Raw genomic sequence first — 144,179 nt, forward strand, 5'->3', positions numbered from 1 at the left:
CTGAGACTGGTCTGAGACGTCGACATCAATGGAAATATTACAGGGAGTTTGAAAGGGTCATGTTTACAAGTTAGAGAAGAAACAATTTAAAACCCTGAGAAATTTCATACTGCCAAAAGCTCTTCCAGCCTTTGTAATTTAAATACCACAACATGGGTTTCAGGTTAGTAGTGGTACAGCCTAGAATAAGAGTTTAAACATCAGTGTCAGTCCTGTTTAAAACATTTAACTGTTCTCTTTTAAAGCAATATTTAAGTACACACTTTATTTACACAAGGTAATTGTGGGAGGTAAATTAATGAGGAAGTCCCAGGACCCTTTGTGATGCAACTTGGCCATTCGTCAGGATGACAGCTATGTCATGCAGTCATGATGTTGTCTGCGTAAACCAGTGCACAACCTCTTAACAGTGGTCATCTCTTCCCACTTTCCCACCTACATGTACACACTCAAACCGTGTTGCCTGGCTCTCTGGTTGAAACGACTCTGGTATTTTTCCAGTAGGCTCCTGGATGTTTACAGAGGACACTTGTGAAATTGTGTAATGGTTTAAATGTTAACGTGTGGTGAGGAGGTTATGTAAGTGCATCTCTCACGTCTGATTCATGCGTTCTCAGATCTGCATGACTGTGTTTTGTGTGCTTGCTCAGGAAGGGCTGGCACTCCACAAAATTGTGGAGTTGAGACACCTTTCTGTGCCCCCCAGCGTATAAACACGTACCACCAACATTCGGAGTCTTGGAGAGACACTAGCAAGGGCAAGCGAGTGGGTAGAAAATACGACTGAAAAGTGCACACCCACAGAGACACATGCACATAAACACCTGCAAAACTGCCTGAGCAATTTCAGTTTCACTAAGAAGGTCAGAACGCAGACGTGTGCGTTGTAGCAATGATTCAGTTCCCAAATGTGGGGAAACCGATTCGCTTTTTAAAATCCTTTACCTAATTGCAAATCCAAACATGAACTCTGCGTCCAGTCATGTTTATTCAGGTGGTGACTTGCTTTTCCACATTATTTCCTAAATGATTTCTTATCAAAATTGCTTCTTATCTCAATGAAAAAATAATAAAGAGGAGTCAAAATCTCTTTGGCTGAAAGCTAAAATACGTAATAAATTGAATACAAAAGTAAAAGAGATGAGTTGCTGGGTGTTGATTAGCTTGAGTGCCATGGTTCCTGGGAGGAGAGTAGTGTTTTGGCTAGTTAAAAGAAGTATTCCAAAGTTTCTATCATGCTTTTGTTTGTTTCACATACTCTCATGATGCATTGTGATCCTGTCCTGGACAATATAGATTATTTCCCAGTATTCATTGTGTCACAGTATTTGAAATGCATTTATTTATGGAACAAGTCTGCTACTGTAAGACATTTCTATATTAGAGTTCCCTGCTTTACATAATGATTGTGCGTATATCCTCAATATTAAAAAGAAATTTGCAAAAATATTTGTATACGGACCATAACACAGTATAACACAATGCTTCCTTCGATAACCTTCTGTATTTGTGTACAATTTTAAGGTACTTCTACTTTACACTTTACTTTACTTTGGATTACACTATTTTCGATTCCCTACCTACCTCCCTACCTACTTTGGATTACACTCTTGATTAAGCATTTATATGATGATATGTATCATTGACTTATATACATCTGTTAACAGTGAATTGTGTGTATTTCTGAATATATCAAATATCAAATAGTTTAAGTGTGATGTGTAACATGTGTTTAAGTGTAAACGTGTTGTTGATCTTGGTTGTTGAATGAATATTTTGACCAAAATGGTCCTGAGTAATCTAATACCTTGTTCATTAACCTACAGTCTTCAGCAGAAAACAGAGCAGGACAAAAAGCACAAAAAAGCACAGCTTGGTTTTTGCTTTTTCTACAAAACTCAAGCAATTGTTTCTTCAGCATCACACAGGACCTAGACGTATGAAGAGTGGCACGCAAATGGTTGACTTTAGTTCCAAATTCTTGGGGATAGTGATGTCATGACGTCATGTTACATATTTTTTGCAACACATGCAGTGCAGGATCAGCAGTAGAAGGTTATCTAAAATGCTGAAATTTGTAATGGTTGTTATTGAATTATTTAGGTTATGTGTTTTACAGTATGTGCTGTTTTAGACTTTTACCCTGCATTTTATTTGGAATTAGTTCATTACATTCATTCAACAGGTTGGTGGTAGTTATTACTTTTCAGATAATGATCAGACATAAAGCTCAGCTGATGATTCTCAGCCAAGCAGCTCCATTCATTTGAGTCTGGGGCAGCAGCTTGCTTCTGTGTGGGACATGCAGAACTCCATGTAATTAAAAAAGGAAGATTTGTCATTTATTTACCTTGTAAATCTGTTACACTAACTGTTTTACTATAAAATGAAACAGACTTTGCACCGCACATAAAAACACCTACCCACATATGAATAAATATGTCCTGCCTTGTTGTCATTGGCCCAGATGGCCTCAAGATGTCACTACAAGCCATTTGTATCCCTGACATATAAACCTGAACATGAATTGTGAAAAACCAGATTAAGAACAGGTCACATTATGTCCAGGAAGGCCCAGCTGTTTTAGACCAGGTTTTACTGAAAGCTCTAAAATCCATATTCACATGACCATCCTGTGCACCATTTTTTACGCTAAATCCTTTTTGAAAGTTTTTATATTGTTTATTTTTGCTTTTTGATAGTCTTATTAGTCTGAAAATGAATTATCTAAATTACCACTTATTTCATTTAATGCTCTTCTTTGTTAATGTGTTGTTTGTGACCTACATGTGGAACCTACCAAGCGTGGCTCAGTATACAATTGAGCAGTACTTTTGACCCCAAGAAGACGGATTCTGTTTTACTGGCTTTGATCAGTAGGGGGCAGTATCACATTAGTGAAACAAACAATAAAATTGGAGAGAAGCTAAACAACTAAATACACACCCTTTTCTAGACATGAAAGCTGTGATTAAGAAGTAAAAGCTTATAATAATGCTTACAATTACTGGCAACAGTAAAAAACAAATGGCTTTGATTAGGCTTAGGCTTTTGATTTGTTCAGTTGTGCATAAAATTTCTAGAACGTTTTTTTTTTTTTTTTTCAAATTGTGTAATGATCCAGGAGGATAGGATACATTAGCCTATGATTCATATGTTTGAAGAGTACAGACTGTTTGTACTGTTTTGAAGGATTTCCTAACATTATGAAAGACAAATAACGCTGACCTAAATATATCTTGGATTGGTGATATATGAGTAAATGAAAACAGAATCATGTGATTACACAAGCTCAGCAAATCCAGGCATGCTAACAGTAGCCAACACTAATGTAGACCACAATACAGACAAACAGGCCGATAAGAACTTTCTGTACTTTTACAATCCAGCCCATCACCCAGTACGTGTTGCCGTGGGATTGTTTTTGTTCTGTATTTGGTTTCACATGACTGGCTTCCTCTTATACATATTTGGTCACAGAAACAAGACAATGTCAGTGCTGCCAACTGAAATCTGTTATGGGGGTGCGATATATGTGGTAAAACAAAGAGTTTTGCACATTGTGTTAGTACAAATGTTCCTTCATCGGAATGGAACATTTGTTTTTTTTATTTTTATTAATTTAACACAGAGGATCCAATGTTTGCACTGATATAACTTTCATTATTTTACTATCATTGTATTTATACTCTCTTTGATTTAGACTAGCTGAACATGCATTATTATTATGTTAGGTTTAGAGTTAAGTTTGCATCCCCTTATATTAAAACAACATAAAAGGGGATGCAAACCCAACCTTAAAACAAGTCCTGCCTCTTCACAGCTAAAAGAAGAATCTACCTGCAAGCTTTCTTTGCCTGTTCTTCCCGTGCTTACATGGGTTTCCTCTGGCTACTCCGGTTTCCTCCCAAAGGAGTACCCTGAGATAGACTGACACCTGGGATAGGCACCAGCCCCCAATAACCCTGTAGCGATTAAATGGAAGTATAACATTGGATGTGCTGTCAACTTTGTAGTTTATTTATCAGGTTTATTTTGTAGGTCATTGTGACATTAAAGAAGGCATTCCTGTTACCATTACATGAAACCCATTCTGGGTAGAGTACTGAGTCTTGTTATGCTTTTTAAAGCAGAGCTCCAACTCAGACAGAGAGGAAATGAAAGGGGAAGTGCGGCCCCTACGTAGTAGAGGAAGGTTCCAGTGGGACTTGGGGGTGGGGGGATGTTGCTGTTCATGTCAAACCAAAAGCCTGTTTGGTACATGATGTACGTTACATATAGTCACACCTCAGTTTATAGTACATACCTTCTTTCTCTCCTTGCCTTTACCTAGAAGGAAGTAAACTATGACTCCTGTTGAGCATCTAATTGCTTCGCTTTTTGCTCTGATAACAGCTATGTGAACAGACACCCTTTTCTAGGATTTATTAGGGGACTTAAATGAGACAGGTTTTCTACTTTATTGTGTTCCTTCAACAATTCCTAGATGATACAGGATGTTACATACATTATAAGTCAGGAGGTACATGGCTCTTGGCAATTTAAATGTGACACTACAGTTGCAGCTGGCTAATTTATCTTATCACAAACAGTGGAATCACTTAGCACCACACCAAAAGGGAAAACAAATATCAGAGAGCATATCTCAGTTATAACCAAATAGTTATTACATGTGTGACAATTGTAAACATGGCTTATGGCTTCATAAGATTGGAGATAGTCACTGTAATGCTGTAGGAGTCATCGGACCAGACAACCTTTCGACCTTTACAGTTTAAAACTGGTTATTGTTATGCCTGATGCCACCCACCCTCAACTGTCACCTACAAAGTGTTTTGATGATGTCTTAGTCAAGCACCTCCCTTCAGACTCAGATTATATGCAGAGTTAGTATGGAAATAGCGACCCGGGGTCAGGACCTTTAGGCTGTGTTCACTGCAGAAAACCACCTACAACTCCCTTACCAAACTCTAGAGTCACACATGGCTGCTCAATGTGTGGGGATGTGTTCACAGTGTCTAACTGATGTATTCTGAGAGGGCAGTTTGGGGATTTTACCTACACAACTGTACACAGATAGAACCTGTACTGTATTAGCACTATGGCTGAAATGGCTGCTTTGTTCATGGCCTGTATGTGAATCAGTACATGTTGGATTCTCCCCTAAAATCCCATAGACTCAGTGAGACCTAAAAATACACCCTCCTAACTTTACACCCACCATAATCACAGCCATGTGTGTGTGTGTGTGTTGTTTATTTACATGATTTAATGATAGATGAGATGTGATCTTTTTTGTTTGTGTTAGGCAATTTTTTACTTCCTGCATTTAACTGGAGCAGGCTTTCATTTACCGTTGCAAAACCTTTGTAGCATCCTGAAATGTGTAATGTTGAGGTACATTTGCCAAGAGTTAGAATATAAATCATAAACTAAAGACAAAAAGGTATATTTTAACAGCTAAGCACATCATTTGTGACAGGTACTATCATTTGAACAAAAAGATTGCACAAGCACTTGTTGATCCACCTATTCCACATGTAATGAAACGTGCAATTAACAGATGTGAATATGAGACAGCCTACTCATAGTGAAATAAGTGAGTCACACTTTGCCTGCACACTTTTAATATTCAACCTACAAATATGACTGTAAGCTTCAGTGTTACATCTTACACCACACGGAACAGACATCTATAAAGTCTGGACAACAGTGAGACCTAAAAGTAATGTATGTTACAGCTTTCCAGTCATTCTGTGCACGTTGCAATGGTTGAGTAAACCACTGGTCCTCTAAAGGACTGTTTAAACTTTGACAAACTGAAACTCTTTAACAGTGCAGTCATTTTAGTTACAAAAATGTGAGCGCAGACTTGAGTTGTGGGTGAAACTCATTACACATACACATACACGTAAGTCATTGTGTTACTTATGCTTTGTATTCTGTGGCTAGTTTTTATTTGTTAAGACCAACATGATCACTTTTTTATTTTTAAAAATAATTTAGAATAAACCTTGTAAATTCAAATGTGTGTATACTATGGAATTGGATAAATATAGACTGCAAGTCCTACCTGTGCAAAAACACCCACAAACACCTACACAACCTGTAACTTCACATGCTAAAACGTACAGAGCTCAAAGAAACTTTCGGCGTTTGACAAATAAGTGCTACTACTTCTCCATAGTTGCTAATATTGTTAATTGGAATTGCATTTCATTTCGATTTGTCACAACAGATTATTAAAATGGGGGGATCAAAAATAAAGTGGGTCAAAAAGAAAGTGGTAATAAAACTCAATCACAACTGACTCTCCAGACTAATTGTCATACATTATGAGGTTATTCAGACTTTATGAGACATTGTCTAACTATGAGGATCATAAAATACTTCACCATCAGTGGAATAAAAAAATAAAGCTGTGAACTTTAGCCACTCTTGTGTTTGGGAAGGGCATGGACACACACAGACACAGACACTGGCTTAGTAGAGGGAACATCAGCTGAACTTTAGTGCACACACTCAATAGGTGTAATAAATACGTACAGTACACACACTAATACTGTATGAACTGTATGTAGACTGCATACAACATACAGGCTAATATATGAACAGCAAACACTGGCAAGAAAAACTTTAGAAACAGCTACACAGTTGAATTTCTAGTCTCTGTGTAGTTACTAGTATACTAGTTAGTTACTAGTATCTGGTTTCATTCAAATGGTTATAAAAGACTGGGGAAAAAGAGAGAAAAGTCATTTTAGATATATTTGAGCACTTAATAATGATCTAATTAAATTTGCATTTTAACTTTATGTTCAGCAATAACTCCCCAACAAATCAGTGGGATTCCACTGTTCACTTTACAAATATTCAGGTGTGATGTTCTTCCAGGCTTTCTGCAGAACTTCCTAGAGCTCTGCTGTGCTGGTTGGTAAGTGTTCCTGAACTCTTCAGTTCAGCGTGTACAACATCAACTTGATGTGGTTCAGATCTGGTAATTGATCTGACCAAACCTTCACTGACATCATTTCAATCACCAGATGATTCCAACACAACTCGGAAGAATGTTAGGGGTCATTGTCTTGCATGAAGGTATCCCCCAATCAGTCCATGCCCGGAGGAAATGGCAAGCCTGATGAGTAAAGAGTTATACCCATGCTGATTTAGGACGCCTGCACATGATGCAGATCGCCCACTATGCCATTGCCAATATATCCCCAGATCATCATGTTTCCACCTCAGTGCTTCACTAATGGTGTTAGGCAGACGTTTCCCCACTGCTTCTTCTGTCCTGATTGGGTCCAATTGCAGTGTGTGTGTAAATATAGTGTACACCTTTTAGGAATCTTTTATTTCTTGACTGTATCTTATAGAGAATAACCTTCCTTTCTCAAGACAACTAGACTGTGTCAGCAGGCCCAAAGAGAAAGCATGTCAGTTTTTCCTTCTGGCATCCTAACATTCTTTATATTATTTTAATGCAGGAACAGCTTCCAAATTAAAGGGCTGACCTTTGGAGAAATGGGAAAAGAAATAGTGGGATAAATAATACATGTTATACAACTTTTAGTGAGAAGGATGGAGCGGATTTAGTGGGAAGAACCACAGGACAAATGGGAGAAAACTGTTGGTGGTGGTGGGGGAGACTTCAGTGAGTGCTTGGTTCAACCCAAACCAAAACCTTTTTTTTTCTCAATTTTGTGAAAGTACTGTAAAATTAACACCTTGACAAAAAGAAAAAAAATCATACTTTATACAGTACATGAGTTGTTCCTCTTTCAATGCCAGTAAATTCCTTCCATAGTCAACAATCACCTAGGTTTTGATTGGTCAGGATGAAATCCTGTGCCCCAGCTCAGTTTCTCCCTATGAGTGAGCACATACATGTACCAGTGCACACACTAATAACTACTTCAAATATATATTTATACATATATATTAAAGATAGATAGATAGATAGATAGATAGATAGATAGATAGATAGATAGATAGATAGATAGATAGATAGATAGATAGATAGATAGATAGATAGATAGATAGATAGATAGATAGATAGATAGATAGATAGATAGATAGATAGATAGATAGATAGATAGATAGATAGATAGATAGATAGATAGATAGATAGATAGATAGATAGATATTATCCAAAATGTGCTTGTGTCTGTATGTGTTCTACCCAGAGTTTTTCCCTACACACAGCATGACCCTGACGAACATCTAAAAATGAATTTAACCAGGAGGAAGTTAACCTTTAACCAGACTTTCAATGCAACAGTTCTGCAATTTGATTAATAGACTGACCTTTGCACAAACAATACACAAACACCCATTCACACCCACACGTTTTTGATGAACCTATTTATATATGCGTATATAAATATAGAAATAACTCACACGACGAAGCTCCTGCTTGATAAAATTTCCATAAGCAGCTGTTGTTTCCATAACACAGCTCTGTCAGGCCAAAGTCTGCTCACTGTCTGCGATTGCTGAGAGGCACATGGCTGAATTTGGAAATTGAATACGTAGCAGTTTTGTATTGTTGGCCTAACACCCACTGCAACTGATGGCATACTGTCCATGTTGTCAAAGACATTCAGTGGAAAAAGAGATTTAATTTGCAGTATGACAGCATACCAGTGGTATGGCTGGGTGTTTTGTGAATTAAACATGATCACGGTACATACAGTAGCACAGAACAGTAGATCTATTAACAAAAGTGATATAATGTAGGTTAAAATTAGATAAAAAATTAAACACATCATGTTTTAATCACATGATGTGGGAGTATTAACACATCATGTTAACACTCCAGTAGACGAAACACATACCAAAAAAGTTGATTTTATGATGTAATGTTATGTTATCATGTGAACACTATTATTATGGTTTGGTTAAGTTTACGCATAAAAACAAGTTTGCTAGGTTTGAGAAAGGACAATGTGAGATTAAATAAGTACTCAGCTAAGGGTTGAGGTTCTTGGTTGCTATAGTTACAATAATAAACATGTGGTTAACATTAATGTACAAATTAAGGACATGCTTAAAAGATGGAAACTGGAAAACAAAAGCAGTCTCCTGTGAGGAAGCCTGATGTTTTGATGACCCATTCATCCTACAGTACCGTCCCCTCTGTTCTTTCCATAATTACTTTAGCCGCTAGAAGGTTTTGTTGCTTGAGCTGTAAATGGTGCCGTTACGGTGGGCTACTCTGTGTCCGTACATGTACAAAAAGAATCTTTAAGACAGAACTAGACCATTAGCTCTAAGTGAATATTTGGCTTTTTCCAGTATAGCCCCCCAAACTGGTGACGGAAAGCACCTGGGATTCATATTACATTCCTCAAACATTAAAGCCTAATAAAAAATACGCTTTGGACTTACTAACCTTACCCTAAACAGTGCTAGTTCTACACTGAACTAAACTTTGAACTAGCAATCATTGTTGAACTTTATGAACAGTGACACGTTCACTCACGGTTGTGCATAGGTAAGTGCACTTAAACTCACTTGAATTCACTTATCAATTCATTAAGTGCACTTAACAGAGATTAAACGTCTGTCACTAAACTTTAAGGTAATAATAAATGAATTGCTTCATTAGTGGCTCTTAACTCTTAAACTTAACTGAAGGAAATTATTACATTATTTACTGTAACAATGCAGTTCATAAAATATTCTAGGACTAAAAGGGCTAAATATTTCCAGTGTCTATTTCAACATTAGATAATATCACTCTCTAACAGTAAACAACAAAAACATGGGTTGAGTAGGGTGTAAGACTTTGATGTCGAATTAGATAAGTCACTGTTTCCATGATGGAAAAACTGTCAAATTTGAGTTCCCATATGATCGTAATAAGTCACACTATTTTGACATTATTGTTCTGATCAGGACTTGTTCAAATAAATGCTGTCCTGTCAGCGTTTTTGTCCAGTCATGTGACACTGGTTCAGGTGATGTCATTGTTGCTGTATGAATCTTAAGAACGATGATTCACAAAACATGAATGCACACAAACAAAACACTAACTACTTTATTTCCTCTTTGCACATACGGGTGTTTTGAATTTGAACTGAGTAGGGGTTTTTGGTCTCTCCATCAAATGGCTTCACTTACAAACCCAGGCCTATCCTGTCATGTGAGAGTCAGCTAAGATGTACTCACTATGTGACACCTGTCTGACTTGTATAGTGACCCTGGGGTAAACTGGTTTTACCTTCTTATCTTCTTCTGTTCTCCCTCATCTGTATCTAAAGTATTTATTTCTGATTATTCATACTGCTCTCCAAAGGTGGCAGAAGTACACAAACTCAAGATTTATATAGAAGTGCACGTACTTGCCTCAAATAGTACTCCAATTCTAAAAGAAGTACAGTAAGTCTTCATTCAAGCGGAGGTGCTGAGGAGATGCATTAAAATTTTATATGAACGTACGAGTAAACTGTGTATCATCACCACAAATAAGATGAATTCTGTTGATAACATTGACGTACAAGCCTAGTCCAAAATTGTTCCATGAGTTTGATAAACAACTATTCTACAGAAAAACGTTTCATTCAATGCTTTTATTCATAAAAGTCTTGTAAAATAAAAGTCTAGTAAATAGTTATTACGCATTTGTACTTTATACAAACAAAAAAATGCATCTGCTCTATGAAGTAATATCTTGGATATAAATATATCTAAGTAAAGCTAGCATAAGCAAATAGAAAATTCTGGTCATATGAGAAGTGTATGTATAGCAGCATAACTGTTGAGTGATTTGGATTGAGCAATAGTGTATTTCTAACATGTGTGTCTTTATTTTTAAAAGGAAAAATGTCCTTTAAACTTATAATTTGAAAACTATGGTACAGAACAGACAAAAATCCATCACGATAAACATACTGTGACTTTATTATATAAAACAGATAAAATAACTTGTACAGTATACGAGAAGCTTTGCAGATTAATTTGATGCAGAATCACACTGAGACATTGTGGTTATGACTCATCATAGTTAGTTCTTTGATCGACCTATGCTCATCATGTGAGTGTGTATCATGCGGTCTGACATTGCCAGAGTGTGTGCAGTGACTTTTTGCAGCATCACAACAAGCGGGGGGAAATGAATAGTGAAGTGGTGGGAAACAAAAGGTATTATCAGTGCTGGAAACTTCTCTGTAATTTCCTATTTGCTTGTATTGACTTCAAAGTGAAATACAGTGGCTAACAAATACGTCTATTCGTTTTATACGCAGTATGAATGTATGTGTTATATGTACACTAAAGCACCCGCATTGGCTGTTGCAGAGAGACTCCATCCAGAGCTACAAAATAATTTCTAGTCTTTGGAACAATTTATCAGTTGCATTTTTCAACCATCTAAACTGTCTGAAACGGGGCTTTCAAAGTTCACTCACTGCTGACTCACTTTTTTTTACTACTTACAATTTGCAAAATGTATTCAGTGCATTAGTGACTTTTGTCACGTAGTGTAACTTTGTCTTTGCTCAATTTGAATAGTGTTTGGTCATTTGGGTAGGGCTACCCAGTAAACTGGACTCACTTGCCCACAATACTACTTCATGGCCATGATTCATGCATTTGTAAGATTTACTTATGACACAACGAGAAAGTCTTTTTTCCCGACACTGAGGGTTTGAGGGCTACCTTAGGGTCACAAGATTTGTGAACCAAAGGTAGTGTAATTACACAGATGTCTGTTTCCTGCTTATGACAACTTTTCCATTAAACAACAAAAGGTTTCCGTTTGACTCACATGTACTTGTAGACTTTTAAACTGTCAAATACACTGCGTAACATCTGGGATGACATTTGAAGAGAGTGGAAACAGGTTTAAGTGCAATGGGAAAAATCATGATTGAGATTTTCTTGAGAAATGATCCTGAGTGAAAAAAACAGCACTGTTGACTCTGAATGACTTTGGGTTTTTACCTCTCTGTAAGAGCTGGCCAGCTGAAAAAGGAGAACACTCTCGAAAAAGTGTGTTGATGATGAAAACTCTGGAGAGGTACCGGGATTTAAATTACCAACTTGTACAACAAATTCCAAGTGGCACAAACTCTTTTCTGCCATAGTTAAATGGTCTGCACTTATATAGCGCTTTTCTACCTATTGGCACTCAAAGCACTCACCCATGCACACTCACTCATACACCGATGGGGGAGATGCTATGCAGCTGGCCAACACTCACCGGGAGCAACTAAGTTGGGGTTCAGTGTCTTGCTCAAGGACACTTCAACATGTGAGCCAGGGATTGAACCAACAACTGTGAGATTGGTGGACAACCGCTCTACCTTCCTGCGCCACAGTTGGCCTAGTTCCTGTCATTTACTTTTGGATTCAGCTGCTGACTAACTGTCTGTAATAATGGTGCTGTGTGCACAAAGGCACTTGAATATTTGCATTTTATGGTAATTTTTACTTTTTTAAATGAAAATTTTATATGTAAAACTAAATGCATATGTTACGATTAAAGTGGTTCCTAAGCCTTTTAGGCATGTGACTTATTACAAAACTGAATATTAAGTTGGGGACTTACCTTGTTTGGACCAGAGTTGTAAACTTCTCAGATAAATCACAGAGGTAAATATTCAATAGCAGTTTAAAATTTTCTGATAAGGACCGATCTGCCTGACTGATTTCCGAATCAGACCAAATTTTTTACCCACAGTTTTTTTAATCACCAGAACAAGCAGCGATCATGCTCCCCAGCAATCTGTTGGATTTCTCCCTGGCAGTGTGAGCAGTTCCTGAATGGCTACTCACAAAATGTATGGTATGAACAGGAAGGAGCTTGTTTTCACAATATTTCAGTAACTTTATATGTTTATAAAAAAATGACACGTCCTAAATATGTTGTTACTAAGAATATCAACAAAATGTTCCTACACAACATGTATTTTTATATCAAATTATCCAATATTCAGATAACTTTACTCAAGTAGGATTTGAATGCAAGGCTTTTACCTGTACCTGACTTATAAAGTATTTTGAAATAATTGTGTTGTACTACACTTGAGTTCACTTGAAGAATATATCCTCTACCACCTTTTAATGTAGTTATTCTGTGTTGACAATTGTTTTTTCTCAGCCAGGACTTTGGTGCATTTGAATGGATTTAGGTTCTACAAAATACAAATAACATTGACTTGACAATGACAATTCTGACAAATGGTCCATTCCTTTAAGCTTGCCATGAACCAGCATGAAGGGTCCCAGCTGCTGTCCTGATGCCGCTGCACTTAGCCCTGCTCAAACCTGCATAGAACACATTCATCACTGACTCACCAACCTCGTGTGTGTGTGTGTGTGTGTGTGTATTTGTGTGTGTTTGTGTTTATGTCGCTTTCGGTTTACATGTTAGTCACTCACATGGCTTTGGCATTTCAGTGCGTGTGTTTGTGTGTGTGTGTGTGTGTGTGTGTATGCGTGCGTGTGTGAGTATGTGCTGTCTGTCATGTAAACAAGTCAGTGACTCAGTCCATTATATAATAGTGTTCCGAACCACCAATTTAACTGCCAGTTAAACTGCTCTGTTACTGTCTGTCAACAGGAAGTTGGCACCTTGTTCAGAGCTATATGTTTATCAAGAATCATGGGTTTTTTTCTGGTTAAGTGTTTTTAAACAAAGCATACAGTAACTGTTTCCTTCATTGTTTTAACCCACAGACCTACATGGAGATAAAAGGATTCTTTTCTCAATGTACCCACATGAACAAACAATCATCATTTTCGGCCACAAACTGAAAACAGGTTTCACCTGCTTATGTCATAAGACCTCGCCTTCCTTAAACTTAAGCAATGGCTCGCCACACCCTTGAACTTGTCTCCAGGGTTCGCATAATCAAACAAAACATATACACAAACAAATACACATTAACAGATTTAAGGTACATTGATGTAATTTAGCATTTTATTTTTTTTTTTTTTTTCTGGGCTGTTGGGCTTTGATCCACAATCCTTAACTACCACCTAAAATTTCTTTTGTACACTATTATCACGCATTGTTAAAAGTCATTGTTAAAAGGTCATTAACATGACCGTGGCACACATCAGTCATCAACAAAAGATTTTTTTTGAGAAATCTTTCTTTGTGCTTGATGTAAGTATAAATCACAGACTTAGTGATTTAGCCTCAAATGCAATTTGCTTATAGCATTATTAGACCTTCATAACAAACTCACAAGACCAGATGAAGAACTGGGTCCTTCTTGTAGACAGTGAATTTATAAAAATGTAAAAATCTGATGTTCAGTGCACATGGTACATGTACATTTGAAGAAAACAGGAAATAGAAAACAGTGAAATTGACGAAGTGACTGAGTATTTGTGAAGTTGAAAGTACACTGTCACCTGATGTGTGAGTTGAAAAACCTGATCAACAATTTTTGGCAACATGCAAAACAAACAGACATTTTATAAAAAGCTTTAACCCTTTCCACTACCAAGTTAAAGATACCAGCATGACCATTCTTTGGTCTAAGGTGATACTTCATAACTTTGAATAACACCAGAAAGGGTAGTGCATTTGGGCCATATCGAACAATAATTTGAAACAGTTTCGAGTATTAGTTAGGCTTCAGATATACTTGTTGTTAACAATCCGTAAACCTGCACAAAATGGCACTGTCACGTAGCCATTTTGGCGACTTGCACATTGTCAAAAGTGCCTGTAGTGCAATCTGGCGTATTGTCAGCGAGGCAGTATTAAACAACCTCGAAGAAGAAAATGATACGTAGGCAGTGGAAAACAGAAAGTATTTCTGAGCATTAGCCACATTTAATCTCTATAAAGCTGCACCACTACTACAACTTAAGCTGTCAGTTGTATTTACTTTAGCATGCATCAATCGCTGCTGATTTGCTAATCAGTGTGGTGAAGCTTTCTGTAACTGGACTGTATTTGCTCCAGGCATAACCTGGAATGAATTTGCTGGGATTTTGAGACTTCAGCTCATTAAGTGTTGGGGAACATTTTTTGATTTCCAAAGAGGATTTGAATGTGACATTTAAATATGATCTAGTGTTTTTATCATCTGTGTGAAAAACACACACACAAACTTCAACATTGTTACATCTTTACACCTCCATACTGTTCACATACTTTACAAGATAGTCTTTCAAATGTGAGAGGTGTGTAGTGGTGTGTGTGTGTGTGTGTCTGTGTGTGTGTTTGTGGGTAAATGTGCTGTGTGTGTCAGTAGTGGTGTAGTGGGAAATACAAAGTGTATGTGAGAGAGAGAATGTGAGCTGAGGGTCCACAACAGAGGACAGAGCAGTCTGTGTATCTCGTGCAGATTTTTTTTCTTGGTAGCCCTGTGTTAGTGACATTTAAAAAGTGTAAATGTACGGCACATCTGCTGGAATTCTTACTTTTGCATGTAAACATATAAGATGTGTACCTATAGCTTCTGTTTCATATCATCAGTTTCAAAAAGCTTAAGATACACAAATCCTGTGTATTGTAGAGTGTTTAAATTTTGCAGTAAATTTTGCATACAACGGCTTTCGGCTTGTCCCTTCAGGGGTCGCCACAGCGGAACATGTTCCGCACGTCAATTTGGCATGCCCTTCCTGCCGCAACCCTCCCATTTTTTGTCCGGGCTCGGGTAGGAACCAGGGTTACCCTTGTGGCTGGGTGGGGCTGCCCCTGGTGGGGTGAGATTTGATACTGCTGCCTTCTGCATCCCAACCCAATGCTCTACAACTGATTTAGAAATTGCACATTGGCCTGACACTACAAATAAGATTTCTCCACAGCCCTTTTAAGAACCTTTGGTACTTGAGTAGTATTCTTTTTCCAATTATCATTTGCCCTTTTCAGATACAGCTCTTTTGTCATTTGCAAAGACAGTAGCTGAAATCATGAGATGTGCCTGTCACCTGCATACAGTATGGGGTCACAGGACAAAAGAACAATTTCTGATGACCTCACAAGGCAATCCAGGATACTCCTGTGAAAGAGTGGGCCTAGAGCTGCTTCTGGAATTTCACCTTTAGTCCCAAGAATCAGTGTGTAAATCATAGATGAACTAAGGTGATGGGTCTGAGTCTGGGTCAGGGCGCTGGCTTGAGTGAAGGATATCAGGCTTCTATTCTCTTCCAGTGTTTTTTTCAGACTGTTTCTTGCAAAACAGAAAATTCTCTAATGTTTTCCATTTCCCGAGGGTAGTGAGTTAAGCTTTCTCCAGCTGAATAGAAGATCGTTTGCAGAAACCCAATCTATCTAGTAGACTGAATGCCATCAAAAGTTTTGTTTATCGTGTGTCATCTTAAAGAGGGACAGTATTCAAACTCCAGCTTCTGCTCCAGGCATAACCAGGAATTATTTCCCCCACAGATGGAAGAGAGAGAGTTTTGTTCTAAAATAGTACACAGCTTATAATTATGAGCCTGTTTTGCATCTTAGGGAGCATAAACAGATAAGGATTAGGAGAAAAAAATGGCAACCATAGAAAGTTTGAATAGTGGAGTGAGGAAAAATGAGAAGAAGTGAGAGCAAGGATTTGGGTGAGTGACCAGCGTTAGCTAACCTGGAGCTGCAGCCGCTGAGAGGGTTGCAAACTTTCATAGCACATACCAGCATAAAACTAGCATTGGGCAGAGGCAGGAGGGAAGCTCCATCTTTTCACATGCTGCACAAAGCTTCTGCAGGCATAAAAACTTACCTAGCTTCCTTCCTTTTCTAGTCAGCAAAACTGGTATTGATGGCTGGGATTAGTGAAACATGCACAACTCCTCATGATAACCGGAGGCAGTGAAATGCAAAGTAAAACTAATGAAAAAAGACCACGTTAGCAAGGTCAAACTCATCACTGCTCATTGGCCCATTGTGTCACCAGCACATTCACAATTCAAGCCTTAATTATAGATGAAGCATGTTTGATTCATTGTCATGGGTGATGCCTTGAATTGTTCTGTGTTTTAAATGTGTGGGTCGGCTTGAAAGGTTTCATGAAAACAACTCTAGGTAGCCTCCACGTTCTACAACAATGATTTTGCAAGCTTTAAAACTTTGAAACGTCTTAAATCACTGTGGATACAAAAACAAATTTGCAAAAACAATACATTTTGCTGCAGGAAAAAAAACAGATTGAAGTGACTCAAAATGGGAATGTTACTACAAGACTGCCAACCAGCTGCAGTCCATGTGTGAGCTCTGAAAAGGCAACAAAAATTCAAACTCTGCGTGTCAGCTCTTGCCAAGAGACATCTGTGAAACTCCTTCCTCTACTCACTCGCCCTCTTTCTGTTTCTCTGTCTGCGTTGGCCCTGCAGTGTAGTCAGTAACATACTTTTCCTTTTAAAGAAACAGTCAGGAGAAAGTCAGAGTTAGAAGGTGTTAAAGGCAGAACACTTCTTTGGCATAACAGACTGAAAGGCAGGGCTTATAAACGTGAACAAGGCTTAAAGACTCAAATGTGTCGTGTCTGCCATGTTGTCAAGCAAGGCTGAGAGACAAGAGAAGACATGCGGCATGACATCAAAGAAACAGCCTGTGCAATGACGTAGAAGACGGTAACTGTTAAACTCCAGATATTCACACTGTTGTTAATGGCACAATATGACAAGAAATCCTCAAATTTACCTGAAATATTTTAACTGAAATCTGCCGTAGCTGAGATTGCTGGAACTGTTCATATACTTTGGGTTTCAGGGTTGCAGAGACCAAAGATTCTTTTAGGCACACAAAGAACATAGAGAAATCCTATTTGAATCACATTTTCTGTGAATCAAAATTCCGCAAAGTGCTTCTTATCTTAGTTTAAAGCACCTGGATGGTTTCCTGAAGTCTTATCTTTACCCTTGAATGTGCAGTGAGCAGACACTTCAAACTGTCCTTCCTTTTCAATCGGCTAGACCGAATATGGCCTATGCTAAAGTTCACCTCAGGCATCTCAGTAAAACCAGGAGAGAAGTACAAAGCTAAGGCAAGAGCCATATTTTTTTCTTGAGCACTGCTGCAGCAGGGTTTCTTTTATGACAGAGCTAAAGGATGATAAATGAATTCAATGAATTTCCTGAAGCCAGTGCAGTGAAAGACCAAGAAAAAGCATTATTTACTTTATAACTGACCATTAATCATTTAAATTCAGTTCACTAAACCTTTATTAGGAAGCCATTCTGATGAAAAAGCACACAGCCTATACATGAATAGGTAAATTAAGTAAATAATAGATACAGTGCAATGGGTCCAAACAGATCATGCTATGCAGTAAGTGGTGGTCCTAGTTTCTGGGAGATTCCAGCCAAAACAGTCCACTGAGGCCCCACAAACCAACCCCACTGTTTTTTTCTCACCACTTCTTGTCTTTGCTCTTGATTCTGGTAAAAGGAGTGATTGTTTCATTGTGCTGACAGTCACACCTTACTGTATGTTTTAAGGAGCCCTTTCCATAACTTTGGTGGGTGGTTTTGGAGGTTGGTACAAACATAAATAAAATGAGAAGTGCTCAGAATTAGAAAAATAATGGGGAATTTAGTGTATGACAACATGCACAAACACATTCTAAGTGTTCTTCTGTTGTCAGTGTTGCAACTGATGTCTTAGATTTGCATTAGGATTTCTTCTTGTATAGTATGCCAAGACTGTTAAATTTTAATTTTGTTCTTTTATAAACTATTATAAAGAGTTTAAGTATTAAGTTTAAGTTTAAGTGAGTATTATAAGTATTCACACTCGCTTGGAAGTTTTTTTTTAGAACCGCTGTATGTAAAGTGGTTGGCCTCTATTCAAGTTCCTTGTTTAAATTGCAATCAATTATTTAATGAAACCAAAACTGTGCTTATTTACTGACAACAACAACAAAGTTAGATATTTAAAAATAATGTTTAGAACTGCTGTAGGGTGTTTTAATATAACTCCAAAAATTGTGTAGGTTAGAATATTTATTTTTCATGATCGCAAAACTTCAAAAATATGTCATTTTTTCAACTTCTCGGTCTACGAGGCTGCAAAAATGTTTCACACAAAGAGCTTTTTCTGCTGCTAAGAATATCAGATTTAAACTTTTATTTAACAATCTATTTCTAACTTTAAGAAGCTTGACAGTTTGACAGAGTGTATGGTTTTCTCCAGTAGTCTGCTTTACTGGCAGTCACTTTAGAGGCAGTTTCACCTCAATCCCAAGCTCATTTCCTGGCAGTTGTTTCAGCCCAAAGTTCAGAACATTTTGTTTCATTTGTTTCTACGACCATGGCTTCCTGTCTATCCCTCCCCCTCTCATTCTTTTGCATTTTTATCCTAGCACCATTTCCGTGTGAGAAGGAAGAGCTGTGGTGCTGTGGAAAAATGAGAAGGGAAATGAAGGAGGGAAGAAGAGAGGCTGAAGTTTTGAGAAATAGTAGAACTTCAGAGAAGTCATTATGATTCCCAGTTGGAGGTCTCACACACATGCTCCAAGGCTAAAAACAAAGTAGAAAAGCAATAGAGCTAAATGAAGGTGTTAAAGAAAAGTTAGGAAGTTACATGCTCAGCCGTGTCTGTTCCGCTCATATTCTGTTTTGTATTAACTGTATTGCTCAATACTGAAAAAACTTTGATAAGAGAGTTGAAAGGTTGCTTTCCGAAAAATTCTCCTAGTAGACAGCAGCTCTGTGATTTCCTGTAACTGGGAGAGTCTAAAATCTTTACTGGCACTTCACAGACACACACAGCATGAATCTCCTACATCTTTTTCCCGGCTTGAAAAGAGGCAACGAGAAAACAACTTTCCATCCAGTCACAATCAATGGAACTTGTTCCTGGTACTGCTCTTCCTCATAAACCTTTAGGTCAGTTGTGCTTACTCTGTCCCTGTGGCCCTAGACAAACTTTAACACATAACGTTTTATTGGTCTGTTATATCACGTGTGATGCCCGCCAACCCACTAAATCTACATTTTTGCTTGGTCTTTTTTTCCTACCCAGTTTTGTCATCATGCAGTGTCCTTCCAGCTTTGGCAGAGGAACACCATCATTTAAAAAAATCCCAAAAATAAAATGCACTGAATGAGTCATGTAGTTACGGACACAGACGTGTCCTGACAACACAAAGTGGTGACCTTGAAGAAATAAAACCTATGAGCGAACCTGCAGTACACACATACCCGTACACACACAGACACACAGGAATAGGTCAATAACTTGCTGATAAAGCATTTGCTGTGCCAGTGTGCTGAGGTTTGTAAATTATAGCTCAGTATTTGAAACATATTTGAAAGACCCTGCAATGACTTTTTATTGCTATTGATTTGTTGACCTTCTAAGAACATTAGTACTGGTACTCAAAATAGTACACGTTGCAAACTACACTTTAAATACTTTAATTATGAGTCGTGATGTGACAATTGTTGCTAAACTCCTTAAGGAACTTTATCTTGCAACATAACTCATACACATCATTTTCTCTTACACAATAAAATTCAACCCATCACTGCCACTCTCTGTTTCACTATCATTCTCTACTCTGATGTTTCCAACATGATAGGTAAAGTACTGTTAAGGGGTGAATATTCTACTGCATGCTGCATTTTTATGACTGACCAAAAAGTGAAACGTTTTGATTAATTTATTTATTATTTTTTTGCATCAGATGATGACATTCATTACACAGCTGAATAAAATTTGTTTACGTATCTCAATTCATCTCTTCACACTGACCGTGAAGGATTGTAGCAAAAAAGACGATGTGAGATCTGTTAAGTATCTGTTTGTTCCTGAGGGGGGAAACTTCACACTGAGAAATTTGTTTGAGATGTGGATGAGAAATGTATAACTCCATAGAGAAAACACCCTTCGAGAATAGAAACACACTCACATTCCAGATTTCACTCTGTTACAAGAAACCGCCACTTCTGACTCCCCCCGAGCCAAAGAGACTGATAAACAACCTTTAGGTTCTATGTTGGAAACACAAGCATTAATTGTGGTATTATCCTAGAATGCAGTTGCAGCTGTCACAGTAAGAATTTGGCATAGAATATGAATTATTGCTATTTTTATTTGAACATCTGCTTTTTGACAGAGTTTGGCCCACAGCAGAAATTCCAACAAAACTACACACAGAGGAAGCAGGGCTGATATTTCCACATTATTGATGAAAATTGCAAAATATCTCTGTACACTGAATGAACACTGGATTTTCTGGAACATGTGGTGTCCGATAAGCTGATATGAGCTGACTATCTTTACATTCGTACACATTTGTAATTTGATTTCTGTTTACCAAGGTCATGAAAAATAATAAATGCTTCCTTATAAGTGAAGTAGGCTTTTCATTAGAAAGCCTAATTTAGGAAAAAAGTTATATTGTTTTCTGTCATAAAATAGAAACCATAAATAAAATAAATAATAACTGTGTGTGTGTGGGTACTACTGGTGTGCATTGGCCACAATGCCTGATCACACTATGAGAAGATGCCTTGCTGAAACCAGTCTAACCTGTCCAGAATCATACATGCATCTGCAAGTGTCTCAGCTTTGTGCCATTGGGTCACCTGAAGTTGAACAAACAATATTTGTAATGTTTCATTTATAACTGCCGGTACTCCTCTGATGCTCCCTTTCTTTGTTCTTCTTATATGTTAAAACTCAAACTATTTGTTTAAATTAATTTTTCTGTAAGGATATCATTAATACCCTGGTAACAGTGAAGTAATGGAGTGTAAAATGTCTTTAAGCAATGGATATATTTAGGTAGATGGAAATCACATGGGTAATAGTGTAGAAACTAAAGACTGAAATTATTTCTCAGAAAGACGCATGGTTGTTTATGTGTAATAACCATTAAGGAAGGATGTAAAATGCAATACAACCTGTTTCTACTTAATTTCCAAAGTAACCCCTGCCATGGAAAGATGCAGGACATCAAAGCTTCCTAGAACTGAAGGCCTCTTAAGCCATGGTTGATATAGGTCATAAACCCCACCCCCTCCATGTTATGGCTTTTGAGATAGATGTGTAGATAGGTTATGACTTAAGTTAAGTTGGATGATGAGTTATTATGTTGATAATAAAAAAGTCACTTCAAAGTAATTTCTTCTGATAAGTTTGTTTCTGTAAGAACTGTTGACTGCAGCATCAGTTCACTTTACAGTGTTTGCCATGAATAAAACAAACAAAAATGTATTATCATAAACCTTTTTCTCTGTTTTGCTCCCTCTGCTCCTGTCATGTCTTGTGTCGCATGTCAATTAATGACATCAATTATATTAAGATGCATTGCATATTAAATATGCAGGTGGAAAGAGTAGGTATAATCTGCAGCATGGGTCCCCAGCCACCTTCCAACCCGGCTGTCATGGTGTCCAGATCTTACCATGAAATTAAGTAGAATCAGTTAGTTATGTTTTTTACAGCTCTCATTTATGGTTATTACATATAACCTACCTCTAAATTATTAACCTCGTGTTTTTAGCCCGGTATGACCTAGTTATATCCATTGCTTATACCATAAAATTACTTTATTATTAACAAAATAACCCTGTTACATTCTTATTTATCAATATTACCCCCTTAATACCTTGGTATTACCGAGACATTATCATGCGTCTAGCTAGCTTTAAAAAAAGTGCTGCCATATATTTTTGGAAATCAAAGTGAGGTTGTAGTTTATAGTGTACTACTTCATAATATCACTTAAAAGAGGGCCTATAATCTAGCCTTGGATTTTTTCACATTAGCATCACCAATTTTATGCCACTACTGATTTCATAACCACACACTCTACATATGACTATTTTTTTTTAATTACCACAATTGTTCATGATTATTAAGATGAGAGAAAAAAATACAATTTGAAAATAATATAAAATAAATTAAATCAATGGAAAAGAAAGGATTATAAACCCCGAAAAAATCAAATCATAGATTTTGGATTGCTGGATTTGTGATGGGATTTATGATGTTCTGTTAGTTGGAAAGGAAAACACCAGACTACAATTGCCAAAGGACAGTTTCATGTTTCCCTGTTGCTCGTAAAAAAAACTTACACATACACCAAAAGTTTTGACCAGTCATCATCTACTGTATTTTGACCTACAGATTACTGGTAATGGAGTTTGTAATTTACTCAGCATCTGTACTGATGTAAACATAGACACAGCCGAATGTTACAACATGTGGGAATTTCTCAGTTCGCCACCATGCTGCTCAGAGCATATATTACACACCGAAAAGACTTTTCTGGTAATAATTTTCTCTGCTATCGTTATCTTTTGCATATTGATTTTCTTAAATGCGTTTTTATTTTTTTAGACTATTTGGGTGGGTTGACTTGCTTAACATCTGTCTAAGCACAGATAAAAAGTGTCCTTTGCACTTACAGCAGCTCTTTTATAAATCTTTTTTTCTCTAAGACATTGTTTCTGTTAATAAATAAAATAATAAAGAAGAAGCTTGTAATATTTGGTTTCACATATCATTCACTATTCACAGTTTAAAAGCAACCACGTTTGTATTGTGACATAGGAAGAAGTCTGTCCTTTCTGAGGCATTTGTTCCTCTTAAGGTCAAGTGACCCCATGTTAACGTATGAGTTTGCACGTTCACAATGCATTGCATTGTGATGTGGACAGTGCATGATTTCCAAAGTCCACAGTCACTATTGAATACCATACAGAGCTCTCCTATTCTGTTAGGACATTGGCCATAATAAAGATGGAGACACTGCCACCTGTACCTCCCTTAAACAAATGAATAAACTTGAAGAGGCAGGTATTTTCCTTAGTCATGTCGACATGGGCTTAAACCACTGACTCACTTTCTTCCATCTTCATCCTTCACAAACATCGCTCCATCTTTTTTCTATCCTGGTGAATCATCTGGTAAATTCAGAGGCATGAGCAGCCTGGGTTCATTACATTTCTGTGGCAGCTAGGTTCACTTCACAAACCTGCTTCATAGAGGTTGCTAGGTAATTTTTAAGCCTTTGTGTGCAATGTTTGGCATGTCTCCATAGCAATATAATGGAGGGCAGAGTTAAATATTTGCAAGGTATCACTTGTTGGAGACGTAGGCCGGCCAAGCCATATCGGTTAGGGACTTTATTTGAAACTGGATCTAGGGTAGAAGAATAGAGGAAATGTAAAAAACATAAGGCAATAGAAACTAAACAAGAGAAGCATGTAGATGGTGGAGAACAAAATTACATTAGATTAGATTCAACTTTATTGTCATTACACATGTACAAGTACAATGCAACAAAATGCAGTTGCAAAATCAACCGAAAGTAACACTTTTAGTGACTGACTTCTTGTCAGTCACTAAAAGTGTTACTTTTTTCAAAATAAAATCCTAAAACACAACACCAATTACTGGAAAAGAAGTGAAACCATATATAAAGTATAATATATAAAGAGCAATTGGATACCATCAGCAGCATCCATTTTCTTTCAGCAAAACAGTAACTTGCAGATTCAGGGCATCTTGTATGCTGACCTCACCTGAATACAATTGAAAACCACTTGATAATGACTCAGCACGCTACAGTCATTTAGAGTGACTCATTTTTCAGATTCCTAAAAAGTTCCCCGTGCTTGGCACCTATTAGGCCGGAATAGCGCGTGTTTTTTGCTTAGGAAAGTATTCCATGAGGGATGAAAAAAAATTATACATATATAATATAGTTCTGAGGATTTTCTACTTTAAATGACAATTTCCATCTCATGTATAATGTATAATGCATACTCAAAATCAGATGGAAATATTGCATGTTTTACTCACCAACATTTATTTGGCAGCAAGAGCTAGTAGTGAGTTTACAGATTAAACTGGCCGACAGTATACAATGTGATTAAATTTAACTTCAGCACAGTTATGAGCATATGATGCCAATGGTACATTTGTCTGCATAACAAAATATTCCTTTTGCTTTTTTCTGTACTTTTATTTAATGATGAAAGTTTTATATTTGCCAAAGCTAAACAATTGCATTATCTTACACTTTTGCTTTGGATGTTAATGATCAATTTATATAGCTTAGTCACATTTAACACTTGCAGTGCACAGATGCAATGCAAACACATTATAGGGATGTGGACTAAAGTCTTTATGACCTGTGTTAAAGTCTTCTCTCTGGTAATGCATAGTAAAAACCGAATACAGTATTATTGTTTTTGTTTGTTTGTTTTTGCATGATAATGTAAATCAAAACTATGTGACTTTTGGCTTCTACAATAGTTATATTAAGTTGTTTCATGCCAGAGATATAAAGTAAAAAAAAAATATGTATTTTAGATTTCACAGTAGTTTAAGTTTGTGTTATTTGGATTTGTTGGGGTCTTCATGTTACAAATCTTCACAAACTCTTCGCTCAAAAACTCTCTTGCACAACATTATTGACATAGCACTGTGTGATTATACCATATGAGAAAGCAACAAGTTTGCTGGCATGTGACTTGAGAAAAACCCCTGTGGAAAACTTGGCATTGAGCATTCACTTGCTTAGTCACTCAGAGAAAAGAAAGAACAAATTGGAAACAATCATAAGAATGGATCTTACTTTAAGGTAATGTCTCTGGGCATGTGTATGTGTGTTTGTGTGAGTATGTGCCCCTCCCTTTCCATGGAACTAAGACAGGGGCAAAGCAGAAACGAGTAGTGCAAGGTAATCCATAACGCACACTCACAGGCAAGGCAGCACAAAATCACACTACAAACACACATTCGGGCGTGTAGCCATTTTCTTTCCTTACCTTCTGTACCATTTTGCTGGCATAGGTGTGAGAAGAACTCTGAGGAAAGTGGACGAAAACTAAAAGAGACTTTGAGGATTTTTCCACTACTTGTAGACAGGGTCATAATATGTTTTCCAGAAAATCTAATGCTGACAGATTTAAATTTAGACAAGTTATTTATATCTAGCTGCAGTTATTTATGGCAGAACATGAGAGGCCTCTTTGGTTTTGGTCAGCCTGTCAGTATGTCCCTCCGTCTGTGTAAGAGGCCTGTGAGCGGTAAGGATGGCACATGACGGGTATAACTCTTACTAGAGACACAGACTATGTGTTTATAAGGAAATGTCTTTTTTTTTTAACCTCGCTTGAAGTATTAGTAAAAGATGTTTTAAAAATATGTAATTCAAAATATGCAAACTCAAGGATCAGATGCAACTGATGAGGGTTTCGTACCTTTAAAATTTTAAAGGCAAGAGACTAGACTTCATTTATTTTTTTGTTAGCAGAACTGGGAACTTACTCAGGCCGTGTATAATATTTATATACAATTTTGCAATTTGAGCATAACTAACGTTTTGTAATATTGTTTTTTCTACAGTCTAATTCATGGACTTTGCACCTGTGTGTTTTGATGATGAATCCTGTTCTCCTCCTGAGTTGAATGTGCATTCTAGTTGTTCCTTAGCAAAGGTAAATATCCCACCATGCCCTTAAAAGGGCATGGGATTGCAGGGCTGTGTGCAAACACAGAACTCTCTCACAGAAACGCGGCTTCTGTGAGAGGAAGTCAAGATCGACCAGTTGGCTGCACAAAATGTAAAGATAATGGAGCGGCAGACTCCATACTCTAAAAAGAAAGAAGTTCTGAAATGAATGCTCTGTTACAGGAAATCAGTGGAAAGAAAGCTGTCATATTGACTACTGTAACATCAGTGGTGAATATAAATCAACACATGCAAACACAGGCGCACCCACACACACATACAAAAGATGCATGAAGGTGCACAAGTAAATAAACTTGTTTTCAGACCTTGTTAGGACATCAGAAATGTTCTAACAAGATAAGATAAGTGAATTTTAAAAGGAAATGTGTTCTTGAAATGGTTGGTGAATTAATCCTAATATTTATTAAGTGAAGATTTCGATAGTTGAGGTACTGAAATGTATGAATTACTTTAAACGAACAACTAAAAAAAAAAAAGCAACACAATAAAACCAAACCAACATTTCAGGACTCTATATTTTTAAGAAATATTCAATGATTAAAACTGAGCATGCTCCTCAACAAGTCTGTCTTTTTGCGCAGTTGGAAAATTCCTGTGAGTTATGTTTTGGCCTCGGGTTTAGACTGGTGGTTCTATCAGCGGTAATCCCTCTACTGTTTACTCTCGTCATCCATTACCACTAACTAATTGATATTGCTATGACTTTTCTATGCTTGCTCAACATTTATTAGAACGTATGCGCTGTCATTGCCAGGACTGAATATGACTCATTTGAGTGGGTGTCACACGGCATAGAAAATAATGCTGTCTACTGATTAGCTGATATCAGCACAACAACCTTGTAGAAACAAAACAGAAGTTCATATAAATTAATTTTTTATGCCATTTAGTCTTTCTGCTTAACTTTTACCAGTGTTCTCCTAATATATTGCCCCTAAAACACAAGAATGTCTTATTATTCTCCATTTATCAAGTTTCTGATTTAATTAATGAATCATTAACACACAGAGACATGCAGATAATTAGGCTCTTATACACATTTTCATTGATTTAAAAGGAGTGTGTCATTTATATACATTTGAAAGTCCAATGACACCGTGCGTAAAGTCTTTGAAATGAGCAACGGAATGACTAAGGGTCAGTTACAAAATAACATAAGGATAACATAAGATGCCTCACACAGTCGCTCACTATGTCACTGCAACACATCATTGTGTGAACTCTTTTCGTTCCTGAGTGAAAGAACAAGATCTAAAGGTTTTTTGAAGTTAATTTGACATTTGAAGACAACCTCTCATGTCCTCTGTGGGCCGTACAATTAAAAGTGCCACAAAGGTGGGAATTTTCCAAAAAAATCAGCTTCAAAAAATACGTGAGACATACAGTTAAGAAAGCAGACCAAGTCATGTCATCTGATCACTCACAACAACAGATACAATAGTGGAAAAATGAAACATAGGTAAGTACATTAATAGAGGAAAGGAAAATTGCTTAGCTGACCAAAGCCCAGATCAACAGTATCTGATTTCTATTGGTTTTCTTCTGGTAAGTGGCATCTGCTCTGGTGGGATATTGAAGCTCTTTTAAAATCATGACAGAAACTAAAGGAAAGAAGGGAAATGTAGCCGTATGTATTCTCGTAAACAGTGAGATAACGTAATGTACTCTCTCATGTCTGTGGGAAAAAATGTTGTGAAACTATACAGTATATGATCAGGGACAAGATGCTATAAAAGACTTCCAGAAAACCAGGTGTTAGTCATAGGAATGTATAAGTACCTGGGTCATTATTGAGGCATTCACAACAGAGAAGCCCGCTCTACTTTTTAAATGTGGGAGGAAAAGGATGAGGTCTAAACAAACAACTACAGAGTGGTTCTGATATGATTTAGGGATCTACAATGATGTATCACTCTGTCCAGAAAACATGTGAATAACATGTACACAATAAGAAGGCCTGGGTGGAGACTATGCATGAGTGCTACAGTATGTAAATTAGGCCCTTTGCTTTCACATGTCAGTGAAACTGAAAAACTTCGCAGAGCTAAATAAGAATACAGTTTTTTTCTTGTACATTTTTTTTTTTTTTTTGGAAGGGGGAGGGCTGTTTAACTACCCGCCTGACTATGTGTGACCTCACTATGAAACCTGAGGCGGAGGGAGGGGTGTCCGGGAACATAGCAACGGAAACACCCTCCTAACACCCTATAGGAGAGTTTTTGGGTTATAAAAGACTCACGCTCACAGCACAGAGTTAACTTAAGTCTGGACACAGGTATTAGACACTCAGCTGTGGATCAGAGCTGAACCTTCTCTTTTTAGGCAAAGTGGTACAGCATGTCCGAAATGCTCGACGATATCCACACTAAGGTGAGTTCATGTTTATAATTTTATTTTTCATTTTGTTTTGTAAAAAAGAAGGAGGGGTTGGAGTGTGCAACTCCTTTCCCCAACGTGTTTGTTTATTTAGTGATCTCTGCTCATTTTATTCCTGTGTAAACCACTGATTTGACTGAGAATTTCTCCTTGAACTGCGTTTGGTCACAGAGGAACAGGTTGTTTCTTTCCTAAACGCTTAGCTCCAAGTATCACAACAGTCATTAAAAACACGTTAAATGGTGTAAGGCTTATCTGCACTAAATGTATTCCTTGTGATTGCATGTAAATATCAGATATATTACATATTGTGGTGCAGTTTTGTTGTTTATAACTGCCTTCTGTATTACATTAATTTTACATTTTCTTATATTTTTTCTTTTTCTTTACGATTTTAAATACAAACCTATGATCTAAACAAGTTGTACTGCTGTAAAAAGTTTGTTGTATGAGCTGAGCTACAAAGGAAAGTGATGATAAATATTCAACATGTGTTTCTTTTAATTCTGTGGTATGGCTGCCTGTATATTAACTATTTCAACCATTTGTAACAGAACTTTATGAACCTGGTCCTGGATGGTGACTTGCTCTCGACCCAGCCTCTTCATAAGGTCCCAGGGCAAAGTCAGCTGAACAGGTCTGCCTCCTTCCTTCCTCCCTCATCCCCCCCTGACTCTTCAAGCCACACCTTGACTGCCGATGTCAAGAATGACAGCAATGCCAGCCTTTTGTGGTCTTCCAACATCTGGAGCCAGGCCCCAGTCTCAAAACCAAAACAACCCTCGTTTAGACCCGACCGCTCCATGAGCCTGACAGAGTCGAGCACCAGCCTGCCCGCATGGAAGAACATAGAAGCTTTTCCTTCAGGCCCTGCAACTACCGTGGCTCCTCCACCAGGTTTTCCTCCTTCGTCTGTTCTCCCGGCCCAGGTTCAACCTCTGCTGTCCTCTAACCGTTACAAAACTGAGCTGTGCCGTGGCTTTCAAGAAACCGGCAGCTGCAAGTATGGCAGTAAGTGTCAGTTTGCCCATGGTGAGGCAGAGCTACGAGGACTTTACCGCCACCCCAAGTACAAGACAGAGCCCTGCAGAACCTTTTACAACTTTGGCTACTGCCCCTATGGCTCACGTTGCCACTTCATCCATGAGGAGAAAATCAGCGAAGTTTCCCTATCATCTTCCAAATTCCAGAATCAGCCTCAACAAACACCTACTGGTGGTCAGAATCCACGGCACCAGCTGCGCCAGAGTGTCAGCTTTGCTGGCTTCCTGGGCTCCTTACGCAGCTCACCTCCTCTATCATTCCCTTCTTCCTTCAACGATCTTAACCTGGGGTTTAGCCGTGCTCCCTCTGTTTCTCCACCTCCCGCTGATGTTCTCTCTCCAGTTTTTGTTGATGCAAAGTCATTCCAGTTTGGCAACACACAGACCCGTGCCAGCACTGGAGACATCCACAACATTCCCCTAATCCTGGAACCAAAGGCCTCACGCTGTGTGTGTGGCCACGGAAATTATTATAGCAGCAACAGCAGTAGAGTCTTTACTAGCTTGGAGGAAGACGAGCCCCTGAAGGACAGCGGCATGTTGCTTTCCAGCCCTGGAAGCAATGGAACATTCACAAAGCCTGCTGGACTGCAACGTTTCTCCTCTGAGGACTCCCTGGAAGACAGCTACAGTAGCAGCAGCGGAGGTTCCAGTGGAACTGAGTCGCCTACATTCAATGGATCAGCTGCCAGGAGGCTCACTGTGTTTGAACGTCTGTCAGTGTCTGACTAAGTGGATCCAAAAAGAAAAAAGAGAAGAGAACTGACACTTTGTTAACTGTGTCAGTTTTAGACCCAATAACACTTAAAATTCTTAATTTATCTTTGTAAACAGTAATTTAATTCACCATAGACAAACTACACATATTGAGATGAGTATAGTACCAAAACTGTACCAGACCCTATTTTTATACTCAAAACTCTGTGTAGGTTTTTAGACCTTTATTATGTTGTCTTCCATTATATTCCCTGCAGGTCTTGACAGTACCAGTAAATATTCTGGTTTGTGATTTCTGTAAATGTATACTGATAATTAATTATTCTTTTGCATTTATGATTCTCTTCACTTTCATTGCCAAAAACAGTATGTTTGATTCAGCAGCCTTACTCAGTGAGACCTGACATGTGTCATTGATGCCATTTATCTGTGAAATGCACTTTACAGCTAATTCAAATGGGATAAACTTTCAAATCTCCCAGTAGCATTCTACCAAAGCTTCATACATCACTCTGCTATGTGTGTGTGCATCTGTGTATGTGTGTGCAAGTATGTGAGAGTTTGTGTGTGTGTGTGTGTGTGTGTGTGTGTGTGTGTGTGTGTGTGTGTGTGTGTGGAAGCTCGTCATTTTTCTGACATCTGGGGTGCAACGAGCTGCAGAATGCTTAGAGATCAAATTGTGCCAATAGAAAAACAGAAGGTTTAGATCTGAATGTCTGCATCCTGACAAACTTTATGAAGATGGATTCTGTTTGCTAAATTGTAAATTGCACCCCATATTTTGTGTCCCCCATTTATTTGACAACCTGCTTCAGGGACGTTGACGTTGCAGTATTCCTTTTGGCTATTGGTTGCCTTGAATTGTTTAACTTAAACTAATATATTTATTATTATATTTATTTGTGTTTAACTGAAAAATGTATTTTGTACCTATTATTTATGGAGAAATATTGCTAGATCTGTGAAATATCAATGTGATGAAAAACACAAAAAAGAGAATCTTATATTTTTAATTGCCCTAAAGGACAAAATAAAATTCAGAATAAAGAAATAAATACACACTGTTCTTTTTAATTCATTTGTTATGCACTGGGAATTGGAAACCTGTTCATTTTATTCATAGGCCAGTTACATAGCACAAGGTGAAACCTTATTTAATAGTTTGCATCTTTACATCTAACTTTAGAAATGTACACTCATACCTGTTAAGGAAAGAATGAAGCTAAAGTTAGACATACATTTTGCACGTAATGTGGTTTATTATTAGTACCAACATACATATTATCTGAGGTGTGAGACAAACAACTTCATAGGGCTTTATATCGTAAACAAATCATTTTCAACATTCATCATTACTGGATTATTTTAGGTAACCTGATTACATCTTTGTGAATTAGTTGACATTTAGCTTTTAATTTGTTTAACAAAAGAAACTGAAGGGATTAAAGGGGTATCAACAGGGTAACTACAAAACACTGGCTATCTGACAGTGTTCTATGCATATATTTATTGGGAAGTTAAGTTATGGGCCGCACAAGGTACTGCTTTTTCCATCTGATCACCTCTGCTGTGGGAGTTTTAATTAGCTCACTTTTATTCCGAGGCTTAAAGACAGCCTCCGGGGCAGAGTGTTAAATTCTTTAGGCCAGGGTATTGTGTAAGCTACATTTAAATGTTAAACAGGGTTCATGAAAATACACTGTTGCAACTTCCACTTCATACTCCCAGGGTTGACCATGTGTTGAGTAACCTACCACCACCACCGCAGCCACCACCCCTTGCACTGCCAGAGAATCTGTGTAGCAATGCTGCAACCTGGCAAAACAAACAAAATAAAGTGGCCTTAGTGATTGTTACCATTAACTGAGAAAAGTTGGAAGATTGGGTTGCATTAGTTGGAAAAAAATTTAAGACATTTTATCTGTATTGCACTGGGAAATTACAACATTGTACAACTCCTTGGTGTGTGTGATCACATAGCTGCTGTTTACACTAGTATGATGATTGACATTATAAAGTAGATTCTGACAGTGCAGTTTGTTTTGATAAAAAGGCCTCTGGGATTCTGTGGATGTGGAAAATTGTAAGTCAGATTTCCAAGGAAACTGTGTGAGTTTCTAAACTTTGCAGTCTAGAAAAGGGCTTGGGCAGGTTTGAATCAAATGCTACATTATGACTGCTTTCCAGTAATATATTATAATGTAATGTATTATTTCCTGTTATTTTTAACATTATGAACATAATGTTCTTTTAACTCACTGACACTTTTGCCTGTAGGATCTACTTTATTCTGATTTAATTCAACTCTCAAATTTGTCTTAATTCACATTTTTTAAACAAACTCTAGTGTAGGTTTTGTTGTTATGACCCAACCACAGCTTTGTGTGATGGGGGGATACGTGACATAAAAATTAAAATTTTGTATGTTTATTTGTCCAGGATTGTGTAATAACCATGGTAGGGTTATTTTTTCAATACAGAATGTGAAGTTAATTTACAAACTGTTGACTGTTGGGGAACAGAGACACCATCTTGTGAGGTGTACACTTAGCCTGCTATAGGGCTTCCACTGGGTTATACTTTAATACTGGGGCAAAGGCAAGGTGGCACTCTTCTATGGACCTCCCATGGCAGCATAGACCAAGAGTGGCAACACTTTTCAGCATCATGACAAATATTCAAAACACAGGCTTCAACTTATACTTACTTATGGGTTAAGACAAACTATGAATAGGATACGTAGAGGTTTCTCCTTTGTATAGCTTTGGTAGAAGATATGTTCAAAGCTTGTAAGGCAAGTAAGGTACATATATGTACATATACATATGCACTGACATATTACACATGCCAGTACATGCCCCACCCCCCACCCCCCCAAAAAAATGGGAGGACAAGCCACCCACACAACACAAACATAAAAATAGCAGCTAAACCGAAAAATAGCTAGGTATTAGCTAGGTATAGCTAAATATTATGGTTACTGTATGTAATGTATTTATGTAACTTTGCATGTATATGAAATAGTGCTGAAACACACTTGATAAATCAGAATTCTAAATATACTGGCTAGAAATTGAGACGCTCACTAAACCTCCACTATGGCTAGTACTGTGTGTTTGTACCTTGTTCCCTTTTTTGGCAATGGCAGGATGTGTTGCTATGGCAAGGCACAATGACCGCAAAATGTAAACAGCAAAGACAACAAGAAGGGTATGTGTTTGTGTGTTCACAAATATTAACTTCACAGACTGTTCTATACGAGAGGACTGGTTAAAGTTCACCAAACTCTGCAGCTCTCACATAACAAAATACTGTCAGTTTAGACCAGAATACCAACAGGGTTGGATTGATTATCCCTGTCAAATCCTTTGTCAACTTTCTGTGAAAATATGCCTAAAAAAATCACAGACAATATGAAAATGTGATTTTTTTTTTCTTTGTTTGTTTGTAGGTACATTATTATTACTTCAGGCATAACACTTTGATTTCCTGGAGACTCTGTTAAGTACTCATATAACTATTACTTATGGTTTGTTAAATTTTGTTTCATATAACCTTATTATCCTCTGATTCAACCAATGTAATAGGTCAGTTGTTACAGAGGAGTAACATTACCATCACCTTCTGTGGAGTTGTTAATGATCCACCACTAAGCTGTTTCTGTCAAAACCTTAAACCCAAGTCACCTGAGCAGTGTACACACAACACACATGTTCCTACATGCACACACACACACACATCTTTCAGATAGTGTAAACCTGGGTGGGGTTCTAATAAAGTTACATATTATGCTGTTTAGAGGTAAGAAGTAGACTGAGAGACAGTCAAAGAGGTTTAACGAATGGTTTCAAAAGGTATTGTTCCATGTCATTATTACGGACTGACCATGATAGAGACATTAAACAACAGAAAGGAACTGGAAGCAAGAAAAAGTTTAATAACTATAGGTTAAAGATTTTTTAGCTTTTACCACTATGAAAATATTTTAAGTGATAATATCAAAATTTCATCACCAGGTAAAAGGAGAAGTTTCTGTAAGTAATCTGTTTACAGTTTTGCTGCTAGTCAGGTCAAGTCAGTCGGAAGTTCTCAACAGGAAGCAATCAGCAGAGACTGGATAGATTTTCCAGATACAAGACTCACAGTCGCATCTGTGTCTGCAAAATATGTTTATGCATTTACATGTCTCCATGTGTGTACATGAACACAATCAGGTTTCAGTGTTGATTTTGGTACAGCTCCTAAAACCCCTCCCTCCCGCCTTCTCTGTCTGTCACAACCTGCAGATTAAGCATAAAGATTGAGTAATCTATCAACCCCAGACCTTCGTCAACCATTGAGTGAATGACGGAGAATGTTATGTAACTTCTCTTTTACTAATTAGGTCATTGGAAGGTACTATCTTTTTTTCTTGGAAAAGATAATAACCAGAAGGGTTAATGCACCTTTTAGAAAAATGTTACGTGAGCTTAGTCCCATATGAACTGCCCAGAACCTCTACTTCATTTAGGTCTATCCTGGAAAGGCCTTAAAAATTAGGTCAGCTGTACCCAGCTCTGATTCAAACAAAAAAATGAAAAAAGGGAAGTGAAATTTCATTTTTTATTCTTCTACTATTTAACAGCACTCACATCCATTTTAACATTGCATTACTGCCCTCTGCTGTGCAAGATAATCGTGCTTTCCTATAGTTTTCCTATAAGTTTAGCGCAGTGCTCATGACCAACACGGAGAAAAGATTTCTTGAGTGACTGGTATGCTCCATATTCACTGGCTGACAAAATGCACCTTGTGAATAAAAGTATCATATGCATGATAACTGAGGAAAACAAGGACCTGGGAACGTCACTTGCAATACAATTTTTATAGTATGTTTCATCATTTCTAATTGAAATACTCCACTTTGGAAAGGTGCAAATACTTCCAATACTACAATACTATGAGAAACCCCCTGACTGCTACAGGCTTTTGTTAATACTTAATGAACTGGTAGTAAACAAAGCATTACAGTAAATATCCATTTTATGTAGTCACTTTTCAGTATACACAGAAGCTTTTCAAAAATTATATTTTACTCATGAGTGTGTGTTTTCTCAGTGCAGACCACCAATCAATATAAACTACTAGGTATGGCTCAATTGTGACACTACTGAGTATCACTGAATATAAGGGATGACTCGGCCTTTTACCTACTTAGTGTATGTGTAAGTAAATATGTTTTATCTATGGGCCAGAAATGGGCCAGTGGCAACTTTTATGTGGGAACTAAAGACGCAGAATGTGGCTTGTGCAGATCATGGCAGGCTGATCAACACGATCCATGGCCATGAGCTACTGTGCACACAGATTATTCAGTTCTTCCATCCATGCACCAAAATAAACATCCATCTCCAAAGCTCACTTACGTATTTAGCTATAAGAAAGAGAAGGGGAGACCCAGTGAAAGTAAGGACAAATAGCAGCGTCAGTAAGTCAGTCTTGGAAGGGAAGGAAGGAGAAAATATTTGACTAGTGACATCATAGCGACGAACTGGAAGTGCGATCCTTTTATAGCCATGTTCTCTGTCTCTGCCACATTCCTCTGCTATAGAACTCCACCGAAGTCCACTCCTCCTGCCCTCGTTTCGTCCAACTTCAATGCTGTGACGCAAACGCAGGGAATAGGTGGAGCTAGAGGAGGAGAAAGAAGGGGGTGAGAGCAGTTGGTTAACTTTGTGAGGGAGAAGGCTGAAAAATTCCCTAAACTCCCCCCTCTCCCAGGCATTCTAACCACTTCTCTTTTCCTCTAGCTACACCAGTCCTCTCTACATTTTTACTTTCACTGTCTGGTGACAGTGGGGTTGGAGAAATTCAAGACAGAGTGCTCCTTTAATGACTTACAGGAACTTAATTCACAAAGTTTCAAATGTGTTTTGAAAACCCCTGCTACTCCTAGAAAAGCCTCAGGGGAGCTCATTGCATTGTATTACTAAAATATTATATTCATTTTAATTTAGAAGATTCAAGACTTGCTGTTTTTGTGTTGAAGTCATAATGAGATTTGATTGTCAGTTACAGAAACCATAAAATTATTTACAAAGTGAGAAGTGCCAAGTGAGAAGACAGGACTTCCAAGGTGAAGATGGCAAGAATTGCTTTACAACTAACTGTGACCTTCCTTGTTTTACTAAACAAGAAGTGAATCTAGATGAGTTTGTACAAAGAGATCTGAAAAGCAGAAACAGCACCTATGGGCTGTGGCATAAATATGAAAAACAAGATCCACAACTTGAAGGGCAGCCATTTGCATAACTATGATTTACCCCAGAGTCTGACTAAATTGATTCAATAAAACATAAAAAGTGCATCAAAATACTGTATTCAATGACACAAAATCCACTGTCATTAAAACAAGGGCTTGTTTAGATGATATGGTATTATCCAGGGAGGGCCCTGCTTACAACGACGTTTTGAATCTATCTAAAATTATGCATTATTGTAATGCGTGTAAGACTTTTTACCAAAAATACATTTTAAGCATAAAAAGTCTCTGGTCTACTAGATAATGGGAAGAGATGTGAGGCTAGGGTTTACATAAATGAGTGGCCTTTCGCTATTTAGTCATTTATCTTTTATATGTAACTAGAAGTCCTACAAGTCAAACCAACAGTTTCTCATCCCACAGTGTCACATAATGACACTGCCAATAGCTTTGTATATATAACCGCTTTTCGTCTCATATGGACACCACAGTAGTGCCACTATATTAATGCCACAGAGACGACTTCACGCACAAACACAACTGGGTTTATCTTTATCACCATAATAACCATGCACACAACATTGTTCAACAATAACCGTTAAATTGCACAACTTCTCATACTGCAGTTGAACCCCGATCGCCTGTGAGATCAAAACCAAACCTCTGGTTTATGCTGTTAGTGGCCGGGGTAATGTTATGAGAGTTTTGTGTCCCAAAACATGAGATACAAATAGCAACATAGCAAACACGCTATGTCACAACAAACATACAACAAACTAGTCATTGATTGCTAGGTTTAAATGTTAGCAGTCAAAGCTAACGTGCTACTAAGCAGACGTTTCAGTTGGGCAATCATTTCGAGGTCCATATTACAACATATTCTGTTTGTATTTATCAAGTTCATTTTTTAATTTTGTGTCTTATTGCCAGAATTGTCAACCTTTTAAAAACTGTAGCCTTGGTCTGTTCAGCTGCATCAGAGTGTGGGGCAGTAGAAGAAAGCCCCTTCAGTCAGTTTCACATCTCTTTGTCTTATTAAAGCATCTTTCACAACAGACTGGCCCATACATGTACACTGCTCACTTCCTGTGCATGCTCACACTCAGTACATGCTTCTTCTTTTAGACTTCATGCTTCCTGTTTTTATGTCCCTTTCTTAATGTGGTATAAAAACAAATTACCACTGTGTCAGTGTATTTTTTAACAGCAGATCTGTGACAGCTTTCTGCATCAAAGACAAAAAGTATCGTATCATTTCATACACTGGCTAAGTGTCCTTGTTTTTACAGCAGGGAATTTACATCAGTTTATTATATATATGTGGTTAAAAGGCCTGTGTTTGAATTGAATAGGATTGACTATAGTTTTTGAAGTTTATTGTTCACCTGGAAGTAATAATTGTGGAAATTGTGGTGTCTCCTGTCAGTTCAAAAACATTTTTTGGAATAATTATACTTTTGCCTCAAGACACAGGTCTAATCAAACACAGTTGTGTGTGGAATCACAAATTTGTCATACTGGCTGTTTCAGCAATAGCTTCGATTTTCTAAGGAATTTCACCGTCTCAAAATAGAACATCGTGGATAACCTCTAAGGTGACTGATCTGAGGAATCCACTTATGTGAAAGGGGTTTCTCATGGTGGCAAATTACAGAACCGATTGTGCAGAAAATTTTAGTGGTACATGGTTTTGGTTTTAAAGTCGGCAACTTTCCTGTTTTGGTTAACTTTTGCCATCCTCCTCACTGTTGTATCCTGAAGCATCAGGCTTTTGTCTTTAGCAAAATGATTATGATCAAAAAACAGCCATGTTGGACTTAAACTTATAAGTGCCTTCAAATCACTCTGTGTATCCCTCTGTGTATCATATGATATGTAAAAAAGCACCTTTTAGGTAGCACAAAAAGTAACACCACCTTTTTATTATATGTTTGTAGAGTTTGTTAAAGTTGTGATTACATCTTTTTTGAAATGGGGTGGTGGGTAAAAAGCCATTACAGCAGGTTTAGAATTAAAAGGCCAGTTTTGAGTTGTTTTTGTTAAATGTGTGTTGATAGGTGTCATAATTTCCACAACTCTGCATGAAATGGGGTAAAGTGCACAGAAATAACATGTAAATATATAGCATGAGCTCTGCAAAATATTACAGCAGCAGTGTGGTAGGAAGAAGGTTGGGGGTGGATAGGTGACAAAACACAGGACAATTAAATAGAAGACAGATGTTGTTTCCTATTTCAAACATTTTCCTAAACATAACCACTTTTTGTTTCTAAACCTAAAACTCATTGCTGCATTTCTTGTAGCAAACATAAGGATGAAGTTCTGCAAATACCTGACCTGGGCTGGTTAGATGGTGAAGTAGGGCCCCTTTTAACATTGTATTAATTTAACATTGTAGTCTCAAAGAAAGTGAGACCGACCAATGGATAGGGTGTGACACACAGTGTTTCATAATGTTGCGGAGTATGATTCATTCTTAGTCTCAATATCTCTACAGTCAATGCACTCAATTTTCTCTGCAGGGACAACATTCCCTTCATGCACACCACTTTCAAGAAACAGTGATTTACACCCCTACCCTTGGAACACCAAAGCCTCAGTGCTGAGGGAGCAGTATTATAGCTCAGCTGCTTCTTGTCAGTGGACGTGTTATTTTAGGTTCGGTGTTTAAGTTTTAAGCTAAAATCAGCAGTGGGCTTGTTGCTGTCGAGCCAATTCATGACACAGCACACACATCTTAGCCTGGAGGACAATAGGCCTCTCTGTGAGGAAGCTCTCACACACATATGTACACATACACACTGCTATGTTTAAACAGGTGGGCAGAAAACTAAGAGGTTAGTGAAGTTTGTGTGTGTGTCTGTGCGTGTGTGGTGTGTTTGGTTATTGAGAGGAAAGGAATGGTTATGGCATATGTGTATTTAGCCTTGGCTGCCCTCCCAGGCATACATACCACAGTGACACTAGCAGTGCAGAGACCAGCAGAATTTCTTCTTATGAAAATAACCATCATAGAAACATAGAAGAGAGGAGAGAAGAAGCAACAAAGATAGGAGGACTAAGATAACTGGAGAATTTAAGGGGTGCACACAAGATTGCAGGGCCTATAAAAAGTATTCCGTTTTTTTCTTGTTTTAAAAATTTAACCATGGTCAATTTTATTTGCCATTTTGGCACTAATAAACATAAAAAGAAAGCAGACCTCCACAAAGTAATCTAAATCATTGAAAATATTAAACAGAAACTAAGTATTTAGTGTTTACTAGATTTACCTTTGCCAACATTGAGCATGATAATGGTAGATAAGGTCTCAGTCAGCTTTGAACATAAGGAAATTTCCCCATTTTTTTTTTTTTTTTTTTTTGCAAAACTACTTGAGTTCTGCCAGTTTCCATTAGAATTGTGAGTAAACAGGCCCTTTATAAGTCCAGGCACATTTGGGCTGAGGTCTGGGACTCACTGCCACTCCAGAACATTAACATTATAGTCTTTAAACACTTTTGTGGAGCTTTGGCTAAATGTTTGGGGTCATTGTCTTGCTGGAAAACAATGTTTTCTCCCAAGTCACATTTCGCAGGCAGACTGCATCAGATTTCCGTCCTTTTTTCCTTCTACCTTTACAAGCCTTCCAGAGCCTGCTACAGAGAAGCAGCAGCACAGCATGATGCTACCAGCACTATGCTTCACAGTGGGTATGGTCTGTTTGTGATTAAGTGCAGTGTTTGCTTTACACCAAACATACAGCTCAATTTTTGCCTCTAAGCAACCTTCTTCCAGTTTTATCCAGTCTTCTGACAAACTCTAATTTAACTTTACTATGAGATTTTTCTCTTTGCCACTGTCCAATAAAGCTTTGACTGGTAAAAAACCCAGCTAACAGTTTCTCGCTGTTGAAGATGTCCTGCTTTAGGCACATGATGGACTTAACAGTCACAGCTCTGCAGATTCTTGGAGGGACTGATTTATGTTTAACACATTCACAGCACACAATCCCCAATTCACAATTTTCAATAATCAGTGTATAAAAAGCCAAAAAACACTGAGTATGATTCTGGGTTGTAAAAAAATAAAAGTGAAAACTTCAAAGGGAGATGTAAAAACTTGCATAAGCCTGTGCAAAACAATACACAAAATAATTTTTATATATTATATATATTGTCCATTCATACAAAATGCTTGTATAGCCAACTGATTTACTGATAAAACCCCGGTGTTGTTGAAAGCGGGTTTGTCCACCTTGAGTGGAAGTCAAGAAAGTGTGATATTAGATGTTGTGTCCTCTTTATGTTTATAGATCAATTCGCAGATTCAGCCTCACGAGTAATATATCATGTTCCCTTCCACCCAAATCCCCACTGGGACTTCTCAAACAATACATCATCATAACAACAAAGCAGTGGTCAAGAAATTAAGAAATTACCGTTACGCACTAAGAAAACATGCTGGTACAGCAGTCAACCACATGTTTTTGTGAACTGATAACAGTTCATACTGGGAAGTTACAGACAGCAGGGCACATTTAATGTATGTATTCACACATAGAGACAAACTGAGCTTTTTAGGAAGTGACTTGTGTGCTACTGGCACCTTAAAAACAGGAAACAAAATGAGACGTGATGACGCTGGCTGCTGAATTGTTTGAATAGCAGCCCAACAAAGTATTAATAAGCAGTGGCTAACAATGGGAATACAGTAATTGGGGATTTTCATGGTGGTTGTTCTGAGGTGTGAGTTCTCTTCTCTCCTATTTGTACCCAGGAAAATGTAGTCTAGTCTCTGGGTATGCTTTACACAAAAGCACAGACACACACATGCACACACACACACAAACACAGACACCATTCACCATGACATAATGTTTACACTACTCTGTCTAGAACACTCCTTAGGACACAGAGGATGGCATCACCTAGACACTCATAAACAACCAGAACTGAGTGTCTGTGGGTAAGTTTCACTCATCACCTTCAGGCTTTCAAAAATAAATATACGTATTTCTATAAGTCTTCAACTATTACATGCTATCATAATAAAAAAGGTCTAATAAGTATCCATCCCTGGTGTATCTAGTTGGTTTTGGATTAGCACCTATAAGCATCTAGTACATATAAGGCTGATAACAACCATTAACATATACTGTACATCTGATCATTTTCAGAGAGAGACTTCTTATTTAGCAGGATTATGACAAACTCAAAATTGTGTATTCTGTGTTGTGGTTTATTCCCCACTGCAAACTGCAGTCCACACTGCCTCAAGTGTAAAGTGCCAAATACCAGTGTAAACAACAACTAAAATAGATTGATCACTCTTTGATCTGAATACATAGCTTTTGTAGAAATCATCCCGATAATTCACTCATCAATTATTCCCATTGCAGGAAAATACATCATCAATGCAGTGACCCCAACTGGGGTCACTTTTCTTCTTCTACATTTCTCTCATATTTGAATGATTTCAATATATTTGTTTGGCTTTTAAGCCAAACAAAGATATGCACTTCACAGAGTAAACGGTTGCCATTGATTTTAAATGTAGTATCTACCAACAGTTAAATTGGTGTGACATAACTTCACATTGTCTATAAATAAGAAAGTAATAGTTTCCTTCTAAAGTCTAAACCCAATTTGTGTTTTTGACCAAAAGTTTTTAAAAGGAAACACAATTTAAAGGGTAACCTCTGAATTTACATCATTTGTCAAATCATCGCCTTTTTCCACATATGAATTCAAGCAATGTCACAAGAATCAGGTCTAGATATTGCCTGGAGTTGTTTTTTCACATATGTAACAAACAGTTGGAGATTTTCCAAGTCAGAAGTGTCTCACTCAAGAAAATCCACTGATGTCAGCATGTACAGGACGCTCAACATGAGAGAAAAATTATGCTGTGGGAAACTGCTTTGTTTACAGCACATTGAGGCCATGGGTCAAAAATAAAGAAAGTAGACAGTCACCCAATAGAAACATCATCAACATGCTCATTCACTTTCTTTAAATCCTTGCAACAGTTTGGGACAGAGCGTTGTGTTCTCTCCACCTACAGACTCATACACATAATCTAGACTTTGTACTAAGGGGCTCACAGGATAAACTCTGGGTAATCTCCTGAATGTCTCACTCAGACATTTGTGTTCTCACATAACACCGCCTCCAGTAAAGTCCAGAGAAGAGCAAGATTCCAAAAAATGTATGATGACAAAATAACATTGTGCATAGAAACGCATCACACATCGACATTTATATTGTTAAATCTGGTCAGACAGAATGAGGACTTTCGTGAAGACACTGACATCATGATATAATTGGCGGTGCTGAGCCTATGATTAACGGGCATGAAGGCTGGTACAAAACATGGAAACAACTGGGGAAATTGGCATAGGAAACTGTGTGGCACAGACACTTCCCATCACGTAATGGAATGACACACAGACATGCACACACATACATGTGCAAGCGCATCCTAACCCTCACATCAGTAATTAATAGAGAACAAGGACAAAGAAGTGGAGGAAAAAACACTCAAATGCATAACCACAGACGTACATCCACCAACAACCATTTATATAACACATTTCCTCCATACCAAGCATAAATAAAAGAAAGTGAAAGACACCATATGATACAAGACAGCAGATCCATCGATATCCCTGAAACAGACTGATCAATATTATGAACTGTTGCCTGGATACAATTGGATGAGTGCAGTGTGAGAATATACAAACCGGGAATCATCTTTTGGCACACATTCAGTCGCAAGGAGACATACGCACACACTGACACTACACTGACACTGACATTACTCCTACTTCACTTGTGTTAGCGGATAAAATGTTTTCACTTTGGAGAATTTTTCATAGATACAAACACACATAGACACTCCATTACCAATAAGTATAGAGGATAAGTAGAGTACACACAAAGCTTCCATAGTGTAAAATCACTACTACTGATGTGAACAGATGTTGGAATGTGATGGGAGTGAAAACACTCGTAGAGAAAATGACTCTCAAGAGGTTATAAACATACATTCCAACAGAACATTCATTGCCAAACCACTTGCGTCTGAAGAATGGGTTCTAACAACTAAGAGGAATTGTGCATGCAGGTATGTATACACTGATAACACAAATTTAACAGGACAGGCATAACATCATATAAACACTGCATGCAATGTGTTTATCATGTTTATTTAAAATTAGACAGAATTACACATTAATACACATTACTAAGATCACTTTCAGTAGCAGAAACAAACAGCAGGTTTAAAGAACCATTGTTTGGACTTCACAAGGGACCTCATTATCTGTGCACAAATATCTCTGTGCAGCAGGAACATCCAGTTCACAAGAAAACCGTGCCAAATGGCCAGGCAGAAGGAACAGCACTGCTTTTATTTTTAATGTACTTGATTGTGTTTACTTCAAGTTTTAATTTGAAGGTTCATGAGTTACAAAAAATCTAGCATCAGGAATTCAAGACACGTACGTCAACTTGCAGCTTTACAGACCGAGCCATACTCATATCTGTATTTACATGTAAACTGATGAAGAAAATGCACCCTTATTATTTTATTGTCATTGCAGTTTTACAGTTCAAATGAAGTGCCAGAGAGAAATATGCTGGATTAAACATTTTTGACATACAGCAACTCAGACATTAACTTTTTTCATTCTCTTTCATTCATCGCATAAACAACAAACATGATTATATGATAAGTTCTGCGTTTTCTTCAGCAGAGCTGACACCAAACTAATAACCCAACAGAAAATATCGTGGGGACCTTTACACATAGAAATATCTGGCACTGCGAAGTGCAGATTACTGCTATTTTAACTGTCTTCCTCCTTTCACATAGCTTTGCTTGTTATGACACTCGTTCTGCAATTGACTGCAGCATAGAAACACCTGACATCATTGCTCACCCTTTACGTCAGTGAGCTTGTTCTGTCTTGTCAGCTGCTGGAGGAAAAAAATTCCCTTTCTATGATTCTAAAAAAGTAGATTAGTATTAACGCATTTCAGTAGGAGTTAATTATGTAATGGGAACATCAGCACACACTGTAACATTTATTTCAAAGTGAAATATTAGAAAACGCACATAGCCCACTAACTTTCTCACTTTTTCTTGTTCACATGTGGGCACACAAACACTCACACATGCACTTGTAATTTTTCGGCTTTTTTGCAGGAGTCCCTCTCAATTTTTTATTTTTTCGCTTTTCTCTTTTTTCCCTCTCTGTCTGGCTCAGCATTTTCCTGCAATAGAGTTAAAACAAGCAGCCTCTACTTTCTCTTTCATCAAAATGAATTTCTTATGAATCACAATACGGGTTTATGTAAATATGATCACAGACAATAAAGTGGAAGGTTAAAATAATATATCTTGCAATGGAAATTTCTGATAATAATCCTTGTACATATATATTGTTTTCCTGTTTCCTGTATAAAATACATGTTCTTTGTCTCAGTTTTTCCATGGCCACACATGAAGCTCACAAAAATGCAAACACAAATACAAACCACCCCTCTGTTAAAATAAAGGTTTGCCAAATTTGGTTTGTTTTGGGTTCCGGAGGATCTCCAGGAACACACACACACACACACACACTGCTGTGTGGCTTCCAGGGACTGAGGTTGTGCAAATTCCCTTTTCACCAGTCTCTGTGTTTACTGGCAGTTCTGGCTCCCTGCCTTGGTCTCTTTCATTCTGTGTGCCACTTGCTTCATGTGTATATTCTGATGCAGACATATATGAAAATACATCCATATGCAGCCCAAGATAACGGATGCAGGTTATGTGTCTGATTTCTTAACAGAGAAACTAAATTAGCCAAATTAACCTAATTAATTCACTAAGGTCCGTCAAACCTCGTAAGGAAATGGTGCAACAGCTCCCCGCACAGGAGAAGTTGCCAAACAACTGTAAACTGGTTTGACTTAAATATGTCTTTTTTCATAAAATTAATTAAAATAGAAAATTACAACATATTTAGTAGTACAGAAATCACCAATCACAATTCTAATATATGGGGCAATTAAATATGATCTTAATTATGTTACTGTGCTATTTTTAATAATCGTGCACTAGGTAATTGTTTTAACCTCTAATTATGTAATTTAATGTTAAATAACAAAAATAAATGTAATTTGCTTTCTTTTTGATCTTCGAGCCCACTTTGATAATGACATCAGTGGACATGTGCACATTTGTAATCATGCTTTTATCCAGCAGTGGGCAGTAAAATGCAGCAAATAATCTGTCGCTTGAGGATGTAAATATACACCAATAAGACAAAACATTATGACCACCTGTGCATTTAATGGAATCCAATACAGTGGCTCTACTTTTACAAGGTTATAATTTATTGGAGTGTATTATCAGAAGAGGTGGTTCTAATGTTTTGGCCACCCTTTTAAAATGAATGAGGTGGCCAAAACATTAGAACCACCTCTTCTGATAATGCACTCCAGTACAATTCCACTACCCACTTTGAACTCAACAATAAACGCAAAGTAGAAATATTATCCTTTCCGACAGTTTCAACATAACAACTGGAAACTATAACTGTGTAAAAGCAGAATTCATGGCAGAGTCACTGTGATGGATTGTATTAAAATGCACAGGCAGTCATAATGTTATGTCTGATTGGTGTAGAGTATAGTTTCTCTTCCGGCTCTGTCGCACACATTCTGCATCAAGTTGTTTCTCTAAAGCCATATTTGGCTTTGCACACATGAAGGCATAGTGATTTCTTCCACACCATCCTCAAACTCTTTCTGCATGAACTTTGCTTTGTTGAAACATACATTATCATCTTGAAAAATAAAAATACCTTTACCAAAAAACTTGCTACCACTTTAGACGCAAAAAATTGTAAAAATGTCAAGGTGAACCAAAGCTTGAATTTGAAGCACCATTCAACAACAAGGCAATATAAAATGCTCTACATACGACTCAAAAGAGATTTAATAAAAACTCAGCATCCACATATTTCTGGCATTTCACAAGCCCATATGAAGACAAACAAACTCAGCTGATTATTTTTATTTATTTATTTTTCATCAAAACAAATAAATTCAAAGGACCAGTGTCTGAAAAGTCTCCCATCACGCTATCCCATCTCATTTTTCATCCTAGTGTGCAGACATTTGTCACTGTTATCTTGTCTCTTAACCTTCTCGTTCTTCTCTGCTGCTCTCCTTCTCTCTACATTTCTAATTGAATCCACAGGAGTGAATTCCAAAGGGCAGGAGAGGAGGAGGGGGGGTGAAATCAAGAGGTCAAAGGTTACGTTATGACCTCTGCCCTGTAAGTGGAACCCTGCTGTACGGTGTTTCTGGATGTACGTGCATGTGTTTTGTGTGTCTGTGTGTGTGTAAAAAAGAAGCATAAGAGAGTCATAGTTGTGAACATGCCAGTGCTGCTTCTCTGGTTATCATGTTTATTAATGAGGTGACACTCATGATTTTATGTTCATAGTTTTGTAAATTTTTTAATTTTAGTTTTGTAAACTGTTTCACCACTTTTGTCCATGTTGTTCTTTTCAGTCTTATTCATATAGATTGATTTACAGAAATTATCAGTATTGTAAGAGACTTTACTTTTTGGCAGTGATAAGACAGTATAACACACAAATATAATGAAGCATCACATTATAAAACAGGATGAGATTAGAAAAAAAAGATGTTTTTTGCTAATGATTGCCTCACTTTCACTGAGGTAACAGCTGTGGACTTGCTAAAACTTCACATTCAGGGAAACTCCAAAATCCCAAACTCCCCTGTGAATCCAAAAAGGCTCTCTCTAAGCACAAGCACACACAAATGCACACACACAACACAAGTGAACAGGGCGGGGGGTACATTGTGAAAGAAGGAAGGTGGTGAGGAGGGGGAGAATGAAAGGAGGAGGAAAAGAGGAGCAGATGTTCATCAGGTCTACAGACCCCTCCTCTTTTCTCTTTATTACTTTGCTTGTAATAGTAGCCTCTTATCTGAAGATGCCAGTGTGTAGCTGTGGAGGAATGACTTCACTTAATCATGAGAGTTTCAAAAGGATGTGTGTGTGTTTCACTATAATACACATACACACACACTAAACACATTACTCTACAAAACAAATGTTTCACTCCACAAGGTATTTGCAGATTTATACTCACACACACTGTTGTTGTGTCTTCCTCTCCTTCTCGCCCCTCTATTTTTTCTTCATATCCACTTAACTAGCTCTCAAGCGTCCTTCCCATTCCTCCAGTTAATGGAAACACACCTCTGCATTTGTTCATCAAGTTTTATGTTAAATGCATCTAAGAAAAGATGTATGGCTTCATTCTTTCTGCCCGCTTCTACGTGGATGCAACAGTCAGTCCTGAGTGATGTAACGCTTTTGGAAATGTGTTTGTAATAACAAACAGAGGTTGAATCAGCAAACACTAATCATTGTTTGTATTGTTTAACCTCAAATATTTTGCCTTTGATTCCTTCACTGCCATCCTCTTTCTCTCCTGCCCCCAAATAGTCCCTTCATCCCTGTCCTCACCCCTGTCTCTGTCCTCCTCCTAACAAGCCCTTCTATCACAATCATTCACTACGCTCTGCTATTTCCACCGTGTTTGTGTGTGTGTGTGTGTGTGTATGGGGTAGATTCACAGAGGGCGGGCCATTAGTTTGTTAGTTGGTTCTGCAGCTCATGGAGCTCATTGTGCTCCGAAGGCCCTCTAGCCCAGCTGGACTCCACAAGAAGCAAGAACTTTCTTTTAAACCCCAAACACCCCCCCCCCCCACCCCACCCCACACACACTTGCTCTCAGTAAGCCCTAACTCACACAGAAGACATTGGTTTACAGAAGTAAACTTAACTGGCCAACCAAATTGCTTGTTTAAAGATAACATTTGTTTATGTAACCAAATTAAACAGAAGGGCCATCTTACCTGAAGGCGCTCGCGTTCTTGACATCTTGCTAATAGCTTGTTGTTCACAGTGGTGGTCTCCATCTCAGGGCATAAAACAAACACACAGAGCCAATCTCTTAAAGTGGTGAACTAATTATGGCTCAGCCTCATGTGTGGGTCAGCACCTAAATTTCAGTCACTATGTAATTAGGCCTTGTTCACATTCAGGATTTAATTCACCTTGGGTCATATGAGTAGAAGGGTACAGCGTGCACACTGGAATTATAGTAGTTTGAGGATTTTAAGGTCAAAATGCCCTTGAATATATTTTCAAATTCATCCACGTATCTAAACCAAAACTGTCACCTTTTCTCCTATATACAAAGCAAACTGGAGAAGAAGCAACCACAGAAGTGATCAGTGTGTAGAGTGTTTTTCTATTCAGATGTGACTTTGATCAAATGAAATGAAACCACAGTCTGTCTTAACTGGATCCCGACATAATATCATATAGCAGGGTGAAGCTGCATGCAAATTTTATGTTTTAAACTTTGAGGAAGCTGCTTCACAGGTACACACAACAAATGCATGCCTGTTTTCATTAGGTCTCTGTGGAGATTTTGCAAATAGAAGCATGGAGAAAAGAAAAGTTATGATGTGTGCCAGGAGTCTTGGACACCAGGACACGGCAGACGTTTGAGGAAAAATTCCAGTTTGACTGGACATGTTCAAATCACGCAAGTCAAAACAAGGCGGACTAAGATACCCTGCAGGCTGTAGAGAGGATTACATCATCAGAACAGTGTGTGTGTGTGTGTGTGTGTGTGTGTGTGTGTGTGTGTGTGTGTGTGCTTGGGGGGGGGGGTGAGCCCCTCTGTCAAGCATGCACAAGCACGTATGCACACACAAACACACTTAATGGTGACCACTTGGCTGGACCAAAACAAAGCTTTTCGGCAGGCTTTGTTCTCAGCTGAGCTCATCTTTTTTTAAAAGAGCTCAGAGGGATGAGCTTGGTTCAACAGAGTTTTCTCTAAGTTGGGGCAGCAGAACATTGTTTTTTTGCAAACTCGGTCTCTGTAGGTTTTATCTTTTGATAGCTATCATGTGGGCTATACTGTACATTGCCCGTTTTCTCTGGTTTATATCCTGATTCTGATGAACTTGGAAACATTTTGTTGGATTTAGCTCAAACGTATGAAACTCAAATATTGTTTTTATTCATACCCTAATTTCTCGTTATGGCATACAAAAGTACAAATATGTACAGAACTAAATAAAAGCTGGTTTGTCAACTCATCAGGATACTGGACTTCTTGTCACTATCCCCTTTACAATCCCAGAAGTGTTACAACTTCATTGGCAAATCTGTGTAGCTGTGTGAGCATGTTTTCATGTTATCTCTCTGTCCAAGGACCAAATGTCTTATGACTTTTCTGCGATTGGTGTTTAGGGCTACAAATTGGACTGTGATAAGTCCAAGTTTTTACCTGAAAATAAAGTTTTGAGTTTTCTGCAAATTAAGACAAATAAAGGAGGAACAAACTGTGTATATGCGTGTGTTTCTGAGAGTGGGTTTCATTGCTCACACATCTACCTTTAGCTTTGGATTCAAATCCTTCACTCCTCCTTGTCTGTCTCACGGGGCTAGGCTGTCTCCACTACTGAGCTGTGTCCCAAGCTCAGTCCTGCGGTTTTCTGCCTGTATTCTGCCTATTCTTTTTTTTCCTTTTTACAACTCTGCTACTTTTCGTCTGGCTCACTTGTTGTGCTAGTACAACATCTTGGGGGCGGCTCCCAGAGGCGTGGGAGGGGCTAAAAGCGGGTGTTAGGTTTTAAATCCACACGTGGTCCGGGTCTTGGGCTTGTTTAGCAGCGCGCACACAGCTAGAAACTTCCGAGCAACTCATGCCAGCGAGTTGCCCACGTCTATCACTGAGGGGGCAGACAGGATCAATCAGACGGAGGCTTTAAGGACGTCAGCACGATGCCATCTTACCCCCTCAACCAGTGCGCGGACCTGGAAGAGATGATGTGCAAGGTAAATGACAGGCGCGAAGAAAGTTGAGCGGAGCAAAAGTTTGCTAACGTTAGGTCACGGGGGGGGTTAACGTTAGCAAGCTAGCTAGCTACACTGCTAACTTGACACTGTTGGCTCTTTTCTTTTTGCGAGGTTTAGCTAGTTGTTACCACTGCGCAGTTTCTAGGTATTATTGTCAGCCAGAGGCAGAGGCTGTATTGCTAGAGTATATTGTTGTTTTATGCCATCTAAAAGTTATTTCGGACCGGAAGTTTGCTTGTCAAAGTTGTTGAAGTTGGTGCTACGATTGATTGCACTATGGGCCCAAATGACTAGCTGACCTGTTGATTCCGTTTCTAAAAGTTTACGTTGTTTAGCGCGATGGTGTGATGGCTATGGTTTCAAGTCAACCATTTGAATCCAATCCCCGTTACGAACTTTATTCTTGAGTTAATTAAAAGTCGCCGGTCCCAGTTGTTAAGCAGATAAGTTACCATGGAAAGGTGTTAAACTCAATGTGACACACGGTAAGTAGAAGAAAACGTATTTTAACGGGGGATTTGGACCTTACTGCTTGTGCTACATGACAGACTGCGGCCTGTCCTTGTAAACGTTCATGAGAATGTCAAGTTACAAAGTTGTGTTCTTCTAAGTGTGGATTGAAATGGTGGCAAAGATATCTTCAACTCAGCATATTGTTACAACCAATTTTGAATACCTATTCTATAATCTATCATTTAGTTAAGCACATCCGTTACACCTCTGCAGCTACATACAGGAAAATGCCTAAAGTCCCCTAAATGTGGAAACGGAATATTGTAAATGTTGCTTATTAATACAGCTGTTTTAATTCTTCAGTTGTGAAATTACCGTATAGAGAAACAAGGTTCATGCTGTAGATGTTTTTTTTTTTAAATGTTTTGTTTTTACTGTAAAATGTATATTCTGATGTGGTGTCTGTTCTTTACCACAGCAGTTACTGAATCTGGACCTGAAGGAACCAAACAGATCACCACCATCCCTAAATATGGCAATGAGGACACCAGGTTGTATTGGTCAGCCACGCAGCAACACATCATTTTCCCTCTTGTCTCCCTCCTGCCTCCCTACTGAAACTTCAGACAGTGTATTTCTGACGTCCAGCCAATGGGGGCAGCAGCCTGAAAGCCCTCTGCCATTGCAGCTTTCCAATTCCACCCAATGGGGAAAGTCAGGCTTTCTTACCCAGCGTTCTGTCAGCATGGTAGAGACAAGCAGCACAACAGCAGCAAGTCTAGGCTGGCCTAGAACTGACGTAAGGCTCTCTCAAGGTGACATCAGCCCCACTGCACTAAACACTAGCTCCTCTTTGTCCACTTCATCCATTTCCACCTCCTCTTCCTCATCACGCTATAAGACTGAACTGTGTCGATCGTTCTCTGAGAACGGATTGTGCAAGTATGGTGGAAAGTGTCAGTTCGCCCACGGGCCTGAAGAGCTGCGGGATCTTAACAGACATCCAAAATACAAAACGGAGCTGTGTCGTACGTTTCACACCATTGGCTTCTGCCCCTATGGCATACGTTGCCACTTTGTTCACAACGGCGAAGAAGAGAAGAAACACTCCCCACGTTCGTCCTCCTCCTCGGGCATTCCATCAGAGCCACCTTCCTCGTCCCGCTTGCACAGACCCCCTCTCGTCAGACAGAGCTTCAGCTTTGCTGGCTTTCCCTCTGCTCCCCAGGCTACTTTCACCCCTCATCCTCCTCCTGCCAATGCCTCTTTCACACGTGCTCCATCTGCCTCTCCTCCTTCCCACACTGTAATTAGTGACCTCCTCTCTCAAGCCTTTCAGGAGATGGACTCTGCCTTTGAGGCCTCCCCTGTTCACCAGCAGAACCCTCCCCTGGGTCGGGTAAGTTCAGCAGATACAGGGTCTCCATTTCTGCCTTCGCCAGACTCCGGCTGCTCTCCAAGTGGGATGTCTCCAACTAGCTCCCCTACACTGAGACAGAGTCCTAATGCTACTGGGGTCTTTCCAGGACCACTGGGTGCTCGATCCCTGTCCTACACCTCTCTCTCAGACCATGACCATGAAGGAAGCAGCTCTGCTAGCTCGCTTAGTGGCTCTGAATCCTGTGCTGGCATTAATGAAGGCATCACCAGACGTCTGGCAGTGTTCAGTCAGCTCTCTGTTCCTGAGGACGCTACTGGGTTCTGTCTTTAGGCTCCACTATGCTGGAACTTGAACATACTCTCACAGACATGCAAACTCTGGATACGTTGTGACAGAATATTTGCAGTACACACACATCCATGCTCATACACTAGACCCTGTAGATGCACACATCCCTGTCTAATAGAGCCACTGGACTGACTTGTCTGACTTTATATGCGCCTGCATGATATCAAGGAAAACACAGACTCAAAATACTCAGAGATTTGTCTTAGATTTATGCGGCTGTCGTTCGTAAGGGACCCCAATGATGCTACAACTAACAATGTGTGTTGCCACCGAAACAGCACATTTCAGTATAGATGTTATATAGTGCTGGAATAATCTGCTGCTTTATCAAAATAGTACTCTGATACGGCTAATTGCGACAAACGTATTGTAATCACAATGTGATTGGCCGGGTAAGCCAAGCCACACTATTCATATTTACTTTTATCAACATCTTCCAAATGATATAGAGAATGTGCCAAAGAAGTCTGTTTGTAGCTCATATGATTATGGTGGAACATAAGCACAATGTAGCTCATATTAAGGAGTTGTGTTCCCATTAACTGGTCACAGTATTGTTTATAAGCTGGTGAAATGTTTTTTCCCCTCAAAACTGTATTCCTTGGTCTTGCTTAGACACCTGGCCTCTAACCTGAATGTTAAGTTTTAAACAACTGAAGTGCCTGTAATGTTAACAGGTTATGTTATTGTTAAGCTAAGATTTGTTGAGCTGTTAAGGGAGATGTATGGAGAGGTGAGTCTTTTTGTTTTTGTTTTTTCTCTCTCTCTTTAAGTCAAGTAAGCTAACTTGAGCTCAGGTCTCTCCGTCGTTATGACTACTACAAGTGTTCTTCTGTCTATTGTTGGATTATTGAAACAGTGCCACCAGTAAAAGACAAGTGGAGAAACAGGACGTGGGGGATTTTATACAGTAGACTTTGATATTTAGTGTGCCAGCCATATTCATGCAGTTGCAAAAACGGCAGCTGTTGAATGAGTTCCACCTACACTGAGAATCAAAGATCGACAAAAACCTAAATAAAGTGCCACCACATTATTTATCTTACTTTGAGTAATCTGACATGATTTGAGCACAGCAAATTCATTTGATTCAGAGGTGGCATTTAAGCCATGTGAATTCTTCATGAAGGTCCTGATTTTACCTTCTAAAAACCTTTTTGATACTTATATTTTAGATAATCTTAAACAAACGTGCCTGGGAGTGGGATTTTTTTTTCTCCTTTCTCCATAGACAGTACTGGTGTTAAATAGTTTGATGTTTTCACGACTCTCACTCTACTGTCCTCAATCCCTCTGTCAGTCAGTGTTAATTCTTCCTGTTACAGCTTTATACTTGTATAATTGTAGCCTACTGGTCACACCTGTGTGTTGTGCTCACAGGTGTGTATCTTTACTAAGCTAGATTCAGCATACTGTAGGGTTAGGGTGTGTATGCTTTAGTGTTTTAGAAATGTTACATGGCGGTTTGTGTGTTTTTGATGTAGTTGGTTAGAAGAACGGAAACTGTGCTGTAACTGGTCTATTTAAATTTGCCTTTCAGACATCTTTAGTGGTAAAGGTGTTAATCTTTAGTAAATTAATTTCTTTAATTTATTTTAACATATTTATAGAGGACTTTGAGTTGTTAATGCTTGTATCAAGTTTAATATATTTGGGTTTCTTTGCTTTTTTTTTGTATGGAAATAAAGTTGTTGTTTTTTGGTTTTGTTTTTTTTTTTTTTTAAGTAGTTTTGATTTTTGTTAACAGTCACATCACATCCACACTGACCCTTATGCTCAGAAATGTATAGGTGCTGATGCAGCAGTACCAAAGTTACAGGAATTGAGTGCGTTCTGTGGGTTGTCGTATATGCTGTTATAGTAAAATTCACAGCATTGTTAGATGCAGGTTACAGGAAGGAAGCAAGCAGGAAACCAGTGAATTGTCACCTCTGGTTTTCAGTATAGGTCACATCCCTTCATTGGCCCTGTAGGTTACCTGTCTCCAAACATTATTTCACTTCTATCTTAGCCTGAATATCATCTCATTAAATATGCTTTTTTTTTATATATATATATAGTGTGTTTTTTGTTTTTTTTTCCCTATATAATAAACTAGATTCTAGATGAATAGCTTACACTAGGAAGAAATCATGAAAAGGACTATGCTGTCAAAAATACTGTATTTAGAGCTTTCAAAAAGCTTTTTAAACTTAGTGTTACTTTTTGGATTACAACTTATTCAAAATGACAAACATGGGTGTTAAAAAAAGGTTTTCAAAATCTATAATTATGTTTAAACCGTGTTTCCTTAAATGGTCACAGCTGATTGAAGTGAAGAGGCTGAAGTGCTATGTTGTGATTGAAGGTCAGAGGTTGTTGCAAGTTTCACAAACAAATCCAAACTGATTTTGATTTGTTTGTGAACAGTCACGTCTGCCCCAACCACAGTCGTGTATTATAGAATGACACTGGTGTACGTTGTTTGTGTTTGTATGTGTAGTCATGCCAGTAGGTGGAGATAAGAAGTCTTTTGTTTGGGGCTTAATCTTCCCCATCCTGGTCTTGCACCCATTTCACCTTTCCCTCACTACTTCTGCTTCCATCCTGCCTCCATCACGCTGTTTCACTCCTTTCCTCAATTACATCGCTTCACCTCTTCCTGAATAAGACAACTCTGTGTGTCAGCTCAGTTATAGTTATTGCAACTGTGGTGAGGTAGAAGCTTAATTAGCAGGTAAAAACATAACTAGTTTTTAATAAATTATATTTCTTTAGTGCAAATCTGCAATCTAAATAATTGAGATATCACATTCTGGAAAACAGAAGCTGGGGAAAAAAACTCCCTGCCTTTCAGACAGACCTAAAGAAAGTTAGCAAGAAACTTCTGCATCAAAGCCCTCACTTCTTTTCTTTACCTGTTTCTCACAAAAATGAAATGAGAAGACAGGGATAAAGATGCATACTGGTAGCTGACCCTCCAAGAATCCCTTCTTCGTGCACACACACCAGCTATTATCTTGTAACTGTTAACATGAGATGAGCTGTCTGGGAGTAATTAGTAGGAGCGAAGGGGTTAAAGGCATGTGCTTGTATGGTGTGTGTGCTGCATTGTGTCCGATAGACATTCTCCCACACTTGCCTTGTGGGATATAGGAGAGGCAAGCAGATGGCTGTATTCAGGTCCACTGCCGGGCAACATATGGCCCAGAGAGACAACGTTTGTGCTTAAGTGTGAGAATCTCAACTAACTATGCATGAGTGGAGGAATGACTAGGTGAGAAGAAAAAATGGGTAATAAAGGGGACAGGATTAAAAAATGAGAGGAAGAAAGTGGGTGGCATCTGAGATCATGTGGTTAAACAGCAACATGGTCATCTGCAGTTGTTAGGATGCTTTGAAAAAAACAAGACAGACTTTGGAAAGCAGATAACTCTTTAAACGTTGTAGTTTTGGATTTTAAAATTAAAAATGATAAAATTATAAAGTCAGACTGCTGGGTACCTTCCAAAGAATAAAAAAGTTAAAACATTTGAAAATGTATTTTTATAAAAGAACAGTCATAGCATCTTTCTGAATGCATCTAAATAATTTATATACTATTAGATTTAATTTAAGATCATAGCTGTATCAATCAGTTTACTACCGAAGTTGCACTATTTTGGACCCCAACTTTTATGTGTTTTTAACTGCAGTGTGTGGAATTCATCTGATTATTATCATCAATTAATGTTTCGCAGCTGGGGATTTTAGTTTGCTCTAGCCCACAAATTAAAACAAACTGAAGGGAGCAGCTTTTGGGAAACCTACCTCAGATCAATAGTGCGTCACTTTGTAAAACTACAAAAGACTTTACTCTATGTGGACAATGTCGCTGAATTGTAGCAAGTCATCAATGTGAGAGAATGAACGGTGGACTTGCACACACCCCCCGACACCTCCTTTCTTTCTTCAAGCCCCTGAACATTCCCCTCCTCCGCTCACCGCCCTTCCTCCATTCACAGTTCCTCTTTGTGATATATTGTGATGCAGCGTAGAGCGGGAGGAAGGGGAGCGGAGCCGTGCAGAGCAGCACAAAACAGCTGTTGCTGAGCTCTCAGCATCATTCCTTGATTTCGCTGTTCTAAGAGCCGGTGTCCAAATGCCCTCACTTCATAATGTCAGTATGACATTGAGGTATAAGAAACTTCTCACACCCTTGCCATTTCCTCTCCTCACCATCACACTCATCTTTTTCTTTTGCTACACTGTTTCCTCTCCACCCCCACCTGTAATAAACCTCTCTTTTCATTTGCCCCCAGCCTCCTGTAGAGGCTCGTCATTCTCTCCATCTCATTTTCCTCTCGCCTACTCTCAGTCTCCTCCTCCATCAACTTTCCCCAGTTTTACCCCCTCCCAAGCTCTCTCTCTAATCCCTCCTTCTGATTTTTTTCCCTTCTTTACAGAGAGGATTTGGGTTAAGGGTTTAATGGGTTGCAACAAATGGATAAAAGAATGGGCTATAGTTAGGTGCTACACATTTATGCAGACGCCTAACTCAATTTTCCTCTTTCTCCTTTCATGATATTCCTACACTTGTAAGGAAATTTCCAACACCAAATATCTTGCACTATGCAGATCAGCAGGGGCTTTTAACTTTAGTTGAACCAGTCTTTTTGAAGCTCATTCAAGTACTCTTGTCTTGAGGGGTTCCGTGTTGCAGTAAGTACATTTCAAGTGCTAACTAATATATTAAGACAACTGAGTACTAAATTAAAGGGATACTCCAATGTCGAATTGCACTTCCATTAAGCTGGAAGACTTCCCAAAAGATTGTTTTAAAATGAATGACCAAACATGATATAGTTGAAGCTGAGTGTGTTTGTCAGTACCTATAATAGGTCATGCTTTAAAAACACTGGATCTGAAGTTGCTCGTGCACTCTGTGTGTGTTTTAGCAAGAAAGGTTGTACAAAGTCGATGCAATAATGTAAAAAAAATTGATTCTCCATATATATGGTATGTGCAATTGTTGTCCTCTTTAGTTGGCCACAGAGCATGACTTGGCAGTACTGACTACCCTTTTATAAAATTCCCCCCCCTGAAGTTGTAAATTATGATGATAGACATTTTATAATTACGCCATAAAACACAGCAGTAAGAATAGATATACAAAGTTGCATACACACAGCAGTTTTTTAGGGCCAAGCCTGGGTAAAAGACACATTGGGAGCACATTAAATAGATGGAAGTTGCATGTAAAGAACTTTATTGTATAAAACTATTTAACGCTACTGAAATACTAGGACACACTCAGGGGTAATTAATCACAGCGGAGACAAAAATAAAGCAGAATGAGCACCATAATCCACTAACTAGTGCAATAATATCAATGTAGTGCCAAACAAAAATGTAATCCAGAGGGTTTATATCTAGAATTTAAAATACAATGCCACATCTGATGATGAATTTCACTGGGCCTGGGAAGGCATTTTGTAAACACTAACTTATTCCTCTGGTTGACCACAATGTTTTTTGAAAGCTGTTAAAGAGTTTAGACTGGTGGAACAAAACCCTTCACAACTATACAGTCACATACAGAAGAATCAAGCTCATGTGGACCAAAAAATAAATATCAATATCTAAAGCAGATATAGTTGTTTTTTGGAACTGCTGCTCCTAGAGCACACAGATTGCAAACAAACAAAGCATCATTCAAAGAGTTTTCCATGCCAGTGTCCAGCCATGTTTGTAAAACCATGAGTTTCTTTTCTACTGGGCAAAAACTAAGAGTACGTAATTATTTAAAAAAAAAATGTGACAGAACAAAGTAGACCGTAAGACCCTGGACTAAATGTGTCAAACTTTGTTAAATTGGCAAATAACGACAGCTTCATGTGTCCCACTAGTGGGAGACACTGTCAACAACATCTACCAGAGAGTTCATTTCTTTATTTATTTTTCTCCCTTTTTTTAATGTGAGGTTTTTTTCCTTAGGCCTTTGTTTGTGGTGATTTTTTCAGGACGTTATTAATCCATTTAGATAGAAATTATTTGTTAAGTAAATAAATGAATTAAAACAAACAACACATACACACAGAAAACCGTTTTAAGCTGTTTTAGGACTTGTATTTGAGAAGACTTTTGTACAAAACAATGTGTCATTAACAAATGTAACCAAGAAATCCATGTGGAATGCCTTTTAGCATCATTCAGTCACATTTGGAGCTTAATGATTTTAAGAAATCTCAATACCACAGTTTTACATATCAGTGCTCTACAAATAAAGAAAAAAAATTTACATCTTGGTACAAAACATAATAGCCTGTAAACCCATTTTGAATAGTCAACTCATCTATAGGAAAGGTGGGACCTTGAAACTGTCATCACATCTGATAATATAACTACAATTTAAACTGAAGGTCCTGTATAAATGACTCATTCTAGATCAGCATTTTGCATCATTTAAACTTGAGCTTTAAATGATCCCTGGCTTACATGAAGCACCCAGCTCCTAAAGGCAATCTGCCACAAGGCAGAACAAAGCACCGCGAGCTGGTTGCAGCTTCTCTGTGTGTCTGCAGAAAAACAAGTGGTAAATAATGAATCTGGTGGGCCAGCAGGTGTAATGATTTTCAAAGACTCACCAGCTACTCTTGAGACAGCTTTTAAAAGAAATAGTATGGCAGTAGTAGGCCCTCAAACATCATCTGTAGTAATTACCTATCCTAAATTCTGCTGATCATTCCGCCTAGTTTTTTTTTTTGCTCATTTTCAATTATTTCTTAGTAAGCACTAAACACTGCAACACATTACAAAGAATATTAAATTAACTTGTAATCTACTTTCAACTACATTCACATTCTTGTATTTACAGCCATTGACAGACAACATTTCTTTGCAATGCTCAGCCAAGGGGGATATATCAGGGTGAGACATTACTTATGTATTTAAAACTAAAACTGAGAACACCATACTGCTTTTAAAACATAAGTAAAAGTAAACCCTCAGCTAAGCCAGGGTTACTTGACCTGTCAAGGGTATGTGTTGTCAGCAGAACTTGGCAAGTCCTGTTGGACCCTTTTGTGGAAATTAGAGTGCCTCTGTTGTTGAATTATCCAGTGGAAGCAGGGTCCAGTCTTTAGCATTAACTGATCACAACTTCTGGATCACAACCTGGAACTTACCTGGCAAACAGAATGAAACAGAAGTGAACCATATCCTTTGTGAGGTTTATCCTAAATATAGAAATTACTGAGCACATTACTCAAGTATTGAATTTATGAACGTAATCTAACTTGTCCTGACCACGCACGTGTGAAACATGCTGCTAAGGATGACCACTGAGGATGTTAAGCCACCTGACTCTTTCCAACAATAAAGAGAATCATTAATTTGTTTTATGGTGGCACTTACATGATGGCATGACTGAGACCTCAGCTGTGACCACACTGTCCAGACCCAGGTTACACAGAGCTCCTCTCACTATGCCGCATGAAAAAGCAAGGTACTGAAAAAAAAAGAAACACAAACAGAAATTACCTTCAACAGTATGTACATCATACATACTGACATACAAATACATAACTGCCTACCTCAAGTTAATCTCTATGAGACAGCAAAAGTAATGTTCCTGCATATGTGGGTTTATAAAGAGACTGACCTTGGGAGCCTGATTCAGGTACTGTTTTCCACTGGAAAGCTGAGTCAGCAGAACAAACTTATTATCCTGCAGAACATAGGTGCCCTGTGGTAGGATATAGCTATAGTAAGAATTGTCCTGTGGTTGAAAAGATGTTCATACTGTTTTGTTGCGCATACTGTATAAGGCCAGAAATTTCAGAATCTACAGAGAACAGTATGTGTATTTCACTGTACTCTTGGCCCACAGTCCAATTGTTACAATAAATATAACACTTATTTTACCTGATGGTTGGTTCTGAGATTGTCAACCTGCCTCCTAAACACCTTTGTCCAGAAGTCTTTACAGATAAACTTCATTATATCCAACTCATCCTTGAAGCTGGGAGAGTCCCTCGTCAACCTAGACAGAACATCAACTTAGATATTTGTACACACAGTGTTACACATGCATTATGTGTCTTTTTTATCTACCTTTCAATGAGTCCTTGTCCCACTCTGAAGCCCATGCCTTCCAGAATAGAAACACTGACAGCTCTGTCCTGAAAATACAACATTTTTGTACTAGGCAAGAACAAACGTTGGTGTCACCACAAAATATCCATGTCGATACTACAACAGAGTTGTTTATTAAAGCCCGAAAGTGAGACATAAGGCCGGAGTGATTATCACGTTGTGGGCTTATGGCAACTACAAAGCTGTACTGATGCTAAATTGACTTGCAAGAGTTGGTGTGCATACAACAATCAGCCAAATCATTAACAATATGATCAAGAATACGCGGAAGAACTACAAAATGAGAAAAGGTGAACAATCCCTTTCCCACGGAGTAGAAAATAACAATAGCAATAGCAATATTTTAAAAAACGTATTAACACAGTTTTAGGTTAAATAATAGACTCAATACAGGATAATGATCGGCCATTACATTGATTGTTTTAATGCTGAGGAGTTCTGCATGAGCACCCGGACCGGTCTGCATAGCAAGCTGTGTTGTGACACCTGTTGATCATGGCCAGTATTACAATTACTCCCATGCTGACCCCTGTCCACCACAATGCTGTAGCTGATCGGTGGGTAAGTGAAATAAATATCGGTTCCTAAATAACCTTAATGTGTGAGTTTATTGAGTTCTGCCTACACTCCACAAACCTTGCTGTCCATTTCTCCTTTACCGGATTGCTGCTCCTTATAAACATGTGACACAATCTCCATATGAAGAAATTCAAACAGGGTCTCGTCGGCCATTCCTGACGAACACACAAACATAAGTGTTGAGTATAACCCCAAAATCAAACCAAACCAAACATAGTTAGCTGTGCTTTAAATGACAGAAACACATTAGCAGCGTTACATGTAAATACCGTTTGCTGTAGTTTAGCGTTAGCTTGATAACGTTAATTAGCGTCCGACAGCTACTGTTTTTATGCTAGCAACACAGGCCGTGATATCTTCCTCTATCTTGGCAAATGGGAGAGAATGGGGACCGAGCAATGCGTGTATGCAGGATATAACTAAGTTAAACTAAATAAAGCAAGTGACTCTACTGTAAATTTACTGTACCTGTCAAATATTTAGGCTAATGTTACAAGCTCGCGTCATTGGTTGCGCTCGATATTGACGCCAGGGTACACCTCAAGTTAGCGGAAGTACCTGAGAGTAACGTGAAACAGGGGTTCAGTGACTGCGAATCAAATGCCCATCAACACCCAAGGCAAGTAAAAAAAAAAGCCCCATACGTTCAGTAACAAAATGTACTATGATTATAATGGTACTCATAAGCCTCATACCTCATTTCGGTGTACACCCTCTTTAATAACAAACAAACTCTTGATTGCGCGGAACTGACTTGTCCTCCAATCGTAATATGTAACGTGATGGTCACGTGACACTAAACCAAAGCTCTGTTGGTTCATTGAAAACAAGCCACTTCCTATTTGCTCATGTGATTTGTATTTTCGAGTCCAGAGAGGAGGTTTGACGTTTAACGTATAAACAGACCAAATTTTAAAAGCTACTACCTACTTTTACAGTGTAGTTTATCATAGTGTTACTGAAAACTCTTTATCGTATTTACCTTAGTGTCGATAACACCGATATGTAGGAATTGTTTCATTGTAAAGTTAGCCAACTAAGCTACGTTTTGTCTGTGTAGACATGTCCAGCAAGTATCAAATAGTGGTGCAGGGTGAAGCATCTGAGACCGACTCCGATGACGAAGTGTACATCACCTCTCTGTCTGATCCACAACCTCCCTCTATCGGAACTAAGGTTGCACGTGTGTATTTGATAGAAAAGTTTGTTTGTAAACATCAAAATATGCCTCCACCTCTGCTGGCATGAACATACTACCTTTTTTTAAACTCACTGATTTCGGGTTGTTGTCAGGTTCCTGGAGAGGCGCCTGAAACAGATAGTGAGGATGAGGAGGAACAAGCAGTCCCAGCGTCTGTATTTTGCCCGGAGAAGGCTCAGATACTCAGAAGAGACTTGCCTCCTCTTATTGTAGTCCGAAACCATCCTGATATACAGTCCATAGTGGAAGACAGGCCCAGCCCCACAGACAAGCCACGTGGTGAGAAATACTGATCATAATGGATTGATCAGCTATGAGTCTAATATCAAAATATATTACTTATTCTTAAGCCATTCGGTTTCAGCATTCTCATGTATCATCTTTAACTTTCATCAGTATTCCATCATAGTTGGCTTTTATAAAATGCATTGATGAACAATGAAATTAAAGAAGACGTGCAGAATTCTCAGTAACTTCAGTATGTCATATTATTTCCAGGTGATACCCTTTTACAACAGAAGCTGCAGGAGTCTAACAGCCGGCTGTATTCTGATGTTGGACAGACACTACGTCAGGTTTATGGCAATGCCACCAGGGAGGTATGCTAATGTATTAAATGTACAAGATGTTTTTTCTAGTAAATAATAATATTTGAGCACCAAACATGTCATTCTTCAAAGAAGAAGTAGAAATGACCTGAAAAATATTGTAGTCAACGTGATAATCATCTATGTCGATGTGTAATTAAAGGTGCACGTTTTCTAATTATTGCAAGCCATAGGTGTATTTTGTATATTTAGATAAAAATGGAAACATCATTTATTGAGCCCATCAATATAACATGCAACATTAACCAAACGACACTGCAACATATTGGTTGAAAGACCCTACCACTCCGTTCAATCTGTTTTCATTTACACTGTTGCTTATAAGCACTTTAATCATATACTGAAAGCCCACATCCTCTATGACAGCAGCTGCATATCTTTTTCTATAACCTCACAATACTTCAACTCTCGGTTTTGTCCTGTGTGAGTCTGCATGGAGAGGCTGTTTAAAGTCTGCTTGGAAAAGGAGTTTCTCTTTCCTGCCTGACTCTCTTCCCCCTGTGCTGTTAACCGACACACTGCAGTGAGGTCTTCTTGAATTATTTACCTTATTGAAAGTATTGTTGCTAGGATAAGCCACACGTGTTGGGCATTGCTTGCACACAACTAGCATTTTACTAATCCTTTCATTGTCATAGGTAAGGTAGCCTTTTTTTAAGACTGAGTGACAGCTGTGCTTCATCTCTGCCAACTACCCTGGTTGGTACCCTATTGGTACCAGGCATGAGGCTTTCTCCTAGTAAATGTGGTGAATGTTTTGACCTATTTTGACTAGTGAAACAAAGAGTCTGGGTTAAAGTCTGCTAAAGTCTTTCTTTCTTTAGCAGTTTGTACATTAGCTTGGTGCTATATAAACAAGATTGATAAAATTACATTTAATAATCTAAAATGATATTTATACCACAAATACAACATTAACACATACTGTTGCACATTCACTTTATTAGTTACAGTTTCTTGCCACAACCCCAAGTCATATTTTCTAACCTTACCCCATCATCTTCAAGCTCCCCCATAAGCAGTTACAAGGCGTAATAGTTGAAATATCTCCCTATGAAATGCGACAGCCCTTTAAGACTCCTATGTGTAATCAGAAAAAATACTTACCTTTATTTATATGCTGTGAATTTGAGTGTGCCTCTGAATGCACTCAGGTTATAGGGCTGCATAGCACTGCCACTTTGGCCTATCTTTGCTACTAAAGTCAACTGTAATGTGGGATAATACATAGTCCCTGAATTTAAATGGTCAGGTATTCAGTCTTGCGTTTGAACTGTTTGTCTTGTCTGAAAGGTCCGCAGTGCCACATCTCAGCTGAACACATCGCAGAGCGCCATCATCAATGCCTCCCACAGCATCAGATTAATACTGGATGATCTGAAGGCTGTCTCAGAGAAGATTGACATTATCACTAGCTGTCAAATACTTCCAGATATTAACATCAATATTACAAATAATTATTCTGCTCCTGTACCTAACTAGTCACTACTAGTTATTAAAATAAATATATCATGTTATCTCAACATCATTAAGAGTATGTTTTACTCAAACTGGAAAAATAGCTTTTTAGCTTCACTCCAGTGTTCATTTATCTGTCAGGTACTACTGCGTGGAGCTCAGGGCATATTTCTGGAAAGAGGCACAGTGGAAAACGATACTACAGTACAGGTTGCACCATTGTTTGTATTTCACATAGGAATTCATCTTTCTTGCTATCATTTGTTTATGTTTTTTGTATGTTAAAATGTTTAATTAATTGTAATCAGCAATTTAAATTAACGTTTCTTTTACACCTGAAAACTTTTCCATTTGTGTCTATATCATTTTTATTATTCATGTTTTATTACAAATGCTGTAAACATTAACAAGGCCTGAAATTCCCCCTTAAAAGCTTCACATATGGAGGATTTATAAATTCGTGTGAGGAACCTACTTGCAAGCTACAGGTTTTATCTAATCTTATTCTTAACTCAGATTGTATTTCATTGCTCTCCTCCAATTTAAAGAATCCTTCTCCTCTCTTGATGCCATTTAAGTACCTTATAAAGATTTATGTCCTGTTACCTGTCTGTGTACTCATCTAGATTCATTCTTCAATCTTGACCCAGCCTAGTGTTCTGTGAATAACCCTTCGGTATGTTTGCCCGGTTTCTGCACAGACTGCCACCTGCTCTCATCATGTTCGTCACTGAAATTCAAACATCTGTGCAATGAGAACAGAGACAGTTTTCAGTGGCAGCATAATTGATGTTTATAACCTGCAGCTAACCTGAATATTAAAACAGATGGATTTTAATTCATTGTCAAAGGTTTGTGCTAAAGATGTTTGATGTATTTATTAAATGCGAAGAAATAAAACTTTAACTGGTAACCGGGATGTGAAAAAAGCTCTTGATTCTATAAGAGAGATTAAGACTTAGTCCACTCAAGAGTGATGCCTCTTGGCTAACAAACATTCATTGTCTTTACACACAGTGGTCTTGTGAAGCCTCTTTCTCCAATGGCTTGCTAAGACCAAACACATTGAAAACATCACATATCCCCAGCATCATGTAGAAAGAGGGAATGTGCATAGTGTGTTACCATTTAACATTATTGTAAATAATTGAGAGTGTTTGCCATCATTATAAGTGATTTACAGGAATAATTGAAATTCAGGCCCTGATTCAGTGTCTTTAGAGTTTCTCAGAAGCCAGAGCAGCTGGCAGCTGCCCTGATGATTCAGTGATGGGGCTTAGAATGAAAATAAATGAAACTATTCCAAAGCAGTTTCTCAATTGAAATGTATTGGTTACAAATATAAATGTATTTTCAAAAAACAGGAATGTAAAATAGTGTTAGGAAACAACTATGCAGTATGAAACTAATGGTTGGCTATATTTAGCAATTTTTATTGTTTTGTGGTAAACTAATGTTAATTGTAAACAAACATATTGCAGACACAATTTCCAGACACATGTTCAAAGTTGGTTAAAGCACAGAAAATCATTGAAACATGCATTGTGCCCATTTCACAGAAAAGGACTTTAGCTTTGAAATCGTCTAATCACATTTAGAAGCACAACTACAAAAGTCGGTCAAATTAGACTGAATACCAGTAGATTATTTTCATCACTAACAGTTAATGCTGTCATGTTCGTGTTGCTCACTGCAGCATATCCTCTCCTTGGGGATTCTCCTTCCAAACATCACTTAGTTGGGTGCACCACTTTATCCTATCCAACAGCTTCACCAGAAAACCAAACATACAGTCTACAAGTCAAATAGGTGTGTAGATGTAGACCAGCACCACTACCAGCAGGTTAAGAATGGTGCCTACGATACCCACAACACCAAACATGTGGTCGGGGTCCACCTTGCATTGGGCTGAATCATAAGTGTCAGATTCAGCTGCCTGAAAGAGACAGAGAGATGATTTATTTGGAAGAGCTTTTCTGCAAACAGTGTCTTGACATCTTTCAGCCACCAGAGAGTGCCATCATTACAGAGATTACTGTCAAAGCTGCTTGTGCAGAGCTCTGTCTGTTTTACACTATTCTATTTTTTCCACTCTTCTATTCTATTCAATCATTTGCATCTAAGATCATAACTGCACACATAGGCTTTAACCATGGACAAATATTACATACAGCAAGCACGTAAGGATATATGTAATCTGTGCACTGTTTCATGTCTAATTTTATCTTTAAATCATTTAAAGATGCAAAATACTGGGGATATTCTCTTTTATTCTGTTTTATTATATTCTGTTTTCCAGCTTGATTTGTGGTTAAATCCACATTTGCATACACTTGTTGCACCATAGAAGTGCAACATAATGTAGCTACAGTTTTAATACTAACATTATAAGTTACAGTATATTTATTCAGTACACCGAAAGACACATACTATTTTATTCTGCATGTTATCTTATTTTCTTTTGTTTTGTTTTCTCAACTGCATATGTTATGTCTAATGTAATAGAATAAAATGTATATTTATTTTATGTATAGAAGCATAATAGATACAATACATATATAATGATGGAAATGTAGAAAACATAGTCATGAAAACTGTACTAACTACTGTGATGTTGCTCTAACTCCACACTGACAAGGGTTTTGATAAATATTTGTACACTTAAAATTTGAATTACCTCTCTGCTGTGTCTCTTTCCACTGTTAGTCCTTGATTCGGTTGACATGGCTGACTCCATTTCTCCCCCTCCAAACTCACTAAGTACGCAGAAAACTACTTCAGGCTCAATCCTGCTGGTCCCACTGTTCACAGGGATGGTGAGTGCCAGGCACTGCTGGTAACCCTTCGAGTCGTCTGTGGCGTCTTTTCTCAGAGACTCACAGGTCTGTAATAAATGAGAGTGTAAAGACCCACTGTTTTGTTTGGTTGTGTGTCTAATGGCACACACTGGTACACAAGGCCAAGAAGCTGCTCGGCCGCCCAGCCACTCTTTCTGTCAGGTTATGTGTAGTTGGCTCAAACTTCTGTCTGTGGCCAGGGGGTATGTTACCATGGGAGAGAAGAGGCCACTTACTTGTTTGTGTGTGTACTTTGTGTATGTGTTCTCATTATTGCTATGCCTTTGAGTGAGATAGATGCAATTTGCATCTTTGAAGATTTGAATGGAAACAATTTGAAGGATCTCTGTGGAGCTAAAGGAAAACTTAATTGTACGTAAAACTACTAATTACTGCCATGTGAAACTACTTTAGGTTGTTTTAGGTAATTTGTTTCCCATTATCATTATTGTTTATTGTTGAGCTTAGAATTATCAAGCTAATAAGAAGAGATACACACACAAAGTGCAGTGCTGGTCCATCCATCATGCTTAAAGCAGACAGTGTGTTTGCCATTTGAAAGCCTTAATAATAGAGTTCCACTGAGGCTTCATTATAGGCAACACTGAGAGGCAAAGGTGAGGGTCACAGTAAAGCTCCTTCAGGTCATTTGTCATCCAATACCAGAAGTTACGTCTGCTGAAATGATAAATTCACCTAATTAGCTTGTACAATGTATAGTGCAGCACTGAAGAGAAAGAAGCAACTAGAGCAGCAGCTCAACCATGGTGCTGTTAAGTCTTCCTAAAATCTTGCTGAATCTGTATAATAGTTTGAATTATATTGCAATGTATGCTCAGGGATTACCCAGGTCTTTTTCCTTTTATAGTGTAAAAGTAGCAGAACAAAGAGTGCGTAAAAGAAGTGATCAAGCATCACCAATACAATGAGACAAGAGGATGTGAGAATCTGTAATTTGATTGTGAGGGACCAATTTTCCACTTAATGAAGCATCCTTTCTTGCACCCTGGGTAGACTACATGGTGTGTGGCTTATCCCGTGAGTTCAGGGTCGCCACAGCAGATCATTGTCCACATGTTGATTTGGCACAGTTTTTACGCCGGATGCCCTTCCTGACGCAACCCTCCCCAATTTCTACCGGGCTTGGACCGGCACTTTACTGCTGGGGATGGTAAAGGGCTGTTAGGGGTTCAGTGTCTTGCCCAGATGCACTTCGACATATAGCCAGGATCGGGGATCGAACCCATGACCCTGTGGTTCGTGGACGACTGCCTTACCAACTGAGCTTTGTGTGTAATAATAATAATAATAATAATAATAATAATAATAATAATAATAATAATAATAATAATAATAATAATAATAATAATAATAATAATAATAATAATAATAATAATAATAATAATAATGATGATGATGTCAAAGTCTTAACAGGAATAGAAATACATGTGTGTGTTTGTCAGTCTAAACTGTATTAACGATACACAATTTGTATTTAGGGCAAACACAGGAAATACTGTGTTCACATTGAATCTTTGACACATACACATAGAACTTGTGTTACTGTATATGATACATTATTTTATACATATAAAAATGTATACACATATAGATACAACACTTATAACATAATCAGTTTTCTATTAACAGATTTTATTATAAAATGTGGGCTAATATCAATGAAGTGATGTGATGTTTTGTTTTTGTAATAAGTTTGAAAGTGAAATGTGAATGACTTACAAACGCCCTTCTGCTTGTACATTTGGTGCATTTGGAGCAGTGTTTGGACCAGATTGATGTGGTTTGGACTTGTTCTGAGGAGAGACTATGAATATATCAGTAGAAGGATGCTGAGGTTGGAGCTGCCAGGCAGGAGGTCTAGAGGAAGACCAAAGAGGAGATTTATGGATGTCGTGAGAGAGAAGATGAAGTTAGTTGCTGTGAGAGAAGCGGATGCAGAGGACAGGGTTAGATGGAGGCACGTGATTCGCTGTGGTGACCCCTGAAAGGGAACAGCCGAAAGGAAAACCAGGAGCAGCGTTGCAATAAATTGGCCATTTGTACTTGTGTGAGTTGGTGAACTTGTAATTGGGTTTCCAGGGCTTGTTGGTTTTTCCTTAGCTTTATGTAGGTCTGTGCATCTCAGCTGTTATTTTTTCATGTGAGGGCTGATGCAGTTATGCCTGCCAAGTGGATGTTAGCCTCTGACAAGCCAGTTTTCACACTCATCATCTAGAATTATGGAAATGTAGATTCTCAAAAATAAAATGATTAAATTTATGACATTGGCTTTTTTTTTTCTGCCCATATCACTCTTTCAAAGTAGCTTATAAACAAACAAAAAATATTTTTCTTCAGAGTTAGGTGAACTTCTGAGGGAATCATTACACTCAACAGGCAAATAGGACATTAAATTAGTGTTTACATAAAACATCTTTCCTTGTTTCATTGACAGTGGCTTGAGGCTCAAAGCAAGGAATAGGGCTCATGCTTGAGCTGGCAAACTAACTAAAGACTAAAAGTGGAACACAGCAAACAATGGGAAAGGACTGTAAAGAAAGAAGTTCATGTTTGTGGTGCACAGAGAGCAAAGGGTAAGGGAGAACAGGAAGAGAGGAAAAAGACACTTGATTATTAAATCATACTACATTTATACATTTGAGCTGCAGTCAGATCTGTGCGGTGGAGACTGTAGGCTGGTGTGTTCTGCATATGCATCTCTTAGTGTTTTGTGTGTGCACAGAGAGGGCAGCCACCCATATTAGCCAGGTCAGTGCCTGTCTCATGGGGTGCCTGAGGACACACTGTTAGTTTATCTGGCTGGCTGAGCATGGCTGCACAAAACAGCACAGGTCTGCCAGTGTAACTACACTACTTAAAAGAGCTCTGCTCTGTGGGTGATAACCCTGTTTTTGTACTGTTAATGCATTCAGGACACCATGGAATTAGGATGCATCCCTCTGACAAGGCAGAATAAACCCTCAGAGGAGCTAAAGGGAGAAACAGAGCTAAGCACTCAAGTATAATTTAGCTGATAATAAGTGTAAGTGTGAACATTCTAGACTAGATTTTAGCCTAAATTTGGCTATTGTAATACTGCCTAAACATGAAAACATCATTTGGAGGAAAGAGTCATCAGGGCAGCAAAATCAGGAAAATCAAAAGTATTACAAGTATGAAAATGGAAACTAGAAACATGATCTATTAACATGTTCTACATCATTATACTGTATGCAATCCATGAGAAACTTTGCTTCCAAATTATTTATTGGCATTTTAAACACACCGTCTGCCTGAAAGCATGATGGGATATTTCTACATTTACAATTGTTTCATAACAAACAATTCTTCCCATGTGTTTTTGAGTAAGAATGTGTTGTTATCGTAGTCCACTTGTCATGACCACATACCCGTCTGAAGAAGTGAGCAATAATAACCAAAATAGTATCGAATCAAAGCTTTACCGGATTAAGTATTTGCTATTTGTATCAAAAACCAATAAAACTCTTGTTACTCTTGTGGTGTTTTTTTTTTTTTTTATTTATTGCCATAACTGTAAGTATACATTATACACATTTATATAAACATTACATGAAAATACATCAGATCTTACAGCATTTGTTCAATTGCAACTCTCAAGGAAGGTAACAATTTTTTTTCTTCATCAGAGATGGGGTTAATTTAGCAGAGTCAGCATAGAATTGTATTGGACTAATAGCATTATGACATTTCAGATCTACAGTTAATTAGTGCTGTAGCAGCACCTGGAATGTTAGTTACACATACTTTGGTTAATGAATTATTATTTAGACTTTCAGACACCTAACTGCCTGTCTGGTCCTGACAGACAGTTCAGAAGTAAGTGATTTGTAGTTAAATATAAAGTTACATGTAAAACAAAATAATTTATGCATGATAGAAAAAAACTTATTTTCAAAATTCTACAAAACAGTGAACCTTCACATCCATTCAGCTTTTGTTTCTGAGAATTATCTTAACTCAGCAACTCAATATTGTTCATCTACTTTGCTTTAAAAACATCTCAGGGACCCTTATGCCTACATTGTTGTCTCTCGTCTGCTCTCGGGCAGTTTGTGTCCAATGAACCCTCTCAGGCTAAAAATCAATTCAGCAAAAGAATCATGAAAAAACTTGAGAATTTGTCTGTGGGTTGGCTGAACATAACTTTGAATGGCTAAGACTCACAATGAGCATTCATGCACACATTAGCTTATTTACCATGTAAAATTATTGAAAATACCACATACAAGGATCAAATAAATAAAAACTTGTACTTTGATGATAAACGAGACAACTGAGTTGCGTTTGTGTGTGTGTGTGTGTGCATTGAGGAGGTGGTTGGAATATTTTGTTGGGACAGCAGATGGCTAGGACTCGCCCTGAAGGCTCCCTCCTATGATTGGCCTGCTTGGCAGTGAACAAGTCCTGTTAAAATTGGTCACGTCCAAAAACATGAGCTACATGCAGAATACACAATAAGTTACGGTTCAGGTACTGTAGCCATGAAGTTAAGCCGCTGAGAGCAAATGCTAGATTTATGATTTAGTGCTCCTCTATGTGGACAGAATCCTGACCAAGACTACAGAAAACTGTAATAACTATAGCCACTATGGATTTTTATTTTATACATTTCAATGTATGCTTTTTAATATGTTGTTAATTTAGCCTTAATATGCCATGTCACCACAACTTGTATGTTAAATGAGTCGCTCTGCCTCAGAATTTTTAATTCTATAAAAATATTTTAATATTTTGGAAAGAAAGTTTGTGAAAACTACAGTAATTATTTTAGTACTTGCAAACTTAAAATAAATTCACTAATGCCTTATTGGTCAATTATAAACCTTTATTAATAATATTTTCTCACTTATTGTTGCCCGTTTTATAAAATCTCTCACAGTCTGTGTTTATTTTGGTAATAAGACATTTTGATTCTTGATAGGAAATTACTGCATGTAATGTATCTTTCTTATTTTTAATGATAAATTTGGCATTAGTAAATTAGCATAATTGATTATTAAAGCTATTAGCCATCATTTCTAAATTCTTTAACTAACTTCATGTGCCCTATTACAAACTGAATAAACTCCAACCAGAGGGACTTTTCACAACCTAGCAACCAAAACGTTGTACTTATTATTATATTTTGACTGAGCATTAAAGCATTAGTACATATTTTATTAAAAAAATATAACCATTGAGCATTGTGTTTGTTGATCATTTAGAAGCAGCAGAAATGCAACAAAAATATCTCCCGAGCTTTTAGTTATTTCAAAGAACATTCAAATGTATTTCTGCACAGCTGTGGCCTGACTGTCACTGTCTGGCAGCAGATGCCTGGCAAACCAAAGGTGCCTCATACTGTGCTTTGGTGCACACTTAAATCACATTTAGCTCAAGAAAGTCTATTGTACAGTTATTTGATGTGACAGGAAGTAAATGTGCAAGTCACAACGATCTCAGCATGATAGCGATTTATTCTCTTGATGAGTGTTGTAGATGATGTAAAATGAATCACCCAAAGGGAGATGTGTGCACATGTATTTCTAAGTTTCAGAGGATCAGTGAAAGTTTTGGATCAAAACCTGTACATTTTTGGAAAAGTGAGGACGTGTTCACACCTAAAGTCCTGCTTGAGACATAAGGTTTTAGGAAATATATGGCCTTAATACAATTTGTGTTTTTATTATTTGTCAGGCCATCATTTCTATTTATGAGATTGTGGATTAGATAAAGAAAGAACGAAAGAAAGAAAGAGAGACAGAACGAGAGAAAGAAAGAAACTCCACTCCACTTGCTGGAATTTAAGAAGACAGCTACTTTGCTACTGCTTTGTTACTGCTACCAATGGGTATAATGGTACAAGACACAGTACTGTCAGAAAATGGGCCAAGTTTTAAATTCAAGCTGCCAGTGTAGCCATATAGGTTAACACTTTTTTTGGAGATATAATCAAAGGTAAGTGGACCTATATTGGGACTATTAATTGCTTGGAAACTCTTGAACTGAGAAGTTGTTGTGTACATCTCTATGGATATTAATATAAAAGACCATGGTGTAATAGCATTGAGAGTTCTTTACTAACATTGTGCATATTGCTGTAGTGGATATATATAAATAACCCGCATAACAATCTCCAGATCTCAGTGAACTTCAGAAGCAGAAGTTTGTTTCAGTAAGATTTCCATCATTACTTCCAGCTTAGGGTTGTGTTACATTTTATGAATTAAGCCACAATGTGCAATTTAAACTTGCAGTACCATGACTCTTGAAATCAATCCACTTTGCTCTGCCTAGCCCTTCACCTCCCTGCTCTGCACAATGTGCACAATGCACTCCTCAAGTATGAGTCATTCAAACAGAAAGGATTAACCTTCTCTGATTTGTCTGAAGGGCGAGCCTCACCTAAAAACCTTTAGGAGGGAATATCTCTGCAAGACTGTCTGGGTCACAAATATTTTTCATAGGTCTTTTCCACATTTCCTTTTGGATTGCAACAAAGCAACTAATAAGTCTCATAATGATGATTATTCCAGCTGACAAACTGTAGTCATGTGTCCATCTAGAATTCTGTAAATTAATTACTTATACTCTGAATGAATTTATACAAAGTGAATACAGAGGTTGTTGCCAGCAGAATAGTGTAGATATTCATTGTTTCATTCCAAACATTATTTGATGTACACAACTTAAAGTTGACACTTATTCACACAAGCAAACATGTAAAATTGCTGTAGGTTAAATGAGCAGTGAGAGTTGCTGCTCGTTCATTTTGGACAGCAAACTGCTCCTTGGATTCTTTTAATTGTGCCTATTCCAGAACATCTGATGGAGGGTGTATGAAATGAAGTCCTTTTTGAATATGCTGATACTGATATATAGTAAAAGTATTGCTAGTGCTATGTCAAATGACCACACAGACTCATGCGTGTTCTTTCAGTACTAGGTCTTTTCTGGTGTTAGTTTGTTGGTGGAAAAGAGAATGATGAGGATGAAGTGTAGATTCAGGCCAGTTCTTCCTCCTTGGTTGTCAGCTGCATTTAGGTTTTTTCCTCCATTAGAGGCACATTGCTTAAACCTAAAATCATATCCATTTTGACATGCAGCTCCAGCAGAAATGTTGTAATCCAATCCCAGGGAGTGTTTTGTGCCTTCATTAGTTTCGTGACAGATGGTGAGGCCTTGTGCAGAGGTTGTATGTCCTCTTTTTTCAGAGAGTCTACACTTGCTCTCCCCGATTCCTTTGTTACTGTTGCCATACTTCATGTTGCACTGCAAAAGTGCACTGTCTTGATTCGTTTGACATTGTCTCAGTTCCACGCTTTCCCCTCGCTGATGCTGCTCTGTGCCTGAATTACAGAAACACGACACCAGAAAATAGACCATCATACTGTGGCACCGACTGTCCACAGTGTGCTTTTCGCTGATGTACAGGGCTGCTGCACAGACTGAAACATCAACACCAACCAGTTCCATGTTTGTGTGTTTTCAACATCAGTAAGAATGTAGAAGAAACAGAATTACTATAAATGTGGCAGTCTTTACAGCGTCACTGTTTTGGTCAAAGTGGGCTTCATAGTACTTGAATGTAGCAGTATAAGCTTAAGTAAACATTTCATTAAGCACATGTATGGGGAAATACTATGGGTACAAAAACACCCACCGCTGGACACATTTCTTTCACAAGAATATTCAGTCTGTGAACAAATGTCCTCTCCTTAAGTACTGAATATCACAGCTTTTAATTCTCTCATCTCTCATTCTGTTTAGCAATGAGACAATATTAGTAAAAGATCACCAAATGTTTAGGCACAGAAACCCACAAAGAGTATCATATATCTCTAAATCAGCTATGCACCAGGGTGCGCTTAGATAAAATTTATACGTGTGTGTTTGGAGAACATCCCATGGCTAACTACTGTAGGTGCAGCTACTGTAAGTAGTCTTGTGACTGATTCTGTTTTTGGACACACACACATCAAATGGAAGTGTATATGTAGACAAAGAGAAGCAGCAAGAGGTTAAGTATGATGCCGATGACTCCTAGCACAGCCAGGAATCTCTCCTCTGGTGTGCTCAGATATGGGCATGTTAGGTCCATGTAAAGCCTTTTCAATGATTCATACCAACTACAGAAACCTATGTTTAGCAAGGGGTACGTGTCATTATCAGCACATTTGTATTCAAGTAAATTTAAAGGGGCTCAAGAAGATTCCGCTGTTGTAAATTCAAGTGGCATTTTATGGTCCATTAACTAGTGTACCCCCCTTTGTATCTGCTAATTTGGTCAAGTTTACTAAAAGTGCTGTGTTTGTCAGATTTTTTTAAAGATAAATAAAAAAAACAATTTAACAAAGTGGAAGACAAAGATCAATTAATTAAGATGATCAGATCAAAGACTTATGACATGTATGGCCATCACCAGACTAAACAGTGGATTAGCAGTCATTTGACATGAGGATGTGTGGACTCAGTATGAGCAGCTGAGTGCTGATGATCCCACTTGTAGCTCTTAGTTTGTGGCTGAGAGATCACTGGGCAACAGAGCAGAGCTGTCTTAAGAGATAAGCAGCGATGCAGGTGTAGGTAAATATGGCTGCTATCCAGCTGAACACACTGTCAATGATCCTCACATCTTAGCACTTGCCCTGCATAATCAAACTATATGAGTATATAAATATTTAAACAGGAGTAAAGCAGTGGGGAGGAAAGTTGGGGACGGTGCCAAAGTCTCTTGTCCACAAGACTTAGGTGACAGAGGTGTAAATGTAAACAAATATGACCACTAAAAGATTGAGTATGGTTCCAATGATGCCCAGCACGGCTAAAATTCGCTCCTCTCGGTCATTCCCGGGGTCTTCCTCACTAGCATGAGCGCTGCAGACATAGCGGCTGCCGGGGACCATGGTTACCATCACAGAACCCCACCCCCACAGGGCGCGACGCCTGGATATGAGACAGTGATGGGGAGAGTGGGAATAAGAGGTGAAGGGGGAAGTTGAAATTAAAAGGGAAGAGAGAGGCAAATGTATGTAAGAGAGAGAAGAGAAAAAAAATCAGGTTAATTACATCTGACACAGAGTAGCTGAAAATGGTCCCTCCTCTTTGCAGTTACAAACTTTTCCCTGCATCTGGGCCCTGAATATTTGTCACAGAAAAAAAAGTGAAAAGTCAGTGGACAATGAAATGAGTTTCTGACTTTGCTTGCTATATGACCAATTTCTGCACCAAAAGCAAAAGTTACTTCTAAACCTTTTCTGCTACACTCACTAGCCACTTTATTAGGTACACCTTATTAAAGCTGGTTTTGTCTTTACTGCCTAAATATTTCATATCATATAGATTCAACAAATTTCACTCATATGCATGTCAGTTGTTGCAAGAGATTATTTTAGTTACTCTTGCCTTTCTAACAGCTCTAACAAGTTTGGCAAGTTTCCTCTGACCTATGGCATCAACAAGGCAAGAGAACTGCCACAAACTGAATATTTTGTCTTTTTCAAATCATTTTCCATAAACCCTAGAGATGATTATGCATAGAAATCCTAATAAATCAACAATTTTTGAAATACTTAGATCACACAACCAGACAACAACCTCCCCACATTCAAAGTCATTTAAATCACCTTTCTTGCCAATTTGATGATCAGCTTGAACTTCAGCAGATCGTCTCGACCATGTCTACTGTACATGTTTAAAAGCATTTAGTTGCTGGCATCTGTTTGGCTGAATAGATGTTAAGGAGCAGTTAAACAGGTGAAAATCATAAAGTGACTAGTGGGTGTATGTCCCTCATGCTTCTAGTATTTTTGTTCTCACATCTCTCTTTTATGGCCTACTTCTTCTTCAGCAACACTTTGCCACTTTAGCCTTTTAACAGCTTTGTTTTGTGTATTATCCGGATCTTCTTATTTACACCAATTTTCTTTCTGGTTATACAGTATATTCCTTCGTTGTACTCTTCTTCCTCTCTTGGTCATGTAATACCTTCAATATCATTTGAACGTCTATATCCGTTACATTTTAATCCAAATTGTCACAATTTTTATAGTTTTTCTTCATATGATTGTTCGTCTTTCCCTCCATCACTAACCATTAATGCTGATGTGGGATCAATGGTGTCTGTAAGAATAAATGATGTCAGGTGCTGATGAGCTCATTATCAGCAGTCCTCTGAGACAGTTTATGAGTTCTGTCAGACATGAGACATAAGAACAGTGTAAGCATTTGTATTTGTATCTGTGTGTACGCATGTGTGGTCCATTGGTCAATTACTTCATCCGGTTAAATCAATAATTCACAACCTCCTAATAAACTCACACACATGTAGACCATAGAAATGATTAGATTTGTGTTGTTATTGTACTTTTTCAATTTGTTGGTGTGCTGGGTAAACATTTCCACATCCAGCAGCTGTTCTGGCAGCCCAGAGGTGTGTGTGTGTGTGTGTGTGCGTGTGTGCGCATGTGTATGTTCGTGTGTTCGTGTGTGTGTGTAAGGAAGTAAAGAATGGGACATTGCACTCTTTTGATGTAGTTTAGCCATTCAGCAGTGTAACATGATTATTTCCAACCCAATTAGAGCGAATACATGGCATCACTCCAAACTATAAAGCACAGTATAAAGGAAAAATTTAACAAACAAAAATTTAAAAAACTTAGCATAGTAGAGTACAGTATAGTAGAGTAAGAGAAAATGGAGATGAATTGGTGCTACACTACTCTAAAGTAGATCTAAGCTGTGTGCCATAAATTCACAATACACTTATTTAAATTTACTGCACAGCACTTGTTTACAGAGAAACACTACTTTTTATACTACTTTTTATACTTTTTTTAAACTACTTTTAGGTTTGTCAGATTTTATGTGTAACAGGTTTTATAAACATTGTGCCTTCTTGAAATTCGTTTGTAATTTATTATGTTTAGGCAGCTGTTCCAAATATATCCGTAATGTGTAGGATTCTTATTGCTCTGTAACAGTTCTCCATCCATCCATTCATTATTTGAAATGTGTATCCTGTTTAGGGTTGCAAGTGTGCTGGAACCTATCCTAGCTGTCACTTGCCAAATGCAAAAGTTTGGATACTTTATAACATGTTGGTATTTTCTTATATTTTATGTGCAAATGTTGGCTTTTATGTATAAAGTTTGTACTTTCTCCCTGTGCTTGCATAGGTTTCCTCCAGGTACTCCAGTTTCTTCCCACAGTCCAAAGACATGCAGTTAGGTTAACTAGGAATTCTAAATTGCCTGTAGGTGTGGCAAGTTTCTCTATTTCTGTGTAAGGCCTGAAATACACTGGCTATTTGCCCAGTTTGTACCCAGCTTCTCACCAAATGACAACTGAGATCATCTCCAGCCCCCCCTACAACCCTAAGCAGGAGCAGTATCGATGAAGGATGCGTGATTGGCTGGTATTTAGCATGAGAGTACTGTGAGTGTAACACGTTACATGAAACAATGTGTGTAAAAATATGCATGCTGACTTTTAAAATGTAATCTATTAAAGTTTGCCTGCTTATTTCCACTCTCTCATTTCCTTTTTATTTCTGAGCACTGAAATTAAACAGCAGTCTGAGATGATACTTGTTTTTAATTTTATTTTGCATCTGAATTTACATTTTAATATGTGTATTACACTGTATGCGTACATTGTGCATATAACAGCAACGATAATAATAAATCTTATACAACACCATGTGTCCAAAAGTGCTGTAGAATTTATAGATAGATAAGCCTTTCAGAAAGCACCATATGTACTGTAAGTGCAAGGCTTGCAAATTTTTAGTCACCATAGCGTTTTCCTTTGTGTTGCAGGTATAACGTAAGGGGTTAATTTAAAAGTAAAACCAGAAAGCAGTAATCATACACTAATCCCTCTACGTAGACATAGACCTACATAGACACTAATTGGATGTGAACTGTATATTTCATTTTTTCTCATGCAAACCAGTTTAGAAAACCATTTTTCTTTTACATATTATTGCCATATATGTACGGATGGTAAACATTATTCAAAACGATTTTGATGCAAACAGTGAGGACACTGTGCTGTGCAGGTCAAACACTTAGTAACACTGAAGAATTCACCAGTGGCTTCCCCACCGAATGAGCAATGCAAGGCAGTCTGTCCCATGAAACTCATGCACAATATTCATCATAACTGGTGCAAATAGCTGGTCGGCTTATTTCACCGTCAAGTTAATGTATATAGAGTGTGATGTAAATTCCTACAGATGGTCCATCTGCAGTGCAGTGCACATGTCTGCAGATAGGAGTCTGAGAGGCTATCCTGTGATTCAGTAACAAGGTGATGTCATGAGAATGCCTAGACAGAAAATAAGAACCTGTGAGCTGGGTGTATGGGAAGAAGTCACTAATCATTAATCTTATAATATTTATCTGATAGATTAGTTTCAAAATGTACCTTAGGTAAATGTGAGCCTGTGTCATCTGAAGCTGTGCAATGGTCTCATCAGGATTCATAAACAAAAGCATTTAGGCTGTATTAGTAAGATGTTAATGTGACGAGGCCCTTGGCATAGGCACTTCCAGAGCCTAATTCAGAAGGGGGGACTTTATCTGACATGGGCTCATCACCAAATACTTCATGACTAACATGTTTTGATTGTTCCAGAAGAATTGCAAGGTTCGGACAAGATGAAAATATTTTACACATGTGTAAACTGGATAAATTGTACAGTTTCAAATTTTTGGAGTGACCTATATTAGTATTTTTTACTTTGTCCTCATCATTCAAGTGACATTTTTACTACCATCTCCATGCACCTCCGCATTTTTGAGTATTGCCTGTTGACATGCATGTCCCACGGACTAAACAATCTTGGAAAAATACTTCTAAATTGTAGTAGTAGCATCTATTAGTTATGATTTGGGTTAAGGTTATTTCACATGACAACCTTCAAATGTGCACCTCTAGGGAGTGATCACATGGAACATTAATGAGCTCAAACATATAATAAGACAGATGGAGGACAAGCAGAGATAAATTTAAAACATTCTGTGCAAGAGAGAGAAACAGACACAGAGATAGGCCAAGTAGGAGGCACCCACACAAATAAAGACATATAGTTGAAATATGGAGACATAATTAGAGGAAAACCTGCCAAAATGCTATATTGTTATACCTCATCTCATGTTGGCATCCAAACCATTAGCTTAAACATCCATTGATTGTCCTATACAACATAACAAATATAGAATTGCAGAAAGAGATTTAGTAACTGAAAAATGAGCACATAAAAGTTATGTTTGAGGATGGAAGAAGAGATAAAAGCACTGAAAAATATCCTCCCAATGTCCTCACAACACCAAGATTGTGTGAGTCTGTGAGATGCTCTAAAGGCTTTGTTCTGATCTTTGAGAGGAACATTCTTTAATCTCATGTTTTCATTAATCTTATAACAAAGATTTGTGCCATATTCACCTTACATACATTACATACATACACATATACTTGTGTGAAGCTAGTTTAAAATATTGCATTACTGCAATACTATGTGTATAGAGCAGATGCAGTACTCAGTGTCCTTTTGTAGTTGAACTGACTGACATAGACTGAAAGTCTTTTAATGGGTAACGACCCATTAAGTTGCTTTATCCTCTAAAGTCTCTGCACATTCACATTAGATACTTTAAGGTACTGTAGCAATAAGAAAACTTATGTTTCAGGGACCATAGGTTTTACTGCATCTGCTCCTGCAAAATGTCCCTATATAGTATTTAATCAGATGTGGAATACAAATCCCCCCCTCAAACATGCTAGATGGTTGAATTACATTGCTACATCTGGATGTGAAAAGACTGAGTCTCACTGGACGGACTCAGTGTTTTATCTACATGACAGTCGTAGTCAGTGCAGGATTAATGGTCGTTTTGATAACAGCAAATTCCATTTTCTTTGTCCTCCAAAGGCAGCGTTGGAAGCAACAAATTTCATTTTGTTTCCCACAGCCACCAGCACATCACCTGTGCCACATGGCTGGCAGCTGTTAGACATCACTGAGGCAGCAACAAAAGAATGACTGACTGTCAAATTGTTCATCTCCTTTTCATCATGTGTATTTTAGTTACACACTGCAGCATTTGCAGTTTCAAACATCTCCCGTAACAACTGATCGCGTTTAAGTTATAGCCATGTCAATGACTTCTTTCATTTGTAAACAATATTTACATAATTAATATTTAATCAATCCAACAGTTAGCACAGCACCTTTTGTTACATTGCAATTCATAGTGATATACAGAATGCTAAAGAGCCGATTATAGGACTGTTGTAATATAAAATGTTAAACAGCATGAGACCAAATCACATAAGAAATAGTAATTTGAAATTTGATAATAAATTAATAACTACAAGAAAATGCCATCTACAGCTATCTGCTGAATGTCTTATTAATACGTAACTATTCAAATCCTCCCTGATGAGCTGTAAATGGCTACAACATGGCTGAACAATCGGTCATCTATGCAGTGATCAAAGAGAGAAATAATTGCAGGTATCGATTGGAGAAATTGATTGGCAGTGTTATTGACTCCACAGAGTGTCTCAATCAATTTTTTACAGCTTTTGTCTTCGCCTCAATAGGTCTACACACTTGGCTCACTGCAGTAATCAATGGTACACGAACACGTACAGTGTATGAGCACACGCATGCACGCACACACACACTCACATATCTAGTATGGCAACAACTAAGCTGTGAAGAAAAGCTGTTTAGCAGCACTTAGTGGCTACATCATGAAATCACTTTATGGAGTCTTCATCTAACACTATAGGCTGTTCATAAATTCACAAATTTTCTTGTTTCAGTCTGCATCTATCTCTCTCTTTCTGACACACTGAGCTGATACACAGAGCGATCGTGTGGCGAGCGCTGCTTGCAAATAAAGCCGGCGGCCATGAAGCCACTGTCACTTCTCCTCAGCCACAGCCCTGCTTCCTCAGTGTTTTCTACATGTGTGTTTTTAGTGCCTGTCAGTATTTGTGCTCATGTGTAAGGAGGAAGGGAATGAAAGAATGAATGAACTGGCTGTAAGACAGAGTGACTTCATGTAAGTGCTGGATTCATGACAGCTAGAGAGGAGAGAAAAAGCATCTGTTCAAAGGAGGCAGTGTAGGGAAGAAAGAACAATAGGTGTGTGTGTGGTCCAGCTTGTCAGCGCCTCAGCATCAGCTGTTTACTGGTGATAAGTCAAACCATCAGATGTAAAAAATGCAAATCTGATGTATGACATTTTTCCGAAGATGCAACCTTTGAGAAAGTTTCAAACATCTTTGACTCAGGTTGTAGAAACAAATGTTAATTTATGCCAAGGGCCAGAGAGATTGTTATATTGGTTATGCATTTTTGTTTTATCTGTGTATTGTGGTTCGTACAGTACATGTGTGTGTCGCTGTACAATGTAAAATCATGCATAAACTTTATGGTGTGTTTGATTCACTCTTTTTTTCCCTTTTCTCCTGTGAGTTCTTTGTCACCACAGCAGATCATTTATCCACATGTTGATTTAGCAGAGATTTTATGCCGGTTGCCCTTCCTGACGCAACCCTCCCCAATTTCTACCTGGCTTGGGACTGGCACTGCACGGCTGCGGATGGGGATGGGCTGGACACTGAAATATGGTCAGGAAGAGCGTGACGTGAACCTTCGACCCAGCCACTCTGCTCATCGCCACTCTCACAACTGACCCACTGCCGCCCCATGTGTCTCTCTAATGTGAGTAATTAGCCAATATAAGGAATTCTTTAGCCGCAGTATGTGGGGAAACAAAAAGAGGGTAATTTCTCTTGAAAATGTTGCGTCATTAAAAGACAATGACTGTATTTAACTTAGATAAAACAGTTGAAGAGTGATATGAGTCCCAGCTAAACCTTAGAAAGCATTTTTTTTAGACCATGGACTTTACCTTTGTCCGTCTTTCTTACAATGTAGATTCATTCTGGGAGGAATTTGAGAGTGTGTTTTCTGAACAGAACTATAGCCACCAAGTACTATTCCTTTTAGGTTCTGGACAGACTCTCACCATAAAACAGGAGAATCCTGAGAACTTACGGAACCAAATCTTTAAAATGTATTTTTGCATAAACCTGCATATTCAGGGCTCTAGTTTGTTTACCTGTATCAAGACTACTTGTAGCATGTACTAAACGCAATGTATAGCATGCAATACAAGAAAACTTCATTTTCCCTTAGTAAAGCAACAACTTTCTGGTAAAATGGTAACATATATTCCCTGACAATCAAAGCCTTTCTCCCCACATTCAATAACATGCCAGTGAGACCATGCGTCCCTACCAACTGATATACACACTACAACATTTCATGAGAAATGTAAATAGCATGATAAAACTTTGATTACATTACGTCACATCACGTTGCTACATTAATTAGTGAATATTTTGATAAATGACATCTAGACATCCTGTACAGTCATTCAAGTGCCACATGAGCTACAGGGCATCATGTGGTCTATGATCAATTGTGTAAATTGGTGGATGGAACATAATGTCTCCCAGTGGACCTCCATATCATGTGGACGCTGTCACATAGCATGACATGCATCCAATTATGTGAAATGCCTTAACACTTCTGACTTCTCAAGCTGACCTTTCACCTTTGACCTTGGCCAGCCTCCTGAGGGAATACAATTCTCATTGGTGGACGAACAGCGTGCATGCTCTCGCACAAACACACATGGCAGCCATATGCATGTATAGATGCATACTCACCACACATTGCACCAGGGGGGCAGCCAAAGACTCCTTTCTTTTTTCTCTTTATCCGAGCATGTTGTCAGTTTTTTCTTTTCCTCCGTCCTGCTGGTTTCCTTCGCCTCCTTCTTCTCCTCTTCCTCCTCCTCCTCCCTGTCCCCCCTCTCACTACTGCTGTTCAGGTCCAGCTCTGTCGCTGGTGGGGAGAATCCAGGCAACACACACACATACACACAGACACAAACACACAAACACACACAGCTCTGGGCAACACTTTGATAATTCACTCAGATGCAGCTGAGTTCAAAGCATACACATAAACACAGCTGAGCTCCTTGACGGTGCTTACACCCCCACACAGCCAAACACACACATGCAGCTGGTCTGTCCGAAGCTGGATGGAAACTGTGGCGTTGTGTCTTCCTGCGTTATTGCCGTGATGTTTGGAGGAATCTATGATTCAGCCCCTACCTTTGTGCCTTTGTGACATTACGAGCCATCACGAGTTTATTTAATCAAAGTATGCATCCTGCTCCAATTAAAGGATCCTTCATGTTGATGCACATCAAAGCACACTTACACACTTACATTTCCTCAAGCAATGACAGCAAATCTCCACTGGTCAAATCTTTGTAATGAGGCCATTTTCAGAGATGAGGGATTAATCCAGGACAAAATAATAACAGGAAACAATGGTGAGTGCTTCAGCAGCGTTTGCCTTTTCTCCTCTGGCGATGAAGTGGCTGTCAAAGCAGGTAAAGCCTGTCAGTTAGAAAAAATTAATCTGTATTTATCAAACTGCTGGGTCTTGTCCTCGTATTGTCCTGATGTGGTCTCAGTGGTCTGTAGTTATCCCACTGCACAGCTGGCCAGCTCCAGCTCAGCCTCTCCTAATTTGTCGGTCTTCTCTGAATTTGCAGAAACATTTCTACTTCACAAAACTCAGCTGTTATCTGGCACACTACACAGCTTATGTCCTCTCTAAAAATCCTTTAAAACAAAAAATCAACTGTGTGTCTTCCTTCTGTTTTCCCCTCTGTGGTGCAAGGAGTGTGCTCTTTCCAGAATGGGCTGTCAGCATCAATATTTAACAGGAACCTCTTGTTGTGTTGCTGTCACAGTTAAAGTTTCAATGTCCCCGTTGTTGTGCGTTGAATTACAAGTTCTCTAATCTACAGTGTTTTCAGCTCAGCTCTCTTGCTGTCCTGTTTACTTCTTGCTCTCTGCTTGGATGTAAAACTTTGCTCTTATCTAGCCAGACTTATTCTTTACATCCAAGTCCTGCTCCATCTAGCATTTATTTCTGTGGTCCACCTTCTTGAAGATTGTCCTCCTATATGCAAACCTCAGTCATGTTCTCCCTGTAGCAAGACACAGTCACTCAGGACGTTCTTCCCTTCTCATTAAGCTTGTATGTTCTTTCCTTGCAGTTTTGAGTCCACTTTCACCCTGCAGCAAGCCTTCACTCAACCTTGCCTCACCTGTCTTCTGTCATACCAATCCCTCCACTTTCTGAACTCACCCTCTTTTCGCCTCCCTCTTCCTCTAGCAAGCTGACTCACTTGACCTATATCTCACTCACTGCCTGCCAGTATGGCTGCTCCTGTCCTCATCCTGTCCTTCTGTCGTCTGATTGCTCAATCCTGGACAGGTCCTGTCTCTGTATCTCTCTCATTGTTCTCGCTCTACCTCTTGTCTTCTGTACTGAATACACAGAACACTAGCTGCTGTGCTGTGACTCATACTGCTCTCTCTCTCTCCTCCCTTTTCCTTCCAGAAGCTTGCAAATGTTCTCCAGCTTTTTTATTCCTCCCTCTAACCACATCAGGATCCGCTCAGCATTTCTCTAAGTCACCAAAATGATGCTTCTTGTATCCTGCTGAGACAGATGGATGGACAGCTTGTGGATAGTCAAGCAGAGAGTGGAAACTTTAACCCCCGGAGCTTCTTCATTTGTCACACTCTGGGAGAAAAGTACACAAATGTACAACAATGGTAAAAGCTCTGTGGCAACACATAAGTACTGCAACAGAAAGACCCATTTTGACAGGGGAAAAGAGGTTGGAGATGAAAAAAAAAAGATGCCCATAGGATCTATGGAATTGACAACAGAAGAGATATGGAGACAGAGAGGGGGCAGGGAGGAGGAGGATGGAGAGGAAGGGTGGGTGTGGAGAAAAGCTTGCTTGTGGTTGGAATAGAGACACGATTGTAAAATTAATATGTGGTGAAGTGAGAGGTGGGAGGGCAGGGGTGGAGCTTGCCAAGCAAGGGGGTTGATGGAGGTATTGATGGAGATGCGTATGTGTGGACTTGTGAATGGATGAATAGTTTGTCAGGCAGACTGCTCTTCGGTGATATCCAGGAAACCTTCGATACAGCAGTCATAGAAGAAAAGGTCTTTCCCAGTCAAAACTATTAGAATTCAAAAAAATCAGAATTCATTCATTTATAGCCATTTAATGTTTTTACCTGTATAGGACTCCTGGCATGTTTTCTCTGAAAATGCTCTGCTGCTCTCCTCTCCTAATTTTTTACCTCTCATTGATTTTCTCCATCCCTCTGTCTGCTCCTGCAGCCTCTGTCTGTGCTATCACTAAACTGCAGCATCCCCCTTCCCTCCCTCCCTCCTCTCTCTGTCTCTCTCACTCCGTTTCCCTCATCACCACTCCCCCCCAACCTTCTCATTCTCTCTATATTTGTCCTTCTCTGCCTCAGCGTCTGTCTCCCACCCTCTCCCTCCATCTCCTCTCCTCCGGTTTATCTATTCACCCTTTCGCTTCGTCTCTCCATTTCCCCACCTCATCCTCTGTCTTTGCTCACCTCTCCCTCACATATTCCATCACCACCTCTCCACCTCCCTTTCTCTTTCTATGTCCTGTGCTTGCATTTCTCCCCCCTCCCTCACAAGCAGAAGCTTCGAGAACAGAGTGGACAGGCTCTGGTAGAGGGAAGCTCTCAGGATGCATGTACACCATTCATATCCCTGCAAATATGAATAATACAAATGCATTACATTCACATTTTCTCATATGATTTTTTTCCTTCTCTCTCTGCATCTGGCTGACACAAATGCATCCTGGTAAATAAAAATGTCCATACAGTGAGGTTTTAGTTGAATACCTTAAAACATTCACAGTGCACCCACGCACACTAAAACATGGCACACTGAGTAATGAGGTTAGACATTTTCCTGCAGTGTGACAACACAGCAGCAAATCGATGAAAGAACAGAGGAAATCTAAAGCTCATTCATGTTACTGCTACCATGAACACAAAAACACACATGAAGCGGCTGAGTTATTGAACAAATAAACCAAACATCAGCTGCACCAGGTAAAGTAAGAAAGTAAGAACGAAGAACAGAAGAAGACTGAGTGTTTTTCAGTGTGTTTATTTGTGCCTGTTGTTCCATATTGAACATTAGTGCATATATGTGTAAACTATCACACAAGAATGTCACGTAATCCTTATCCGTGTGTGTGTGTGTGTGTGTGTGTGTGTGTGTAGCTAGTTAGAGCTGTCCTTTTGGCCTCTAGCATCACCCAGTACCACCATCTGTGATGCAAGCCAGATGGGAAGTGTGTGTGATTGTGTGTGTGTGTGTATGTGTGTGTGAGTATTTTGTGTCCCTGAATGAATTAATTCTATTGGTCATGATGGTTACTGTTTTGTAAAAATCACATCTTCACTATTCCTAGATTAGAATCTCTAAGAAGACTAACTAATCTAGGTCATAGGATAAGGGCCGGATCTCTAAATGTTTTATTGGGGTGGCAAACTAAGGTGGCACATTTGAAAAAGGATTTCAAAAGTTAAAACAACCTTTTTGGAAATAATAAACTGTATAACTATTACAACCCCAATTCCCAAAAAGTTGGGAAGATGTGAAAACGTAAATAGAATCCGATTCTGGGGTTCCCTAGTGCCACCCCTATGGTTTCACTCTTGCATATACTGAAAGTTATGTGAATAATTACTCATTCACCGTCTGTAAAGGTCACCATGAGCTAAAGAGATTAGTGTCTCAGTGTCTGAAGATAACAGATACTTTTTGTTCAGAGAATAGATACAGTAAACGACCTTGTCCCTTTTCCAGTGGCTGGTGATAGTAATGTCTAGAGTCTATTTCTGGGCTCAAAATAATTCATTATTTAAAGTCGCTGACCACAGAGAGTTTATTCCATTCATCAGTTATATAGCCCAGTACCCCTGACCTTCAATGATTTAGCTTTGCACTTTGGTGCAATGATGCCGAACACCAGAACTCCATCACATCAGTGCTGGGTGTGGTTACAGGTGCAGCATCTAACCACACAAAACTGTGATGCAGCCTCTGATCTGTAGAGGGCAATAAAAGATTGTTTTTCACCCTGGAGTTAATGTGTTCTTTAACCATGATGTTTGCTTTAACGTCAGGCTTTTACTAATCCTAACGATATGGCAGGAGACATGCAGATGTTGAAACAAATGAGAATTATAAAATTAATATGGCATTGGACATAACTTTTAGACAACCTATATAGACAACCATATTAACATCATAGGGATGTCGTTCCTGGTTTCCATGCCACTGGGCAGCGATAAGAAAGATCAGGTACAAATGTATGTACTGTACATATTGGATTAGGTGCAAGTAAAAAACTGGTTAACCCTTGTAAATACTTTAGACAGGTAGCAACTGTTATGCATGTGTTTATTTTCTGTGATGTGAATTTGATGTTTTACTTAGATTTAAAGGAGAGAATAAAGGAGAGAATGAAGGAGAGACTATAAAGCAGAATATACAGAGCTGACAGACAGATCTTGGGGAAAAAAGATTCATATAAATACAGACACATGCTGGCAGCAGACATGTACAGAGGCAAAGAAGCAGCAGACACATCCATCTTTTTACTGATTCCAGAGTTTTCTTAACCTGCTCTCCTTTCCTGTCAATTAGTCTCCCATATTTTCAATGTCTGTATGCATTTACTTTGCATATTAAAACATGCCTTTGTCAAAAGCACAACTTTAAACTGTAGAGCAGTCAAACACCAGGGAGAGAGAAGTAGAGAGAGGGCTTGGAGAGAGCAAGAGAGCAAAATAAGAAACAAAAGTCACTGGGGAAAAGTGTGTGTGTGTGTGTGTGTGTGTGTGTGTGTGTGTGTGTGTGTGTGTGTGTGTGTGTGTGTGTGTGTGTGTGTGTGTGTGTGTGTGTGTGTGTGTGTGTGTGTGTGTGTGATCATGCATGCCTTCTGTGTGCATGCTTCCATGTTCATCCGTGTTTGTGCATCTTTACAAAACCCTTATAAAGCCGCAGGCTACTTAATACGTTCTTCCGGTCCAGTCCTCCCACTCTTCTCTGCCTCTTACTTCCATTTTATTTTGTTAATGGGGTTTTGTGATTTAATGAAGTTATGTGTTTTTTCAGTAGTAGTACCCTTTATTACTATAGTTGTTTTAGTTTATCTCAGTAGCATATTCTATCTACCGCTTTTTAGTATTATCATGTTCAGGGATATTTGACATCTTAATCAGACTTAGATCTATTAGAGATAATTAACATCACAGTTAAATTCTCTGCTGCCAAAGATTAGCGTCACTCTTACACTCTGCCTTCCCCAAACTCTTTGTCTTTACTCAGTGTCCCACTCTTCTAACACATAATGAAAGAATGAATACATTCTGATACAATATAATAATTGCATGTTAAGAAAAGTTATCCAAAAGGTGTGCAGTCAGTCACAAAAGTATCATGTTCAGATATTTAAAATGTATGTGCACATTTGCAGCTCTGTTAAGAAATTAAGGTACATGAACAAATGCATGTGTGTGTGTGCGCACGTGTGTGTCTCCCCACAGATCTGGGTCAGTGGCAGACCACTAGACTGTGTAAATATACAGCTTTATAAATTGCACAGTGTTATGGCTCTCTCTTGCGTTGGTATTTGGGATTACAAGACAATCTGTAATGGACTGTTTCGTGCAGTGTGTAGCATCACAGATGCTTGTGTTGCCTAAATACTGTAATTTGTTAATGGATCATGTAATCAATATGGTTCAATGAGCCTTTGTTGTGGTATATAGTACTTGCTTTTTTTTGGTGTCTATGATCTAGAGTGCTATCAATCTTTTTTGCACTGTCAGAGAATAATAGAGAAAATTGCAAGAAATATTTTTTACAGTAAACTTTATTCATGCCACCGGTGCTCAATGCTGTTAAATCTCTTTAGTGTATATAAAAGTGGAAACATATAACTACATTCATCCTACAGAATGTCCAGCATTTCCTTGATAAACCTTTTTTTTATCTTAAAACTACATTCATAAAGGTGTCAAAATGCAAATAGAAAATAGACCAGCTGAGATTTTACAATACAAAAATACAAACATCTTACTTTTTTAAAAACCGTGGGTGGCATTTTTTGAGTACATGTGTAAACACAATTAAGGTTCATTAAGGTTTTCCTAAACTATTTTAATCCATTTTGACCAGTTTGGTGAAAATTAACATTATTAATGAATAAAACATTGCCTCAATCTCTCAGAATTGAAAAAGCAGCAAGTTTTTGTCAGTATAATTGATTGCAACAAGGGTCCTCAACCCAGAATTTGAAATGTCAGAACGATGTAGATGGACAATTGAAATTGAGAAATAGAAAAATATGGTAAACAGAAAAACATTTAAAAATAAAATAAATGGAAATGTTATGAAAGTAACAACATCAACACTTAAAAATGTGCACTCTGAATAACCATTTATGATAATATTACAAACTCTTCTCCTATGCCTGGTTCCTCCTAATATCACTATTCACTAGTCACTTTGTGTATGTGATGGTACTTTACATTTCTCCATCATCTTCCTCTTTTCTTTTACTTTTAACCCCTCTTTGCTAACCGCAGATCACCCCTACATCTTCACTGTGTGAGCAGTTGTGTTTCCCAACCAGGGATCTCTTGCACTCCAGCAGCGAGCTCTCCCCGCCCTCACACTGCACGTCATCAAGCAGGATCCTAACGCTGCTGTGCGCCTCCCCCAGAATAGCCCTCTTCATCACCGCCACTACCTTTGTGAAGCCAAGCTGTCGACACACCACGGTACCCGCCTTGGTGTTGAAAAGGTCATCGCACACAGTCCCCCACCGCCCTCTGATAAAGATCTCCACTCTGCCTCGATCTGATAAACCATCAGCACTGACCAGTCTCACTGAGCCAGCCTTCAGCCTTGTCCTTCCCCTTCCTCTTTTGTGCCCATGACCTCCATCTTGTCCTCTGGCTGTCTTATATATTTGGTTGCCCTCCCTAGTGCTTCCCAGCTTCACTCCAAGCCGCAGCTTCTCTTCCTGTGTTTTAGGCAGTGTTGTGTTGATTGGTGGTCTCTGGGATTTGTAACTTGGTGTTCTGGCTTTCTGGCTCCAGTCTGATGGTTGTGGTGTGATCAGCGCACCAGCAGGCTTGCCATAATGTGCAGAGGTCACAGTCCCCTGTGGTTGGTTCAGGGATGTTGTAGATGGAAAAGGAGGAGGTTGTGGTGAGGTTAAAGTTTGAGAGGTGGTAATAGGGGGTGGATGAAGGGATCTGTCGATGATTGAGCTTTGAGCAATCCTAGACGAGGCTGCAGTCATGATGGCTGTTCGATAACCTAAGAGAGAGACAGAATCACTCTCTTTATTTGAAAAATTGAGCTTAATTTTTTTTTTCATTGGTATGTTTCACATTTTGAAAATATGCATGTGGAAAAGGTTGGATGGGACGTTTGATACCTTGCTCATGTCTGTACATTAAATATGAATCTACTGCTGGGAGCTGCTTAGCTTTGTCTAAACAGACTGAAAGACTGGAAACATAGGAAAACAGTTAGTCTGGCTCCAGCAAAGTACACTTTCCAGTGCCCTGAAGACCCTTAATTAAATAATTGTATCAAATAAGTTTTAATATGAACAAAAACATATGTTTTAAGCTGTACATGAAATCAATGTGCCTGTCTAAGAAATAAACAAAATCCCCTGTAAAACTTCAACTCAACCACAACCTACAAATCAATACACAAATAATGTGGATTTTGTTTCTTTAGGACAGAGCCAGATAAGCTGTTTGCCCCCTTCCACTGCTAAGCTAACCACATTTTTACTGCACCTTAAAAGAGCAGAGATGAGGTTGAGAATATTTTCAATAAAAAAGCAAATATGCATAATTACAAAAATTACAAATGACTCATGTAACTAGTACCATAGAAATGCTGATATAAATGCTGAGTATCTTTTATTACCTGACAGTTTTCTGTTGAAGAATGGCAAAGAAAAGACATTAACACAGGCACACAAAGATGAATGTCCAAACTTAGGCTGACACAGAACCATTTATTCACAATAAATAATGCCTGATTTAACGTAAAGAAGCGCAAATACTAATCACACAAACAACCACTGTTTATCCTGCTTTAGATTCTTGTACCAGCCAAAGAATAATACACTAGCAGGAATTCAATTGGAATTGAAGGCCTTTAGCTACTTCCACTGTACCTGAGTATGACACGAATTTGTGCAAATCATTCATTTCCATTCTTTATCTATACAGGTGAATTTACAAATTAATTTTATAGCCATGAGACACTAATGTAATTTACACTGACTTTCAAACAAATTTACAGCAATTTTATTAACATTTAATGATATGAATACTACTTAAGACTTTAGATTAAATTTTAGAATAAATATTACTATATAAAATTCTTTATATAGTGCAAAACAATGACTGTGCAAAACAATCCAAACAATAATTTAAAATAAAATAGTACTGACTTTGCTTTGATGTTTTCTCCTTGACTTAGATTTTTTTCTTGCCTTGTAATTCCCTTGTAAGTCGCTTTGGGTAAACGTCTGCAAAATGACTAAATGTAAATGTAAATGTATCAGAGCTGAGGTGCACTAATGTTTGTTGCGAAAAGTGCATTGGTTAGTTTGGACTATTCCAGTTTTTAAACTGAGTTTTATAGTAACACGCTTTAATTGCCAGAACTGCTCTATAATTAATAATTATCTACTCAGCAGTATTTTAAAGAGACGTACAGATCAAAACGTGGAAAAATATCTCCAAATGTAACAGTAAATCAATTCAGGCTTACCTGCTAAAGTTTTAGGATTGTAATGATTATTCTTGCTATAATTATTATTCTAATGTTTACTTCTAGCTTCTCTGTAATAGCACTGTAATTTATAGTTTTATATTTTAAAAGTATTGTGACTCTATTTAGGTTAATTGTAAAGAATCTTTCATTTAAGAATATGCCTGACAAAAAGGTTAATTTGGCCATTAAGCCGTTAAAATGTAAAGCAGAAATAGAGTGCAGAAGCACAAACCACCTGGTCTGATACTGGTGGATAATCCCCTTGGCAATGTGTGCACTAGTCTGGTAGGTGTACTGTTAGTCCTGACATTCGGCTGTTGCTGGGTAGTTGAGTAGTTACTGGACCTAGTGTCTGGGTTAATAGTCAGCATGGAATTTGGATAATCAGTGGAGTAGGTTTGGTAAATGGGTGAACCAGTAGGCCTACCAGTGGGTGTGGTTGTGGCAGGAGTTGTTGCCATGGCCATCTGCACAGTTGTTGGTACGGTTGTTGATTTTAGTGTTGTTTTTGTAGTTGGTGGTAATGTCTTTCTTGTTGTTTTTCTTGTTGTCAGTAATGTTGTTTTTCTTGTTGTAGTTGTTATTGTAGTTTTTGTTGTTGCTGCTATTGTTGTTGGTGGTGGTGGTGGCAGCTGCATTTTTCTTATTGATTTTCTTGTTGGCATTGGCGGTTTAATTATTATTATAGGTTTTCTTTGTGGTTTTTTTGTTGTTGTACTCTTTCTTGTTGTCGTGGGAACAGGTGTGGTGGTCGGTTTCTTGTTGATTACAAATTCTGCAAACAAAAACAGGAAAATATCAAAACATTTGTACAGCACAATAAACCTTGCATATACTTTGATACATGAGACCATAATATTTAACTATATGTTGCACATTATGACATAATAGCATGTTTAATATTATTCTGTTAGCATTCAGCAGATAAAGCTCCAGTGGGTTTTCTGGTAAAACAGAAAGTAACTCGGAAATGCAGTGAAAAGGACATTTTAACAACCTTCTTTGGGGTGAAAATGAATCAGTTTTCCCTTTATCTTAATAGGCGAAGGCTTGATGCTGCATCTTCCTGGCGGAGCTCGTCTGTGTGATCGGGAAAGAAAAAAAATAGCATAAGCAACACATCAATTCAGTCAAATTCAAACCTAGACCTCTGCACCACAGGGGGAGCGTGGTAACGTGTATTTGCTGCTAAAGTGCTGTTGGTAATGGTAAGGTACCTGGAAGGGTCCACTATCTTATAGATGACTCCTGCTTTGGCTGTGGCACTTGGGACACCTGTGGCTAAAAAATACAATTCACCTACAAGGATAGAGGAACAGACAAAGTGAGGGAGACAGAGATGGGGAGGGAATGACAAGAACACTCTAGGTGAAAATATCAAATACATCTCTGTGGAATTTTCTCAGGGACAGACCCCTTGTAAATCAGCAGCACGCTTTTATTAATTCCACCCAGATTTTAAGTGAAGAGTAACCCTCTCTGGAACAGTTTAAACTCCTGTTCTATTGAGACAATCCTTTAACAAAATCCATGTGACATTAAGTTTTGTTGTTTTTGTCGAACGCAGTGAATAATGTCATTACCTGACTCATCCTCAGAAAATGAGATGATGTATTTATAATAGGTGTTGATGAGTTTAGGAAATCTACAGGTCTGGTCTCGTCCCATACAGATCTCATTGTACTGCCATTCACCTGAGGTTGTGTTCTCCTTTAAGGACATCAGTCGCCTAAATGAAGAAAAACAAAATATGCATATCAGTAAAAGTATACACGTGTCTGCATTTTTTGATGAATATAAAGCTGGTTGTACTTTTTCCCTGTACTTCAACCACACTTAAGTCTTGATGTTACCTTGACACACATGCAGGGACAAAAATCTTCAATTTCAAGTTTTAAATGCAGCAGAAATACACACCCACTCATAAAATCCCCAAAGATGTAGAGTCCGTTAAGGTTGGGCATCTGACAGCCTCTGTAGATGTATCCTCCTGTTACTGATTTTCCGAGCTTGTGGGGGTAGGCAAAGATTGGCAAGATGTCATCTACACAGAAAAAGACATACAACAACACATTAGTTTGTCCTGTCCTTTACTCTACTAGCACACATCTGTATCCATTTTGTGAGGCAACTTTATGTACCTCTTTGTGAACATTTGAACCAATTCATGGACTCACTGAAATAAAACCAGAAAGTCGACTAACCTAGAGAAGAGTTTTGACAGAGTTTGCGATCGTAGCAGCTGAAGCCTTCTTTGGCCCTCCATCCATAGTTGCCACCTTTAAACAGGTATTGAAATGGTTAATGTCACTTATAAAAAATATATACGATTCACTCTAGGTGCAATTGCTTTATAATGTAAAATATGTGTTAAATTTATGTTTATCAAACAACCACTGTTGATTAGAAAAGGAAACATGGATTACTCATCATAAGCTGTAATTCCATGTTTATTTAATGACTTTAAAACCAGACCCCATTGATTTTATTGTTAGAAAGACAATGGAGATAGTGTATTATCACAGGTTGTTTATGTACCGTGAGAGTGAACGACTCCTTGTGGGACTTTCTTAAAAACTGTCTTCACATACTGAGTGTTGATGTACTTATGCTAATATCCCTCTAAACTCAAATGTTGCCACAAACAAAAAGCATCCTACCTTTAACAATGAGGTCAACCTCTTCATACTTGTTCTGGCCCACGTCACCACAAAACATCCTGCCTCTGCCTTGGCCTGTAGTGGGGTCACCACGGTCAATGGAGCAACGCCACATGTTGCGCACTCCATAGGCATAAATCTCTGCCAAGAAAGAACGAAACGTACATGTCGACACAAATAGCACACAAACCCTCTAATGACTGAAAGAATAAATCACAGAAACCCAAAGCAGGTTTCTGGAATAAAGAATGATTTAACTTCTGTAATAGCCTCAAGGTAAGTTTTTATCTAAAAATGGCTGTGTTTAGCAAAACTCTTTCCATATTTTCTTTTTCTTTCAGATTTTTACTGCTTTTCTTACTGCAGTAACACTTTGTGTGGCCTCCTAACTTTTCATTTAAATGTTGCTTTCATCTCGGACATCAGCAGATGCGATTAAATTGTAAGACATTTACCCGGTCGTGCTTCCTTCTCTCCTAGAAAAGGGTTGTCTGGGGGAATGCTGTACGGGGCTCCATCATCATTGTTGTCCACGTCAATACGCAGCGCTTTGCCAAGAAGTGTTGACCTATTCAACACAAAGAGTAGTTCGGGGACTGAGAGAAGATAAAGGAGCTTTCCTCTAAGGCTCTTTTAAAGCTCTTTTAAATTTAAAAAAAATATTCAAACATGCTATTACACTGTCAAATCTGTACAATGGTTATTATCCCTTTTTATCCATCAGATAAGTTTTTCTTTTTCCCTTATTTCCTACAGTAACTGTTTCTATCTTTCCCCAGTCTCTCCTGTCATTCACTATGAATCCTTTTCCTTTCTATGCCGTCGTCAATGTCTCTTTTGACTCCTTTTCCGCCCTTTCCAATTTCCCCCCTTACACTCTCTTAAATCCACATGTAAGTGTGTGGCAGTCTGCAATGTGTAGTGTCAATATTAGACTTGGCAAAGTTTATTTTTCCTCATTCCCAGAAGAGCTTATGCAGTATCTCATCCAAACTCCATGAGTAAAACCTACACTGTAACAAAAACGAGCTCAGTGTTTCATGTTTCTAACCTGCCTCTGATAACACCTCAAATCCATGCTTTCGTCAGAGGGTTTCCCAAGCTGAGACAAACTACACTTTACTATTATTAATCAATAAATTCAATATATAACAGTAAAATTTTCATTTCAGTCGTCAATGAGGATGTTCAGAGAGCTGTACAAATGTGTACAGCTACATGTGCACATCGTAGATTTCGTTTTTTTTGCTGTAATTTTTGCTTTAGCCACTGGTGACCAAACAAGAATTAGGACAGCTGCAGTTCATTGCCCAGGACTGATATATTTTAAATTAACTCTAACATTACAAAACATGTTCAAACCTCCTTCTTCCAAAGTACAGAGTGAGATATTTTGTGGTAATTTTAATTGCTATAATTTGTACCCTTGATAACTAGTCATTATTATACAGTTATAAATTATTGTCTCTGAGCTTGACTGTTAAAATCTGTGTTCTCCTTAATTGTGATAATTTTCATCAAACTTTATTCAAATGGAATTTAATTAACAGGAAGTCATTCTTGTCTGAACTAGTTTGTCTCTTTACCTGTTTAGACGAGACTATTTTGTTATTAAATGTTTATGTAACTAACTTCTCAACAACGTCACAGAGCATGTTAAAAGTTAAAATGACGAGCACCTTAGGCTAACCAGAAAGATGTATTTATCTTATTTAGTTAAATGATCTTAAATTACATATAAGATAAAGCTTTGTAATTATAAGATTTATTTTCCTTTCGTCAGGATTGGCAGCTTTTGGTAGCACGCATAAGTTTGATCTGTTATTTTCTTAAAACACTGCTTTCTCAGCAGCAGGCTGGTGCATTAGTTAGATTATACTAACTTGTTCTGCGAGTTGCCAAACTTTCCAAAGGGGTCCCCAGCTCGCCCACCATCACCGATGAAGATGTACAGGTACCCATCATGGCCAAACAGAAGCTGGCCTCCATTGTGATTGGATGCTGGCTCTACCACCTCAAGAATGGTTCTACAATAGGTATGGATGAATTTAAGACAAGGGTGCACAGTATTTCACTGGAGGTCAGTTTCACCATCCAGGTTACAGAAAGTGCAGGTCAGAAAAAATGATTTGAACTTGTGACCTCTCAGAGGAGTGGTCGAGTTGGTTTTCATCATGCGTTGACAATGTGAACTCGCTGATGCGTATCTTCTCCTCCCTCTTGACAGACACAGAGTAGTAGACATAGGCTTTTTTGACCGTGGTGAACCTAAGTACAAAGAAACTAAATGAGAATATCCACATCATACTTTTCCCATACTGTAGGTGCAGTGACCTTCTCCACTAAAAACTGCAATAAACCACTGTTCATTTCTCTGTAACCCTAACATATACTGTAACTGTTGTTATGAAAGTATTAACCGTGGGTGCAGGGCTATGCAAAGGAATCCCCTCTCATCTCCAGCCCAAGGTGATGTGAGGACAGCTCTAGTGAGGTTGAGGAAAGGACGGTCGATCCTGGAGCCATTGGCCAAATACACCCACACATAACCCAGTTGCTCTGCGACAAAGAATCGATGGGTTCCATCATCTGCATGGATCATGGCCACAGGGTTACGGAGCCCATTGGCAACTTCCTGTAAGCACAACTCCAGACAGCCTTGAGGATCTTCACGTACTGAGCCGAGGTTGGCATTTAATTCTGGGCACAAAAAAAGAGGATAGACAAATAGAGATGATAAAGGAAGTTCAAGGTAGAAATGTAGGGTTTATGAAAAATAAAGACACAATTAGCTTCGAGGGATCAGTTGTATTCAAGTCTAGAGTGGTGTGAGATTTGTTTACTCCAGCCTCTTGATGTCCAAATGTTAGTATACAAAAACAGTTTACGTCATGTGAAAGATTTATGATCAAAATAAAAACCTTTGACCACAAAGGCTAAATACAATGTATATGCACAGTCTATCTTTAGCCAGGGTTTGCGTCAGTCCAAGATTTGAATCCACAACTGAAATGTCCTAGAAACTACGTATCAGGTTTGTGCTTATTTCATATTCGTATTATTTTAGGTATATAAATAAAAAAGATTTTGCTCATCCCCTGCCTTTTCCTCTAGGACCACCAGCAGGTACAAGATTTAATCTACCTTTTTAAAACATATACGTGTGTATGTCCAACAAGTACACACCATACCTGCATTAGTCAATACGTTGGGATAGCAGTACTGTTTGTCCTTCAGCTCCAGAAAGTTGCAAAACTTGGTGCGATCGTCTTCTAACAAAGCAGTCAGATTTGCAAACTGCAGTGGGCTCCCTGCGTCCTCCAGGAGGAGGCTCAGGGTGTACCGGCAGTGATGCCAGTACTCGTAGCAATAATCACCACACAGTCCAGGAAGCATTCTCATAGGTGTATTGGCATCTTCAGCATCATAAAGGTGGGCAGCATACGGAGAACACTCCTGCAACACAAGATTTGACAGCTACAATTTTGGAAACTAACGTTATGAGGGAGCTATAATTGCAGCAGATTTTTAAAAGGTGTATCATTGCAGATAGAAACTTCTGGTTTCTATAGAAACTTTTATCCGGCACAGACAGTTTTAAGCCTCATCTAGGCAAATACTCTTCTGTTAGAGTTGAGGGCATGCATGGATTACACAAATAGAGGATCTGTGAACTTATTCCACCACAGCTCCCGATGACTGGTCAGGCCTGGGTTACTGTATATAGAGCCTGTCTGAGTGCACCCTGGTATAAATGGATCCCAGGAAGGTCCAGCTAGTTATTAAGTCACAACCACACTATCCACACCCAAAATGGTGAGCCGTAGGCACAGGGAGGCACGACAACCAAACCACTGTGTGGTCAAGTTGTGCTTTTTCACTCAGCGCCAGATCAGACTAATGGATCATCAGTAGGAAACATAACCGAGAGAACAAACACATATGATTACTTACTCAGTGAACATCTGTGAAAAACAAAGTGAATAAATGGTAAACAGTTGCACGAATTGTGATTAAATGCTGTGTTGGGCGGGTTTACTATGTACTCAATACCAATATGAGCAATATTGATAGTAAAAACGGGACTTACGTCCATTGTACTGTAGATTGTAAGAAGGCAAACAACTTGTTTAATTTCTAGTTGATCATTTGTTGTGATGCATCCACTTCTCTAAAAATGTTTTTTTGTTTGTTGGTACTTGTAATAGAAAATAGGTGGAGGCAAAAGTATTTTAAAAATGTATACGCATGAGAAGAAATCACTGCTCAACAGTTGCAGTAATAATAATAATTATTATAACTAATTTTAGTCATAAAGCACTTTAAATTATAAAAAGCACTTTACATTTGTCTGCAAATCACAAAGTGCTAAAGTAGTACAGTAGGCCTTGCTCTAAAAGATGACGTTCTATTTCCTAGTGCAAGTTTAGATTCTGTTATATTGTGGAAAGTGATCAGCATCAGAAAAATGTAATGCTGGCCGTGATCAAGAGGTGTCAGAACACACAATGCATCACAGCCTGTTGTGTACATGGCTGCAGAGCTATAACCTGATCAGAGTGCCGGTGCTGACTCCTCTTCACCACAACATTAAAACCACCAGGTGGTATTAAAATTATGGTTGATTGCTGTATGTTTTAATGCAGCGGTGACAACAAACTATATAAATACTTACTAGTACTCTATATATGCACAAACACAGATACATCAGAAAATGGGACACAGTCAAACATAAATACATGAAAAAATTTAACTTTATTTATAATTAAACTAACAGTGCTGATGTGTGTATGCATGTGTGTGTGTGTGCATGTGAGTGTGTGTGTGTGTGTGTGTGTGTGTGTGTGTGTGTGTGTGTGTGTGTGTGTGTGTGTGTGTGTGTGTGTGTGTGTGTGTGTGTGCTCACTGATCCATGGGTTTAAAGTATGAAATGTGCTTAAAATCCTATACTTCTGCTAATGTTTTAAAACAAACAAAACCATTAACATGTTTTCTTCCTTTACTCAGCTAAGTACATTGGTATATCAGTGCTAAAGCTAAGCTACCTCTGGCTACTTAAGGAATTTCATGCACAATTATACTGATCTGAAAAAACTGTTGAGGTCTCAATGATACAACAGCAGCTGCTTCCCCTTCACATTCTGAATCAGACTGTGGTTCATAGGAAACACTCATGGAACTACAAACATTTACAATATGCCTCGAGCTGCAACTATAATTAAGGTAAATGTTTGGCTTAAGAGAATTTGTATTATTTGTTAGGCCATATTCTGACTAATTGGTAATAAATATGATGGCCAAAAGTTTTATTACTGCTATTTATAAATAGCTTCTGAAAAACTGCTGGAGGACAGCGTGAATTTGACTGTTAGAAAAAATTGATTTAAGCCCGTTTCAGACATGTACTCTAGAGAATGTCAGGAGGATCTGGTCCTGACATTGTCTGAAGAAATACTCCTTGTAATTGCCCAAGAGGTGGTGCTTGGGCACTTCGAGCATGACACAAAAACAAAGCTACGGAAGTGACAGTGTTTTGCTTTGTAATCTGGTCATATATAACAGAATCTTGTGCTGTTCTTTGTATTTGTTTGACGATTTGCAGGTCTGGCCTTACCGACAGAAGTTTACAAATTTCATTGTCCTTCCAGTTCGACATTTTTATTGTGTTCGTATGAATGAATGAGTTCTTCACCTTCCAGTGGTTGTATTTTCTCTGTTTCGCGGCACTCACAGGAAATAGACATCATCAAGATGCCCACTCAGTCATGGAGTGTTACCTTCTCTTTTCACTAATGAGCTTGCTTGGAAATAATCCGGACTTTGCAGTAGAGAGCTGGCTGAGTAAAACGCGAGAAATGTCAGGGCCAACAGACTTGCGTTTACACATACACCTACCCCAGAAAAAGTCTGGAAAATGTCTGAAGTCCAGTGCTTGTCTGAAAGGGGCTTTAGAGAAATCCAAACCCTTGTTTTCTTGGATCTTGGATCTTGGACCCTGGACCCAGAATGAACCAAAGCTAAAAATAAATCATTGACCGAATAAGAGACAGAGGAGCTCACTGAAGCAGACATTCTTTGTTAAATGACATGAAAGTACATTGCTGGGCAGAGATCAGAGCCCTCTGGAGAAACAGCTTCAACTCTGCAAGGCAAAACAAAGGCTGCGTTCAGTCCGAGCTGCTGGATCTGTCGAAAGAAGTTTCCGGAGCAAACTAGGATGTGTAGCAAATGGAAGCTTGATTGACTAAATTTATTAATACTCTGTTTAGAGTACAGTTTAGAAAATATGTTTATAACCTAAATGTCAACGGTAAATGTGTTTTGTTCTGCATGGTGAAAAGACTTGTCATTAAAGTCAGCACTGTCTATACTTCTCCTGTTTGACGTACTGATTTGTGACTGTTTGATCTTCATTGAAAAACTAACCATTGTTCTGAGACAGTTTTATTATGGGTCCATGTATCTTGGGGTAAACATATGTAATTACTAACAGCTGTTCCCTAACAATGCAGCCACTTCACACTTCTATAATTTGGTTTTTGAACTTTCCAGCTCAGAACCGATTTATTCTAAAGAAAATCGAAGTTTTAATCCAACTGTGTTTAGATGATAAGCTGCAAAAGTTGTCATTGTAAGCAGAAATGGAAAAGGAAAAAACACACATTGTGTGCTTCAAGCGTTTTGTGGTGTGATGCATTCATGCAGTAACGATGCAGCTTTGTGCTGTGATCAGAGCAAGCTTCACTAAATGGCTTTTTAAAGTGAAAGAACCGACACATACACATAAAAGACTGACACATGTGAAAGTGCTCATTAAAAATGGAAACAGGAAAACACTGATGCACAGAAAGGTGCTTGCTAAATGTTTTTGTTGTTTTTTGTTTTAATATTAATTCTACACTCACTCAAAGGGCAGAAGAAGGCTGATCAAAAATTGCAATCACAGCATGCACACAAAAACATAAATTTTTTTTGATACATGTGCATTAAACTATATCCTCTTTCTGCCTTTTTTTAGCCCTCTGTGCCTTTCTGTTTTATTTCCTATTTTTGGTTTTATGTATCTTTCTTTCTACGTTTCATCTTTTCCTCCTCTCTCTCCATCCCTCTCTTGAAGAAACCTGACATATCCTGAACCCCTGGCCAGAGGAGGAAATGGTTGCTTGTTTGGTCAGTTAAGCTGAGAGGAATGATGAAAATCCTGTCTCCCAAACACATGCATACACAAACATTCTCATGTTTCTTTCTGACTTTCTGTCTATCTCTCTGCCAGTCCCTTTGTCACCTTTGTCTCATTAATATCAGTGCCAGGAAGCTCCTGCAGCACAGCAGGAACAAAGAGGGCCTTAGAGTAGTACCGTGGCAGTGGAACTTGACCAAACACAAACCATCAAGAACCACAGAGAACAGCAGGTCTTCTTCTAAAGAAGATTTGTAAAAAAAAATAAAAAATAAAAAAAAAACAAAGGCTTGTTGAAGAGTTTCACTTTAGTGGCATAAGTAAACTTTATTTTACCAGCCTTTTTTTTATTAACAGTTTTTTTTTTTTCAACTTTTAAAATGAGATTTAAGATAATAGTGCTCATTTTAAAAGGTTTTTAACTAAAAATAGGTCCAACTTTTACATATTTACATTGTTCTAAACTCAGGCTCTACCTAAGTCAAACTAGACTAACCACGGAAAGTCATATGTGCTGTGCAGCATTGTCATTAGATGCAGCCTGCACTGCTTTGAAGGAACCACAGTACAATATAATTACAGCAACAATGGGAACCTATATTTTAGGAGTCTGAGGATTTGTTACGGTCTTTACATAAAGTATGATGCTTTAAACCGCTGTGAAGATTACAGTTTGTTTTCTCCCGTTTTTGTGTTGATATTAAAGATGAAAGAGGTATTACAGGGACAACATTCAGCCTACTTTGTCTTTTCGCTATAATTAAGATTTTATCGGAAGCACATGGGCAAGGCCACATTTGTGCTGTACCCAGCTTTCATTTTCCCCTTAGGATTTGCACGTAGTAGTGGCACATAGTGTCTGAACTGCGTGGTCAGCAGCTAATTACGTAATGAGTGAATGGGACAGGCTTCAAGGCTCACTCTGCCAGTGAAGTAGAGGCTGGCATGCTCAAATCTGCCTAAGATTAGCAAGCTTGCAAAAGAAACTAAAATGTGTAGTGGTTCTAAAAAATAAATAGTCATTATTCCTATTTACCAAGATTGTGATCTCACTTAAAATCCAACCCCATTATTACAACATTTCTCTGCCAGACTAATGCAATAAGTATGGTAAAATGAATAAAAGATATTCAGTTTTAAAAATATGCAACTTTTATTGTGTTGAGTTCGCGTTAACTGCCTTATTTTTACTACTTAAAATATGTTACTTTTGTAAACAAATTTAGTGTTGAAATTTGCTTGAAGTCCAGCTAGTTTTTAAGCTCGTATGTTGCATAGCTAATCAAACATCCCTGTTCTGCAGAATCATCTGTAGGTACAGTGAATTTTGTTTTTAAAAGGTAGAGTCATGTCGTATGCAGTTGTTCTGCTGACGTCAGCTAACTTTATGAGTCTCATGTGGGAGAAGATACAAAACAAATGTTTTCTGATAATCTGTAAGGGATGAAGCATTGTTTACGCTGAGTCTTCTTTCAAGTCTTTATGCAACAATTTCAAGTCAAATCAAAGTCTAACAATAACTGTCAAAGTTTTGGCTTAATAGATTTTCTTTGTATTTAGTTGTAAAGTATCAAATAAATGGTCAGTTCATGTTCCTTATTCACAATCAGAGTGGTGAAGGATTTTAATAGGCTGCATTATCTGGCTCATTCACAAAGCCCAATTCCTGGACATATTATTAAAACCATATGATGCCTTATGAAGCCTGATTTAACTTTAGTGTCCAAGTGCTGTTTAACAGATGTCAAACTCTCCTAATTGCCATTAAAGCACATTATTTCTTGGTTACTGAAATTTGCCATGACGGTTCGGAAAAAAAGAGAAAAACTTTTAGTTTAACATCATTGTAGTGTATTTGGTTTCTGGCAGAGTATAAATGCCATTTTTACCTGACAAAACCCATCCCAGGAAACAAAGTCTTGAATTGAAATAAACTACTGACTCATGCAAACTGTGCACATACCAAAGACGTTGTGCTGTAATACATTAGCTGTCAACACTACGTTTCCTATTTGGGACTGCACACATCTGCAGATAGCCAAACTCACACTTGGCTTAAAATAAATGTTTAGGTTTGCAAAATCTGGGACTGTACAGCACAGCAACACAGTGGGAAAGATTCTCATGGATTCCACAGAATTTCACATTTATTTACTTTAGCAAGTGACAGCTGTATGTTTTCAGTGTGACTATAGACACATAATGAAATGCAATTATTAATAGATATCATTACTTCAACCTTTGGTTGCCCAAGAAGAGGAGAACCCACCCATATAATCAGGCATAATAACTGTTTTTGGAATTATTAAAGGCTTCTCTTACTTGACAGAGGATGTTGCGTATGTATTTTCCACAGGTGCTGAAACCTGAATGGTCGAAGTTGGCCATAATGGTGTAAAACCTAACAGATATCTCCCCATCCTTCTCCAGATCACAGCATCCAAACTTTGAATACTCCTTGCAGAAGGCCAGTGGCTGCCGGGGCTCAAATGGTGGCTTGTAGTCCAAACATTGAGGATGACAGCTCCCCTGCCAGGCTTGGAGGAGCAACAGCAGGAAGGGCAGAAGAAAACAGTGGAGGGAGGCATGTTCCAGGCTGTGATGGGGTACCAAAGTGTAGATCTTTACATTCATAGTGTTAAGATGCTGTCTTTGAGTTCAGAATAGTTTGGTACTTTACACAATAAAGCAGCAAATCAAATCGCTTTATGATATGTCAGCATCATACATGAAAAGATGTAAGTCAGTGTGCAAGTTGCGTCTTCACCAGCATCAATCAGGCACTAGTTTAAGACTCAAAGTTAGGATTTCTTTGGTATTTTGGAATGGTGGGTTTTCTCATTTCCTCACTGCCCCAGTTTCAGGCATCCTTGTGTGTTTGAATGTATGTATAAAACACACTGACAGCTGCCTGAAAGTTAAACAAAGACAAACAAAGTGTTTACAATTGCTCTGGTTTAAATGGCAAATTGCCTCAGTGATGTTTGTAAATTAGCTTTAATAAGGTCCCGAAGTGTTGCTGTAAAGAGTCCTTCAGTTTATAGATCTTATGTAACACAAGAAAAATTATTACAGTAGAAAACGCAATCCGTTAAAAAGTAATCCAACTTCAAAATTCAAAAAGTAAAGTAAAAGTTGCACCTTCAGACAAAGTGTCTGCAAAATGTTTACTTCCAGCTTGGAGTCACTTGGAGAGTTCTGCTGTGTTTGCTCTGGATTTGTGGTCACTTGCTGCAGCGGACATGGTCCATACATACAGAGACAGGGAGGGAGAGAGAGCTTCTTTCATTCAGTCACAGAGCCACGCTGCAGCCATGGTTTAGATCCCACCCTCCTCGCTCCTTTCCTCCTCCTCCTCCTCCTCTTTTCTTTTCATTTGCTTCCACTCTCTAACAAAGACACACGCATTCCTCCCCATAGCATGTGGTCCACAGTATATTGCCCTGAAGTTGCAACGTTCCACCTCTCCTTTCTCTGACACCCCCCCCTCAGCATTCCCAGACCTCCTTTCTGTTTCCAGACAGACTCGCTCACACTGATGTGTGTGTGTTTGTGTGTGTGTGTGTATGTGGTCAGATGAATCAGGACGTGTGCTGGAAAGAGAGACCAATGGATTCTCCAGGCACAATTCCAACTGTTACGTTAAAGAGCAGAAGTGGCCAACATTTGCATCTAAGTACGCTGCTTCAGCATTTTGTAGACAAATGATCTTCCTCTAGAAAAAAAGAACGGACATATTTTTTCTCAAAATGTTAATGAAATGTCACAGAGTATTGTATATATTGTACAATAAAGCATAAGCAGTGTGTGTTTGTGTCTACCATCTGTGTCTCATTATTGTCCACCCACCTTACAGATCGGAGAGTGACTCCCCATCTGGCTGACTGTCAGACACTTTGTCATTCTGCAGTCACAGATAGAAACACAATCCACAGTCAGTTGCTCTCTGGATTAAACAGATGCATGGCCACTTAATTACTGTGTGTCACAAAACTTCATGATTCATTATGGTTCCAGTGGAATTAATTTAGCAAAGCAGAGCTGCAGATAAATGAAGGTTTTGTCATTTAAAGTAAATGCATCCTTCTGCAGGCAGCGAACCACTGTCACTGAACTCAGCAACCAAATTCTATGACTGACCTAATTTAACCATATTTTGGGAGTCAAAACACTGAGGATGACTTCAATATAATCAACTGACCTACTGTTCTTTCAGTACCAACTAAAACACAGTAAATTGGAAGTTTAACGTGACTTTTTCTGGATTTGCTTTCAAGTACAGCATCAAGCAGTCCCTCCAGGATTTCACGGACCCTTATGTGATCGTTGCAGTCTGAAATGCCTGATTTTCTAAACAAAATGTTTACAACGCATGCTGCAATCTTTGTATGATGTTTTAAATGACAAGGTCACACAGAATTCCAGAGGAATTGGTTGAATTAATTGTTAAGATTACGTCATTGCAAATTCCTAGACGGACCGATCAATACTCAACTGGATGTTTTGTTATGACATAGTGAAATACGTATTTGCTTTGTTTTTCATTTACCAAAATCAAAGCCTTTATATACCTTTACAACGCTGTGTACAAAACTGAAGTCTACAAAATTTCAAATTCATAGAAAGATCATATCTGTAAAGACATGATGAGACGTGCCAGTAACAGAATTTCATGCTGACAGTGTTCTTACTCAGCTTGTAAAAATGTGCCAATCTTTAGAATAACTGTGAGTCATTCTTTACTGGAAAAGAAAACACGCACACACACACACACACACACACACACACACACACACACTGCTATCAAGGCAACCAGCAGATTCTCATGGTGCACGTTTTTATTTTTGTTTTATTCGCTAACCAACAAATTCTTGTGGTCTCCGTCTTGACCCTAAGGACATGCACACACGCACACAGACACACACACACACACACACACACACACACATACATACATATATGCATCTTTGTCTTTATCACCTTGCAGAGTTTTTACATTTACTTTTATTTATTTTCTAAAAACCAAACACTGTGAGCAAAAACGATGTATAAATTGTAAATAGAGATTGGCAGATTTCATCAACCCATATTTTATTTACAATAGAACATAAACAACACATCAGATGTTGAAACTGAGACATTTTACCATTTTATGGAAAATCCTAGCTCAGCAACACATCTCAAAAAAGTTGTAATAGAAGAATCAAAAGGCTGGAAAATTACTTACTGCAAACCAAAAATACAAATGGAAGAGCATTTGACAACTAATTCGGTTAATTTGCAACAGGTCAGTAACATGGGTAACATGGAACATTTCAGAAAGGCAGAGCCTCTGGAATATAAAGATGGGCAGTGGTTCACCAATCTGTGACAAACTGCCTCTAAAAATTGTGGAACAATTTCAGAAAAATGTTCCTCAATGTAAAATTGCGAAGACTTTGAAGATCCCATCATCTACAGTATGTAATATCATATATATCATCAAAAGATTCAGAGAATCAGGAGGAATCTCTGTGTGGACCCTCACTGCATTAAAAACAGGCAGGAGTCTCTACTGCACATCACTGCATGGGCTCAGGAACACTTCCAGAAATCACTGTCTGTGAACACAGTTCACTGTGCCATCCAAGTTTAAGCTGTGTCATTCACAGAAGAAGCCTTATGTGAACACAGTGCAGAAATGCCGCCATGTTTTCTGGGCTAAAGCTCATTTAAAATTGTCTGAGGCAAAATGGAACACAACAACAGCATGGCTTCACAGGAAAAGAGTCTGGGTGCTGACCTGACCTGTCTGCAGTCCAGACCTTTCAACAATAGAAAACATGTGGCACATCATAAAATGAGACATTCAGGAACAAATCCTGTGTTAGACAAGAATGGGAGAACATTCCTCTCTGAAACTCCAGCAACTGGTTTCCTTACTTCCGAGATGTTTACATCATCTTCTTTTCCTTTCGACTTTTCCCTTTCAGGGGTTATCACAGCGAATCATGTGCCTCCATCTAACCCTGTCCTCTGCATCCTCTTCTCTCCCACCAATTAACTTCATGTCCTCCCTCACTACATCCATAAATCTGCGTCCTTCTACCAATATATTCACAGTCTCTCCTCTGAACATGTCCAAACCACCTCAATCTGGCCTCTCTGACTTTATCTCCAAAACATCTAACATGAGCTGTCCCTCTGATGTCCTCATTCCTGATCCTGTCCATCCTTGTCACTCCCAAAGAGAACCTCAACATCTTAAGCTCTGATACGTCCAGCTCTGCCTCCTGTCTTTTCTTCAGTGCCACTGTCTCTAAGCCGAACAACATCGCTGGTCTCACCACCGTCTTGAAAATCTTTCCTTTCCTTGTCGCTGATACTCATACTATCACACAACACACTTGACACTTTTCTCCACCCGTTCCAACGTGCTTGCACTCGCCTCTTCACCTCTTTTCCACACTCTCCGTTGCTCTGAACCGTTGACCCTAAGTACTTAAAGTCCTGCACCTTCTTCACCTCTGCCCCCTGTAACCTGACCGTTCCACCTGTGTCAACTAAGCTTCATTCCTCTGTTTTCCAGAGCAGACCTCCACCTCTCTAGATTTACCTCCATCTGCTCCCTGCTCTTGTTTAACTTTTTAGAGATGTGTTGCTGTCATTAAATTCAAAATGAGGTAATATTTTCCACGAACTGGTAAAATATTTGTTTATGTTCTTTTGTGAATAAATATGGCTTGATGCGATTTGCAAATCATTGCATTCTATTTTTATTTAGGATTTACACAGCGTCCCAAGTTTTTCGAATTGGGGTTGCAAATCTAGAAGTCTAGTCTAGTCTGACACTGACAACACAAGCCGTATTTCCACATCGTGCTGTTGAATTTGGTAGCCCCAGTAGATAATGAATTTTGAAGGTAAAGGTTACAGCACTAGGTCAGTCTTTTTTACCTACAAAATTCTTGGGCCCAGGCTGTAGTTGAATCTCAGCAGGTTTTACTGTTAAGGTGACAAAGATCTGCTAAAATGAAACTGAAGTGTCAGTTTGCCAAGAAAAACTAAGAGTGAAAGTTACATCACTCATACTCACACCGTATATGGACATCTTTGTGCCTGACTGCAGCTATTTAATACAACACCATAGTCTGTGTGTGAAACAAAGATACGATCAGATGGGACACAGATCTCTTTTAACAGCTTTCTTTTTACTATTCATGTTCATAACTTAAATGCATATGATGCAAGTTTAACTGCAGAAAAGTCATCCTACTGTTTGTTTAAAGATATAAGTTTACCACTTAATTTTATTGCTTGATGGTCAATAATATATTTACAGTATGTCTTTGGTTTTGAATGTAGAGAACACAAAGCATTTCAGTTGGAATTAACTTCACTGTTCTTTTCCAAAAATGTGCTGTAGATTATAAACTGCATCTTAATTCTGGTGAATGGATTCTGGGAAACATTGTGTTTAAATCACATAGTCTTCTCAGTCAGGCAGCCCTTCTCTCAGTTAATGGCGTTAGAAATGTCAGTTTGACCACAGCAGTCTGGTTCATGATTGTCTTTGATTCATCCTTTAATCATTCACCAGTCCGTTTCTCTTTTCCTGACCTGGCTGCTGTTCTAGACTAAATGTGCTGCCAAAGAGGCCAGTGATTACTACACAGCCACTAAAAGATGTTTAAATGTCCTTCCAACAGATCAGCTGTCTTGTTGTTTCCTCACAATCTGTACAGCCAACAAAGATGTTTTCAGTTTTGACTTTATTGATATCTTCTCCTCAGTGTCATCAGTAATGTGATCTGTTGTTTGTAGAAGTAATTTTGGTGTTGTCATTGCCTCTCTCAGGTTGGTCCCCGTTACTGTCATATTTCTTTCTGTTAAATTAATGTTAAGGTCTTTGCAGCACTCTCTCTATTTTAAAGAAAAAAGGGAAAAGAATCTTAAAAACTTTCAGTTCATGACTGACAATTATTTTCCTGAAGTGATGTGATACATGCAAGCATTGTTGCCTTGATGTTAAATTATGTTTAGGCAAAAAAGGGTCATTCTGTGTTAAATCATACTAGCAATTCTTTTGTGTGCGTGCGTGCGTGCGTGCGTGCGTGCGTGCGTGCGTGCGTGCGTGTGTGCAATTCTGTGTGCAATATGGAGAAATGAGAAAAAAGAAAGTGTAGCAGAATTGACTGAAATATGTTGTTGTGTTTTTATAAATCACAGTTTTGTGTTTTCTAATATTGTACCCTTTGATAGAGACTGTGGTGTCTCAGAGTCTGAAGATAAGCTCATGATAAACCGTGTGTAGTGCTCTTTGCTAATCAGTGAAGAGGTGACTGACCATGACTTTGTTGCAGTTTGATATACAGTAAAAGACTAGTGGAGTAAAGAGTAATTTAGCTGATTTTGTGATGTTACTCACAAGAAGAGTCTCTTTCCAGAGCCCAGAAGTTTATATTCATTTAAGTTAATGACTAATTAGAACAAAACCACTGAATGAACAAACACTCACTCAATATGTGACAGTATTTCAAAGGATATTCACATTATCCGTCCTTTACAACTTTACAAAGAACAGTATTAAAAACCTGCAATGTTGTCATCCATAGTCCCCCCACCCTCCCAAATAATTCAGAAGATTTTGTGTGGCCAGGAGATGTCAGAATATGGTACAAAATTGTTGTTGGATCCTGACAAATTAGTTAGTTGGTTCAAATCAACTTTCCATTAAAATTGTATTATGATAACTGTATCAACAACAGTAATGTAAAGCCTTGTGTGGTCATTTCACTGCCATATTGATATATTGGACTGCACTGTGATCGTCAGCCCTCATGACAAACAGCACTCACAAAATATATGTGTACAGTACAAAAAATCATTTAGGGTATAGTTACCCTGTAAACAGACTCAATCCTATATGGGTAAACAAAACCTTTATGATTCACATGTGAAGGTCACATTGGTACCACTGAAATCCAATATATTTTTACTACGCTAGTCACAACTGTATTTGATATTTTAGCAGTGAACCAGCAACAGTTGCCTATCATCATGCATATAGCCACTTTTAAATAATGTGATTAATTGATATTAATCAGCTGCAGCTAATTCTGTTGACAAGTTCAGACATTCACAAAAAAGGTTCTGTTCACCTTCTGGCATTTTTGTATTTGTTTGTTTTTGTTATATACAGTCATAGCATTTGTGTGTTGTCAAAATGGTGTTGTCTTCTCTGCTAAAGCTGGAATTATACTTTTGTTACGTTTCCATGTGTGTTTCGGTTATATTTGTGAGACAAATATACATATCCACAAGGGCACAATGCTGTCTTTAACAAACCAGTATGCACTGAAGATAAAGCATTAAACAAGGTGTAGAAAGCATTTGCTCCAGAACTGGTAGATCTCAAGACTAAACAATCAAAATGTTTTATTTAATCATAGGAAATACATGTATGATAAATATGAGTAATTATGGACCATTGTAACAAAAAGATTAGATTTTAACATGACAGCATAAATTGAGGGTAAAAGCATCCATTACAAACCCGATGCAGCAGGCAACCATATCATATTTTTATTACTTAATGAGGTTACATTACAGAAAATCCTATGTACTGTAAGAAGCAGACAGTAGAAATGTACAAATTTCCCTTTAAAGTAAAATGATGTTTGGCAGGATTACATGTGTACAAGATGATCTTAAACTTAGAAAGAACAGAATCAACAATAAAGCTAAACTTGACTAATATGGAAATCTATGCATGTTGTGTGTTTTAGTTAGGTACAAAGCCATGCATGTTAGGTGAAGTACACACAATGCTGTAATGTTGACATATTATAATGCTACATTGTTAGCTTGATAGTATTTAAATCTGACCACTCTTCTCTTGCTGCTGACCGCACAGTATTTATGCATCTATTTGTCAAAATGGCAACAAGATACAACTCAACAGAATTTGCTGTCTGTTTCTCGTTAGATATTTTGTCTCCATAGTGTAATTTACCACTATAAATACATCTAGCTATACACACCAACGTACCAATGTAGCCATTCAAGCCCACATTTTCACTGTCTTCTGCAGAGATTAAAATGCAAATTTGTAATGTTTACAGCATTACAGCTACATTACCCAAATGCCCACATACAATAGCCAATAGCACTCTGGTATTGCATATTTGAAGAAAATAGGGATTTTGATGCTTTCCCTTATTGTTGAGGCTGCTGAAGTGGACATTTGCATCAGAGGCTGCTGCTACTTTTCCTAATTTCTCTGTCTTCTCATCCAGGAAATAGCCACATGTCACCACATTGCGGTTTTCACCCAGGCTAGACTCATTCTTCATGCAAATTCATCATGCACCATAATGTCAAATGTGTTTTTTTCAGAGAAACGTTTGTATCAGTGTACATTTCTTTTTCTATAAAGGAGGAAAAGGGGTCAGAAGAAATGTTGTTTTTCAGCTTATTTGTGGAAGACCTGTCCAAGGTTGTGTATTCAGTGTTTCCCCTGAAAGATGGGGATCTGTACAAAATCACAAAAAATGTCAAATTAGTTTCAATACTTTTTCGTAGTGCAAAACTAAAAGTAACTAAAAGTTAAAACATTAGGACACATTTACCATAATTATTATATGATCCAACTTTGCCTTATTTCCGAGAAATGACCATCAAACATGACTGCATACGATGACAATTTGTGTTCTAACACGAAGGTTGCATTATTTAAACAAATGTCTGATAACTAAAATGAAATGAGAGACACACAGAAGGAGTACCTAAACAGAAAGACACAAAAGAGATAAACAGCAAAGAGAGGAAAGATGGGACAAGCCAGATGACTGGCAAGGACACTGTGTGCATGTGTGTGTACAGAGTTGACAATGTGGACTTTATGGTCTGGTGCCTCACATGCATGAAAGGAGGAATGTGGGAGATGACAGATGAAAAGATTAAAGGAAGAAAACAGAGGGCACACAAAAGGAACAGACTAACATGTGAGTTCTGCTTTTTTTAAATAATAAAAACTTTAAAATACGTATTAGATATGATGTTAGCTGTATGGATTCTTCATCTCAGACAAAAACTGTTACTTGATGTATTCAGAATTCAATTCTGAGAGACGTCCTCCCTGCTGCTCAGTGTCTCTGTCAGTTCAGTTACTGAACCATTTAGATTGCTATGCTGCCATCTGGGGTTCGTTTCAAGCATGCAGATCTGCAAGGGAGCCTGCTAACATATCTAGATATCTTATATTATTATTAAGATATCTTAACCTATCCCAAGGGGAAAATAATTGCTTTTATTCACCTTCATCGTGCGTCAGGTTCATGCATTTAATGCAAGAGGAAAATGTTGTTTAAGGGAGGATTATCTCTTAGATGAGTAAAAACTCTGACTTAACTCTCAGAAGCACACGTGACTGGACCCTACACTCTTCCATTAGTGGGTCAAAAATGACCCATGTTTTTATGTCACTTTCTCCATTTTGTTTAAAAGTAATCAGTTGTATAATATTTTGTATTATATTTTTGTCCAGACATGAATATGTATTTTTCACTTTTAAAACCTTTTTATTATTTTTAAAACATTTTGAAAATTTTAATAATAAATCACACAACAGCAACAGAAGTATGTCAACATTCATTTTGTGTGTGTGTGTGTGTGTGTGTAAATGCCAACAGCCCAAAGTGCTTTACAACCTTGCTACTTATTTACACCGCGAAGATGGTGCCTGCCAAGCAAGGTGCTCACCTGCCTCACCAGGAGCAACTTGGGCCTCAGTGTCTTGCCCAAGGACCAGGAGGGTCCAGGAATTGAATGAATGACCCTGTGGTTCATGGACGACTGCCTAACCAACCGAGCTACAGCCACGTAATTTGTAGTACTCTCACATGCCCTATGTGGGAGAGTATATGTGTGTGTGTGTGTGTGTGTGTGTGTCTGTTTGTGTGTGTTTGTGTGTTTGTGTGTGAGACTCTCTTTTCTTGTCTCATAACTGTATGCAGGTGTGACAAACTACCCGTTTCTGGCAGTGATCGCTGCACACAGGTACATTGCATTTCCCATAACAACTGTTGACTTTACGATCTTTGTTACTTGAATGTTTCTTATGACTGGCAAACCATTGATCAATATGTAGTTATATAAATAACACACACAGACCAACAGATCCGCACACACACAATATATACTGTAATGTTAGCCAGCTACTTTTGCAAACCAAAAAATAGGAAAATTTTATGACAGATGATGAGAAACTTATACTTTTATAGTCAAAATAGTCATGAATGTCATACACACAAACACACAGACACACACACACTAAGTACACTCACTTATGTTAGCATCATTTTGTACCTCAGAAATGTGTGTGCTTGTCCTTCATGACCACTGTATGAAAGAGTGTGTGTTATAGTCTGTGTGGCCCACAGAGCATGTTATCCCTGACAGTCAAAGAATCCGAGGATCCCATGAAATTCCATAGGAAATGAATGTGGGTTATTTTTGACCCACCTATTAAAGCTTGGGGTAGTAGGACAAAAGCTACAATTTTATAGTGGCATGATATCAAAAACATGTTTTTAAAGAAATATCAGGACAATGAAATGACAACAACTTTTCATTAGGAAGATATTGCAAGAAAATGACCTCGCTGAGTAATTTTTGTCCCACTGTCCCACTCCACAATGTTTGGTGCAGATTTGACACTGGAAAACAAACAAAATGAATATAAACTCACTACATGATTTTCCTAAAATGTATTAAACAAATTATTCCAAGCCAAAAGAAAACAGCTGGTTTTAGAGCAGTTCAGCGATATAAGCAAACGTAGCCATGAGGTCTGCTTCAATGTCTGCTTCATTCTCACCTTGTGGCCGGGCAGCTGGTGGTTGGAGAGCACGGCAGCGATGTTACTGTTCACTTCTGTATAACTGTACAAACTGCCAGCAGCCAGATGGAGGAAGACTTTCTGAATGGACAGTGATGTTGACTGTCCAGTCACAGGTGCTAAGGTGTGTCTCCTTCTTCTACTCCACTGAGTTGACTGAGTCAGGATCACTGGGTACATACACGTGGACAGTATTTACTCAGTTGATACTGACTGCTGATTGGACAGGGAGAGTTGGTTGGGTACAACCTGCAAGTCGACAGCGAACACCTGGGTCTCGAGTGACTAACCAAGACCACACACACTCTCTGTATGAAGAGTAATTATTGTAAATATTCACTGCATGCTTGCTGGTAGCGATGAATAGGTAGTGGAGAGGGCTTATAATAAACTATGTACAGGGCTGGTTCAGAGTGTTCTTTAAGGGTTTTTCACCACTTCCTGGTGGAATTTGCATAATAAACAGATTTAAAAAAGACACCAAATAACAAAAAATTGTCACTTGATATAATTACACCTATACTCGCTAATGTTTCTTATAACACGTAGTAACTTCCTCTCTACTCCTGCCCTGAAGATCCTACTTCACTTTTCTACTTTGCTTTCTTTTCCACTTATTTCCTCTCTCCCACTCTTAATCGAAGTCTCTTTCTTGCAGAGATCCTTAAGTAAAAGTACTAATGGCAGACATTAAAATGAGCATGTCTTGCCTCAATATCTTTCGTACTTTTTTACTTAATGTATCACCCATTACCAGTCTTTATCTCAGGTGACTAACATTACAAATTCATCTCTCCTTTAGACTCTGACTTTTTTCTCATTTGGCTGAAGTTAGTTAAACTTTGTCTGTAAAATCACCATCTTATAAAGTCAACCACAGACACCTGACCACTCCAATAGCCACCAGTGATGCACTTCCCTCTGTGACCTTGAGCCAGGGAAGGAGAAAAAGGAAAACTGTGTGAGAGGCTTAGGAAGGGGCAGAATGAGAGTTACATTACAGCTCATTGCTCTGCTGAAGACTGACAGGACAATGACACACTTCACACAGGCTGGAGCTCCACTGAGAGACACTCAGATGTATGTGCATCACTTACTGTACAAACACATGCACTGGAAGACACTGATCCATGATCCAAGACTAGATTGGGGTAACACCACATATATTTTAGCATGTTTGAAGGTAACAGGGTAATAGCATTAGGTGGTATTATTTTATATAGTCCTACCACTGTAAGGATTTTATAAGGAGTAATTGTAAGCGTCCTTACTTCCTAAGTTCTCCAAAGGAACCAGATTTTTTTGCGCATGTCCTCTAGAACAACAAACATACAACGATTGCCATTGTTTGGTCTCAACTGTGAGTTTTAATTCTCCCATTATTGTTTATGGAAGCATTTGTAAATGCTGATGAAGATTGATTTTTCATTGTACGTTTCATTGTTTTATTTTTTAAGTTTGCTCGATTTGACATTCTCTGACATGATCTAGACATCCTTCTTCGTCTTTATCTTTTGTCTCTTTCCTGTAAGCGTTTGGAAATTGTATCCACCCACTTATAATCTCTGAATGATTTAAAGGGAGTTGAAAGCGAATGGCACTATCCTTTTTAATGATGTATTTATTCTCATAATGGGGGAAAAGTAACTCTGACAGACAGAAAAGCCTCTATGCAACCTTCTCTGCTTGTTAAATTTCAGTAAGTCACCGCTGAACCCTGCTTCTTTCTTCTTTCTTTCCTCTGGGCTTTCTGGGCATGTCGGATGGACTGGAGTTTTTTACATTACACATTAGTGTGGATGTTGGTGGACACTGTGAACCCTAGGATTTGCTGAAGCACAATTTAAAAAGAAGCTGCAGTCTTGGCATGAGAGCAACATAACTGACAGTTCAGTAAACCCTTTATCAAAGAAAACAGCAAATGTCCAATCATAACTGTTCAGCCATAACCAGGCACAGCGGGCCCGTCACACTTTAGATTTCTCCAAATGCTGAAGCAGCACACATCAGCCTGTGGTAACTGCGATACTATAGTATGTATTTTAATACTATTAGGTAGCTGATTTCATAGTAACTTACACATCTTCAAGAAAATGTACAAGTTTAAGAAGATGAGATGAACGAAGGATAGCGAGGCTTAGTCAACTGTCAGAGAATGAGCCGAGTAAACACTGAGTATTGAAAATGGAAGAAGAGAAATAGGTGAATGGAACGCAGGCATACAGTTTGGTGCTCGGTGCTTTGATCAAGCATCATTAGGACACTGGCTGTCAAGTTAGAACACTAAATCACATGATAACAGCAGATCTCTTCCAGGTTTCTGATCCCAGTCAGAGATCAAACTGTGATCTTGTCTAATCTGGTTAGTTCTGATGCTGATCTCTGCTGAGCCTCTTGTAACCTGGATGGAATAAGTTTACTTAATACTGTACGACCTTTTAATTACTAACTCACCACTGGCAAATACTGTACTTTTTTCAAGGCCACAGCTTTTTCTTTTCCAGCCTGGATCCCAAAATGTATAAATTAAATATTTTGCACCGGGAGCCGATTTTTATTAGGATAAAAGTTACTGAGTTCACTTAGAGGCTAAAAATAAAACACACCCTGTGACGCATTTAGTTTTTAACCATGAAGGGCAAATCTGAGTCATAGGCATTTATTTTTATGTATCTAAACATTGTTTTTTCCAGATCATACACTAAAATACCTATGTATGATAGCAAAATTAAGTGAACTAAAAACAAATCATTAACTTTTGTGCTTCCTGGATCCAGGCTGTTGCAGGTTAAATTCCCACTGTGTACCCCTGACTTCCTAAACTGAGCTCTGCGGGGACAACCAGTACAAGGTTTGTTAATCAGAGAGTGGGGGTAACACAAGAGGAATTCATATCTGTGTGCAGGTTACAAATGCTAGTGCATGGATTACTGACTTGCTGACTAGTCAGCTAAAATTGTGCAAATATACATGCATGGTTTGTGTGTTGTGGTCTTGTTTGGTCGGTGTGAGGTTTCCCAGTAGTTTTCATGAAGCTCTGCTGCTAAACTGTCCTATTGTTTCTTTATATAGAGAGAAGAATTGCTGTGTTCCCTAATTTAAATTCAGTTAAACATGTTTTTAAACCTGTTTGTTTATAAAAGTTATGGGAATGAAGAATGCTGTGCAAATTCCGTTTCAAAATTCACAAAAAACCTAAAAAATCTATGGCCATCAATCTAAATTAAGGCTACTTTATGTCATTTCTGCAGAAAATTATATTTGCAGGCTATATAAGATTTAATTTGTTATCCAACAGCAGCAGTATTTTCCTCCAATCTCTATCTTGTCAGAAGGCACAGGCACAGACCACCGCCACCACCACTATGTTGCCAATGGTTGCCAGCACAGCAATCCACAACCAGATTGTGTCACTGGACACCTTTCCATCATCCTCTGCTTCCGAAGGCCGAGAGTAGCCAGCATTGAGATTGGAGGTGGACGTCTGCAAGGACGTGTTGCCGTTATATGGAGAATCCATGAAGGCCCCGCTGACTGCCGGGAAATGCTGTCAGGCGAGAGGCAGAAAATGGAGGAAGAAAGAGAGAGCAAATTAAATTAAAGTCAGCAATGTTTGTGCAGGACGTTCACAGCTATTGTCTGAGCTACAATCAAAACACTAGTTTAAATTCAGTTTTCTCCAGAGAACAGCCAAGCAGGTCAAAGACAGCATATAACAGTCTTACTGAGAAGAGAAATCAATTCTGCTGGAATTTTAAGCTGAATAAAACAATTGTATTATCTAGTTAAACTTATCTTGTACTCAAATAAACCACGTATCAAATAGGAAATTTAAGTGAAAAATAAGGTTTCATTATTATGACAATGGACAACAACCTCAATATAAAGCTAGATTTAAACTCAAATCATTTTGGTGCAGAACGCAACACATGAACTGATATCTTCCCTTTTCTCAGTGCAGTGACATTTTAATTCTTAAGATAATTTTAGTTCCAAACAGCTGAAATTCGGTCGCATTCAACTCTACATGAGACAATGGTAAAGATGGCATCAGTGAACAATAACATGTTCTGTTCAGGAGGTTAACCCCACAGCTGTGTCTGGTCTCGGGACACTTTTGATGTACATTGAAGAGGAATCCGTGTCTCGAAGGGATTAATTCTCAGACGGATTAACAGTCTAACACATGCCACACATATATTAAAAGAGACAGAGACAGACACGCACAAAGAGAGCAAGGAAGAGAAATACATAAAACAAGTGAGGCAGATAATAATGAATCTCACTTTTTTGTCTCAGCTGGAACTGCTTGTCCCTAGGGGGTCAGCTTCTATAGTACAGTCACACAGACAGGAAAGAGATGCAACCAATGCAAGGAACTACCTCTGGTGATCACAAATACAGAGCTGTAGCTAGCAGCTCTGTATTACAGAGGTGTCACCTTTGTTACAGGGGTGAAACGACGTCTTCACTCATATTGAACTTTCTTCTTTAGGTTCTAGTTTGAGTAATATGTGTAAACAAATGCTATTAAACTTCCCTCTGATTTCCCTATATCAAAATATCTCTCTAATTCTATTTGCAAAATGCCTCCAGATGACATCGCTTGAAAGGAGCCTTCACTTCAGATTATGTCATCTCTGTTGCTCATACTATGGAGTTTGTAAATATGGTCAACCTGCTTTTCCAGATCTCCAACAGATGACGTCATCTGAACTCCTAATGATGAAAAACTCCTCCGGGTGATGTCATATGGACGAGTTTTTCAGGTGGAAGCAGAGAAATATTTTATTACAGCGAAGTCAGAGAGAAGTTACATTTACACTCTAAACTAAAGCCATAGAAAGCGAGTTGAAAATTGGTGAAGTCGCCCTTTAAACTTAAGTGTGTGAACTACTGTAACTTAATACAAGCTCACTATCCCTCTATCCATCCATTATCTATACCCACTTATCCCATTGAAGATCACCGGATGACTGGAGCCTATTCCAGCTGTCTCTGGGCAAGAGATTGGGTACACCCTGAACAGATCTCCAGTCGATCTCCACAGAGAGGCATAGTGTATTAACCTAACATGCATGTGTTTGGACTATGGGGGGAAAGCAGAGTACCTGGAGGAAACCCACACAAGCATGCAGAGAGGCAACAGCTGGCCAGGGACATGAACCAATGACCTTCTAGCTGTGAGGTGGCAGCCCTAATCACTCCACCACTGTGCTGCCCTCATTAAAATACATTATTAATTAAAAGCACATTTTAGCCAAATCTGAACAAAGCTGAGCGTTGTCTCACACCCTTCTTGTAATATCTAGCAGTATGGATAAGGTTTTTGTTTTGTATCATCATTCAGGATCATCCACAAACCTCATCATGAACAGAGTTTATATTCCATTCTCTACAGGGAATCGGAGGGTGTTCCTTGTATTCCTTGTAAACGCATGTCAAAGTTGTTAAAGTTGGAAGAAGTGATAACTTGTAGTTTGAATAGTTAGAGAAAGATATTAAAACAATAGGAAATTGGACATGATGAATCCATATAATGAGTAGTGAGTACAAATATTTTAGAACCCATGAAAAGACAGGGGCTGCAAAATGTATTAAAGAACCTAAACTTTTGGTAAGTAGATCAAGTTAATGTTTTTGACTTTCTGTGTCAATGTGGCTGCAGCTGAGGTCAAACTTCTGCTATAAACAGATTATTTTTCCATTGTGGCTTGGGTTGCTTTATGTATTATGTTCAAAGGATCTAATGCTAATACTTTACTAGATGCAGTTCAAATAAAGGAATGATAATAATGTAAAGGTCGATCGAAATATAAAACACAAAGTACTGACAAGATCCGACAAGCGCTCAAACCCTAAAGAAAAATTCAAACTTTAAAGGGTATGTAGGAAAATCCTCAGATGAAGGGCGTATGGTGCTGATTTCCATTAGCATCATTAAACATGCACAACTGTCTCATGTCATCAAGTAATACAGACAACCATCATGTGTCAGTGCACATTTCTTCTCAGAAGTATAAATAATCCAAAATGTTGCATCTATTAAGACATAATTTATGAGAAAACTCTATTAAAGATTAAAGATCTCTCACCAGCCACTTAATATGTATATTTGATAGGAGCTGCCATCAGTGAGCGAAGGAATCTAAAGACAAAAAAATTTAAAAAAAGGAAAACACTCAACTAATTCACCTTCCCATTGAAAACAGTCTCTGCCTGGGAGCTGTGTTTCTTTCTCTGAGTAGAAAGGTCATCAACAAAAGCAGCAGTGAACCAAACTACACTAACGTACAATGAGTTTGATTTTAGAACCACGCAGCCTTAAATACCCGCTTTGTGCTGCAGCTTCATATGGTCAACTCAAATTTTAATAGCTCCTAACCTCACCGTGCCTTTCACACTTTTATTTCACTGATTATTTATGATGTACTCTGGCAGTTGTAATGAAAACTTGTCAGTTTTCTTCTACTGTTTCTGTGAAGACGTCTTGTTATGAGATATCAATAAACACAGACAAACAGATTACAAGTTGTGACACTACACAACTAGTAGATTACTTTTTCTTGTTTGTGTGTTTACATCTTTTTGATAACTGCACTGCACTTGCACTGATCAGCCACAATAATAATACTGGTGTTCTTAATACTTTCATGGAGGACAAGGGGCAGCATTGCCACACTAAGCAATCTGAAGCCACGCACCCCCATACACATACAATACTTAGGTACATTATTGGCCTAAAAAAAGCTCCATCATCTCCACTACAAGTACCACCTCAAATCTTATACTCAACTAAAAGTAAAGCAGATTATGCATTTTATTTATTATAAGTGCAAGAGTGAAAGTACTCCACTAAGAAACACTAATTGTAATTATCTCAGTTATAATTATAACACTGATATTCATCCTGATTATGGTTAAGGCAGCAGGGTGGAGGAGTGGTTAGTGCTGGTAGCTCACAGCTTGAAGGTTCCTGAGTTTAGCCTTTCTGTTTGAATTTTATCCTCATGCTTGTAGTATTTCCCACGGTCCAAAGTCATCTGAGGTTAATTGGTGACTGTAAATTGCCTGCAGGTGTGACAGCGAATAGTTGTTTGTCTGTGTATGTGTTCACTGTGTTGGACCTGAGACTGCAGACCCTTCCAGGGTGTACCCCACCTCTGACAAAATAACAGCTGGGATAGGCTTCACTGCCCCACAACAGTGAACAGGATAGGTGGTTACAGATAATGGATGAATGATTATTAAGGTTAAACATGTACAGTAATTAATTTTAATAAAGGGTCAAAGGTCACTGTAGGTGACGGTGTAGCTGATTTTAACCCCTTTATGTGATGACAGGTGGTTAACCCATAACGATACATTAACATTTATTATTACTGTACATCGTAATATTTTTACTAAAAAGAAACTTTGGAATTTTAATATTAAAACCACCAGGTGGTATTAATCTTGTGGCATATTTTTGTAGGTTGGACTTTTCTGCCTTTAAAAATACAGAAGGTGATATAGCCTTTTGTGGTCTTGAAGGAATAAAACACCAACCCTGTGGTGCCCCCCTGAGCCACAGCACGTTTAAACATACACATGCATACATGAGCTAATTTAAACACACTTTTGATTTTCATTCTTTACACATGTGGTTCAGTTACCTTCTGCTGTTCAAGCCACACACCTCATTATCCACTTCAACCTCAGCTGTCAGTCATAATCAATTACACTGCATTTCCATGAAATCATGTCCTTAATGATTTACCAAAGTTCAGAGAAGATGATGGTGAAACCAGATTTATAAGACAATCTGCCAGAAAGTAATTATTACTTCATTTTTAGAATTCCTTACCTTTTTTCTCAGTGAATGTCCACTTCAGGGATACCGCATTAAATTAGAAGTGGAATCAAGAGCACTCCCACACCCACACATATACACACACACACAATACATGCTTCCAGCCACTGCGCTGATATCTGCTTTGTAGAAAAGCTGCAATCTGTTCAGCCAGACTAAACCTACAGTTGGGCAAAAACCGACCTCGTTTGGTGATTTTTAGTAATTGTCTCAATCACTAAAATTTTTGCTCTATAAAATGTCAAATAAATGTACATCCTCATACCTTTTAATTACACTTAAATGTTATAGAAAATTATTTCAAATCTGTCTGATTTGAAATGACTGATCACACAAATGATCTTCCCTATTTCACTTCCATTGCCTCTTCAGTGATTGTAAGGCTCCAGTCAATGTAAGCCTCTCTGCATATTTTGAAAAGCCTCAATATTATTTCAATATGACTACAAAGTGTCAAACCTCAACGTTGCTTGTGTTACACTTTTCTGCACAATGACAGTATAGTTAAGGTATATAACGTTAATGTAGATTTTTCTAGGATTAATGAAATTAATTAATGGTTCTATTTCAGCATATACCAGCCAGGTAGAGAAAACTGGCACGAGATATACCAAGCACAAAATTGGTAGAAGAGTCATTCCACCATCAGTACAGGACACTCATTACCAACCAAGGATTTAATGTAGTACATAAGACACAACCAAGCAACATAAAAACTTCAAAACAACAACAGAAAACGGCATAACTATAAGTTAAATAATATGTTAATTGCGTAAGTGAAAAAACACCGTGAATTGTACTCCAGAAAAACAGATGCAAAAAGGCTGGTGCCTGTGCTGCAACTAGAAACATTTTACAGTACGGCTTCATCCTAAAACACGTTCAAACATCACAACGACATTACTGAAGTAAGTGCTCAACTGCTGGTATGTGAAAGGTTCGCGCTCATAAAGGACAGCACTCTATCTGCATCCTGACTGATCATAGTAGATTCTCTATGGATTATGTTTAAGCTGGGGCAGCAAAGTGTTGTGTCATTTTCACAACAACAACAACAACAACCACAAACAGAAATTTAAAGCATCCAAATTATAATATCCGGCTGAGTTAGTTTCTCCTACACAATGCAGCTATTAAAGATAATCCCTTGATTCTCTCATTGTTTTACACTTAGACAAACAGAAACAATGAAAATGAAGTCTACCTACTGCCGGCTGTAAATAAAAGAGATCAGCTGTGGTGGTCCTGTCTGTCCCGTCCTACACTTAGACTGAGTGCAGCCACAGAGAGAGAGAGGAGCACTTTATGAGACACACACAGAGAGCAAGAAAGAGAGAATCCCTCCCAGGGAGAGACGGAATGTGTGTGTGTGTGTGTGTGTGTGTGTGTGTGTGTGTGTGTGTGTGTGTGTGTGTGTGTGTGTGTGTGTGTGTGTGTGTGTGTGTGTTTGGTGGGGATTGTGAGACAGCAAACACATCCACACCTCAGACTTACTTAGAAAATGATTTTGGCAGATAGTAAAATATATTAAATAAAGTTCAGTAATTGCTGCTTTTGTCCATCCAGGTGTAAAAATGTTCAAATATACAATACAGTAAGTGTCAGTGAAGGACTACACTTGAAATTCTATTTTCTTTTACTAGTACTCCACACAAAGTGGACAGTGCTATATGACTAAATCAGACTTGAAACTACAGCTTTGTGAGGACATGATGTTTGACTCAGCCTGCTGAATCACCACTATGATTATAATTTTTTTTTTATCTGCATATGTGTGGAGCAACTCCGTCAGTCTGTGCATTGTGTACTTGTGGTTTTGATATGTATGCATACATGGGTGATTGGATATATTCAGAAAGAAGGACTGGGAGAACACATGTCTGTCTGTTGTGTTCATCATGTTCTGTCTCTGGGTCAATGCAGGAAGCATTTGTTTTAACTTATAACTTGTCTTAGTCACCGCTTGCTCTCTTGTCAGCTTCTATTTACAAAAAAAAAAACAATGTAAACAGTAAAGTGAGGACGATTCAGAGACAGATAAGGTTATCAGGGGATAAATCTTAATAAACAGCAGTGACTCCGTGACATGTCCTCTTGCTCATGTCGTTTCTCCTCTCAGGCATTCGTCCTCTTGTCATTATCTTCTCCTTTGCTTTCCTGACTGTATACTGTATACTCCTTGTTTTTGTCCCTGCTCTAGCCTTCTACTGCCTCCCACCTTTCTCTTTGTCGACACTCTCACTCTGTTTTGAACCGTTGACTTCACCACTCGCTCGTCTTTGTATTCATAATATTCAGACTTTTCCACTTTCTCTATCCCCACACCACACCCCCCACATCATCCTGCCTTTACCTGATTCTGTCTGGGTCCTTCTATCTCTAGAAGCTTTTAAGTCCTTCTTGTCATGTTCTAACGCTCGCAGATACATTTGTTCCTTTTGTCATCAAACATTACATTTAGTCACTTGACAAACGCTTTCATCCAAAACAACTCACAATTGAACGAGACACTCACACACACACAGGATGAGTTTGGGGTTCGGTGTCTTACTCAAAGACACTGAACACTGCTGTTAAGCGAAAACCTTTTTCCTTCACCTCTGCTAGGCTTCATTGTCCCAGCATTTGTCTCTTCTGTTCATCTATAGATTTTAACACTTCTCATTATAACACCACCAGGACGCAGTGTCTGACAACACAGGACATCCTAGTATAGCATGCAGAGCTTGTGGGATTAGATTAGCTGTGTAGAGCCCTACACAGCTTCAATCCTCCAAATCTCTAAATATATGAATCTAAGTTGCATGAAATGCACAAGATAATTTGTGTCTATAACAAGCAGACATATGCATCTGCCTACACTGCCCATCTGGGAGCGTGTGTCCTGAGGGGGCTAAGAGGAAGTAAACTTGCAGTCTTCGTTGGTATAATGTATAACAGTCTTCATGTTTGTGTTTGTCTCTGTATGCATTACCTGTATGTATGTATACATTCTGTTTGACTGTTCTGTTTTTACGTGTGTGTGTGTGTATGTGTCTGTGTGTGGTCACCTAAAGCATCTTTTTGATCTCTTCTCAACTTAGAGAACATTATATAAGTCATCAACCCCTTTCTAGACACACACAGAAGTTGACACATACATGGAGAAAACACACATTCATCAGTCACTGGAAATGCAAATGCTCACACAATGACTCACTGCAGGCGAGAGGAGTCTGAGCAGAATGAAGACATTTTGGGTGAAGAAAAAAATAACTCTACCATAATTAGCCAAGGATGGAGGGAAGAATAAAAGGGGCTACAACTCACTTATCATTTATGAGACATTTGTTTCACAAGCTCGTATTGAAGCCCTTGACGTGGGGTTTGCTCCTTGGTGAGGGGAGTGTTTCTGCCTTGTCTACACTGTCTCCATGTGCAGAAATACTTTACATCAGAATTTCAAATACCCAAAACAAACATTCACAGGGTCAGAAATGTGGACCTCCATCTGTGATCAGCAAAAGATTTGGATGAAAGATAAGAGGGGGGGACACAAGAGAAAGAAATGAAAAGGCAAATGAACAGCCCCACAGAAGCCAGCTGCTCTTTGTCTTTCTGGAACATCTGTCATAGAAGGAAAAACACAGGATAAGACAAAACGAATAAGGAGAAAACAGACAAATGAGATAAAGTGAAACTATATGGAAAGGTCAACAGTGGTGCAAAAATGGACATGAACCAATTTCTAGGGAGTTGGATCAGCTGTCACACACTGGAAATAAATGGAAACTAAAAGCTAAATTAGGGTAAAATATGGCAAGTCTGAAAAAAAAGCTAAAGCTGCTTTTCTAGGTCTTTGGTTATGTGCATGTGGCTTCTTTATTTCCATTCATTTCCTCTTTCCTCTCAATCATTTGTTAGTTCATGCGTCAATCAACTTTTTAATTTTCTCTGCAAATAAATTTCCACTGCATTAAATTAAGAAATTTAAAGTACAAGACAACTAATTTACCTTATTTTATTTTATTTTCAAAAGATTTATTAAAGATCTGCGGGTACTGTGGTGCCTGGAGCAGCAGGTTTTGGTTTTGAATAAAAGTTAAATCGTTTAAATTCATCTTAAATCACCCTCATGAGATGATGATTTTGCCTTCAATTGGCAGACACAGAGAAATCCAAATTCAAAAAGTACAATGTGTTGAAAATAATTTCCATAATTTCTAAGCTATTGAAGTGTGTGATGAAAAGAAAATACTGCTGCTGGATAATGTTGTGCCGATTGAATTCATGAGAAGAGCTAAGAAAGAAGAGAATGAGCGAGGAAAGGCAGAGGTGTCCAGTCTGTTATGATGAGTGAGAGGTAAAAGTGGTGGAGAAACACTAAAGAGAGAGACGAACATAGAGTGGAAGGCTCGTTCTCATGGCTGAGTGAATCTTTGCTTAGTTTGGCTGGAGGGTTCAGAGCCTGACAGACGAGCAAAGAACAGCATTCACTGACATCATTAAATGACCTTATCCAGCTTTCAGAAACTCCTACAACACACAGACAGTCCTACTGCATACATGCACATAATGAGAGATTTCTAACAGAATGCATGATTACTTTGTGAAATTCTGGGTAAAAACACTCTGAGCCCAGTGTGCAATCACTCACAGAAATAAATCCATGCACACAAACATAATATGCCCCATATACAAACCACCTACTCTCATCCCCTTCATATAGTAGGATTCATGTCTGATGTACTTGATTTATTACATATGCTTCCGACTCCAAGTACCTTTTATTCACAGCTCATGAATTCATATCATTTTGTGACACTTTCATTGCTGGCCTTTCAAATAACCACAATAACCTTTCAGTTATAATCTTAAAGTTTATTACTTTTAAATACTTTTAACCACAGTGGATCCGAATAGCCTAAGACAGAAGACAATTCAAATAATTGAGGGTTTCTGTTTTACATTTCAGCTCCTTGCTATCAACCGCACTGTTAACTCTCCACTGCCTTTACACTATAGAAAGCCTGACTTCATGCTAACGCAAACAACATTTCCTGCTGCTGCTACACATTAAAAGCATTTAGCTGATAAAAAAGCAGGGTGGCTTTTATTGTGAAGCAGTCAAACAAAATGCTACATGTTTGCCACTGAGGTTAACAATGACTGCGAATGTTGTTAATAAATGCAGCATGCATCAGTTAAATATTGCAGAAAGTGAAGGAACAAGAAGGAGCAGCCACAATTCGCTGTAGGCAACAGGATGTACACCTCCAAGTCCTCAAAATGGCTATATTATACATGTACAAGCTATACTGCATGTTGTACATAGTAAGTGATGTCCGGTGTATAAGAGTGCGCTAGTGGCAGAAAAAAGAATCCACTGTTTTCTGAGCTCTTTTGAATAAAAATCTTAAACAATAGGATTAAACATACAACAGAAATATGATTTTACTCACATAATGCATTTGCATGGTGTTGTCAAACCTAAACTTGAAATTACCAATAAAAGTAGGGAAGAATTAAAAAGGATATATTATGCAGTCATTTTCGAATCATGAAGACGATCCCTGCTGTAGGTGAATTGAAGGTTGACGCTTCACACTCTTTAATTACTGCAATTACTGTATGTCCATCCACATGTCTGACATGTGTGGAGTATGTAGTCAGGCCATTCTTTCTACATGAGTAAAGCATCACAGCCCTTATATTATTCATGCCATGAGTGAATGTGTTCAAACCAGTCATACAGTTATAGCCGAGGGTTAACCAAGAGTTGTCACTATAGGTGAACTCAACTCAAGTTTTTAACATGGAGTTAAAGCCAATTTAGACGTCCTCCCACAATAGATGAGTCTTTTGTCCTGTAGGATTCCCAAGATAGTTCATGTTTAAGCTGGAACAGTTGATTTGTCAAGCATCTTAAACAAGCCTGATCATTTTCATTTCAAACTGGTAATGTGTAGTAAATATCAAAACAACACAAAGGGAGAAGATGCTGTAATAAGAGATTAGAAGACAAAGGCAAGTTTCACCAGACGTGCATGACCTGCCTACTCCAGATGTTTCTGAACATCAGTGGTTTTTGGAGGCTAGAGCTTCATATTTCATGACTTCAGCATTGTTTTGCTGATATCAGTACTGTGCACCAAAGTGCACGCAAATGAATACAAAAAATAATTTTACACTTAGTGCAGTCAAAAGATTGTATTTCTCTCAAGTGTATTACAGGACAATTGTGTTGCTTCATGATCATAGTGTACTGTACAGGTGAGACAAATGAAGAAGAGGTAAATTGAAACTTTAGATTTGAAAGCAAGTATGTAAGAATGATTTTCAAACTTCTGCACTGTATTCATTAAATGTCTCACCAGATTTCTAGACAATGGCAACTTACTGATAGAAAACTAGTACTGCAGTTCTCATATTGTTGTTGGTTAGAGATACAAGAAAACATTGTCTCATTGTCTACTGCAAATGTGCTTTTTTTGTAAATTGTTACATGAAAAGACGAGCTACTCATGATGGACCAGATTCTGCTTTACTATGTCAAAGAGAGACCCCCCTGAAGTTACTGATAAACTCTTCTGCAGATGGTAATCTGACCTAATTCTCCATCACACACACATTGATTGACATGACTTAATTAAGACCAATCTAACATTCACCCCCAGAAAGAGAAGACAGAGAAATGTACAACATCATTGGAGGATGTTTTACTTAAAGACACTTCATCGGTGAAAAATCAAAGCCTGATGTGACCTAGAAATGTTAAAAAATATGTATATTTCTCTTAGGTTTTTTAAAAAGCTGCTTTTAAATGACATGGTCATGTGATCTATTGCCAAGATGCTAATTTGCACTCACTACCAGAGAATTAGGAGAGGCTAGAGCATTTCAGCTGCAAAAGCCTCGACTGTTTTCAGATGTCCTCGGAAAGTTTTGGAGATGCATGTTTTTCTTCAGCGGTAATGTTAAGATGTTGACAGCAGATTGTTCAGCAACAGCGTTGGGTGATTAAGGGCCACACACTGAGTACACCTGATTAACTATCGAAGAACAGATGGCTATCTGATGAGGCTTTCCATCAAACTCCTCTGCTGGACAGGGTTCACGTCTGGAGCAGACAATCTCAGTGACAACATTCAGGGATTTAAAGGAGAATACCACCTCATTCAGTAAAGAAGATGATGAGATTACACACAAATATTTACACAGAGGTGCAATGTTGCCCCATCTTTGTCTTTTTGTCATTGCTTCACTTTTGCACCGGGCACAGGTGATTTAGTACTTTTGAGAAAATGGTTATCGAATAAGGTTTTCTATCAGGTCTGCACAGCTGGACGGGATAAACTAAGCATTATAGCTTCCTAATCTGCATAACTGGGATTCTACAAGACATCTTGAAAGTTTGTGCGACAGTAAAAGCAGGTCTGATAATTTCCTTTACTTTAAATTGTTTCTTTTACCACACTGTTACAGTAGCTACGTTTAATAGACATATGCTTTCAAAATTTCAAGATAATCACTGCTGATGCTGTTCTGTGCTCCCCAAACAAGCAAATGTAAATATTTTAACCATTTAGACTTAATTATATATCTAAATGAGATAAAACCCATTCACATCATTAAACCTCATCCATGTTTTCTGAAAAAAAAAACTGCATCCACTCTTTGCAGCACTGGACCAATGCTGTTTAAGAGGAAGCAGCAAAGTAGGCTTTCAAAGCATGCCCTTAAGTGATGCAGCCCTGCACCCCCTACTTAAAGCTCATCTTCACAAGCCAGAGGGGAAGAGAAAAAATAAAATGCAGAAAATGGGACAAGAAAACTTTAGACCAAATCAAGACCAAATCAATACTATTTAATTTAACTATACTTTAAAATACTGTGATAGTTTAAATTTCAGTTGATTTTTTCTCTTTAATTGGACAAAGGCAGAAAACTGTTTAGGATCACACTGTAAATAGCAGCAGAAAAGGTCAGGCAAGGAAGCAAAAGTCACTTTAAATTACATAAATGTGCACTGATTTAAATTTAAAATGCTGTGATAAAAAAAAAAGCCTGCAGTTTATGTCTTCGGGTTTCATGGACACTTTACTCAGTTATGCTCAGTTACTACATACTCTATGTTGTAAAAAAAATAAAAAAATGAGAGTGGGTGCTCAACAAGGAGTGAGTCCTTGCTTGCAAGCCTTGATTTGGAGAAGCCAGTCAATCCTCTTTGAATGTGTACACTTTCTAAAACTGTATATCTACTCAGTAAAATTTCCAGTGTTAAATTTAAATCTGAGAGTGTTACAATTATACTTTTGATGTATTCATTTAACACTGGTGATTTTGCTGTGGACCATGCAAATCTGCATTGTAAATCTGCAAATGTACAAAAACTTTTCAAATTCTCCAGTGACTCAATGTGTGCAGCTACATTTCATTCCTTAATAATTACTGTACCTTTGTATCCTCTGGCTGGTAAAACTAGATCCTGTACAATCTGAACTGCGTTAGCTTTTGTAGAAGCGTCATCTAGTAAATAACGTTTTATCTGACATAATTGACATGATGCAGGCAACACAAACACCTGCTACTGATGATCCATTACAAATCTTTCAAAAGACCTTAAAATAAAGCTAAAACACACAAATAACAAGCACAAGATTATGCTGTGTTATGCTTAACTGAGCTGGGTTAAATGAATGTGTAATCAGCAGTGTAATCCAGTACATTACTCTTCCTTTGTAAAAAACAAACAAACAAACAAACAAACAAATGAAAACAACTTTTGCCCAAAAGTAATAATAATTTCATTTATGCTTCCATACCTGCACAGCCATCAGCGATAGCTCCATTATCTCTGGATCAATGGTTTTCACACCAATTGCTCAAAGAAAACACTTTTCTGTTTGATGAGTAAGAGCCTTGATGACAAAGAGCAAAGGAAAAAGACAAAGATCTTTAAAGCTGCGGTGGCGTGCTTCGCTGGATGAGTGCAGTTGTGGATATAACACAATGAAAGCTTTTCATGCTCCACAGAAGACTTTATTCACTCAACACATCTCTCTCTCTCCATCTCTCTCTCTCTTTAGATGTGTATGTGGCGTAGCAGCAGAAAACGCCAGGCAAAACAATGCAGAATTATTGATGCTGTGTTGCCATGTTTGTTGAAATGCATTTCACTAGTTTATTCGCTGTTTTTCTTCTTTGACTTTTTAACTACTTCATTAATTTATTAGGAAGAGCACTTAACTTCTGGAAAAGGGGTTCTGAATTTAAATCTATTGACTTAATAAAAATTACAGTTTTTTGTAATAGGTCATAACAAGAACCATTTATTATTATCACCGGCGTCAATATGAACTCAAGGTTTATCATCTCTAAACGGTTGAATTTAATTGGTTGACATGGTTTTTTTTTTCCATAAGATTTAATGACTTTTCATAATTCAAGAGAAACTGCTGGCAAAAAAATGAACAGTCTTTGATGTCTTGTACACATCTTGGATGCATTGGATTTCTCCTGCGATAATTTGACCTAAGCTGATTGAACTGTAAAATCATATTGTATAAGAGGTATCAATATTTTACACACTTTTACAACATAAAGTTTGTAATAATCAGATAACATCCCTCTTCTTCAGGGCCCTAATGTACTAAACTGTGACTGTAATAGGGTGAGAACCACTGATAGTTCACATGACATGGGGGATGGGAAAACATAATATGCACGAGAACTCTGATATGTCCCGTGACGTGGGGGTGGGGACATATGGTTCCCACAAGGATGTTGATACCTCATGGGAGGGGCATACAGTATATGAAACATATAAAATATTTTACAGCAAACTGTTTCTCTTGGTACTTTGTGTGCGTTCTCTTCATGCTCTCTATTTATTTTTGTCAGGTTTTTTACTCACACTAGAACTGCGCGTGTAAACGTGGATGGAAACATTTAAACACTTAAAACGTACAAAACTTATTGCGTGTAACTACAGTATTTTATTTACTATGTGGGGATTTTGCCCATGTTCAAAGTGTATTTTGCTGTTGCTAAAAATTTTAAAAATACTCAACACTAAGACAGCAGCGTTGTTCAGATGCAATCAGGCACACATGCACATGTCACTTTTCTGATCATATACACTAGCTTTAGCTTGTCTGGTTTGTTTGATTTAACTTCCAATGGCAAATTCACCCTGAGCCACTCATCATATGTCCCAGTGTCACAGCACAAAAAGCTTTTAGCTGTAGACCTCTATTGTACTCTGTGGCCTTTAGAAGTGTACTGCCGCATGAGAAAATTGCTAAAAATAATCCCCTTCTGGCCTTGGCGTGTGTGTTTGAAGCAAAGGCAAGAAAATGACTGTACATTTGCATGGCCCACATGTTGGCATGGGAATGAGGCAGGTTTGCTTTAGAGCAACATATGTACAGTATAGTCAATTTTGACTGATGTGGTCATTTTTGCCAAAGGACAGTGAGTCCAGCTGACAGCAGGGTGAAACAGAAAATCATTGTAAATAGAAAAAAGTGTGGAAAAATGAGAGACATGAAATTGACTATTTTGGAGTTATTTTAATTACATTTTTTAATTCATCCATTACCTGAAGTACTGTCTGTCTAGGGCAAACTGGCCTGGAGTTTTTACAAAATGCAGGGGACATTACTAAGCTACTGTAGTATAGAAAGCTGATGAAGTCTAGATGATTAACAGACACCAGTAGACACATAGAGGCATTATCTTTAATTTTTCACAAGTTGTGTTTCTGTAAGGTCACTTTTTACTCTGATTTGAGCTTTGGTTTTGACTCACCAGTGAATTGAAGAGTGACGTTGAACTGCAGTGGTGAATGATGATGATCTGTGAGTTTGTCTCTGCAAATGACCCCTTTTACATTACTTTTATTTATATAATTTATTTAAGTATTGACATAAAATATACCAGGAGTCACAGTAAAAATATCTGCTGGCACTTCATGTTAGTAAGCAAAGACTTTTGCTTCATCCAGACCTGTGGTTTGACATTGTTGTTATATGTTGGCAACAGCTGTCTCCACAAACACTTGTGTTGGTCTGTCACATGTGCAATAACATCTGAAAAATACAAATTAATCTGCCTTGAAACAGAAACAATGAAGTAGCTGTGTGTATTCTAGTTTAGGTCTAGTGCACTGAGCATATGAATGTACTGTAGTAATGTAGAGTGGTTAGCACTGCACCCCACAACTAGAGGGTTCCCTGGTTCAAATCCACCCACCAGCTGCAGCCTTTGTGTGTGGAGTTTCCTCCCACAGTTCAAGAACATGCATGGTAGGTCAACAAGTGACTGTAAATTGCCTGTAGGTGTGAATGTGGATGTGAATGGTTGTCTGTCCATATTGGCCCTGGTAGACAGATGACCTGTCCAGTGTGCACCCTGCCTTTTGTCCAATTACTAGACGTGTTAGGCTCCTCCATCACCAGGTGGATTCTAACCAAAAACCTAGTCATGCAGCAGCACAAGCCATTTCAGCACCATGCTAATCCTGATTTACCCAGGATGGGCACCGCACAATAGGTGGCGGTATTCAGCTTTCACGTTAACTTGTGCCGTATCATCATAGAAGAAGAACACTTCCGCGTAAATGTTATGAATGACTTTAACTTCCTCGATAATCAGTACTAGCTGCATTTCAGTAGAGCTAAATAGAGCTCTCAATAGAGCGAACAGCTAATTTTGCCATTAGTTCAGTGTAAATGGATTATACTCCGGCTCAAAGTGGCTTCAGACAGCGTAAGTTACGTACGTGGTTTTAACGTTCACATTAGCGTTTCTGATTACCGGCTTTGTTTGCTCATTTTGTACTAAGAGGCTAACGGCTAACTGTTAATTTTCACAGTTTGTAAATATCCATTTAAGTCCAGCATGTACTGTATTCACCACGTAAATCGAAAATAACAGCCACTAGCTTTTACCCAATACCATGACACCTATTAATAAATACCAGCTAAGTTAAAATGATAGCTTAATGGCTAACGTTGGCTAAGTTCCCTAACGGTTCAAATTCTATGCTAGTAGACAGTACTCCCTCATACCTACCAGTCTATTTACATCTGATTTGTGTTTTGTTATTTTTTTTACTTGTGTGGAATCACTATGGAATGAGTGTTTTGACAGTTAAGCCAAACCGGGGTGTTTTATTCAGCTCCATGGTAATAGTTTCATGCGTTAGTTTGAGGTTTGTTTGATTACTCGGATCCATTAATGTAACGGTTAACGAGTTTTAGCGTTAGTGATGATGCCACATAATGTTTTGATCAAAGTTAGCCAGGTTTCTAAAACACGCATTCCTGAAAATGGGGGGGAAAAAACAATATGTCAAGAGCAGATATTTTGTTGTCTTAAAAACTTAAAAACAATCTTCTGTGTAGACTAAGCAATGTTTTTATATAATATTCATAATAAGTAATTTCTGACTGACCAAAACAGTTTTAGGCTCTTGGGGATGATGTAATCGACTCTGGTGATAAGTGTGTGATAATGTGAACCCTTTCCGGGAATGAGATAAAGAGCTCTTTCTCCTCCTCAGAGTATCCACACTGATGTTAAAGTCTCTTTACTGAGTCATCTCCATTTTGTGGTCTTTTTAGGAAAGAGGGAATGACCTATTCAGTGTGTGTGTGTGTGTATATATATATATATATATATATATATATATATAACCCTGGGCTTATAGCATTAAAGGTGTTTGATCCAGAAATATTAACAGTGTGGCTGTACATCTCTTTTCCAATTATGCATGTTTCAAAGTGGTTTATGTCTGTGATACGCTCATAAATAGCCCGGTCTTTGAAACTTTAACTCTCCTTTCTTGTGTTGTTTGTGTGCCTATATGTTGTTATGTTATATGTTACGTGATCAAAACTAACAAGAAATGATGACTCTCATTCACATATTATCAGATTGACTGATAATAAATGTTAATAGTATACCAGTTATATGGAGAAAAACAAAGTATGAACAATGCATGCTGATACATACTTTTCTTCCTGTTCAACTAACTTTTGGAGTGGTTAATAACTAACTCAAGTGATTCAAAGGATACAGATCTAGCACTATGTTTGAGGCATCGCTTTCTGTAACCATTCTCTCATGTCATCCAGAGCCTAATGTCCGTCTGAGGAATAACTCCATGGATGTTTCAGATGGCAGCCAGCTGTTTGAGGACACAAGTGGAGCTGGCATCAGATCACAGACAGGATACAGGTGGGGGCACTGCTAGCCAGACTGAAGTTATGCTGGGTATTAAATTGCTGAATGAAGAACCTCTTGTACTGAAATGTAATTTTATAACCTCAGCTCAGTTTAAAATGATTCCAGAAACTTTTGACCCCACAAGTGTAGAAAGATCCCCCTTTTTGTGGAAAGACAATATGATTACAGCCTATCTTATTGCAGTTTATATGTTTGTGTCCTCTATTAGGTCAGGCTATCGTTGCCATTAAAAATTTGACTTTGAGAGTAGAAATAAACATAACTATTCTATTTGCTTGCTTTTAATTTAAGCTGGCATGGATCCTTTTGCATCTGTAATAAATTTGATAAATGCTTGTTATTTCATCTGATGCATTTTTGTCATGTTGGCAGAAACCAGCAGCCTGGGCCTCAAGCAGCAGCCTTTCCTGGCCAGTCCCTCCTGTCAGACCCCATGTCTAACCTGGCAATGGCGTATGGCAGCTCACTGGCATCCCAGGGGAGGGAGATGGTCGACAAAAATGTAGGACTGACTCACCAATAAATCCTTTCCACAATAATGAATCAAAATGTTTGCCAATGCTTGGTGATACATCGGTTCCTGGTTCAACAGAAAGGCCACATCACATATCGCCCATATTTACACACTATTTAAAGGATAATGTCTGTATGCCTGCTTGTTTCAGCTGGACAGATTTATCCCAATTTCAAAGTTGAAATACTACTTTGCTGTGGATACAGTGTACGTGGGCAAGAAGCTGGGCCTTCTTATTTTCCCTTACATGCATGAGGTAAGTCTGCTAAAACCTACTAGAGCTGACACTTTGCAGAGCCAATTCTGCACATGTGAAGAAGTATGTGCTTCAAGCTCTGTCACAAACTCTCATAGTTTAAATAGATTATAGAAAGTAAACCAGACAGTAAAATATACAGATGTTTTTGTAGCCTATGTACAGTATATGCCTTTTTTTCTATGTGAATATTTCCACATAAATAGGGGATGCTTCAGTAGATCTTTGAGATGATTTTTAGTGTTTGTTAAATCTATTTTGATAGTTATAGAAAAATTTCTGAGGCTTTTACATGTGAGATACTAAATGTTTTGACCCCAAAGCTCATTCATTCAGGGATGTGTGTGTGTGTGTGTGTGTGTGTGTGTGTGTGTGTGTGTGTGTGTGTGTGTGTGTGTGTGTGTGTGTGTGTGTGTGTGTGTGTGTGTGTGTTCTTGTGCTGTAGAACTGGGAGGTATGCTATCAGCAAGACACTCCTGTGGCTCCCCGCTTTGATGTCAATGCTCCCGATCTTTACATTCCTGCCATGAGCTTCATCACATACATCTTGGTGGCTGGAGTGGCCTTGGGTACACAGAACAGGTACACAAGTCCATTTTTATTTTATTTTTTTAAATATTGCTACTGGTTTGGAAAATACCCAGTAATCTAATGCTTTTTTTTATCATCTTATGCTCTCTTTTATTTCTACAAGATAGATGCTACATTTCCACCTCAATTTGATGATGGGCATTTTATTATTTGAGTCTACTATAGAGGTCTCCTTATATCCAGTACATTCATAGAGGCTGTATCAATTTCTGCACCCTCAGGTTTTCCCCAGAGCTACTGGGAGTTCAGGCCAGCTCAGCGTTGGTGTGGTTGATCATGGAAGTCTTGGTGGTCCTGCTGTCTCTCTACCTTGTGACTGTAAACACAGACCTCACAACTATAGACCTGCTGGCCTTTTCTGGCTACAAATATGTTGGGTGCGTACCTGTCTGTGTCCGTGTTTGCATTTTTATTTTGTTATTTTGGTTTAATTTTTCTTTAACAACACAAAGGCTGTATGAATGCCCTGGCTCAGCTGTGAATGGCGAATTGTGTGAATTGTTTCTCTTCTGTGTTTTAGGATGATTGTAGGTGTAGTAGCGGGCCTCTTGTTTGGGAGGGCAGCTTATTATATCTCTCTGCTGTGGTGCTGTGTTGCCATCTTTGTCTTTACGGTGAGTAAAAGCTTGTGAAAACTTTTTTTATTATTATAGATTGTTGCAAACAGTGAATGTTTTTACTAAGTATTGAGGTCACCCAGCATTAGAAATCAAATGGCTATAGCATAGATGGACGGTGGTGACAACTCACACATTAAAGCGACTTAGTAATTTTAATTAAAAAATATATATATATAAAAAAATAAGTAATGTATTACATTTTTTGAGTAATACTAGTCACATATTGACTAACAATATCTTCTCTTTTCAGATCCGTACCCTGCGTCTGAAGCTCTTATCTGAGGCAGCAGCAGAGGGAAAGCTTTTAAGGGGGACCAGAAACCAGCTGAGGATGTACCTCACTATGTCTATAGCAGCAGCACAACCCATCTTCATGTACTGGCTCACTTACCACCTCATTAGATAAAACCTGGAAAACGTACTAGTCATTAGTGTAGAAGATGAACTTGACTGTCCAAATGCCATCCCACCACCTACAAACCACTCAGCACACACATCAGAGGAGCTGGACTTGGATGAAATATACAAGGACTGTCATGGTGTCTTATCGCTCTCCAGACATTAACAGAAAACTACACGTACACAGAACTCATTCAGTGTACGTAGGGATCCAAACAGCACATGCCGCAAGATTATAAGATCTCAGGCTTAAATGCCACTGCACAGGTCCATTTCATTAGTGTTCCCTTTTTTGTCTTTTTTATGTCATATTTTTTGAATATTTGTAGCAAAGCAACAGGCTTTAAGTTGTTTTCCTATACTGTGTAATTACTTGTTATGTTTTATAGAAATATTTATGTATGTATATTTGCATACAGCAGAAGTGATGTTTCTGAGCCAACTGAATGCACACTAATCTCACACAAAGTGTCCATTTAATGTATTAAAAACAACACACCAAAAAAAAAACCCTCAAATCAACGTTTCATAGTAGTTAACTAATCATCAAAGTACTCTACTCTAATGGTTTGATTAAACTACTTTTTTCTGGTCGTAATTTTTGTTTTGTGGCTGAGAAATGTTCTGCACTATTCTGTTAATGTTGGATTTGGAAGAAAGTGTCATTTTACTAATCTGTAAGTGTAGGTGTAGTATCACATCCATTTTATCTGTTTATTCTTTATGTGCTTCGATACATGTATGATCTCTGCTGCCTGCCAGCCTTTGACTAGAAATATCAACTGCGTGAGCCACGACAGGGTGGTGAGTTGAATTTTGATATCCTTTTAAAATTAAGTAAATTATTTTACTTCTTTTCCTATTGAAAGCCAGACAGAATAAAGAAAAGGAATAAATGAGATGGTCTGCTCTATGGAAATCGACTGCCCTTGGAATACTTGAAATACTTAATGTCATAAATGCTTTTTGTTGTGTTTCTGCTTTAATATGCTTGTAAATCATATGTCACAATAAAATGTCTCCGCTTTTTAAACATTAAGGCAAACCAGGGTAGGATTCACGTTCCCTTACAATAATGAAGCTAAGTATTTGCAATTCAGGATTCTGGCATTTTCTACAGATGAAACTGACAAATGCCAAATTTCCACATAACTGTAAATTTCTAAAGTTGGCAATTCAAATGCTTTTCATCATGAATGGACCCCAATAGACAACCTAGCAAATCAAGTCAATAAAATGACTGGTAAATAAAGTCTGTCGTGGTTATAATTTGCTCAAAACGTGCTGATAATTGTCATCATCTTTCACAAAATTTGAATTGTATGTTTTAGAAATTCAACTTACAATAAACAGCCAGAGAGGGAACATTTATCGTATGGTTATAAAGGAACAATTGAAGAAAATGTATCCAGTTTCCTGAATTTTATACATTTATAGTATACCTATAGTAAACCTACAGTATGCATAACATCAGCAGAAAGAGCAGTTAATGCTTGGAATATGATATAAAGTAACTAAAGGTTGAAAATAGTATCTAATGAAATGGCAGTGGCCAATTTAAGTTGCTAATCCCAACTTAATTTGCAATATTATAATAGTGACAGAAACATAGAGAAAGAAAACACTGATTGTTGGGACAAAAAAGCATAAAAGTAAGGTAAAAGAAGAAGGACTGTTTTTAAAAGAAGCCTTTTGTTTATCAGGCTGTAATGCCGTTCTTCCCAAAGCCTTTATTGTTAGTAATAGCCTGAAGAATCCTGGTCCGCATTGTCTTCTTGACTGGGTATCTCCGATAGATGGGCAGTAATAACAAGCAGTGACAAGTGAGAGATTCTGGCTTATGGATTTCAGTGGAATCAGGCAAGACAGCAACTCTCATCTTGATGCACTCCATACCCCGGAATGGTACACGGTCACTGCCAGTGAGGAACACTGGTGACAAAACATGGAAGGTCATGGTGAGGTGATAAATGGAAACATCCTCAGTTAGGAAGAAGAAAGAAAACACTGCAGGATAAGACTAAACATATTTTTTCACTGACTAGTCTGTTGTAAAATAAACATTGATAAATGTTAGGCATAATAATGTAAAATACTCACAAAGGAATTTTTTCTTGTCCTCAGCTTTCAGTTCTTCGAACACCTCCCAGAAGATAACAATATTTGGGTGCTCAGCATGATAATCTCCTTCATAAACTGTGTTCTGTTTGACAAAATAAAAACAAACCAAACTAGAATTCAAGCAAATGCTTACGTTAAAGCTTTATGCTTGTGATTTTTCCACAGTAATTACACACTGTATAAAAATTATAAGTGTTGTACAATGATTTCCAAAGCACCCCACAAGATTTAAACTCGAGTTCCTATATAAACATTCCTATATAATACTGCATGTTCCAGGCAGCCAGTGACTCCAGTTAATGTTAGTTGGAACATGAAACTTGCTATAGAAAAGACAATCCATAATGCTTTTATTGAGAGGAAAGTTTTTTAAAACACCTCTTTGTTTGATTTGTTTGAAATCTTAGAAAGCAGTATTAGATTGGGAGTGTTTGCAGACCTGGAGATAAAATACTTAGGGACAATGTGAAAATACAGCAATAATGGAAAAATGTTACTGTTTAGCTGTTGACTTCCAAGTTTTGGATGACTTCCCCATGAGCAATCAAACAAACATAACTTAAAATACCTTCTGCACGCAATATACCATAGTTCTTTCAAGTTTCAAGTCTTTGCAAATCTTCAAAGTATTTAGTCTAGTATAGACCAAACTACTGATACAGTGATATATAATACATAGAAATATAGGGCTGATATGATAATTTAGGCAATACAGTTCATCTAAATATGGAGATGAGTTCTTCACTGTTTATATATAATTACTAAATATTTGTGCTTCACAGTTTTATTTATATTTATTTTATATGTTTATTATTAAATTGCAGACTCTTTAAAGAGCAATATAGTGGATTAAAGCACACCTGCTTGAAGACATCCCAGTCGTAGTTTTCTTGGCCAACCATCACCGCTTGCAACTCCTCAGGCTGGAAGAAGTCCACTATGTCCACTTCACACACTTTGAAGAAGCCTGTCTTAAATGCTTCAAACACTTCCTCCACTGATTTGTTAAAGACGTGGTTGACAAATGCATTTACAAACTCTTCCCTGTTAACAGAAAAAAAGCATTTTAAAAACTATACAGTATTTATCTTTATTGGGTATTGTACAAAATTGGGTAAATTGGGTATAAATTAATAGAGAGCTCACAATATATGTCCTTTCTAGTAACTCTATACTTAAATGATCATTAGATCATCTAACTAAAAGCCACAGTCAATCTTGTGGTCACAAAAAAATCACTTTTAACTGCTAGATGGCACCAAAACCCATTCATACTTATTTATTTACATAATGTCATTTAGCAAAAAAGGAGAGTTGGGAGGGATTTATAGCAGGGGAAAATAACAGTCCAGTACACATTTGAACAGAATGAGGCAGACTTTAGTAATGGTTAAAAGTATTTAGTTTAAACAAACCTGTTTAATGCTGTGACAGGTTTCTCAGGATCTTCTGGATCAAGCTGAACTTTCTCATCACCCCAGCTCACCTGCAATAAATCATAGTTACAGTATTTAGATTGAAACACTATATCAGACAGAACTGAAGACCACAGTGGCTCTGAACATTTAATGAACCTACTGTGAAGGTAGCCTCCATGGTATTGACTTCATCTGCAGTGTAGTCCTCCAACAAGCACCGCCAGGACCTCAAGTCACAGTAAACATTGGGAAAAATTAATTAATATAATCATAACCATCATCGCACATGCAAGACTACTAAATATTTAAAGCAGACAGTGACATATACAAAATACATATTTTTAATCATTTTCAGCAACATGAGATGGAACATGGTGACAGAAGTGATCTGAACAGCAATTTTAGAAAATTATCTTTTCCTACATTTTGTTTAATAAAAGCATATTCATTTTTAACTATATTTTCTAAATTGTAATAACTTATTTATGTTTAATAATATGCTGTTTCTTGTTTTACTCATTGCAAAAGAAAGCACTTACTCTCCCATGACAGGTTCAAACTCCTTCATGTCATCCAGTGTTGGTTTTACCCTGAGCAGCTTTTTGAAGAGAACACGTGGGAAGGGCAGGTAGATAATATTGTGGTTGTAAAGAGCCAAGCCGCACAGAATGCCAAATAGGAAGTATCTATTCTTCTCCACTTTCGGCTGGTTCATTGGTGAAAAAAGGAAATTATTATTTAGTCACATTCAATAAAGTTTCTTAAAAAGATTCAAGGTATACAAAGACGTTTGTACACAGGTTTCTTTAACATAGTTTGCCACAAGGTTTCATCTCTAATTAACCAGTCTTACCTTGGGGGGGAACCAGGCCAGAG

General features: G+C 38.2%; 8 protein-coding genes and 1 long non-coding RNA gene across 22 annotated transcripts in view; 4 read left to right on the forward strand and 5 right to left on the reverse strand.

Annotated features, from left to right (window-relative positions):
* Positions 1–28,609: 28,609 nt before the first annotated feature.
* Positions 28,610–31,593, forward strand: zgc:162730 (uncharacterized protein LOC564559 homolog). The gene is made up of 2 exons (XM_067507654.1): positions 28,610–28,766; positions 29,327–31,593. The coding sequence occupies exons 1-2, from the start codon at positions 28,734–28,736 to the stop codon at positions 30,545–30,547; spliced, it is 1,254 nt and encodes a 417-aa protein (XP_067363755.1). The 5' UTR covers positions 28,610–28,733; the 3' UTR covers positions 30,548–31,593.
* Positions 31,594–50,516: 18,923 nt separating this feature from the next.
* Positions 50,517–54,613, forward strand: zgc:114130 (uncharacterized protein LOC570332 homolog). Its single transcript, XM_067507328.1, has 2 exons — positions 50,517–50,708; positions 51,661–54,613. The coding sequence occupies exons 1-2, from the start codon at positions 50,655–50,657 to the stop codon at positions 52,891–52,893; spliced, it is 1,287 nt and encodes a 428-aa protein (XP_067363429.1). The 5' UTR covers positions 50,517–50,654; the 3' UTR covers positions 52,894–54,613.
* Positions 54,614–58,896: 4,283 nt separating this feature from the next.
* trappc6bl (trafficking protein particle complex subunit 6B, like) lies at positions 58,897–62,417 on the reverse strand. Of its 6 annotated transcripts, none has more exons than XM_067507335.1 (8): positions 62,301–62,411; positions 62,074–62,163; positions 61,663–61,760; positions 60,985–61,052; positions 60,796–60,913; positions 60,533–60,616; positions 60,286–60,379; positions 58,897–60,056 (listed from the first exon to the last, which is right to left on the reverse strand). In XM_067507335.1, exons 3-8 carry the CDS (start codon positions 61,756–61,758, stop codon positions 60,025–60,027), a joined length of 492 nt encoding a protein of 163 aa, XP_067363436.1. In that variant the 5' UTR covers positions 61,759–61,760; positions 62,074–62,163; positions 62,301–62,411; the 3' UTR covers positions 58,897–60,024. The 6 variants fall into 6 exon arrangements, with proteins under 6 accessions (XP_067363436.1, XP_067363435.1, XP_067363438.1 ...); XM_067507334.1 differs by having other exon boundaries at positions 61,875–62,163; XM_067507337.1 differs by lacking the exon at positions 62,074–62,163 and having other exon boundaries at positions 62,301–62,417.
* On the forward strand, positions 61,555–66,034 carry bloc1s3 (biogenesis of lysosomal organelles complex-1, subunit 3). Of its 3 annotated transcripts, XM_067507330.1 has the most exons (5): positions 61,555–61,587; positions 62,666–62,781; positions 62,899–63,085; positions 63,305–63,405; positions 64,708–65,960. In XM_067507330.1, exons 2-5 carry the CDS (start codon positions 62,668–62,670, stop codon positions 64,894–64,896), a joined length of 591 nt encoding a protein of 196 aa, XP_067363431.1. In that variant the 5' UTR covers positions 61,555–61,587; positions 62,666–62,667; the 3' UTR covers positions 64,897–65,960. The 3 variants fall into 3 exon arrangements, with proteins under 3 accessions (XP_067363431.1, XP_067363432.1, XP_067363430.1); XM_067507331.1 differs by lacking the exon at positions 61,555–61,587 and having other exon boundaries at positions 62,466–62,788; positions 64,708–66,034; XM_067507329.1 differs by lacking the exon at positions 61,555–61,587 and having other exon boundaries at positions 62,470–62,781; positions 64,708–65,953.
* A 146-nt stretch (positions 66,035–66,180) lies between these two features.
* On the reverse strand, positions 66,181–68,497 carry LOC137128796 (uncharacterized). Its single transcript, XR_010914646.1, has 2 exons — positions 67,550–68,497; positions 66,181–66,808 (listed from the first exon to the last, which is right to left on the reverse strand). It is a non-coding gene; the product is annotated as an uncharacterized lncRNA (long non-coding RNA).
* A 22,125-nt stretch (positions 68,498–90,622) lies between these two features.
* si:ch211-136a13.1 (HHIP-like protein 1) lies at positions 90,623–106,781 on the reverse strand. Of its 2 annotated transcripts, XM_067508405.1 has the most exons (15): positions 106,561–106,781; positions 105,742–106,330; positions 99,431–99,695; positions 98,660–98,939; positions 98,382–98,507; positions 98,123–98,266; positions 96,695–96,807; positions 96,240–96,380; positions 95,784–95,858; positions 95,497–95,623; positions 95,163–95,308; positions 94,797–94,878; positions 94,577–94,659; positions 94,007–94,354; positions 90,623–92,094 (listed from the first exon to the last, which is right to left on the reverse strand). In XM_067508405.1, exons 2-15 carry the CDS (start codon positions 106,051–106,053, stop codon positions 91,346–91,348), a joined length of 2,991 nt encoding a protein of 996 aa, XP_067364506.1. In that variant the 5' UTR covers positions 106,054–106,330; positions 106,561–106,781; the 3' UTR covers positions 90,623–91,345. The 2 variants fall into 2 exon arrangements, with proteins under 2 accessions (XP_067364506.1, XP_067364508.1); XM_067508407.1 differs by lacking the exon at positions 106,561–106,781 and having other exon boundaries at positions 105,742–106,554.
* A 6,177-nt stretch (positions 106,782–112,958) lies between these two features.
* On the reverse strand, positions 112,959–133,125 carry LOC137129420 (uncharacterized protein C14orf132). The gene is made up of 3 exons (XM_067508548.1): positions 132,956–133,125; positions 116,279–119,846; positions 112,959–113,932 (listed from the first exon to the last, which is right to left on the reverse strand). The coding sequence occupies exons 1-2, from the start codon at positions 132,980–132,982 to the stop codon at positions 119,628–119,630; spliced, it is 246 nt and encodes an 81-aa protein (XP_067364649.1). The 5' UTR covers positions 132,983–133,125; the 3' UTR covers positions 112,959–113,932; positions 116,279–119,627.
* Positions 133,126–135,740: 2,615 nt separating this feature from the next.
* On the forward strand, positions 135,741–140,274 carry yif1b (Yip1 interacting factor homolog B (S. cerevisiae)). 2 transcript variants are annotated; one of them, XM_067507519.1, is made up of 8 exons: positions 135,741–135,911; positions 137,273–137,375; positions 137,757–137,886; positions 138,050–138,154; positions 138,600–138,736; positions 138,967–139,122; positions 139,266–139,359; positions 139,616–140,274. In XM_067507519.1, the coding sequence occupies exons 1-8, from the start codon at positions 135,866–135,868 to the stop codon at positions 139,769–139,771; spliced, it is 927 nt and encodes a 308-aa protein (XP_067363620.1). In that variant the 5' UTR covers positions 135,741–135,865; the 3' UTR covers positions 139,772–140,274. The 2 variants fall into 2 exon arrangements, with proteins under 2 accessions (XP_067363620.1, XP_067363621.1); XM_067507520.1 differs by having other exon boundaries at positions 135,742–135,902.
* Positions 140,275–141,118: 844 nt separating this feature from the next.
* LOC137128867 (probable E3 ubiquitin-protein ligase HERC6) overlaps positions 141,119–144,179 on the reverse strand; it is a 9,691-nt gene continuing 6,630 nt past the window's right edge. For all 5 annotated transcript variants that reach the window (XM_067507518.1, XM_067507514.1, XM_067507513.1 and 2 more), the window contains 7 exons: positions 144,157–144,179; positions 143,843–144,009; positions 143,464–143,530; positions 143,301–143,371; positions 142,746–142,929; positions 141,865–141,967; positions 141,119–141,696 (listed from right to left, as the gene is read on the reverse strand). The exon at positions 144,157–144,179 is cut by the window's right edge and continues 118 nt beyond it. In XM_067507518.1, coding sequence (XP_067363619.1) covers positions 141,464–141,696; positions 141,865–141,967; positions 142,746–142,929; positions 143,301–143,371; positions 143,464–143,530; positions 143,843–144,009; positions 144,157–144,179 — 848 coding nt within the window. In that variant the 3' untranslated portion in view covers positions 141,119–141,463. The remainder of the gene's footprint in view (positions 141,697–141,864; positions 141,968–142,745; positions 142,930–143,300; positions 143,372–143,463; positions 143,531–143,842; positions 144,010–144,156) is intronic.

Source organism: Channa argus, chromosome 6, assembly GCF_033026475.1.
Source record: "Channa argus isolate prfri chromosome 6, Channa argus male v1.0, whole genome shotgun sequence".
NCBI classification, from domain to species: Eukaryota; Metazoa; Chordata; class Actinopteri; order Anabantiformes; family Channidae; genus Channa; species Channa argus.

Coding starts and splice junctions, on each gene's coding strand:
- yif1b (XM_067507519.1), top strand. CDS start 135,866: ATGGATTATACTCCGGCTCAAAGTGGCTTCAGACAGCGTAAGTTAC. Junction 137,887..138,049: donor GGGAGATGGTCGACAAAAAT/GTAGGACTGACT, acceptor TGCTTGTTTCAG/CTGGACAGATTTATCCCAAT. Junction 139,123..139,265: donor TCTGGCTACAAATATGTTGG/GTGCGTACCTGT, acceptor TCTGTGTTTTAG/GATGATTGTAGGTGTAGTAG.
- bloc1s3 (XM_067507330.1), top strand. CDS start 62,668: ATGTCCAGCAAGTATCAAATAGTGGTGCAGGGTGAAGCATCTGAGACC. Junction 63,086..63,304: donor CCCCACAGACAAGCCACGTG/GTGAGAAATACT, acceptor TATTATTTCCAG/GTGATACCCTTTTACAACAG. Junction 63,406..64,707: donor ATGGCAATGCCACCAGGGAG/GTATGCTAATGT, acceptor CTTGTCTGAAAG/GTCCGCAGTGCCACATCTCA.
- trappc6bl (XM_067507337.1), bottom strand. CDS start 61,758: ATGGCCGACGAGACCCTGTTTGAATTTCTTCATATGGAGATTGTGTCA. Junction 61,053..61,662: donor AAGGAGAAATGGACAGCAAG/GTTTGTGGAGTG, acceptor TTGTATTTTCAG/GACAGAGCTGTCAGTGTTTC. Junction 60,914..60,984: donor GGACAAGGACTCATTGAAAG/GTAGATAAAAAA, acceptor TGTTCTGTCTAG/GTTGACGAGGGACTCTCCCA.
- si:ch211-136a13.1 (XM_067508405.1), bottom strand. CDS start 106,053: ATGAATGTAAAGATCTACACTTTGGTACCCCATCACAGCCTGGAACAT. Junction 98,940..99,430: donor CAACGTATTGACTAATGCAG/GTATGGTGTGTA, acceptor TTTTGTGCCCAG/AATTAAATGCCAACCTCGGC. Junction 94,879..95,162: donor ATTTTCTGAGGATGAGTCAG/GTAATGACATTA, acceptor CTATCCTTGTAG/GTGAATTGTATTTTTTAGCC.
- zgc:114130 (XM_067507328.1), top strand. CDS start 50,655: ATGCCATCTTACCCCCTCAACCAGTGCGCGGACCTGGAAGAGATGATG. Junction 50,709..51,660: donor TGGAAGAGATGATGTGCAAG/GTAAATGACAGG, acceptor TCTTTACCACAG/CAGTTACTGAATCTGGACCT.
- zgc:162730 (XM_067507654.1), top strand. CDS start 28,734: ATGTCCGAAATGCTCGACGATATCCACACTAAG. Junction 28,767..29,326: donor TCGACGATATCCACACTAAG/GTGAGTTCATGT, acceptor CATTTGTAACAG/AACTTTATGAACCTGGTCCT.
- LOC137129420 (XM_067508548.1), bottom strand. CDS start 132,982: ATGGAGCTATCGCTGATGGCTGTGCAG. Junction 119,847..132,955: donor TATCGCTGATGGCTGTGCAG/GTATGGAAGCAT, acceptor CTCGCCTGACAG/CATTTCCCGGCAGTCAGCGG.